General features: G+C 50.3%; 3 protein-coding genes across 8 annotated transcripts in view; all 3 read right to left on the reverse strand.

Annotated features, from left to right (window-relative positions):
* CLPTM1L (CLPTM1 like) overlaps positions 1 to 5,100 on the reverse strand; it is a 17,083-nt gene extending 11,983 nt beyond the window's left edge. The window contains exons 1-5 of one of the 2 annotated variants that reach the window (XM_081133665.1): positions 4,667 to 5,100; positions 4,064 to 4,164; positions 3,013 to 3,202; positions 1,456 to 1,604; positions 1 to 54 (exon numbers count right to left, since the gene is read on the reverse strand). The exon at positions 1 to 54 is cut by the window's left edge and continues 25 nt beyond it. In XM_081133665.1, coding sequence (XP_080989791.1) covers positions 1 to 54; positions 1,456 to 1,604; positions 3,013 to 3,202; positions 4,064 to 4,164; positions 4,667 to 4,828 — 656 coding nt within the window. In that variant the 5' untranslated portion in view covers positions 4,829 to 5,100. The remainder of the gene's footprint in view (positions 55 to 1,455; positions 1,605 to 3,012; positions 3,203 to 4,063; positions 4,165 to 4,666) is intronic. The other variant, XM_081133666.1, reaches the window with a different exon arrangement.
* Positions 5,101 to 20,788: 15,688 nt separating this feature from the next.
* SLC6A3 (solute carrier family 6 member 3) lies at positions 20,789 to 57,396 on the reverse strand. 3 transcript variants are annotated; one of them, XM_081132784.1, is made up of 15 exons: positions 57,263 to 57,396; positions 55,115 to 55,453; positions 53,868 to 53,999; positions 45,289 to 45,520; positions 37,886 to 38,024; positions 36,900 to 37,034; positions 35,101 to 35,204; positions 33,639 to 33,763; positions 31,641 to 31,753; positions 30,395 to 30,523; positions 29,505 to 29,604; positions 27,459 to 27,559; positions 25,902 to 26,069; positions 25,211 to 25,282; positions 20,789 to 22,178 (listed from the first exon to the last, which is right to left on the reverse strand). In XM_081132784.1, the coding sequence occupies exons 2-15, from the start codon at positions 55,398 to 55,400 to the stop codon at positions 22,155 to 22,157; spliced, it is 1,860 nt and encodes a 619-aa protein (XP_080988910.1). In that variant the 5' UTR covers positions 55,401 to 55,453; positions 57,263 to 57,396; the 3' UTR covers positions 20,789 to 22,154. The 3 variants fall into 3 exon arrangements, with proteins under 3 accessions (XP_080988910.1, XP_080988909.1, XP_080988911.1); XM_081132783.1 differs by having other exon boundaries at positions 25,211 to 25,278; positions 57,263 to 57,346; XM_081132785.1 differs by lacking the exon at positions 25,902 to 26,069.
* An 8,875-nt stretch (positions 57,397 to 66,271) lies between these two features.
* Positions 66,272 to 109,009, reverse strand: LPCAT1 (lysophosphatidylcholine acyltransferase 1). Of its 3 annotated transcripts, XM_081132310.1 has the most exons (14): positions 108,750 to 109,009; positions 91,197 to 91,339; positions 83,555 to 83,769; positions 81,756 to 81,868; positions 80,394 to 80,454; positions 80,017 to 80,075; positions 79,520 to 79,554; positions 78,321 to 78,375; positions 76,637 to 76,719; positions 74,307 to 74,432; positions 73,537 to 73,690; positions 71,742 to 71,840; positions 70,031 to 70,172; positions 66,272 to 68,633 (listed from the first exon to the last, which is right to left on the reverse strand). In XM_081132310.1, the coding sequence occupies exons 1-14, from the start codon at positions 108,882 to 108,884 to the stop codon at positions 68,449 to 68,451; spliced, it is 1,605 nt and encodes a 534-aa protein (XP_080988436.1). In that variant the 5' UTR covers positions 108,885 to 109,009; the 3' UTR covers positions 66,272 to 68,448. The 3 variants fall into 3 exon arrangements, with proteins under 3 accessions (XP_080988436.1, XP_080988434.1, XP_080988435.1); XM_081132308.1 differs by lacking the exon at positions 74,307 to 74,432 and having other exon boundaries at positions 108,750 to 108,978; XM_081132309.1 differs by lacking the exon at positions 70,031 to 70,172 and having other exon boundaries at positions 108,750 to 108,978.
* Between the last annotated feature and the right edge of the window lie 33,405 nt (positions 109,010 to 142,414).

The following is a 142,414-nucleotide window of genomic DNA, read 5'->3' on the forward strand; positions in this document are numbered from 1 at the left end:
AGCTGGTCAATGAACAGGATGGGGAGGTAGTGCACGGTCTTCCCAAGTTGGATCCTGGGGATGGAGGAGTTTTCTGTCACCTTAGATGAACTGAATGCAGCCGCAGACATTGCGTTTACCTAAGAAATCCCGCCTAGCACCTTCAGTTGCTTCTGGTTACTACAGTACCAGGACATGCTTTCCCAATGAAAGCAGGGATCTCACAAGCTACACTTATCCCTGATACAGTGGACACCAGAAGGAGGTAGGTAAATAAACAGGGTCCCAGACATACTGTGGAACATCATCCAGGGCATAAAAAAGAACAAGGAGCCAATATGTGCACTGACACGAGTGGTCCAGTGAGGCAGTAAAAACAAAAAAAACCACCTATCTGCCTTTCATCTCTGGGGGGGTGGGGGGTGGGGCCACAGGAGAGGAGTGGGGGGCTTTTCGGTGAATGACACTTTCTATACCTTTCACATTTTGAACTGTGACTATATCATGTATTCAAAAATAAGGTTTATATTTATAGAAGGAAAATCCCTCCTGACAATACTACAGGAACCACTGACAAGTGAAGAACAATTATTATTGTGGCCACTCACTGATGCTACATGATGAATTGATAATAGGTCTTAACCTAACAGCGGGCTCCCCAAAGCCTAGAGATACAGACTAGTCAAAGCTGGTCAATCTATGTTAATAGTTATGCTTAACAATGGCAACATGATCCTGAAGGTTAATTTTATTATTTTTTAATGTTTTTAAAAAAATTTATTGATTGATATTTTAGAGAGGGAGAGAGGTATACAGGGAGAGGGAGGAAGGAAGGGGGAAGAGAGAGAAAGATTGATTTGTTGTCCTACTTATTTATGCATTCATTGGTTGATTCTTATATGTGCCCTGACCAGGGACTGAACCTGCAACCTTGGGGTATCTGGAAGATGCTCTAACCAACTGAGCTACTAAGCCACAGTCAAAGGTTAATTTTAAATACACGTGAGTCATGTTAAAACTGACTGGCACCCCTAACAAAGGTAGTCGGAATGCAGGCAGGACAAAACTCAAGTGACATGGTCTCATCAATGCTCCTATTCTCTCTCCAAGGGAAGCTTTTGCCAGGAACAATGACTCTCTTTCAGTTTCATTCATTCCAATACTCTGGTGGCAATCTTGGTCAGCAAGACCGCCCAAAGAAAAGGAACAAGTCTAGAGGGTACCCAGGCAGAACCTTAGGCCCCTCTGGGCCTCTCGTCCCAGGGATAGCTCAAAGATGCAGGTGTGACCAATCCATTTTTGGATTTTGGTGGGTCACCATCCTGAGGGGCTTCCTTCACCCCCACACCACTGGTGTCACCCCCCCCTGCTGTCAGCTCAGGGCAAATGGGTGGTGCTCAAAGCCAGGCAAGTAAGTGCATCTTAGTCACTTCCACCGTGCTGGTCCGCAGTCACCGGCCCGACCAGCACACTTACATCTTCATGTATCGATGCACATCAGCAGGCAGGGAGGAACCATCAAAGACAAAGTCATCCACCATCACATTCAGCGTCAGTCTTGGTCTCCAGTGAGAAACGGGCTCATCCAGGGCATTCATTGGTTTCTTCTCAGCTTCGACTTTCTGCTAAATGTAAAGGATTGACTTAGCAGGAAAAGAGGCCAAAGCAGGGTGAGAAACCAGGCCTGAAACAGGTGAGGCAGCAGGGTGGTCAGCACCTTCACCTGGGAACAGCCCACGTGGCAAGGCCACACAACCGGGAAGCAGAGCCTGGCAGTGGGGGTGGGGGGGGGGGCAAAACTGCCAATTCCCCAAACTCTTACACCCCTCACTTCCTTCGCTTCACAGAAACAACATGTGGTCCCGGATGTCACTGACTCCTGTTTTGGGTCCTCCACCTAAGCAGGCCCACTTCTCAGGGATCCTGAGGAGGGTGAGATCCTGAGACAATTGCAGGTGTAGGTAAGCTGGAACTAACCACCCTGTGTGTGCAGTGAGACTGCTTCTCAATCAGGGATGTCAGGTTGTCCGGAAGGAGCTGTGTCAATGAATAGGCACTCACCTCAATTTACTAAATTGAGAAAGAAACTCTGATTGGAAGGAAAATCTTTATTCCAAATCTAACCGATATATTCTAGGAAACAGTGTCATTCCATCTATCTCCTACCTAAAGATATTTTTGATGTAATAATTTATCTCCCAAATAATAGTAACAGCTAACGTTTGGCATTTGTATGTTCCAAAGACTCCCTCCATTCCCTTTACACCTACCGCCCTCCTTGATTCCCCTGGAAGGCCCCATGAGGCCGGGCCATACTGTGCCCGCGGAAAAGGAGGTGAGGGGTCTTCTCAAGGACTGCAAAGTGAGAGGGGTCAGAGAAGTTTGGTAGGGTTTCCAAAACTTGCCCTGAACCATGAACAGCCCTTCCCTGTGCAAGGAGCAGCAACACAAACTTTCTAAAAAGCTGCCATCTTTCTTGTTTTGTAAATGATCTCACCTTCCATTCAACACAGACCTGAACACCAGAATTCCTTTATCCAAGGCTTTGTTGATGTTCACTTATGATTCCCAGTGTTTCTTGGTACATACAGTTTTCTACAGTTGTACAAAATATAATCTGTACATCTGCCTTTTTAATAAATTTTGAATTATATTCTTAGGATAAATATTGATGAACTGTCCATCCTATACACAAAGTGCAGTGAGTTTCCCAACTCTTAAGTAATGACTGCAGCTGAGCTCCTCAGAAGGGGCTGCCCTGGAACCATGCTCCTTGAGAAAAAATTCTGGATAATATCAGTGGATTACTTAAAGTGCATGCACATCACTAATTTGACATAAAATTTATCTGCAAACCATGGGAAATTAATCAACTGAAACACAGACATGTTTGCCCATAACATCACATGGCTCTACTTTGCAACAGTCACTCCAGCCCTAGGTCTAAGCTGCATGTGCAGGGACATGCAGGTGTGAATTCCAAGAGGGAGAGTGCAGGCTCTGTTTGTCTGATAATTTGATGAAGATGCTCACCTGCGCAGCAGATTCTCCAGTGAGCAGATTGACCTCTTCTGGTTTGGGGACCATGTAGGTGGTCAGAGGGCTCACCAGGTGCACCTGCTTCCCATCGTGCCAAGGCAGAACGCCAGCATGATGGAGGAAGATATAGGCATACAGCGTCCCATTATTTCTTGTTTTCTTTGGTACAGAAACATTAACTGTCCTAAAACAAGAAATTACAATTTCAAATGTGTACATTTACATTCTATGTATATATACACACAGCAGAGACTACTCACATATCTTTGTAAATTACATTGTTTCACACCAATTTTAGTTTATAAGTACTAAAAACGAAACCCACCTGCCTATGACTGCGAGTCCTAGGTAGAGAGGTTTATGGAATGTTTTCTAAAAGCTTGAGCAGTTATACTTGAAAGCCAGAAAGCCCGCATTTCCTGTCTCTATTTCCCAGCACTAAGAGAGGTCAGTTACTCGCCTAGGTCGTGGGCGGTGGCCGACCCAAGTGTGCATGTCCCCTGCCAGCTGCACTGCCTCTGCAGCTCTATGACTGGCCTGGCTGGCTAGAGGACGTTCATTCCAGCACACATTCCCAGTAGTCTATCTGACACCTTCTAGATGACGTAGGGGAAAAGGTAGACTCTTGACAAGAACATCATTTTTTAAATTATGCTTGTTGAAATCTTAAACACTAGAGCCATAAACATGAAATGCCTTTGGCTAGGAAGAGACAAATAGTTTGCTGTGAGAAACCCCTTGTCATTCCCACTGGAACATCCACTCCGAAAACTCCCCATGGTTGCTGCATATTCCACAGCCATACAATGCTGGTGTCAGCTGCTTCCTAAATGACAAACTTATCTGCTACTTTCAAGTAAAATGAAAGTTTGACTGTTTACATATCACACACTGGTCTCCCATTAAAATGTTCTACCACTCACAAGACAGTAGGTAGTACTGCTTCTCTAAGGTAACTTTGTTATATACAGAATCATAAGTTTTAAACAATCTAAACATTTCATGATGTTAACCCTATCATTTGCTATTTGTCACATAACCACACCTTTCAAATTTGGACTCCACGTCAAAGTCTTCCACATTCAAGACAAGATCCACGTTGTTCTCAGCACCAAGGTTGGACCGTGTGGTGGTGTACACACTTAGCTGGAAACAATGTCAAGAAAATTAGCTTGGCGAGTCCCTGGCCACAAAACACACACACCAAACAGCTACATGAGGGAGAGCAATCTGATGCTACTGAATGGGTAAACATTTCATTTTTAACTCCCAAAGGGACAAAACTCTGACCTGTGAAAGAATGGCTGCATCTGATGTGTCTGCTGCAACAGAACAACTTGCTAAAGTGCTCAACAGACTGGATCAACAGAGCAGGGGTACAATGACTTGGTACCTTGTAATGGGGTGACAAGGGGCAGCGTTTGGAGTCTGGCTACAGAAACTATGCAGGCAGGGTCTTTAGGATATTAGGGGTGGGGAGGTCAGAGATTAGGCTAGGTGGGCCCTCAGCCGAGCCCAAACCCCTGTCCAGCCCTGTTTTTCAGATGAGAAGTGCCCCCTTCCCCACCCGACCCTTCCCAGCTCTGGCGAAAATAACTCCGGCCCCTGTCTGTCGCAGAGACCCCTCCACCTCAACCCAGGAATTCACCTGCAGCTTGGGCCTCTGAGCCAGGTAGGGCTGGATGCAGTTACCATCGCTAGCGCACGGTCGGGTGTAGACGATGCCATACATGACCCAGCAGGTATGCACCACGTACACAACAAACACGCCCACCACCAGGCTGGTGAAGGAGCTGCGACCGCTCCACATGGCGCCGCCGCCTCCGGGCGGAGCGCGGCGCCCACCAGCCTCCGTGCGTCTCTCTGCCCCGGGCCCAGCGAGCCTCTCGCCCGGCGCCCTGCTGGATGCTCCGACCGTCGCCGCTCACACGAGAGCCACCACGCGTCGCCGCCGCCAGGGTACTAACGCGCCAGGCGCCGCGGACCGCTGGGCGCCCTGCATACTCTTGCCACAGCCGCCGCCGTCTACCTGTCACTGCGGGATTCGCCGGCGCGCCGGCAGCTTCCGGGTCCTCTGCCACCCGACGGAAGTGGACTCACCGCACTGCCACCTGGGAAGCGTAGTCTGGCCGCCCTGCGCGCGCGCCAGAGGCGTGACGTCATCTTCCCGCGCAGTCCTTCCGAAGTGCTCTCGGGGTCAGGGCGCTCTATCTTCCTCAAATGGAGGCGGGGTTGGGACTCCTAACCCCGGGGCCTGGAGTGCCAAGAGGTGGGAGGGCGGTGTCTAGGCTCTCAGCCTGTGAACACCCCAGATCGGGAGCGGAACCGCGTAGCCTGTGACCCCTCCCCCCCTCGGAACCGCCTCATCTCCCCGGCGTGGCCAGACCCACAAACAGGTGAAATGTTAACTTTTGAGGAAGCTGGAGGGAGGCAATACAGAGCTTCTGTATTCTTCCAATCCTAAGTCTGGAAACGTGAAAATAAAAGTTAAAGAGGCCCTGGCTGGTGTGGTTCAGTGGTTAGAGTCTCGGCCCTCCCACAGAAGGGTTGAGGTTGGATTCCCCATCAAGGGAACCTACCTGGGTTGCAGGTTCTCTCCCGGCCCCTAGGGCGCATGCTGGAGGCAATCAGTTGATGTGCTGTCCCTCCCCGCCTTCAACTCTGAAAAGCAACGGAAAAAATATCCTCAGGTGAGGATTAACCAAGAAAAAGTTGAGGAAGAAATAGTAAATAGATTCACAAAAAATAAATAACCCGATTTCATGTTGGTTTTGTTAGGACAAAGGTCAAAAGGTGTGGGCAGTTCTAAATGTGGAGGTATGAAATGTCTAAACCTGTAGAGTTTTTATGAGTTTGAGTCAAACATGACAATTGCCAGGACTCAAAAGCTCAATGGATTGAGAAAACGCTCTCTGTAGAATGGTAGTTTTACAGCTTATTTTATACATTAGAATCAGAGGAGGAGACATACAGCTGGGAGGGTTCCTTGAAATCCAGGGTGATAGGGGAGGCGGGAGAAAGGAAAGTGGAGAAATCTCTAGGATTGGATAAAAAGCGAAAGGGAGACACACATACTTCTTGTTCATTGGTATGTGGGCAACAAGATAACAATGACAGGTTCTGTGGGCCCTGCCTCTGGTGGAGATTGTGCCCTCAGGGGTTTAGAAAGACTCATTTCAAAGGTATGTTATCTTAGATACAAAAAGGCCATAGACAGACTCACTTAAGGTAAAGATTGACCTTTTTTAAAGCAGCTACCAGCCCAGGATATGACTCCCTGCCATGACTTGCTTTCAGTTAGGAATTTGTACGTTCAGACCATCCTGTGTGGTTACTTTCTGTCCCACTACGCAAGCCCCCCCCCCCCCCCAGCTTGTCAGGTTTAGTATGATGGTACCTTTTCCCACCCACATTACTAAATGTTAAAATATAGCACAGTATTTTGCAGACCTGCTGTAAACAGGATACACTTGATAGGAACCCAAACAGTTAAGTATAGCCTACTACATGTAATTGTAATTGACCAAATAGTATATATAAGCCAGCAAATTTCAACCGGTGTGCTGCAAGAATTTTTAAAACATGCATGACTAGTCAGGGGCACTGACCTCTTTTCCCTTAGATTGTCAAATAAAAAAATAACAGCCTACACAACAGCAGTCCAGTGTGAATGAATCAAAATTATACCTATTTTTTGTCAAGTCAGCAAAAAATGTATTTTTTGGTGTGACACAGAATTTTAATAATTAGTTTACGTGTGCCATGAGATTAACAAGGTTGAAAATTGCTGATATATGCAGTGGCTAGGACGCCCTTGGGGAAATATAGCTTCGGATGTGAATCCCGTCTCCTTGCTGCAAGTAAATCCACCTGGAGACAACCAACTCTCCTTGAATATACCCCACATGGTGACCCCCTTGAGTCTGGTAACAGTTTTTTTTTTTTCCAATATAAACTCTATGGGGGTGGGGGGTGCTGGTGAAAAAAAAACAAAATTACTAGAACAACATGGCTAGGGCCCCTCTGAGGGCCTCAAAAGGAACATACTCATTTAGGATTATGTCCTCGAATTTACCATTTTGTCATTCTGAACTGTTCTTTATCCCTGGTGATATTCAAGTCTGCTTTCAGTAACAGAACTACTTCAGCTTTGTTTTGATGTATCTACTGAGCATACCCTTTCATGCTCTTTTACTTTTAACCTGTGTCTTCGCATTTGAACTCTGCTTCTTGTAGGCAGTTCGTAGTTCTTACTTTTTATAAATTCTGGTTGACAGTCTGTGCCATTTAATCTGATTAGTGATTTTCCTTCAGTTGTAAACATGAATCTTTACCTTAAGACAATCTACCTTTAGATCAAGTATCCCATGTAGGTTTTAACAACTTGAAACAGTAGAAGTTCCGTTTCTACTCTCATGTTTTTTTACTGCTATACATTTCACTCCTATTATGCCATCAACTCCATGATATATTGCTATTTTTTGCTTTGAAAGTCAATTATCTTTTAAATAAATTAAAAGTTAGCAAACGTGTATTTTATATTATGAACCCTGTGGGGGAAGACACCAATAAAGAAGAGCTACGCCCTGGCTGGTTTAGCTCAGTGGTTAGCATGTCGGCCCGAGGACCAAAGGGTCCCAGGTTTGAGTCCAGCCAAGAGCACGTACCTCAGTTGCAGGCTCTATCCCTCGTCCTGGTTGGGGTGCGTGTGGGAGGCAGTCAATGTCTCTCTCTCACATCAATATTTCTCTTTCTCCCTCCCTTCCACTCTCTGAAAAGCAATGGAAAAAATATCTTCAGGTGAGGGTTAAAAAAAAAAAAAGAGCTACTAGTGGCTAACTGGGCTCAAATTTTTAAAAACAGCCTAGCAGTCATTTCTGCACAAGGCACGAAACTGCACTTCAGAGAAGCCTCCACTGTACTGAGGGACCACAGGCCCTTTGTTTCTGCCGGTTGAGCCAGCCCTTCTAAAGGAGTTCCTGGAATTCTATTTCAACCAATAGGACTAAGGTTTTCCCCATCCAATTAGAGCTATGCAGCTCTGGCCAATCAGAGTAGCTCTGTTCTGACCAATCAGGCTGTAGGGATTTGTAGTCCTCATTTGCATGAGTGGGCCAATAAAGGACTATTTAAACTGGCTCCCCTCCAGCTCAGAGTGTGAAAATTCCTTTCCCGTGAAAAATGGAAGATGTTTCCAAGGCTGAACTGAACCACCAAAGATATGCCAGGACAGAGTGCAGCTGACCAGTGCAGCACAAAGCAGACCACAGAGGAGCAGAGCTGCAGAAGGGTCTGGCCCCAGAGCTGTTCCACAGCTGTGCTGTATCAGACTGTTTTGCACCGAATAGTTTCCTTCTTCACCGCACCCCAATTGGGGATTCCTGTGGACATTGAATTGGTGCCAAACCACTAGCAGTTGACGATATACATATTATCTGCTCTTGGCTCTTTTGTATGTAGCATAGCTTTCAGCTGGTTTTTATTTCTTTAGCCTCAATTACTTCAGCATTTCCTGTAATGCAGATCTAATGGTGAATTCTGTCAACCATTGCTTATATGGAAATGTTTTTAATTTGCTGTCATTTTCTGAAATTTTTTTTTTTTACCAATTACAGAATTCTAGTTTGATCAGCTTTTTAATTCCAGCACGTTAAACCATATTGTTTTATGGCTTACATTGTTTCTGAGGAAAAGTTAGCAGTTATCCCCGTCTTTCCATAATGTGCTTTTCTCTGGCTGCTTTTAGAATATTTTGAAAAAGTGGTGGGTTTTCAGCAATTTGTTGATGACATGCTATAGTGTGGTTTCTTGTTTTGCTTGAGGCTTATTGAACTTATTCAATGAGAGGCTTTCATCAAATTTGAAAATATTGTAGATTTCTTCAAATATATTTTTTTCTGCCTCCTGTTTTTGGGCACCAGCTGCATGTATGTTACACAGCTTGATGCTGTTTCAGTGTCAGTGAGGCTGATTTTTTTCAACTTTCCCCCTCCCATGCTCAGATTTGAATACTTTCTAATGCTATGAGTTTTTCCACTGGTATTCTCCTGCAGTTTCCAAACTGTTAAGCTCATCCTGTGTGTTTTTCACTTCAAATGTTATATTTTTCACCTCCAGACATTCAATTGAGTTTAATATATCCTGGAGAAAATGCGGTAAATAGAGACATTCCTTATATCTTTTTGCAGCTGCACATTTCTCTATTTTGTGGACGCACCACAGTTTATTCAACTACCTCCATACTGATAGACATGGTTGTTTCCACCCTTTAGTTTTAAAACTGGGCTGTAATGGATAAGCTTGAACATACATGTTCTCATATGTCCTTACTCTTAGGATCTGCTGTCTTAGCAACTTTCCTATATTCCACATGGCAGTGTTAACTGTAGTCCCCAGGCTGTACGTAACACTCCCAAGACCTGTTGCTCTTACAACTGGAAGTTTGTACCTTTCACCCTCTTCCTCCAATCCCCTCGCCCCAGCTCACACCTCTGGTAAATACAGATCTTTTTCTATGAGTTTGAGATTTTTTAAGATTACACGTGTGACACATAGTGTTTGTCTTTGATATTCCTTTTGTGTTTATGACCAGAATTCTGCTGAGGGGACGAGCATTCACCTTATCCAACCTTACCCAACGGTGAGACTCATTACCCACGTGGCCTCCCACGCAGAAGGGCTTGGTTTAATGCTCTGCTGTCAATGTCCTGAAATTGTTAATGAGTTCTGAATAAGCACCCCGCGTTCTCATTTTGTACTGGGCCCGAAAATTATGTAAAATTATATATACAGTTCTGATTATCCAAAACATGTTTTCTTGCTCAATTCTAGAAAACAAAGTAACTCCAGGATTGCTAACTCATAGCTCTGTGCAAAATAAATTTCCTAACTGGGGCACATTATCTGTGTACAGTTCTATTTGTCTTAGCATATATAGTCAAAATACTGTCACCCAGAGGGTGTCCCTCTCTTATCCTGGCGGAACTGACACACCCCTGGGCTAGTGGACAGTTGTCCAGCCTGGCAGGGAGGGACAGAAGTGTGTGTGTGTGTGGGGGGGTGAGTGCTAGGGGCTTGGGCCAGGGGTTATAAGCCCAGGTGTCAGGAGATGGCAGTGCTGGTACCCAGTGGGGATACTGCCTAGACAGGAGCTGGAGCAGTGCTCCAGCAAGTGGCTGATTATGGCATGTGTGTTATACCTGTCAACCGATGATTTGTTGGCACCAACTCTAACAAGAATCCTCAACTTGGGGTACAGCTAAGGAAACTTTATTCAGTGCAAACAGTGACATATAGCACAGCCATGGAATAGCTCCGGGGCCAGGTGGCCCTGGGACCAGGCTCCTCTCTGGCTAGATAGCTCTGCTCCTGTAAGAGACATCCTTGTTTCAGCTCTGGCTGTGGAAAACCCAGTCTCCATTCTTCCGTGGAAAGTGTACTCTCCCACAGAGTGGGCTGGCTTATATGGGCAGAAGTCCTGCCTCTGGTCCCCCCATTGGTTCATTCTCATGCAAATGACACCAAATCCTCAGTTTGGTCCAAAAGGCAGTACCCTGATTGATTAGAATGGAGCCACTCTGATTGGTTAGAGCTGGGCAGCTCTGACTGGCTGGGGAAAGCCTCAATCCTATTAGTGGAAATAGGATTCCAGAGAACCTAAGGGCTGACAGTTCAGGATAGAGGCAGGCAGGTGGTTTAGTGCAGAGGCTTCTCTGTGAAGTGCAGTTTGCATGAGAGTACCCTGTGCAGAAATGGTTGCTAGGCTCTTTTTTAAAATTTGAGCCCAGTTAGCCACCCAGGGATCACAAAGGTTACTTGCACCTCACCTAGTCACTCAGATCATCCGGCTTTAACTGAACCAATGTCACAGAAGGCAGTGGCTTAGCATCATTGCCAAGAAAAAACGAGATGGAAGACAGTGGGAATGGCATGGGCACAGACTCTCCCAGCACCAATGGCAGAACTGCCCCTCTTCACCTTGGAGCATGTGTACACATACCCACCTACATGTGTACATGCAGGAACACCTACACCACTTGGCCATGTAACAAGGTCTCCCGGCCACAACACTAGTGACTATAGTGGATAATTCTCACTTTTTCTTTTAAATGTTTTTGATTTTAGAGGAAGGGAGAGGGAGACACATCGATCAGCTGCTTCTTGCATGCCCCCTAACTGGGGGAATCCAGCCTGCAACCAGGGCATGTGCTCTGAGGGGTAATTGAACTGGTGACCTCCTGGTGCATGGGATGACACTCAACCAACTGAGCCACACTGGCAATTTTCTTTATAGTGTTCCTGTGTGCTCCAGATTGCAAACTCAGTAGGTGGAGGACTGTTCAGAGGACCCCATGAGGATTAAATGGGACTGCCAGTAGAGGGCATGCACAGAGTAAGCAAGCACTCTCAATGTAGGGATTTGGGATTCAACTCTTCCCATGGGGGTTCTGAGCAGGTGACTGCTCAGGAAATGAAGGTGGGCATTGACTCCTGAATCCTGGATGTGGCTGCTGGTGAAAGGCTGTGTGGCTGTCAGGGGGCCCAGGTGCACATGGTCCTATAAAGGAGGACATTGACGGTACAGATCAATCACATGAATCTGGTACCTGGTCTGGACACTCGATTCCCTACATCTGACTGGAAGCCTCAGGCAGAAAACAGTTTACTTCTTGGGCCATTGTATGCCTAACTTGCACCGAGTGTACAACTGAGCCAAAAAGTCTCCTGGAATAATTCTTACCCTTGCTACATGCAGTCCATGGCGGTATTTTCTAACTTATGTAAAAAAGTTGTCACTACTCACTGTGCCGATTCTCTCCGCTGCTGGTCACCTGTAGTTTGGGCAACACTGCCCTCACTCCCTCCTGGTTGGAGGAAGTCCATGGTCCGTGCGTTCTAGGTGGGGACCATAGAGCAAGGTGGTGAGATCTACTCCTGCATGCAGGCCTGCCACTCTCCCATTTCAGGTCCCTGTTTCAGGGCCTGGGCACGTGCTAGCCTATTCCCGGTGAGCTCCTCCCATCCTTGCAACTACAGTGAAGGATCTCTTCTACACCCCACCTGCTGCTCTCAGACGTGCATTTGCTGGGGCAGTTACTCGAGCCAAGAATCCTGCTGGGCAGACTGTGAACCCTCTAGGACAAGGTCAGGTCTGCCTGGGGCCCATTGTTTCTGCAGCACAGCACAGGTGCCTGGCACCTAGCAGGATGTTGTGTGTGTTCCCTGAATAGGAAATGGGGAGGAGAGGTATATGAGTGCCCTGGAGCTGCTGCAACCACAGATCTGGAGCCAGAAGTCCAAGGTCAGGGTGCTGGCAGGCTGGGTCTTTCTGAGGTGTTGAGGAGACTGCTCTAGGCCTCTCCCAGTTTCTGGTGTTGCTGCCATTGGCTACCATTGGTGTTCTGTAGCTTTTAGAGCATCCTGTTATCTCTGCCTCAGGCTTATGTGGTGTCCCCTTGTGTGCATGTTTACACAAAACTTCCCATTTTTATAAGGACACCAGTCATACTGAATCAGGGCCACCAACTCCAGCATGGTCTCCTTTTAACCAATTATATCTGCTAAGATCTGTTTCCAAATATGGTTACAGTCACAGGTATTAGGGGTCATGACTACAACATATAAATTGGGGGAGTGCAAATGCAGCCCTGTTAGGTGGTGGGCTCATGGAAATCACAAGGGTGCTGCTCAGGATGCCTGCCTCTCCTCTCCCCTGGGCCTCCTGGCCATGCTCTGTCTTCACATCCAACCTAATGCAACAAAACCGAGTCCTCCCTGGCCCAGGGCTCATGTGCACATAGGACTCAGCCAGCTCCTGGACCCGAACACAGGAAGGCAGTGGTCACTGCAGGGCCCCTCAAAAGCTAGCACCTCCTGCCATTGGGCCACTCCTCTTGGGGACATGGAGCCCTCTGGCCTATGCTGACCTATGGGGGCTATAAGCTCCATTCCTGCCCTCATGCCCCAGCTTGCTAGGGGTGGTCTCCCAGTCTGTCCACTGCTGCTATGATAATCACTAGAACCCACAGTACACTGCAACCCTCCGGGAAGGCAGGGCGAATGAGAGCGGGAGAGGCCTGGGCTCCACCTGGAGTCTGAGGAGTGGCTGGTCAATCAACCTCCAAACCAGGGAAGGCTGGGCAGCATTTTTGACTCCAGTTGGAAGCAGCCAGAAGGAACTCAATTTGCACTGGAATCCAAAGTTAGGTCTGGTGTTCAGGGCAAATTGCCTTCTGGGTGTGGGGCATTGGCACTAATGTGTGTACCCCTGGGCTCAGCCAGTCACCCCCCCAAGATGCCCACAGCTGCAGCAGGTCCATCCCCAGCCTGCTGAGTGCTCCCCCCCATCCACAGTTGGCTGAGGGGGATGCCAGTGTGTGGAAGGCATGTCCATTCCCACAAGAGACGACCTGGTTGCTGCTGTGGACAATTTCATGACCGGGACAGAAGCTTTCCCCGGCAAAGCCCAGGCAGGCCCATAGCATTCCACCTCTCAGCGCTCAGTCATACCTGTGGGGCCACGGGCATCTCCACCAGGCCAGCAGGAAGCACGTCGGAGTGATCATCCCAGGACACTGCCCACAAAGCCACTCCAGTGCTGGGATCAGAAACAGAAACAAGGATCAACTTACTTGTTCAAGATAAGTTTGTGTTTCTAGTTAGAAATCAGAGAGGAGCCATAAAAAACTATTAAACTATTACCCAAGTTAGAACAACTTCTCTGTGCTAGCAACAATTAGGGAGTGCACCAGAGAACATGACCTTGTTAGTGAATCACTGGGAAAAGCCAATGAAAATGGCACTTCAACTGTCTCATAATCCAGGCTTCCCAACACGGGCACTATGAGCACATTCCAGCTTAACTCTTCCCCCCTCCCATTGTTTTTCAGAGAGAATGGAGGGGTGGGGGGGAGATCGTTTGGCTGCCTCCTGTATGCACCCCGGCCGAATCTAACCAAGGTACATGCCCTTGGGTGGAATTGAACCCAGGACCCTTCAGCCTAGGGTGGATGCTCTAACCAGTGAGCCAAACCAGCTAGGGCCCAACTTAGCTCATTTAATAGTTTCAAAACCCCCAGCTGGGCCTGGTGAGAACCTGCATACAGATGAGTAAACAGGCAGTGGGGCCCGCCCGTCCCTTCACCCTTCCTCCCACTTTCTCCTCTGACACCTTTGGGGTGGACAGAGTACAGGGCAGACATGGGGTCCCATCACTGACAGAGACAAAACGCTGCATCCCAATGGCACAGGGACATATTCAAAGTGCCAACATTTATTTTGCTGCTGTGGGAAATGGATGTATAGGTGACTTTTCCCCTTTTTCCTCCTAAGCCTTTAAAATGATCATTTTGTGGGATAGAACATTTAAAATTTTAGATTTTTGTATCTCTGTGTGAGAAAGGCTTAGAGGATATATCAGAATGTTTAATAGCTGATGGTCGGTAATGCCATCTTTGAATACATTTATGAAAAAGCTGCTCAAATATTAGCCTTTGATCCAGCCCAGGACTAGCTTCCTGTGAGGGCCCGCAGAGCGCTGCCAACAGGGACACGCAGCTATGGTGGGGCACTGAGTTTGAAACAGGGTAGTGTGAATATGTTTACCATTTAAGTATTAACCCAATAAGTATTCTGTCTGACGCGACTCTATCTACACAATAAATAACATTAAGGCAAGAGGAACTTAGCTCCCAGAATAAGTAAAATTATTTAAATTCTAGGTAAATACATTCTGTGCATAAGTGGCTTGACTTTTAAAGTTCAGTTATGTAAGTGGAAGCTTTTTGCATTCAATTGTGAAGAGCGAGTATTCCAAGCAAATAGTGTCTGTGGTACTTTCTCCCATGCCACCTATTTGCTGGGTGTACTCAAGGACCCCCGAGGCTGGTGTCCCTAAAGGGGCAGCCTCTCCAGTGAGCACCACCCCTGAGAAAGGAAAAGGGCTGCCATTCAGGGCAGGATTTCCTAGTGTCCGCACTCACTTCTGTTGCCTGTCCATACCTGCCCGGTCTGCACCGGCGTCGGTGACCCGGGGCCCCAGCCCCCACTGGAGCCCTTGGTTCCCACCGCCGACAGCAGTGCACGTTAGCGCATTAAGGGGTGTGAGGTGTCACTCGTCAGTTGCCACCTTCTGTGGTTGGCCCGGGGACACAGCGGGACAAGCAAGGTCCGCCCTTTTCAAATACCCCTCTACTACCTTCCCCCTGGGGACACAGTGGCTTACCCGTCCTGGGCCTCACTCCTCCTGAACCCAGGCTCCCGACCACTGGTTTGCGCAGAGGGACAGAGCGGGGGATGCAGGGGCTGTGGACTCCAGTGACCAACCATCCTGGAAAATACTGGGCAGACTAGGGTGGTGTCGACGGAGGCAGGCTGCAAGAGGTGTTTTGGAGGTGAGAGCCCCGGTGCAAAAGAGGCCCGCCGCTCCTGGCGCCACAGAGAGAACACTCCTTTCCTCCGTTCCTACAGCACTGGTTATATAGACCATAACGAGCAGCGCGCTAACGACGTCGCATGCGCAGTTGCATTCTGCTGAGTCATCATTACATAAGGTTACCGTGATGCACACGTGCAGGGTGGTCGGGGTCATGGACGGGACACCGAGACCTATCAGCCCTTACCCAACACACCTGACAGGTGGTCTCTTACCTTACCCAGGGCAGGGCCCCAATCTTTGACCCTAGCTGCAAAGGCCTGCCCCCCCCACACACCTGAAACATATTTCACAAAACAGAACTTGCCCTTCTCAGGTGAGCTAACTTTGATATTTTTTATTTTGTTAAGTGTTTAAAAAGTATCGAGCCAGACTCTCTAAATTGAAGTACTCTGACATTTTCCATTCTATGTGATGATACCAAAAACTGCGGGTCCTGGCCCAGTGCAGAGGTTATTTGGCTTGGGGGCATGGATCACCTGGGAAGCAGTCAGGTGGCCCAGCCCCTCCCCCCCAGTTACCTGGCAGGCAGGGGTGGGGGGCTGGAGGGGTGGAAGCCTGTGTGTGGCTGGCTGCTCCTGTTCTGTCTTCCCAGCTCCTAGGGGAGCCTTCTGTGAAGCCAGTTATCACAGGCACACTGGGGTTGGTTTGAAGGACCCTGGTCTGTGTGGAGGGTGCAGAGCCTCAGCCTTCTCTAGTAGAATCATGTCCATGGAGGTGGCGTTCGTGACCTTGAGGCTCCTTGGAAGGAGGAGGGGAGCAGGTAGATCAGGGTGTGGCATCATTGTCCACAAGGACAACTGAACATAGGACTTGTTAATTAACTGCTTCAAAAAAGGTGACCTTTTTCTCTGCTGCCAATAATCAGGATTCAGGTAAAGGCCATGAACTTTGGGCTGGTCAGATGCATCTCTAAAGATTACAGGAGGATTGCAGAGTAAAAAGCAAAAAAGGCAAATGCAGAGGAATCTGTTTACCCTTTAAATCACCCATTTCACTGTTGCTGAACCTTAAATTAAAATGCTTCTCTCAAAGGAAAATCACAGGGCTTCTCTGGATTTAACTTGAAGATTTTGTGTCTAAAGGTCACTTGGCAAACAGCGTAAATGAGGCGGTAAAGTGCAAGGTGGACAGAGGGCCGAGACCTCCCAGTCGACAGAATTGGGGAGCACAGGCAGGTCTCCCTCCCAGGGACCTTGGTCTCTACACATGTTGGCATGAGAGGAATACACTCCTTTAGGTGCTTGGAAATGGACAGTATTAAAGAGCCTGATGCCTACTTGGAGAACACATGACAAATACAGCATTCCTATGTCTAGCCCCACAGGGGGGATCTTATATTGCACCAGAATAACAGAATTTCAGATGTAATACAGGAACTTCCACCCATCCACCTACCTGTTTATCCAACCAACTACCCCTCTATCTACCCCCCCCCATCTATTATCCTTCTTTCCACCATCCATCCATCCATCCATTTGTCATCCATCCATCAACCCAGCCACCTGCCCATCAACCACCCATCCACATACCCATCCACCCATCCCTCCATCCTTCCATCATCTAGCCATTCATAATCCATCATCCCCCACCCCGTCCATTCTTCTACCCTTCCTCTCTCCCTCCCTCCTTTCTCTCCTTCCTCCTTTCATCCACCCCTCCACCAAATATCCACGTATTCATTCATTCACTTGTTCATCTAAATACCCAACCACTAACTCATCCATCTGCAAATATATAAGTGACACTGTCCACCATGTATTGGGACTACACAAGACACTGGTAGAAGTGAATGGAACCAACTCAGGCCCTGCTCCCAGGGGAGCTCCCAGCCAACTGGGAGGAGAGACGAGGAGCACTCACCTTTTCATGGGACACCTGGGAAGAGTGGGCATTCAGGGAGCATTGACCAGGGGCCAGAACCCAGAAGTAGGGGTGGGTGCAGGCTTCCAGAGGTGATGTCCAAGAGAAGCTAGAATGGTATTAGGAGTCAGTGGTTGGAAAATGGGGGATGAGAGTGGAAAGGAGATTGTTCTAGACAGGGAACAAGTGGGAGGCTCAGGAATTTAGAGATGTGTCTAATGAGGCTGGAGCCTGGAGTGTGGTCTCAGGCACCTGAATTCCATTCAGGGTGGACCCTTTCTCTCTCTGATATCCCAAGCAGGCTCACCTGTACTAGTTTCCTGAGGCTGCTGTAACAAAGTACCACAACCTGGGTGGGGTGGGGGGCTTAAAACAACAGAAATTTATTTTATTTACGTTTAAAAAAATTTACTGTTTTTACTCCACAGTTCTGGGGTCTGAGTCTGAAATCAATCTGTTGGAAGGGCTGGTTCCTTGCACAAGGCCCTGAGACAGTCTGTTCCATGTCTCTCTCCGAGCTTCTGGAGGTAACTGGTGATCTTAGGCTTTATGGGTTTGTAGCTGCCTCACTCTCCCTTGCCCATCTCTCCCGTGGTCATCACACGGCCTTCTCCCCACTGAGTCTCTGTATCTCTCTCCTCATCTTATAAGGTTACCAGTCATATTGGATTAAGCCTTCCCCACTCCAGTATGACCTCATTTTAACTAATTACATTCCATTAAATATATTTCCCGTGTGGGAAGACCACTGCCCATCCACAACAGCTAACATTTAAAAGATGAAAGCTCCTTGCGTTAGTGAGTTTGTAGAGCAACAGGAACTCTAACACTATCTGTCCTCTAATGCTCTCATATCTCCTCTCATGCTACGTTCGAATGCTCTCCTATACTCTCTGATACTGCACTAACATAGTAGTAACGATAGACTTCCAATGAGGTGCTGGGTGTCAGGACTTCACTGAATCTGCTGGGGCACAGAAGTTAATCTCTAGTGTCCCCCATAAGTCAATGCCATCTGCTAATAGGCCCTCCCTTACAGGCTGAAATGTACTCGCCCCATGTTCACCATCGATCCTATAGTTTCCCATGATCTGTTCATGAACTCTCACAAGTGTGATGTGACAGAACAGGTATGTGCGTGTTCTGGGCACATGGTTGGAGGTGGAATTGTTGTGTTTGGGGATATACTTCTCTTTAGGCTGGAACCCCTGAGAAGCAGAGCCTGAAATGAGGGTTCCCTGATTCAGCAGAGGGGGGCTCTCAGGAGAAAATGGGAAGGAAATGGAGTAAGGGGGAGAAAGGCTAAGAATGGGCACGGTTTCTGGAGCAGCCAAGCCCAGCCTGCCCCCAGGGCGCTCTGGGGCACAGACCCATCTCAGACCAGGTCGGGGCTTTTGCACGTGGTCAGTGTTGTGCAATTGGAATCCCCATCCCTGGGCCGGCCTAAGCCCAAGCCCCAGGAGTCTCCTGGTGAGGGGCCCAGTCACCCAGGCAGTCCCCAGGGTGGTTCCATGTGTGAGCTGTGTGCACCTGCAGCAGGGGCCACACCTGATGGCAAAAGAAATCCTACATGCCAGATGGAGAGCTTGCAGGGTCTGCTACTGTGGTTCAACCTCGCAGACACACAATACTTTCTAGGTCGCATATAATTTACTCTCATGCCTGAAATGTGTTAGAGTTCCCATTGCCTGGCCTGCTCATCGATGTGGGAGTGTCTGACCTCTCCAGCTGGCCTGGTGTGGCGGGCCAAGGTGGAGTTGCATCATGGCTTACCCTGCATGTCCTGGGTTACTGATGAAGTTGAGCATCTTTTCATGGGGCTGTTGGCCATTTGGACCTGCCTCCTCTTATGTGCCTGTTCATTTTCCTGTTGGGTTGTCCCTCTTTGTCTGATTTGTAGGAATTCTTTACGTGTTCATAGTATAAGCCCATTGTCCCTTCCATTGGTGGCACAGCTCTGGGCAGCATGTGGGTGTCTGTCTCGCTGCCTAGGAGAGCCCCCAGCCTAGAAGCTTGGGATCAGGACACCGAGGAAACTCCCATTGTAACCAGCAGCTGCTGAGACAACAGCCCTCAGCAGTTCTGGGGTGGCCTGGCTCCATGGAAACGCTCCCTGGGACTGTCCAGAGAGGCATGAAGCTCCCAGGCTGTGTCCAGCTCACCACGAAGATCTCTGCTGATTGCAGTGGACCCAGTGTGAGAGTGTGTGTGTGTGCATATGCGTGCTCATGTGTGATGTGAAGCATGTATAGTGTGTGTGCTGTGTGTAGGTGTACATGCAGGTGTTCGGGTGTGGGTGTGGTATGTAGTATGTCTATGACATATGTAGCATATGTGAATGTCTATGCGAGTGACACATGCAGGATGGGTGCTGTGTGTACATGTGCATGTGTCTCTCTGTGTGGGAGGTTAGGCAAGAAAGGACAACTTGACTCCTGGGAGTTCTCCCCACCATGGAATGTGAGGCCTAGAAGCCTCCATGGGGGGCATGCGCTGTGGCCACGATCAGGCCTCTGTTTCATGAACTTGTCCCAGGGACCTGCAGGTGCCGTACTGCACCTGGACGAGGCCACTGCTGTGAGGCCATGAAGAGGTAGTCAAAGAGGACCACGCTTGCTCCTGAGGCACCGGTGACCAGGGTGCAGAGGGGACATAATGGTGCGGAGGCCTGCTCACTTTTCCCATTGGGGGCAGGTTCTGTGCCCAGCCCAGGGTCTGGGAAGCAGTAGCTGGAAGTGCTGGACAGTTGAGGCAGTTCGCCAGTATGTGGCCAAATGGGTGGAGCCAAATGGTAGACTCTGTGTAGGTCCCATGGTCTCTGGGAAAGTGAGACCCAAAGGAAATAAGCACGTTCTTTGGGGACCTGGGGCAAAAGCAATCATGCAGGGCTGGAGGGTCTGGCAGGAGTGACCCGTGTTCCACAGCCCAGTGGGAGTGGCTGGCTGCCTGACCACATGGATCACAGAATTCGCATTTATTTCAAGTGTAATGATAAACCACAGAGCTCTCCTCTAGGCTGTGGCCTGAGCTGACTGGTATCTAGAAGGACCCCTTTGGCCACAGAATGGATGAAAGACCCTCAGGGACCAAGGACAGGGAACCACTTAAAACTCTGGTGGCATGGCCCTGGAAGAGGCGCTTGGCCCAGGGCAGGGGCGTTGGTCAGACCACAGGGCTGGTGTCTGGCCATGTAGGAGCCTGCAGGGGAGCTGATGGGGCAGATGAGGGCTTGAGAGAGACAGGCGGGACAGTGCTAGGTTGGCCTGAGCCAGTGGGCACCAGGGAACCTGCAGGCACGGACCCTGGGTAGGGTCCAGGTTAAGCCCAGCAGACCTTCAGGACCCAGGCTTTGTTCCCTCTGGGCTGGGGAGGCACCAGGTGAAGAACTCACGAGGGAGTGAAGCTAGGAGCCTGAGGCAGCCAGCTGGTAAAAACAACGGGGTGGAGCAAAAATATGGCCACTCAGCCCCGGTCGTCTTTCCCACATACACTTTTATTGTTGGTGATGCTGAGTATGGACACAGACAGACATTGACAACACCAGTGTTCTACATGGAGCTCTCGATGCTCCCCGAAAGGAGGAGAGGGCAGACCCGATTCCTCTTGGCCACACTGCAGGCACTCTCCAGCTGACAGGCTAGAGCATGCCCCTGACCCTCTGGGCCCACAGTCCACTTCAGGGGATGCTGAGAAGGCTCTGCAAGGCCAGCACATGCAGGAGGACTTCTTCCTGGGGCACAGAGCTGTGCCAGAGCATATGGTCAACAGCCCGATGCATTCTGATGACCGATGGCCGCTTTCCCTCCAGGCAGACACCAGGTGCTGGAGAGCAGGCCTTGGCCAAGAGTCTTTACTTGGTTTTGCTAATATTCTCACAAACAATAACTGAAACACCAGCAAACATTTTCAGAAACCAACCCTGCATTCTGAGAATTAGTTTTGATTCACAGATAAATATGATTTTAAAAAGCCATTTCCTAACTTAAAAAGTGTTGTTACTGATGTGATGTGTGCCTAAGAGAAACAAAATTCTTGTGGGGTCTTGTTCTCAAGGTTGCAGCTCAAGGCTGCCCCTGGCAGGGTCTCAAGGCTGCCTGCCTTCGGGGCTCTGCTTGGTTGGGGCCCACCAAGCTCACTTCTGCTAGCTAGGAGCACACTTTCTCTTGGGGCCGGGGATCTACGGAGAGGTGACCATGAGCTGACTGGGGCCCACGTCATACAGGAGTGGTGCAGCCATACAGATTCCACAGTTTGTTTTTCACAGCTACAAGGAAATAAATAGCATTCCCATCACATACAGGACCCTCACCCTTGATGGCTCTGAACAGACTGCATGTGTAACTTGGAGACACAAGGCCTCCCACTTGATCACCTTTTGTGTAGTTTTTCCATTTCACCTTCTGTACAATTAGGCAAAATATGATATATATATTTTTTAATATGAGCAAAATAAATGACTCAGGAAGCTGTTGTGAGCATTGGGGCTCTCTCAGAGTGCACCTATAGTGTATTTCTTTTTGGCACACAGAGCAAGACCTGTGCTCTGGGCAGGGGCTGAGGGTTGGGTGAGCCATGTTACATGAATAGAACACAATGTTTTCTACCTGTGGGAATGGGCACAGAACTACTAAGTTACACAGCGACACAGGACGGATGGCAGGTCCTCTCCCCGTGGCACAAGAGTGTAAAAAGTCAGAAGATAAAGCTCCTGTGTGTTTCCAGTGAAGCAGAAGTTAAATGGCAGAGCAGCCCTCCTTCCTGCCCAAGCTCAGATTTTCCATCTTGGTTTGTGTCTCCCACAGTGGGACGGCTGTCCAGGGTCTTCCTTCTCCACTTCCCTCTATACCATGAGCCAGTGGCGCAGCTGCGAAGACAACGGGGTTTATTTGGAACTGAATCTGGAGGACTATAACTGACTGGTAGCTGTGAGAGGTCTCAGCAGAGAAGATGGCGAGGACACAGCCTGGGAAGCTCATGGGGGCTGTGCCTGAGGCACCCTAGACCTGATGCTTATTAACCTCATCTAAATGAGTCACCACTTGACAAAGAGAAGTCGGGGTGCAGGGCTGCAGTGACAGGCCCGCTCACTTGACAGCACACTATTAGTTGCCGGCCAGACAAACACTGCACACAAGCAAACCTGGGGCTGGTCTCAGATGACACCCCCACCAGCATGCATGTCACCTGGGGTCCCCAGAACCCTGTAGCCACTACCCTGGGACTTCTGGTCCATCCCAGGGAAAGGCTGTGCCCTGAAGTTCTATGTCATTTATGTGACCCCAACAGGTGCGGGAGCAGGCCTCATTACCCCTCAGGATGGGTGAGATCGACAGGACGGCTATTTAGTCTTCCTGCAAATGTCATCGCCTATTATGCAGCTGGGAGTTCAGCCTAATTTCGATCACAAGAAATGGCAAGAGCCATGCTTTTTAAACATTTCAAAACAAGAGCATGCAGGGCTTCTTTCTGACCCAGCCACAACAGGGATGGGAAGATGCTCAGTCTGCCACTGGTCCCACTGCAGGGCTCTTCCATCACCCACACGGGGGTAAGGGCTTTAGGGGAGCTGCAGCAACTGACGAGTAACACCAGCTCTGGCAGAGCCCTGTGCTCTGTGAAGGAGCTAGTGGGCTAGGGAGGCCATGCCTGGGACCCCAGCTCTGATCCCCAACCCTCCTCCTGGCCATGGGCAGCAGCAGCAGGTGACCTTCTCTGGAGGAAGGCATGCTGAGGGGGCATCTCAGAACTCCCACAGATTAAGATCAGGCCATGAGCTCGTGAGTAAGGAGACCAGGAATATGGCTGCAGGGGAGAGGAGTCTGGTGCAGCCAGTGAACCCCCTGGTGCTGGGGACACCAAGGCAGCTGGAATTTGCAGGACGAAGTGCCCTAGAGAGACCTGCGCAAGGAGCCCTGGGTTCCTGCCAGAGAGCACAGGGTCCCCCCGAGGGTTCAGAGCCACCCAACAGGATTAGAGGGAACAGCCTCTGAAACGCAGCCAGGATGGGAACCAGGCTTGCTATGCCAGCACAGCTGGAGAATCCCAGGCTCGTGGGGCACTGGGAACAGTACTTACGAAGGTCTCGCTTCAGTAGCAGGAAATAGCCCTACACAAAATGCTGCTCTGGTCCCACCTAATCTTAAAAAGCAAGTCTCCAAAAGATCACACTGTCCCTAAGACAACATCCCAGAGCAAAGCTCAAGAACATTTAAACGGATGCAACAATACCCAGCACCCATCAAGGTAAAACTCACAATATTTGGAACTGAATTAAAAACCACCAGACATGCAAAGGAGCAGCAAAATTCACCCTAATGAGAAAAGTCAACCAATGGAAACTGACACAAATGTTAAAATCAGCATATAAGGAAATTAAAATCGTGTTTATAACGGCACTCTATATGCTCAAAAAGTTAAGCAGAAACAGGAAATCTGTGAAAAGACCCAAAATGAACTTCCAGAGAAGAAAACTACAATGTGTGAGATGACGAATTGCCGAATTATCAGCAGATTAGATATGGCAGAGGAAACAAATTGTGAACTAAAATAAAAAGCAACAGAAAGCATATGGAATAAAACACACAGAAAAAAGAGAATTAAAGTGGCATAATACATGTAATCAGACCCCGTGGAAGAGATGGAAAATTCATAGCCTTGAAGGCTTATATCAGAAAACTGAAAGGTTGACTATTAGTGATCCAAGGTCAAAATTAAGTTGTTGAGAAAAGTATAACAGAGTAAACCGAAAGACAGAAGATAAAGAAATAATAAAGACAGAAGCAGAAATTAATGAGAAAGAAAGCAAAGCCAGAACAATAGCACCCTGCACTGCCACCTATTCTTCAAACTGTAAGAAGTGTTCTGTCTCCATACATCTCCCCACCCACCCCTGCCTAAAATCGTACCCCTTACATGGTTTCTGAGTCAGTATGGCCTCCAAGTCCTGGAAGGATTGGCCATTCAGCAGTCACAGCTGACATTAGCGCCCTGAATTGGCCCTAACCTGGTCTGGGGCCTTCTCACAAGGTGGTGGAAGAGGTGCCAAGTCACCTCCCATTGACCAGCTGTGTGACTCTGGGGTGTTCCTTAGCCTCTCTGTGCTTCAGGGGCCCCCTCTTGGCACAGAGAGTTACAACTATTGTCATAGGGTGTGAGAGTTAAAATGTGTCATACGGTTTACTCTGTCTCAACCACATTAGGACCATTTCTGCAGCTGCTCCATAGCATGTGGTAAACACATGTGGAAGCTCACGCATGCTCAGATGGCTCCCAGCTGCAAGGCGAGGAGAAAGAATAAGTCCTGCCACAGGCCTGGTATGACTTTCTCCCACCTGGAGCCTCCCCTTATCTTCCCCAGCCTCCCTGCAGCCCCACCTCGACACAGCAGCCTGAGTGACCCTGTCAAATGCCATCAGATCTGGGCTCCATCAGATCCTGGCTCCAGACCTTCTGGGGTCTCTCGCCTCCTGTAGATGACTAGCAAGGGGGCCTGGGCTGCTCCAGGTTTCTCTCCCTCTCTCATCCCCGTGAGGCAGGCAGGTTCTTTGCTGATCTTACAGTTTGCCCTGCACATCCCTCAGGGCCTTTCCCGGTGCTGTGCCCCCACCTGAAATGCAGGCCCCTCCCTTCACACAGATATCTGCTTAGATGCCACCTCCTTGGTGTGCCTCCAGTCATGCTCTGCCCCTCTCTGCTTCTCTTTCTCCCCATGCCTGATACACTTTGTCTGCTGCCCACCCCCCTCAGGTCAGGGGTTCTCAGAAGGTGGTGTCAGAGAGCATTTGCTGAATGAATAAACAAGCCTCCCAGCTTTCTGAGGGCTGTGGCTCAAGGGTGTCTTGCTCTCCAGATCCATCTGCTTCTGGCTGAGGGGATGGTGGGGAGATGAGCACTTACCGTGAACTGGCGCACCTCCCCGCTGTCCACCAGCTCGCGCTCCTTCTCGGGGGTGATGGCATAGGCCACTTTCTAGGAGAGATGAAAAGACTATGGGCATCAGCACATGCTCAGTAAGATGACTAGGCTCCGTGGTTGGCACGTGGGTGACCAGCTGCAGGAGCTGACATCTGGGTCCCCTTTGACCCTGGAGCAGAGTCTAGCACAAGTTGAAAAGGCAGATGCTGGAGGAGTTTTGTCTCCACATCAGCTTGCGGTGGGCTGAGTGAAGGTAAACCACACGTACTCCCACTGGCCCAAGTTGGGCCCCAGGGCACCTGAAACTCGCATGCCATGCCAGAGGAGAGGCACCTGCTTCCTGTCACATTCAGCTCCAGGAAGCTGGCCTTCCTTCCACCTCCTGCCCCAGTAGCCCATGCCCCAGGGCCTGGACAAAGAGTGGCTGTGCTCCTTGCTGGTCCTCCAGGGCCCATCTCTCAGCAGTTGCCATCTCTGACTCTGTGGACAGTTTTCCTCTCCAGTGTCATAGCCCTAGGGGACCCTTCCAAACCCTCACTTGTTGCAGGTACTGAGATTTTATGTGGTTTATGTTCAGAGTTTGGCTGGCAGGAGGTGAAAAGCCACTTGATGTAGTTGGTGGTCTCACGATAAGGTGACTGGGATGGGTAAGGGGTCTTGTCCACATACGCACCTCCCGCAGGGACCCAGGCAAGCTGCAGAACTTGTAGGCCGCATAGATGGGCACCATAGACATGGAGGACGCAGCAATGGCCCACCCCAGCGCGTTGGCCCACTCGGGGAAGATGTAGTTTCCGTAGTGCGGGGGCCTGAAGGTCACGATGCTGACCACGACCACAAACTGAAACCAAGGGCAGAGGTCATATGGCGGCACCTGGCTGGTGGGCAGGGGGCGCAGAGGTGGAATGGAGCCAGCATGCCAAGGCCAAGGGTATTCAGTCACCACAGCTCTAGGGGCCCAGCCCTGCAGAGCAGGGAACCCAGGCAGTGGGCCTGCTTCTTCGGCTGCTCTGTGACCCCGAGCTGCTGCCACAGGATGGAGCTCCTGAGGTGCTCATCCTCTCAGTTCTGAGTTTGACTGATGAGCATTCCCTCGGCTGTCCTTTGACAACCTCACGGCTTGCCCCATCTGGGGGACCGGAGTGTGTGGAGCAGCACAATAGCACCTCGCCTGCCTAGGGTTCACACACCCACAGTCTCCACCCTCTGGAGTGTGGGGAGATGAACATATTGGAGTCAGGCCTCAGACTCTCAGGAGGGGGTGACAAGCAGCTTCCGAGTGTTCGGGTGCAGCTCTGGGAGATGCACCATTCATATCAGATGCTGCGCTCCTGACCCCTCCCTCTTTCTCTCTCACTAGCCCTTGGGCTGGCCTATGGTGGGGTCTGCCTGAACTGCCTGTCCATCCCAGGCCTGCCCCACGTGACCGCTGGACTGGTTAGGCTGAGAGGAGAGCCAGGGCTCACGGGGTGCTGGTCTCTCTGCACAGCTCCCCAACTCTCCACTCAGACACGGACTTAGCCTTGAATGGCCATCTGGAGTCACCTGCCCAGACCTGCTGGGATAGTGTAGGTGTTGAGAGCCTTCGGGTCTCAGTCACAACTACTCAGCCCTGTTGCTGCAGCATGGAAGGAGCTGTGGGCAGCCTGTAAATGAATGGGATGGCTGTGTTTCACTAAAACAGGTACACATGGATTTGGCCCATATGATAAAAGCCAGTGAGTGGTGCCTGTGCCTGGGAGAGCCCCTGAGGGCAGAGCTGTGACAGAATCCACATCACTACGCCCTCCGGACTGAGTACTTGTTACCCTAGAAGGTCTAAATTCGATCTTGGTCCTCAAGACAAAAAAAAAAAAATCAATAACCTCACTCATCTCAGACCTCCCCTCCAATGCAGAGGTGTGATAGAATGTAGGACACATAAGGCCTTTGTTAGGGGAGATCACCCTGGATCCCATGTGAGGTTTCTCAGTGGGTCTGGTGGGGGTTGGGACACACCTTCAGGAGACCAGAGAGGATTTCAGGGACCAAACTGCCCTCCTGAAGTCCCTTGTAACCACTGACTCCACCTCAGAGACCCTAGTCTCCAGGAAGCATGGAACCCCCTCCCCCAGCCTCAAGTACATTCACTGGTTCAGGTGAAAACCTGCCTGTGGCCATCACCACTGACGCTGGGGTAGGCATGAGAGCTGGAGCAGAGCACGGACATGTACGGCCTTCGGCCCCTTACCAGAAGGAAACAGGGGCTGACGAACTTCCAGCACAGCCTCCAGTAGAGGCTGGGCCGCTGCCCAGTCATCTGCTTGATGTCATCGCTGAACTGCCGCACACCTGGGGAAGCCAAGCAGGGAGGTCAGGACAGCACTTTCCCTGAGACCCAGGCAAGCGCTGTGGTCCTTGCTGACCCGCGGGCCTGCCCCATTGGACCTCAAACTCAGAATGCCTCCTGTAGGGACCAGCCCCACTCCAGACCACCCAGTGGTCTTACTAACCAGGGAGTCCCCACACACTGGGTGACATTTGCTTCTCAATCCTGATGATCACTCAGGGAGAACTGTGGGGTACCAGCCACTCTGCCTGACCCCTCTCTACCCTCTGCTCACCTCAGGTCCTCCTCCCCATGTTCCACGTTCAGAATTCCCTCTCACACTCCAACCCCATCATCAAAATGCAGATATAGAAATGGACCTGGGGAGCAAAGGGGAGTGGAGAAGGGCAAACCCAAAGACCAGCAAAGAGGGAGTATCCCCCGAGGGCCCTGCAGCCCCTCTATACTTGGCGCCAAGAGCAGGTCCAGGGTGGCCCCGCCTGGCACTGGGCCATCAGCTTTAAGATCTACAGAGACCCTTGGGGCACTGAAAGGTTGGTGCATTCTGATGCAGTCTTACTGGAAATGCAGACTTTGTTTCATTTAGATTAGAGGGATGTGAATTGCTGTTCGGAGAAATAACGCAGATCTCTGTCTTCTGAGGCTTTGGGGAGCACGTCAGCACGTTTGGGGCACACGTGACCACTGTCCGGCCAACTTCCCTCCAGCCTCCACCAGCACAGAGTTCATAGTCATGGGGCAGGTTTGAAGCTTCTCCCTCTCATGAGGTGTTATTTTGGGGGTGGAGGAGAGATGACAATGTAAATGATAGAAAAAGTATTGACTCAAGGTTCCAATGAAAGTACAGAGTTCAATATTTCCCTTTTCTGTAGAAAAATAATTGAAAAAAATGTTGCAAACTGTCAGTCAAGCTTCTCAAAGCCAGGGCATGTTAATAGGTTGTAGTTTCCACAGCTGAGACAGAGAGCATGACCCCCTCTGTGACACGAGGGCTTGCACAAAGCTGGGGTTTGTGCAACATCAGGCCTTTAGCTCCAGCACATACATGTATGAAGCTAAGCGCCTGGTCCAGAGCTTTCATTGCCAACTCCCTCAAAGACTCCTGGCCAGGTGAGCTGAGTTGGCCCCATGACCCATTTTATGGAAGAGAAAATGGAGAGAAGAGAGGTGGGTGGCTTGCCCAGGCCAACACTCAGGAAAGGGGCAAAGTCGCCTCCAGATTTTTCTGATGCTGTTAAATGACACTCGGTCACCAACCCAGGAGGGGCTTAGAAGGCCATGGCTGCAGGCTGGGGCCAAGCCTCATCTGGGGGCCATCTGCCAAATGGCAGGCCCCAAACCTCATGGGGCTCATAGTTCTAACTTATGAAGAAGCAGCTGGACTTGGGTGGGTCTGTAGTCAGGTCGGCAGTGAAGTCCTTGAGAGGTAAGGAGTTCTGCACCAGCAGGAGCCCAAGGCATGAGCAGGGGCACTTTGAAACACAACGATTAATGAAGAGCATTTGTTAGTCACGTTCTCTGACGAGGAAAAGGCTCGACTTGTTTCTCTGGTGTGTTGGGGACTAGTGACCTCCTGGTTAGCTGGACATGGACTTCACCTCCACCAGCATTAGTGTCCCAATGTCCCAGGAAACATTCTTTCTTAAGACCCAATTAGGATGTTTTTGCAGCATAATTAAGTGGCTACACCGAATACCTCTAACTGCAGTAACGACTTTGGGGTACCATCCAGGCTGTCTTCATTGATCCAGTGGGATGACGGTTGCCAGGCCTCTCATCTCTGTGATACTGTAGTCGCCACAATTTCAGCTTCCTAGAGCTAAAATTCATCCCTTTTCAAGCCAGCTTTGCCAGAAAGGAAGCAGCACAGCCCCAAAGCAATAACACAGTGGCTTGGGTCACCTGCCGCTAAAGCACACCAGTCCCTCAGAAAGGCTTCATCCTTACCATAGAACCAGGCCACCCCAATGGCCTCGATGAGCACCCCAAAGAGGATGGATGTGCCAGCTGCGAAGTGGTCCAGCAGTGTGAAGACATAGATGCCACCCTGGAAGAGAGGGGAGTGCCTGCTGAACTCCGGTGTCTCGGTGTGGCAGGCCTGGCCCACGAAAGCCTTGCCCACGTAAGTGCTTTTCCCAAAACATAAACTTGGCCTGTGGGTTCAGTTTACAGACAGATTCTGTTTTACTCCCTATAAAGTCTGATTTGACACTAAAATTCAATCCACAAGCAACTTCTCAGGGACACATGTACTACAAAAAAATAGAAATAAAGACAACCTCGCTTCTTTCTCAGGACTCCTGGTGCCATTGGAAATGAAAGCAACCAAATGCCTAGCTTAGCAAAGCCTTTATTGAGAGAGAAGGTGACCTGGTTTCCCTGCACCCCATGGACTGGCCTCCCTCCAGCTCCACAAATCCAAGAGAAAGGTGGCTGAGCCAAGGGCACCTCCCAGGGAACTGTCCAGGTGCTGAAGTAACTCTAGACCAAGTTCCACTTGTGCCACGGCTACTCCATGTGGCCACGGATACCCTGAGCATGACCACAACTACTCTGTGTGACCATGGCTACCCTGAGTGTGACAACAGCTACTCTGTGTGACCACGGCTTCTCCATGTTACCACAGCTGCCTGTGTGTGACCATGGCCACCCTGTGACCACGGCCACCCTGAGTGTGACCACGGCCACCTGAGTATGAATACAAGTCAATGGTTGTTTTTGGGGGGGATGCAGCTCTTAGAAAAGTTGTGGCTCTGTCTGGCCTGACAGCACCAGCCTTGCCACCCAGAGCTGAGAGCTAGTGAGACATTGTCAGGTGGAGCTGAGCGTGTACGTACATTGGTGACACAGAAGAGGGAGAGAAGGAAGGTGAGCAGGACGATGAAGAGGGTGAAGAGCTCCCGGTGCCTGTGCAGCAGCTGGAACTCATCGATGAGCCCGGTGATCACTGACTCCATCCCGCCCATCTGCAGCCAACACAGAGCAGGGGACATGCTGGGAGGCATTCAGTACCACACCCGGGTGCGATTTACATGTAATTCAGTGGATGTTCACCCGCAAAATGGATATGGAGTGGGAACTGCATGGAGTCCAGGGTACAGAAGGCCCTAAAGACAAGACAGCCCTCAGGAGGGCTTCTCTCATGACAAGGCCATTGGAGAGAGAGGACTGGGGGTGGACGCTCCATCCACTGGTGGTTACTTTCTCAGCCACTATGAAGTCCTGGGGGTAGGGGAGAACTGCTATGTTACTAACATACAAAGCCTTCCTGATTCTGAGTGCCATGGTTCATGTTGCCCACGAGGCCCTGGCTGCCTGGGGATCCTCTTTGCCCCACTCTGTCGAGACCACCTCCCCCAGAAGTGCTGTCATGGCTGCATCCCCACCAGACACGAGGTTCAATGGTGTGGTCCACTGAGGGCTGGTAGGAGAGGAGGTGAAGGGCTATGGAGCCTGACCAGTGTTCTCATGGGGAGGAACTCTGCACTCTCCAGGAAGCTCAGGTGAACCAGGACAGTCACGAGGACCTTGAGATCTTAGCTGTTGGTCATGAGCAGGCAATGGGGAAGGAGGCTGAGGAAGTCCAGGGAGCTCAGGGCTGAATGAGGCCCACCATCCGCCCCCTTAGCACACACCACACACATAGCCACACACACATATGAAGGGCCACACATAAGACACCTGGGCCTGGGCTGCTGCTGGAGACTTTTGCTGCCCTATCTTGCAAATGCAGCCATCATCCTGGGGGCTAAGGGGTCAGGAAACGTGATGAGTCCTGAGGAACCTGCCATGATTCTGGTCACATCACCCTGTTTTCCTGTGCAGCCCTCTTGCTTTAGAGTCCATGGTGGCTCAGGCAGAGGTGGAGCTGGTGCCTCCCCGAATGGAAAAAGGAGTAAGTTGGTCCGAACACTCCATCCCAGGAAGGGTTTCAAGTAATCCCGAGACCACTCCCTACCACCCATGTGGGGCTCTGTGTGAACACAGAAACCTCAGGGGAACCCCAGGGAGCGCCTGTGGCTGCAGATGAGCTTGGCTGTCATGGGTGGGGCCCCGGGCATGGGAAATGCCGATGTCACTCACAGCGCTGTCGATCCCCAGGGTGAGCAGCATGATGAAGAAAACCACAGCCCAGGCCGAGGACAGTGGGAGCGTGGCGAGCGCCTCGGGGTAGATGATGAAAATTAGCCCTGGCCCTGAAAGCAGAACCCCTGGTTGCCGCCAAGTGCCACTTCAAGTTTACACCCTCTTCTCCAGCCCCAGGAAGCCAACTCAGCCCCCTTCAAGTGCCTCTAGATTCAGTAGCACAAAGTCTTTCCCATCGCCGCCTGTCCTGTCCTCCCTCCTGGCTCTGGACTCCAGGGGCCGCAGCCCTGCTCCACCTCCCTCTTTACAGGCTGGGGGGGCTCTGGGGGAGGAGAGGGAGGAGCTTCGGGTGTTGCCTGAGCATGCAGTGACCCCTTGGATTTGTTCTTCCCGAGTAGGACTCACACTCTCTCTCACACACACACTCACACACACTTGCACTCACTATGCTTCATGAGCAATACGTTGTAAATATTTCCTGTGCCCTGAGGTACTCTAAGTGTGATCTGTAAAACCACAAACAACGCGCAGACCACATTCACAAATTCTGTCCAGTGTGTTGCAAATGCACAGAAGACATTCAGCTTTACTTTCAAGGGTTAATAGAAATTTTTGCAAGTTATTCGTATTTATCATAATAAAGGGCAAAAAGAGCAGTGAGAATGCATAAATGCGAGGGAGTAAATTTCACTGCTCTGCACTTACTTGTGTTATGCTCCCATTCTCCCACCTTTATTAATTTTTTTTTCCTAGAGGAAAGAATATGGACTTGAAAACACGCAAAACTTTCATCCCAGCCCCCTGCTTTCTCTGCAATTTCACAGGAGTCCTTTTGGGTCTGGAAGTATATGTTTCCTACTTTCAAAGTGGAGTTTTAGTGCTCGACTCTCCAGGAATTAGATGGGATGACGAGGCTGCCTGGCTGAGAGCTCAGGGCACAGGTGGCGTGGGTCCTCTGCTCCCTCCTCCCCTCCCTGAATGATCCCCTACCCAGGAAGATCTGTCATTGGCACTCACACGGCTTTTCTGAGTCTAAGGAGCAGCCCCAGCAGAAGAAGGGACTTCCCAGCTGCCAGGAGAAGGGGAGGGAGGTCTTCAAAGTCAGAGCAGGTGCCCTGAGCCAGAGAACAGTCTCCAGGAGGAGACCCCTCACTGCTCACTTGTAAAACAGTCTTGCAGGCAGGAGAGGGGTTGTGGCCATCTCAAAAGATCTGGAACCTGCACTGATCCCATTCAAGGCTGCCTGTGCTGTGGTTTCCATCATGAGCTAGAACCAAGCAGACTCACAAGTGTCCAGGGGGCTGCAGCAACCAGAGTCTTCCCTCAGCACCTGCATCTGTGCCCAGCCGCCCAGATTCCCCTGCCTGGTATACTTCCTGCCGGGGCTGAGCCTGCTCTTGTGTCATCTGTGCCCATGCCCTGCCAACTCCCAGGGCACACACTCCGTGTGCTGGAGAGTCCAGGGATTCCTCTGAATGCTATCCAAATCCCATCTAAACACGTCATGGTCACTGGGAGTTTGGAAGGAAAAGCTTTGGAACAGATTAGCTGCTTATGTCAAAAACAACTCAGCTTCTTTTTGGCTGATCATGTGGAAGTCCAAAGCCTTGTTGCTTGGAACAGCTCAGCACTCTGCTCATCGCCCCTCAAGGTGTAAACAAAAACCGGGATCCAGAGTGACAAGGGAATGAGACCCTTATCCTGCAGCCCAAGTGGCCACTGAAAGGGGCATGTGGCAGATGGCCAAAGTGCCACTAGTCACATTGTCCCCCAAAGGGGGTGGGAGTGGGAGGATGCAGGGACAGGGGTTGTCCTACTTCGTTATTTCTCTTACAATTGGTCCAGCATGTGAACATGTGTAGTTGCTCAAGTCAGCAGCTCTCATGATACCAAGGCCTGTGTATCTCCCCCTCATTTTGCAGGAAAACACCTTTTGAGAACTTGCCTAGAGCAGGCAGAGGTGTGGGGGTCCCAGCCTGCCCTTGGGGGACTCACCATCCTTGGCTACATCCCCAATGGGGACATTGTGTTTCTGGGCCATGTACCCTAGGAAGGAGAAGACCACAAATCCCGAGGAGAAGCTCGTCAGGGAGTTGACCGAGGTGGTGATGATGGCGTCTCTGTGAGAACAAGACACCCCATCCCAGCGCTGGAACAGCTGCAATTTCCAGTCATTATTCTCAATTTACTGCATCTGTTTCTCGACAAGCACTCCCAGTCCCTCCTGCAGCTGCAGAGCCTGTCCTCCGGCTGCCCTGCCTGTGAGGATGGGACCTCCCACCCGGGACCTCCCAGCAGCAGGCTCTGGGCTCTGGGCATGTCCTTACAGTGACCAGTTGTCATGTTTGCCTGGGATGGAGAGGCTCCTGGGACACATGACTCAGTGCTGAAGGCAAGACAGTCCCCATCAGCAATGCTGGGGCTCTGGGTGAACAGAACAGATGGCCATGGGGGTCCCCACCTGTGCTGCTGGGGCTGTCAGGTGGGGGGACCTTGTTCAAATGCAAGTTCTGACAGAGTGGGTTTGGTGGGCCCCAGATGATGTATTTTCCTGCTGCTCCTGGGGGCTGGTGCTGCTGGTCTAGGGCCAGAGGAGAACAGGGGAGGACGGAGTGGGGTCAGCCCTCCTGAGAGCTAAGTGGGAGGACATCAAATAGTGACCGAGCCGGGGGTGGGGCATAGGTGGGCTCAGGCAGGGCTGTCGGAAACAGCCATCCAGAATTCACCCTCTGTGGGACCCGGCAGCGGTCTATCTGGTCATTTTGCTGTGCACACTGTCTTTGTATTTTTACCACATTTTAGTCTCAGGATATGAAAGAATATAAACACGATCCTGCAAAGGTTGAAGAAAGCAGGTCCCAGGTAAATTCTGTTTCTGTTTTTAGAAGGATTTTGGGTCCAACATGTGGCTGCAGGTAAGTCAAGTCATTCGGGGCCAGTTGGCATGGCCAAGATGCCATCAGGCTATGTGTACACGGTGCTGCCACTTTCCTTCCTGTCCTGATGCTGGGTCACTTGGGTGCCTCTGCACAGGGTCCGGGATACCCTTTGAGACCCAGGCTCCCAGGTGCAGGTCAGGGGACACGTTCAGGTGCTTCACTGTGGGGAAGTCTGGAGGAGAAGCCTGACCCTGGGTTTTGGGAGGAGGAAGGAGGCAGGGGTGGGACCTCAGGGGGAATCTGCTACTCCTAGAATCCAATAGATTCCTTGCAGGGAGGTGATACATATCTTCACGTGTTTCAATACCTTCCTTAAAGCAAGGATCAACATTTTGCCTATAGCTTCCCCATTTTAGTTTCCATTTAAAAAGCCATTTGGCTCAGAGGTTTTGCATGCACAGCTTATTTTCCCTTCAACCAGGGATATATTATGATGCCCCCATGCCCATATCAGTGCTGCCCCCATGATTTTACAGACCACCTTATGGGAGAGGATGGGATGGGAGCTCAGGGCCTACCTGTAGCAGTTGTTGGTGAATTTATTGTAACTGGAGAAGGCAATTAGCACCCCAAATCCAATGCCCAATGAGAAGCATATCTGGGTGGCAGCATCGATCCAAACCTGCAGCCAGAGGGGAGATGAGCAGCTGTCAGAGATAATTGCGGGAAGTGAGAGCCAGCTGTCACAGGCAATTGTGCAAAGACTGAGGTGTCAGCTTCCTGTCCCCCCGCAGGTGTCTCCAGCTGCAATGACTCCAGCTCCATGGAACTGGTTAATTTAAACTCAGCATCATTATCAATAAGCAACTGGTGCCAACAACATGACCAGAGTGAAATGCGTCTCAGGGAATAAACCTTCCCGTGTCACTGGCCTGCAGGAGCGTGATGGAAAGGGGCCGTGTGTCTGCACTCTGTGCGTTTCCCACACGACCACACAGTGAATTTATTACGAATGAACGCTGGTATCAGTTTTGCTTCCTCTTGAGTGCTGCCCGGAGTTGTGGTCCAGGCCTCTGCCGCACATCCTTTCAGGAGTCCAGCGCCCCCTTCCTTCAAGCCCGTGGAACACGCGTCTACTCTCATGGCCTTACCTCCTGTTTTCCCGTGGGCTCCCAGTTGGTGCCACACGGCTGTCCTCACCTTATGGGCTTAAAGGGGTCATGTTCGAGGAGACTTCATCCCATAGCTCCTGCAGCAACTTCCCCTCCCGGGGCATCCTGGGAGCCTGGTGCCGCGCCCACCTGCCCTGCTCCCTCATTCCTTCCCATTTCTTCCTCAGAGCTGCTCCTTCCTGAGTCCCTGGTGAGCCCCCCACCTGCCTCTCATGCAACCTAGCAGCATAAGGCAGCAACCTTCCAAAGGGCCCCCTGCCTCCGCCTGGACCTTCCCCTTCTGGCTACACCCTTCTTCCACGCCTAGTTGGACTCCCCTGGGAGGCTGTTGGAGCCCCACCGTATGCCGCAGTCTAGCCCACCTGAGTTTGCACCCATTCCCTTTCAAAAGCTGCCATTCCCATGACCCCTACCCCCACCCGCCAGTGGTCGCTGCCATTTCTGAGCTGTTTCCCTGCAGTGCCACCCCTTCTCTCTCTCTGTCAGGAGACTCCTCTCCCACGGCCTGGCCAAGCCTCTTCTCTTCAGGAGGCTGTCTCCAAATATTCTTCCTTTGCTGAAGAAACCTACAGCCTGACTCTGGACTTACTTTTCAATATGATTTGACTTAGGTCATGCTCTTGTGCTATGGGCACCCGGTGTGTTTCACCACTGAGGTTTGGCTTCCTGAGGAAGGAGCCCTGGTTCCTGCAATTCTGACATGACTCAGCCTTGCTGGGCCAATGAACAGGGAGCTGGAGCTCAGGGCTGCATTCCAGGTGAGAGTCAAAGCTCTCTGGCACAGACTGGGCAGACCTATTGGCGCTTATCCAGGGAATCCAAGAGCGTTCCTCCAGGGCAAGGATGGGACATGGGGGAAGAGGTCAATAGGCAGTAGCCTTCATTCTATTCCTGCAGAAACCCAGCAAGTGACCATCTCCCCTAACTGCCTTCTTCTGGTCCATTCAGCTCCCCACTTCTGGTCCATTCACATTCCCCTTCTCAGCAAGACGGTGAACTTTACTGGTGGGGTCAGGTGTGTACATTGTCCTGCAGAAACTCGCACACAGTAGGGCAGCCAGCACCTGCTGGATTTATAAGGCGAGTGAGAAATTCCAGCCGAGCTGCTGCCTTGGGGATCTCCTGCCCCAAAGCAGGGGGCCCCCCTGGCACTGCAACTGCCAATCCACATGGGCTGCAGGGCCGTGAGTGGTGGGCATACTCACGGATGCCTCACAGAGCCGATGGAAGTCTACGCTCAGGTACGCTCTGATGCCGTCCATGGCTCCGGGAAGAGTGATTCCTCGAAGGAGCAAGGCAAAAAGGACCACGTATGGCATGGTGGCCGTGATCCACACGACCTGGGGAGAGGACAGCATCACTGGGCTGCACAGGCCACCTGCTGGCAGGGAGTGGCTCAAGGTCACCCTGATGGTTGGTGCTGAGAGAGAGGCGGCCTCTGATTGGGAAGCCCAACATCCCAAACATTCACAGGACGTCAGCTCAGCAAGTGCTCACTGGGGTGAGATCATAAATGCCTTCTATCCTGTGCATCTTTCCCAGGGATTAAAAGAGGACAATTTGGCAAGGAGGGAACATTCGTGTTCTGTATTTGGTCTGTCACAGTAGGAGCGGGCAGGAGTGGCCAGATTTCTGATGAGTGAGATGTGAGCAAATTTCACTGATTGTGCAAATATGCACCTGGATTACAGGTAAAGGATGGATTCTGGGCCGCAGAGGGAGGGGGCGGAAAGGCACCGTCACTATCAAAAGGTTCTCATGTGTTGGCAATTCACTAAGTGTATTATCACAAGTGATGAACACATTTTGGTAAGAATTGCTTTGGGTGTCCAGAAAATAACCAAAATATTTTCATTAGCAAAAACTAGTTTATGTTGTGCTCATCTTAATGCTGAAAACACTGTGCCGTGGGTGCTTTCTCCTTGACATCATTACTCAACCATAGTCACATGCTGACTCCCCAACCCAAACAGATCCCTGTCCACTCTCTAACCCACCATAGTGGAAAGGTTTCCACTTCATGACCCAACCACAAGCACCCGTCCACACCCCAACCTACCATGGCCTATCTATCCACTCCTAAACCCAACCACGGCACCCGCTCACCCTAAATCCAACCACAGTCCCCTGTCCACTCCCCAACCACGGCCAGGTGTCCATTTCCCACCAGCGAGGCTGCCATCAGTCTCACCTTCCCAGAAGTCTTCACTCCCTTCCACAAGCTGAAGTAGAGCAGGACAATGACCAGCACCAGGCAAGATGTGAGCTGCCAGCGGGGAGGGCCCAGGTCATCGATGCCACGGCTCTCGTGGAGGTGCAGCACGCCACGCCTGGAAGGGGAGAAGGCAGGGCCCTGGAGAAACACTGCCTCCCCACCCAGAGCCATAACCAGACAGCTGAGCTTGCCCAGACACTCTCCTCCCCAACTTGACATGGCAGAGAAGACCCAGCCTGGCAGGTCCAGAGACTCCCCCATCCAGAAGGGCCACACCCAGCAGTCCTAGCTGAGATGTAGGGTCCATCCTTGAGGTGAGGGGAGAAGGTGGAGCCTGCCTCACCCGGGGCCTGCCCTCCCAGGGACTGCCTTCCCAGGACCCACTTTACCAGAGGTAGTAGAATTCCCAGTGTCTTCCTCTCTTCTTTCTCCCACCTCAGCCCTGGCCCTGTGTCTGCTGCCCACGCTCACCCCTCCCCCTTGTCCTGGAGCCCCCACCAGGCCTTATCACCTGGAACCTCTTTTCACCAATGAGAGAAGTCTCCTTGGGACAATACCATCTGCCAAGTGAGGCCGCACTGTGTTTGGCCCAGACCAACCCCTCCACAGGCATCCTTACAGTGCCTTGCACACACAGGCATGGGTTACGCACCTAACCTGTGGCAGATGACCACTTACCCATTTGCCTGGGAAAGGAGCGCATAGGGGTCTGCAGCCTCCCAGGCCTGAGAGGGTGCAGCCGGGGAGAAAGTGTGTGGCTCTCCTCGGGGACTTACTCATAAAGCTCTTCTAGGACACTACACATGCTGGTTTTGCCTTAAATGTTTCAAATTGCTTTGGGAATTAGCACTTTGTCTATACTGGTCAATTCTCTTCCCCAAGGCTAAAAAGTCCTCTGCAGGTGCCGTCAGCCAGGCAGAGGAGTCGGCAGGCACCAGCACTGCATGGGACAGCACACCAGTCATGACAGGACACCGCAGGACACAGGGGAGAGCAGGTGCTTCCCAAGAGCAGGCACAGGGTAGGATGACAGGATGTCTGGGTAAGATGGTTTGGGCTGAAACACAGACATTTCTGGAGAATAAGTGGCCTGGAGGACCAAATAGTGATGGCCTAGGATGTCACCAGCCTTGGCAAGGGTATAACACTTCCGCTTTCTGCTGCATTCTTTCTTTGGGTGTGTTTACTGTCATGGTCCTTGGATCCGGATAAGGGAGCATTTGAGGTGTGCCAGGCATGCACCGGGCTGCACCTGCACTGTCTCATTGGATCCCCACTGCAGCTGTCTTGCCCCATTTACAGACAAGGAACCCAAGAACTGAGAGGGGAAGAGCACTATCCAACCCAGAATGGCCAACAGCAGAGCCAGGACCTGGACCCAGGCAGCCTAGTTCTGAACCCATGCTCTGCCTGGGGGGAGATGGCTGCCATGGAAAGGGGGTGAGGGGGCTCCACTCTGGCCATGAGGGATTGACATCATACCAACTAGAAAGCTAGACAAAGTACACCAAAAGAGTATTTGTAGATGTGGGACTGGAGATGACACAGGGTTGAGACTCCTGGGAGAAGGGAAGCAGTGAGGTAAGCCCTGCAAGGTCCCAGTTCCCACCTGGAGGCACCTTCCTGATGGCAGACATGGGGGTCCTGAGCACAGCATGGGGTCTTGCTGGGTGAAGGGAACAGTGATGGAGCTCAGGGAGTCTGAGGTGCTGAAAGGCTCTCCACAGGAGCCCGCTTACTCAGCCACAGGGTGAAATTCTGCAGGCCCCAGAGCTCATGCAGGGCTGAAGACCACTGAGCTCCCACCAGCCAGGGCAGGAGGCTTGCCAATCACATGGACAGTTCAGTAGACCCTGAAAGGGTCACTGCAGTAAAGGGGATAAACCAGTCTTGAAGCAAAGGCTGCCCCAGAAGCATTTCAACAACAAGCTGCAAAAGGAGAAAACTGTACCACAAGCAAATTAACTTCCTACCAGAGCAAATCCAACACTCATTAAAGGAAAGTTACAAAATTACTAGACAACAAGCAGCAAGAAAATGTGACCTGCAGCCTGGAGAAAATCGATCCATAGCTGCCTCACACCAAATACGAAAATCCGCTCAAACGGGTAAAAGACTAAATGTAAGAGCTGAAATTATGAAACTCTTGGCAGAAAACACAGGCATAAATCTTCAAGACCTTGACTTTGGCAATGGATATTTTAATAAAAATATTCAATTTATTTAAACAAACATCAAACAAACAAAAAAACCCAGTTAACCCATTTTTTCTAACCCCCACCCTCTACCTCTGGCAACCACCAATCAATTCTCCGTGTCTATGAGCTTCACTTGTTTTTGTTGTGTGTGTTTTTTTCTTTTTGGCTATGGAAATTTTGATATGACAACAAAAGCACAAACAATAAAAGAAAAAATAGGTAACTGACTTCATCAAAATTTAAAACTTCTGTGCATCAAAGGACACTATCAACAGAGTAAAAGACAGCCCATAGAACGGGACAAAATATTTGCAAATCACATGTCTGATAAGGAATTAATACTCAGAATAATAATATATAAAGAGCTCCTAAAAGTGAGCAATAAGCAAAACTCTAAACAACTCAATTCCAAAACTGGGAAAGGACTTGAATAGATATTTCTCCAAAGAAGGTATACAGATGATGAGTGAACTCATGAAGTCATGCTCAACACCACTAATCATTAGAGAAATGCTAATCAAAACCAAAATGAGATATCAACTGCATAGTCATAAGAATGTTTATTATAAAAAAACACACAAGGAAAACAAGTGTTGTCTGGGATATAGACAAATTGGAATCTGTGTGCGTTTTTGGTGGGAACGTAAAGTGGTGCAGCTACTGTGGAAAACAGTATGGTGGTTTCTTAAAAAGATAAACAGAATTCTGATATAATCTAGCAATTCTACTTCTGGGTATATACCCAAAAGAATTGAAAACAGGGACTCAAACAGATATTTTTACACCATTGTTCATAGCATTATTTCCAGTAGCCAAAAGGTAGAAGTAATTCAAGTGTTCATTGATAAACAAAATGAGGTCCATCCATACAATAGAATATTATTCAGCCTTAAAAAGGAAGGAAACTCTGACACACACTACAACATGAATGAACCTTGAGGACATTGAACTAAGTTAAATAAACCAGATACAAAGGACAAATACTGTATGATTCCTCTGTTATGAGGTCCCTGGAGTTGTCAAATGCAGAGACAGAAAATAGATGGGGGTGCCAAGGCCTGGGAACAGAATGGAGGGTTAGTGTGTAAAGGGGACAGAGGTTCAGTTTGGGAAGATGAAAAAGTTCTGGAGATGGATGGTGGTGATTGCTGCACAACAATGTAAAATTACTTAATGCCACTGAATTGTAAATTTAAAAATGGTTAAAATGGCAAATTTTCTGTTATGTATAGTTTACCACCATAGAAGCCCCCCCAAAAAGCAAAATTTTTTCAGAAAAGTGAAAGCTGAGAATTCATTGCCTGCAGGTCTGCAATATAAGAAATGCTTAGTGGAATTCTTCAGATGAAATAGAAACCTGTCTCTACATAAGGGTAGGAGAGGACTCAAAATGGTGAATGCATAGGTAAATAGAAAACACCACTCATAGGAAAGCTTGGATGATCATAGATACTAATATCAGACAAAACCAATGTCAGAATGAGAAATATTACCAAGAAAGACATTCCATAATGAAAAAGGGTTCAATTCAAAGAGCTGATATTCCTAAACATATATACACTTTATGACAGAGCATCAAAATACACAAATGAAGCAAAATCTGATAAAACTGTGAAGAGAAATAGGCATACCCACAATTATGGTTGAGATTCAACACCCCTTTCTCAGTAGCGATGGAAGAAGTAGACAGAATCAGTAAGGAGACCTGCAGAGCACCAGGAGCTAATACAACCTGGCTGACACACAACTCTCAACCCCAAAACAGTAAGACAAACATTCTTTGTAGGTGTCCATGGAACACTCATCAAGTCACAGTATATTTTGAAATAATGAAGTTTTTAAGTATGATATCTTACCAAATCAGAATTAAATTAGAAGTCAGTAACAGAAACACATCTAGAAAACCTCCAAAAATTATAAAATTAAACAACAAACCTCTGAAAATACCTTGTGAGTGAAAAGAGAAATCACAAGGCAGATTAGGAAACACTTTGAACTGAATGAAAATGAAAATACAACATATGGAATTTTGCAGAAGGCAGCTAAAGCAGTCTCTTAGAGACAAATTTGTAGCTTTAGATTCAGAGCTTTCTAATTTATATTAGAAATTAGGTTAAGGTGGTATTGATGGTGTTTATGGGACTGAGGTACATTTTAAATTGGTGGGAGTTGCATGGGCCTATTTTGGGACTTCCAGAGCCCATATGCCCTTTTCTGGCTCAGGTTTCATATCTGTCAAGTGTATTCACTGCATTGTTTCATGATTCTGGAGTCACAGCCATAAACTCCTAGTTTCTGCTCTGAGCCTATAGCATTTTCTCATGCACACCCACTAGGGACTGCAGATGGAGGGTCAGCAAGTACAGGGACTAATGAGTAAAGAGGGTCTGGGTGAAAAATGGGGACTCTATAAAATGGGCAAATTGGGGGTGAATACTAAAGGGTTTCTTCAGATAAGAGGAATGAAAATAAAGTAAACTTCATGGGCTAGGATTTTTCACTATCTAGTCTCCAAGCTGAGTCATCATATCGGTGGAGTCATCCTCACTGTGACTGCTTCCTTTCATTTGTTTGTAGAGGGAGCTGCTACAGGAAGGCTGCTGGAGCCCCTGGGGAGCTGGGACACATCAGCTCCTGCAAGACTCTCTCATTTGCCTGGGAGAGTTCTGCACACAGAGTCTGCAGAGTGCAGAAAAGCTGCCCTGAGCCTGCACAGCTTGTCCCAGAAAGGCATGAGTGCTTCCCATTCACCAGCACTGGTCATCACGCCAAGCCTAACAGTTACTCTCTGAGGACCTGGAGTTAAAATGCATGGTGAAGACCTTTTAGATCTACCTTGCTAACATTCGAGCTGTCAATTGCATGATAGTTCATAACTTTATATATTGTAGAGGGGGCTGGAGTTCCTTGATAGCTAGTGACAGAGCTATATATGCCCACGTTGTAGGACTTAGAGCTTTACTATTTTATGATTACAGTTATCTTGGCCTTTATGGCATTTTGTGGTGAGCTCCCTAATTATACGTGCGTGCAGGAACATGCAGTCCTTTTCACAATGATTCACTTTATAAAGTGGGTTTAAATTCCAGAAAACATCCTGGCCTGCAGGCCTGATGGCCACAGGGACCTGTCTCAGGGAAACCCAGTCACCACTCCTGGTAAAATCACCTGCAAAGTGCTTGGGGAGGAGCACCAGGGCCTCAGTGTCATCCATGGCTTCATTGTAAACCTTCTTCAGATGCCCCGCCTTTGTCCTGTCATCACCTCCAATGACGGTGCAGCATCTGCTCATGCTAACGTGTGCTTCATGGGGGCGAGGGGGAAGCTGGGTACCTTCTATCTCAACATCTTTCTCCCAGACTGTGGGTTTTCAAATTGATTTCACTAGTCTGATTTTTAAAAATCACGTATCACATGTAGTCTTTCCCTTTGGTGTTCTTAGTCATAAATCACTTGAGCAACCATTTTTCCCCTCTAATTTTCTTATCTGAAAATCACTTAGATAAATGAATTCTTTCCACACCTGCCAAACAAAAGATAAGCAGTCCCAAAAGTGTCACTGGTCACCTTTCGACATCTCTGCAAGCCTTCCAGATGTTCTAAGTTGCACTGAAATCCATCTTGAAATTGTAAAAGGCATGATAGCTTGACCACTGAGCCACCATCTTGTCAGTAAAATCAATTAAACCCACCTCCAGCACGAGCCGTCTCTGAATGTCCTTTCCTGTGGTGGGATTTGACTAGGACACTCCTAGGCTCTTGCCACAGCCACCTCTGATTGGCTGCTTTCTGTGCTGAGGTCCCCAACCCTTCTCTCTACCACATGACAACCACGAGAGTGGGTCCACATGGGGGAGAGCACACACACACCCCTGGCCTCAGCATCTTAATGAGACACTGACATTTGGGAAATGTAGTAATAAACAGGCCAGTGGCAAGCACTGTGTGTGTGTGTGTGTGTGCGTGCGTGTGTGTGTGTGTGTTTGGTTTTTTGCCTCTAAGAACAGTAAAATAACTTTGCTGAATGTTCTGCTTGTCTATATTTGGACAATTATATCATTTCCTGGTTGCTTGTCACACTGAGTCCTATGCACATACTCAGGTAACCCCACCTGTGATTCCATTTCTCCAGGATATGCCCCCCCCAGGTAAATGGAAAGGGGCAGATCCCAGGCAGACTCTTCTCCCTGCCCCATCCTCTGAAACCAGCTCGCCCCTCTTGTGAGCTCCATGAGATGAAAGCCTTCAACCTCTTAGGCCTGGAGTCTCCCTTCTCCTGGCCAGGGCACTCTTGGCGGGCCCCTCTCTTTCCCGTCATGGGAGTCCCTCCCTGCCCTCAGACACTTTTCACTCTGTCTAATTCCAAACCACCCAAAAGGGTATCTTCCTAAAAACTAAGCCCATCACACAACCCCCATGAGCAAACCACGATCTTCTTAATGATGCTCTAAGAAAACACCAGATCCTTCTAGCAGTCCCTCCAGACCCTCTAAACCCTGCTTCATGCTGTGAGGAAGTGGAGGAAGCCAAGAGCTGATGCAGTGCCCGAAGACATTCAGAGAACACACTGGAGGAGAGGGACAGGCTTGGCAAGGGGAGGTAAGGAGTGGGATACTGGGAAAGCTGCTGCACATGGGGACCGAGGAGAGACCCATGGAAAAAAAACAGCATTGTGTTTGTAAAAAGAAAAGAGTGCCTCGTGAAAAGCAGATAGTCGGTGCACCTGCAGACAAGGTCTGTCCAGTGAGGCTGCAATGGGGCCTGCCCAGGAAGGACTTTTCTGAAGAGAACTGGGCCTGGCCTGCACAGGGAGGATGGGCAGATGAATGACACCAGTGCACTCTGCAGCCCTCAGCATGCCTTCCACCCATCCACACGGTGTGTGTGGTGCCTCGGGCTGGCCTCCTACCACCCCAAACAGGGAGCAGGACAGAGCAGCCATGGGCCTGCTCAGCCTTCCACCTAGGCTGAGGACTCACGTTAGCTTTGTCCCAGAAAAACCAAGGGAACAGGACACGGGCACAGGACAAGGAAAGGGTCCTCTCACACCAGGTGAGGCAGCAGGGGCAGGTGGCTGACCCCTGGGCTGCCATAGAGTGCCCAGCTCTGCGTCCTTCCCTTCCGGAGGCAGACACAGCAAGTGAGGAGCCGCGGAACCCCGAGGAGTGGCCTCCCGCTTACTCAAAGTACTCGGCGGCTGGCGTGGTCCTGAAGCTGCCGTTGAGGCCCGAGCCGTTGCCCGCGGGGCTGGAGTGGGCGTCTGTACAGTTGGCGCTGTTCCAGGTGTTGTTGCAGTGGGTCCAGGGCAGCTCCGTGGTGAAGGAGGAGAAGAAGTAGTGTAGCGCCCAAGCGATGATGACGTTGTAGAAGAAGCCAACGTAGAGCGAGATCAGGATGACCGTGAAGCCCACACCTAGGGTGGTGAGAGCACAGAGCCACCGTCAACAGGATGCCCTTTCCCACCTTCCCTTCCAGGAGACATTGCCACCCTGTGCCGGCTGTTGGCCTCCATCCCAATGCCAGGTGATGTCGTAAACAGGGAAGGGAAAGGGCAGATTCCAGACTTTATGCTGTGATCACAGAGAGGGGCTTCCCTCTTCTGAAATCATCTACGGCTATCTCTGTCTACTCAGAGACATTCAGAGTGTCTCTAAGGGACATTCAAGATCTGAAAGGCCATCCAGGGCCATTGAAGGGTACCCAGAACCACCCTGGTATGTCCAGGGCCATGTAGAGTCATCTAGGAACATTTAGGATCATCTAGGGCCACTGTGGTAGAACCAGGTCACCTATAGACATGCAGGGCAACTAAGGGCCATCCACGGCTATCCATGCCACTCACAGCAACTCAGGATCAAACAGATCATCCAGGCTCACTTAAGGTCATCTAGGGCCACTCTGGGTCACCCTGAGTAATCTAACCCAGAGTTATCCAGTGCAACCAGGCCACGCAAAACCATCAGAATCATCCACTGTCACCCATGGCCACCCAGGGTCATCTAGGGGAACCCAGAGATACAAAACACCACCAAACATTAAAGAAGGCCACCCAAAACCATCCAGGGTCACCCAGAAACACCAGGGCCACCCATGACAATAGGGTCATCAAAGGCCATCCAGAGTCACAAAGGAATACTCAGTGATTTCCAGAGTCATGTAGGGACACTTAGAGCCATCCAGAGTTACCAACGAACATCTAGGGTCCTCCATGGGCATCCATAGCCACCCAGGCTCATCTAGGACCACCAAGGGTATCCAAGACCATCCAGACCCACCAGGGCTAATCCAGGGCCACCCAGAGTCATATAGGGCCGTTCATGGTCACCTACAGCTAATCAAGACTACCCAGGGCATAGGAGGAAAACAAGATGGCGCGTAGGCAGCAGCTGTACCCGCCGCCTCCCGCAGCCACATCAAAATCACAACTAAAATACAGAACCACCATCACTCTGAGCCTCCTGAAAACTGGCCGAACAGGAGCCCTACATCCAGGGAGCTGAAGAAGCACGGAGACCGGGAGGAGGGGCGGGGACACGGGCGGATCGGGGCTGAATCCTGGAGAGGCGGCCTCGGGGCCACCCCTGGTGCCGCAGTTTAAACCCAGGAGGGAATCTCGGCAGCAGAGGTTTCCTGGAGGAGGGAGGGGTCCCAGCCCCATAGCAGGCCCCCAGCCCAGGCCTCCAGGGCCCGAAGACAAATCCCCACAACTTTGGGGTTTTAAACCAGAGGGGACTGTGGCTGAGGGTGGCGGAGGCTGCGGGAGCCCCAGCAGCCCCTCTAAAGGGCCCGGCACGGACTCACTCGGACGCTCCCTCTGAGCCCAGCGCCGGGCAGCAGCCTGAAAGGACCCGGGACACTCGGGAGGAACTAACCTGCCTGAAGTCGGGCGAGAGGCGGAGGGGCGGCTTCCTCCCAGGCAGAAGGGCTGGCGGAGGCCATGGCTCCTGTGGCGAGTCCTCCCCGCACACAGCAGGCAGGCAGGCGCCATATTTGAATCTCCAGCACCTGACTCGCACCTTTGGCCCCGCCCCGTGATTCCCGGAGGCCCCGCCCCTCCCCACCTGCAGCGCATCCAGGCCATTTCCAGGGCTTTTCTGTGCAAGTGGCCTCTCCAGCCTCATGCTTAGGACTTTCCTAAAATCTCTCAAACAGCAGCAGCGGGCCCCATACGGCTTGATAAGTGGCCCCAAGCCTGGCACTAGCAGCAGCCTGCACTGGCTCATAGCTTGGCCTCTCCTGGGCACCTCCAAGCCCAGCACAAGTAGCAGCCAACTACGGTTTGCTGTGTAGCTCATGCTGGGTGGCCCTGGGCAAGGCACATTCAGAGGCTGACTTTGCACCTCCTGGGAGGCCCCAAAGACAGTGCACCTGGTGGTCAGACTCGACCACGCTGGATTACAGCCCTTCCACATTCATGAGTGACACACTCAAGGAGTGCACTCTGTGAACACCAAAGCCCCACTAAAGTAAATCCTGCTCCATAGCAGTGTCTCCAGCACAGCAGCTCTTTGGCTGTAGTTGCAGTGGGTCCTCATAGCCGATTGGCTTGGGGATCAATTTCTCCCAGTGACACCAACAGCAACCCAGGCTCAACTACAATAGGACAGTGCACACAGCCCACACAGGGGAGCACCTAGCAGGCCCAGCTCAGGAAAATGGGGAGGCTGAGCCACTGGACCCTACAGGACACCTACTACACAAAGCCACTCTACAAATTCCAGGAAACGTAGCAGCTCTACCCAATACATAGAAACAAACACCTGGAAGCAGCCAAAATGCAGAGGCAAAGAAACATGTCACAAAGGAAAGAACAGAAGAAATCTCTAGAAGAGGAACTAAATGAAATAGATCCAAGCAAGCTAACAGATACAGAGTTCAGAATTTTGTTTGCAAGAGAAAAGCAATTATTTACCTACAAGGGAGCACCCATATGACTGTCAGCTGATTTCTCAACAGAAACTTTGCAGGCCAGAAGGGAGTGGCAAGAAATATTCAAAGTGATGAAAAACATGGAACTACAACCAAGATTGCTCTACTCAGCAAAGCTATCATTTAGAACTAAAGGTCAGATGAAGAGTTGCACAGATAAGAAAAAGCTAAAGGAGTTCATCACCACCAGACCAGCACTACAGGAAATGTTGAAGGGTCTTCTTTTACAAGAAGCTAATGAAAAAAACAATCTGAGAACTAAATAGATCCAGAGACATTCACGCAGGCAACAGACGATCATATTTCAGAGGAAAGAGAAAAGGGGGGTGGAGGGTGGGAAGAGATTAACCAAAGAAGTTATATGCATATATATGCATAACCCATGGACACAGTCAATAATGGGGTGAAGGCCTGGAGAGGGGTTGGGAGTGGGGTGGAGGGGGTCAATTGGGGGGAAAAATGGGACACCTGTAATACTTTCAACAATAAAGATATATTAAAAAAAAAAAAAAAAGACTACCCAGGGCAAACAGGGTCATCTGGGTTCATTCATAGCTACCTAGGGCCACCTAAGGCCACCCAGGACCATGCATGACTATCTAGGGTTTCCCAGAGTCATACATGACTACCCAGGACCTTTCAGAATACCCTTTCCAGGATCATAAAACCTGGAGTTTGAGATCAATTATGAGGGGTTCCTAGCTCCTAGTGAACTACAGCAGAAGGAAGTGGTGAGCAGTCTTTGGAGTTTTGTCACCCTGACTGGTGGGAAGATGGGTTTAGCGGTTAGAATGCCTCCTCCTGTTGGTCAGGAAACCACACTGTCAGGAAACCATGCTGTCATGAAGCACATCACAGAAGGTTTTCCCCAGCAGTGGACCGACTAGGATGTCTGGCTTGAAATATTTTTTAAGGTTAAAAACTTGCGTACCAAATCCTCAGCCTGAAACTTTGGGAACTCAAAGGAGACTTGATCAAACACTAGAGCAGATCCAGATCCAGTATCTGAAGGAAGAACTGACTTTGCCTTTGGCCCTTCTGGAACCCATTGCTGTGTGGATAACCCTCCATCTGGGCAGGCCAGGTTTCTCTACTTTCACAACAGAGTGACAAGGTCACCGCAGGGGCACACGGGCTTGCCCCATCAGTGACACAGCACACCAGCACCGGAGCTCTGCCTCACCTGAGAGCACAGCTTGGGCCCCAAATGCCCAAGTGATGGAAACGATTCCCTAGGAAGATGGTTGCAAGGGTCAGCTATTTGCTTGGTCACAAGTTCTGTCCTTCAGGACAGCAGAGCCTTAGAGAGCCACAGGCCTGGGACACTGACATGTAACTCCTCACCAACTCGAACTTCCCCAAGTTCCTCCATAGTGTCACTTAAGACCAAGCCACATGAAATCCACTTCTCACTTACTATAAGAATGTTCTTCTAATCATTGTTCATCACCTCATCATATCATCTGAGTGAAGCTACACCAGATATACTTCTTTCATCATTTCTCGCCATGAGAAACTGTCTTTGCTAAGGAGATGGCAGGCTCAGTTCCCTCTAATATTTCCAATTGATTGGCTGCCTCCTGCACGCCCCCTGCTGGGGATTGAGCCCAAAACCCAGGCATATGCCCTGACTGGGAATCAAACCCTGACCTCCTGGTTCAGGGGTTGATGCTCAACCACTGAGCCACACCAGCTGGACCCAGTGAAAATATTAATGAAAATGTGTTCCTCTATTGTCTGACTCCCATGAAGCTCAGGGCTAAATGCAAATTTTAATCATAGCTTTTAATGTCAATTTTCTTAAATTTCTATTTCTCTTAGGATTTTTATATTAACCTCGTGTGCATTTTGTTTTATTTTAAGCAACCTTAAATTCTTTTTAGAAAGAGGAAAAGTTTGATAAATCATACTAAAATATTACTGACCACAAAATACCATAAATTGTTTTATATTCAATAGAGTGGCAATGTTTCTATGGCATATGTAAAATGAGGGTGTGTTTGGCAGTTAGCCAAACAACCTGAAAAGGAGCATTCTCAGGCCCCAAGAGATCACAACAGTCACCCTCCTCCACCATTCCCCTTCTGCAGAATCCCCCAAATCCAGCTCACTCCAAAGTGTCCACAAAAGCTGGCTTAGATGAGAGTGTCATAAACAAATACTAATTCCAGGAATACCAGCTGGAGAAAAGGCTCCCTGGTGGATCAGTTTTTCAGTCCTTGAGACTCATGGGTGGCTTTTTCTGAAGTAAACTAGAGAGAATTCCTCCTCTGTCGATGTGGGTGTATTTACTATCTGCATGGTGTGTGTGCAAGTGTGTGTGTGTTCACGCACATGTGTGCTAATATGACAGAGGGGGGCACAGAGAGGAAGGGGGAGACAAGGATGGTTCTGAGACCCCTCCTCTCAGGACCCTGTGATGGTACATTTGGATGCTGAAGGCCACCTGCCACTCTCCAGCCACATGCCCACCCTGTGGGACTCTGGACAGGTGGTACAGGGAACTGAGGATGAGGCACAGCTGCTGAGGCAGCTCAACCTCCCTGTGGACTTCACCACCTGACTTTCTCAGGTACAGCTCAGTGCTAGTTAGGTGCCAGGAGCAGCACCCAGGTAAGAGAGGGAAGGCTAGGAAACACAGGAGAAAGCTTTCACAGGGGCCTGCACATGCCCCTGAAGGACTGGATAACCTTTTAGTTCCATAATGCTTACTTGGGGCATTTTAACTGATGTTGTCATTTACTGTGTGTTATCCCTACGTCGTGACACATGAAAATACAGGCAATTTTATTAATTGATTTTTTTAAAAGACAAAAAAGAAAAGAGAAGGCGCACGTGTCAGGGTATCCAGAAAAGCATGGTTTGCCTCACCTAATTTAAGGAGCAATGACCATCTCCTATCAAATGGGCATTGTATGGATAAGATAGAACCTGAACATGTAGGAAGCCACCTGCAGGGGATTGTAGCTTGGATGGCATTAAACAATTCAAGGTATCTCTTCTCTAAACATGAAAGTCTAGTGTTCTTGCATGGATTTGTTTATCTCTTCGACAAGCACAGCCCTGTGCTGACTGCACAGATTCCCAGCTCAATAGCTGACTCTCTGTGGTTCCCTCAATCTCAGGTTATGAGATGGGTGACCGGGAACGACGGAGATTCTGTCCACAGGGGCACATAACGCTTCTTCCTGTGGCCTCACTTGGCCCCAGATCAGCCCTCCACACAGATAAGTTTCCAAAACTAGGAAAAAGCTGCCATGAGCTGCCAGAGCATGACTGTGAGGCTGGGACTCGGAGTCAGTTCACGAAGTGGGCGATGTCTGCCGACTTCTCCAGGTCCTGATATTGCTGGGATGTGGCAAAATGCCCCCATCTGTGGTTTCAGCTTCTCCAGAATGGGGTGCTGAAGTCATATATCCCATATCCACCCCAATTCATTAGGATTCAGCAGCACTTTGAAATCCTTGGAAAGTATTTATTGACATTTTATAAGCTGCAATAAAACAAATCGCTTTGGCAGCTTTGTTGGAGAAAACCCTTTGTGGCAGGAAACAGCTGGGAATCAGCTTTCCCCTGTGGGCGCCAGCCCCATGGGGCCACGGTCCCTTTCCTCTTCTGCAGTCCCTCACAGATTTACTTTGACTCAGGGTTAGACTCCCTGGTGGGAGGTGGGACGCAGAGTTGTGTCCTGTAAGAAACTTATGACAGACATACTTTGAACTGGAAGGGAGCGCTTCTTGGAAATCCAGAGATACAAACTGGCATCACCACAGCCTGGGTCACAGCTGGAGGCATCCTTCCTCAGCACTTCCCCAGATGGTCACTCGAGGACAGACATGCTTAATTCCCAACTCGGCACTTGAATGCTCTATAAATACTGACCACAGCGAAAGCTCATTGCAGTGCACGACCGCGTGACACGTTAGCGCTGCCCAGCAGAGCCTGGGAGAACACGATTAACTCATGTGTGTCTTGTCTGTTAGCTGTGGTTCACTGCCCTCAGTGGCACCAACATTTTGCCAGTACACAGACGCTGAAATGTCCAAGCTGACACCTGCATCTGTCACTAATAGGTGCCTGGTGTCTTCAGGTCCCTGCACATTTCTCCACTGGGGAATTAATGACGGTGCCAGAGGCGAGTCGCAGGCAACTCATTTGATCTTTGACTTCTGGGTGCAAATTGCACAAGGGAACACCTAGCACCTGGCACCTGAACCCAGAGGTGTCCAAATCTCTCTGTAGTTCCATCTTAAGATTCACCTGGCAGACCACGAAGCTGGAAAAACATAGTGCCTGGAGAAGCTCTTCATGCCCGTCGGCCTCAGCATTTCCCCTGCGGAGACTGACCTCGGCAGCTGTGCGATGTCCTCACTCTGGACACCGGATCAGTTTCTATCTGAGCACACACCCACTGACCCACCCACACGGCAACCTTGGAGAGACAATGGCACTCCTGTTCTCCTCAAAACACCAACTTTTCAAGAATGTTTAAGAAAATCCAAAGCCTGATCTTTAAATAGCCACTTTTGAAAAATGAAACCAGCTGTCTGAACCAGGCACCTTCTCCTGTCTCTTTGAGGAAACCCTTGAATCCTCCTGAGCCATAAGCTCCTGTTGGCCCAATGGGGAGTCAGAAGAGTGACAAGGGCCAGTTACTCAAGCCCTCTAATCTCAGTGCCTACATGTCCAAGAGGGAGACAACACAGCGTGTGCCCTCCCCAGGGCTCTCAGGAGGATGGATCGAGGTTACTGTGGGAGGGTTAGTCACCAAGACTCAGCATGAATAACTAGACAGTTAGATAGATTATAGGTAAATAATAGATAATAGGTAGCTATGATAGATAGATGATACATAGGTAGGTAAATAGTTGAGCAGCTAAATTACTAAAGTCATGTAGATCAAGGCATGAGAAATAATTCTGTTCTTGTTCTAAGAAGCCTGGGAACTTAAACCTTTGAACTTTCCAGTCCTGTATCAATGCCTGGATATACATCAAACCTCCTAAAAACCATGATTACCCCCAAAGGATTACAGGAAGGTGTCCAGACCACCTGACATCCAGTATCCAGACCACTGGTCATCTAGAGGATTGCCATCTCAGACGGATCCAGAGACTAAGAGTGCAGGTCTGATTTTTCTCAAGAGTGTGCTTCCTACTATAAGAACCCTCAGGTTTCCTTCTTCGGAACTCTCTGCCTATTGCCTAGTTGTGTTTCTAATTTGTAAACCCTAAGACTCTTGAATAAATATTTATCATTTATTCCTAGCCAAAGCCTCCTGATTTTATGTTCAGTTGATTTTTAATAGATGATAGATGATGATAGATAGATAGATAGATAGATAGATAGATAGATAGATAGATAGATATTATACACAGATGATAAATAGGTAGGTAGGTAGGTAGATAGATGGAAGGTGGTTGATAGATGATTGATGGTTGATGGATGATACATAGATAGATGGATGGATAGGTAGACGATAGCTAGATAGACAGATAGATTGACGGGTGGATACATAGATGATGTAGATAGATATATAATAGATGATAGATGATAGACGATAGGTAGCTGATGGATAGTTTTATTTATCATTTTAACTCTTTGACAAAATAATGCTGCTAATGAATTGAATTGCAGGGTGGCCTCACCTCAAAGCAAGGAAATATGCTTTCAAATTAGTGGTTGTTACAAGTCTTTAGTGTAGGACCAAAATTCAGATGGTGTGTTCATGTGCACAGATACCTAGCAAAGCAGTACAGCGTGCACACGACCTGGGCGGGCTTGGCCTGAAAGCGCTGAAGCCACAGCCCTGGCCCGTGCCACGCCATTACCTTTGAGTACAGGGCAGATCTTCCAGACGCCGGCAGCTCCCTCCCTGTTGAACTGCCCGAGGGCCAGTTCCATGTAGAAGAGTGGCATCCCTGCAATGACCATGAAGAGCAGGTAGGGGACCAGGAAGGCGCCTGTGGGACATGACAGCATGGTCACTGAGGGCCTCAAGGGCTCAGCCATCTCCACCAACCACTCACATCTTGGCCCTGACCCCAGCCTCTGTCCCTGTTTCTCCTGAAGCTCTCTGCCTGGCCACCCTCCAAAGGGAAGCCACAGGTTGGGCCGGGTGAGTCTCCTCCCTCCATACCTAGCCTCACTGCCATTAGTGCTCCAAGTCCTTCTAAAGCTTTCAAACTAAGCCCATCCCTACAGAATCCCCAATGTCCCAGCCCCAGGTTATGGAATCACCTACCCCCCTCCCCCGGCCCCAAGAGCACAGCAGATGAGGCCCTGCCCACACTGTGGCTCCTTCCTTGCCTTTACCCTTTCTTGCTCCTCTGTGGAATGTCTGCCCCTCTTGAGTTGTGACTCTTCTGGGACCTGTGGGCCACCCCTGACCCTGTGTGGGTTCTGTCATAATTCCAGCTCCCAGCATTTGAAACCTGCCCCAATTGGGGGCTGTAGTCCCTTCAGGTAGGCGCCTTGCTCCTCTTGGAGCTACATCCTGCCCCAAGCACAGAGTTCAGGGCCCTGTGGCTCTGCTTCCTAAAGCTCTTCCTTGAATGGGAGGCAGCTTTGCCAGGGCTCTCTTCCTGGGATCGGGAGGGAGGCAGGGAGGCCCCACAGCCCTGTCCATCCTTGGACAAGTTAATGCACTGCCAAGGCCTCAGTCTTCTTCCCTCGACCTGGGCAGAGTAATGCCAGCCTACTGGAAGGCCTCCCAGGACACTCTTCCCAGGCCCTCCATCTGTGCAGTGTAGTGTGGCCAGTGAATCAGGGAGGCCAGCAGGGAAAGGAAGCACCAGGAGGGTAGGCATGAGTTTCAACTTAACTGGCTCCTCAACTTGAATTTTGGGGAGTGATCCTGCCTTCATTGCCCTCAACTGTGAAGTCCTGACATGAAGTGAGATTGTTCTGAACTCTACTTCTGTTTCTGCAACACACACCTGGGGATTCTGCGCCTGGCTAACGCTAAGTTACGAAACAGTCATGTTGCCAGAGTGTGTGCGTTTCTCGGAAACCCTGCTTCCATTGCCCTGGACTCTAGCCCAGCAGGAGAGCACAGGGAGGGCAGGCGGGGACTCACCCCCGCCGTTTTTGTAGCACAAGTAAGGAAATCGCCAGACGTTGGCCAGGTCCACCGCAAAGCCGATCACTGAGAGGAGAAAGTCTATCTTTTTGCTCCACGTCTCCCGTTCCTGGGTCTCCACGGGGGTCTGTGGGGAGTTGACGAGGGTGGAGTTTGTGAGCTGCACCCCATTCTGTTCCTTGACCAGGACAAGTTCCACCGCCTTCGGGCACATTGCATTGGGCTCCTTAGCCGGGGCCACGGCGGAAGGCATCAGTCCCAGCGGGCATTTGCTTCTCCTCATGGGCAGACTGGATGGGATCTAGGGTTCTGTGCGCCCTCCCTCTCGGTCTTCAGCTGGCATGAAAAACAAACACACAGGAATGTGACGAATTAGGAGCCACAACTGCGGAGGTGTCCAGTGGCCAGAGCAGAGACCCAAAGCATTTATAGTCATTTCTTTGGGGCAGAACACATACATTCCAAGCAGCTAAGAAGACACAGCCAGGACTGAGGATGAGGGGAGGTGAGTTATTTCTCCTGAGGGCTGAGGGACACAGGCTGTGGAGACCTCAGTACAGACATCTGCTTTGCCCCCTTCCCCTGGCTCTCCTCTCTAGTCCAACAAAAGCGCAGTGCTTGTGCAATCTCTAGTTTTGCTTTTAACAATAATGCAAATGGTTACCTCCGCCGAGCCCCACATTGCAGGGAGTAACTTACAATCTTTAAATAGCAGTCAACAGTAAGTCTTTACAGAGTGCACACCCAGTCTTTCCACAATAACCAAAAGCAGCCACAGCAATTAAAAGTTAACACAATGATCATAACAGTTTCTTCAAGGAACGCCTGTGGCCCGGTGGCTCACCAGCCCCCCCGGAAGAGTCGCAGAGATAAGAGCAGCATGTCAACATTTACCCGAGGGACTGTGAGCTCCTATACTTAGCAACTTTACCAGGGAGCTCATTTCCAAATCACTTCCATAAACCCTGGGCAACGCCATCAGGGGGAATAGAAGAAAGTAACAGCCATGAGCAAGCTGGGCCCTCCGGGCCAAGGGTGGCTTCAACTTTGACTTCTGTCATTTGGACACACCAACATTGTTGCAACAGTTCACACATGGGGGGGTGCACATGTGCTCACTCACATGCACGCACGCACGCGCACACACAGTGCTTGAAGCAGAAGCCTAATAGGATGGCAGCTTAATGGGGGTGTTTTTCACTGTATCCAAGTTTGAACAAAAACTCACAACTTGGGTTTGTCACCAGAGGTGGAGGAGCCACAGAGAAGTGGTGCATTCCAGGGATGTATGAGAAACCAGGCCAAGGAGCTGCCTCCTCTGGGGAGCGGGTGGGGTTGGCCTGCCATGGGGTGCAGTTGGAGGGGCTGAATCTGTAAAGGTGGCAAATTCCAGAGTTTTTGCTCTGACTAAGGGCCCTTGCAGTCCCATCTGGCCACCTGCCAGGGCAGCCCACACCCAGCACTTGGGGTGAGCTGACCCACTCCTGGAGCAGTGGCCTCAGAGGCCAAGTTTGGGTAAAGAAAGCAAAACCTGGTCTCTTAGAGAAACACAGCTGGCTCATAAGCTGTGGGTCTGTCCCTGGAAGCACAGCTCTCTGCCCCTACTCTCACCTTCAAAATCAAAGATAAAACACTACACCATGGAGCACTGGTTGAGAAAATCACCCGGATCGCATCTGGGGCCACAGGGCCCAGGCCCGCTTCACCCTGCCCCGCGCCTGGGTCAGCAGCAGGGATCAGTCACAACAGCTGCGCCCGGTCCCGGCGCCGGCGCCCCTTCCCGCGATCCCCGGAGCAGGGCGCTGCCGCGGGACACGGCGCTCCACTGCGGGGCCAGGGCCGGGCCAGGGGCCACGGGAGCTCGGGTCAACCCCGCATCCCCTCGTGCACATCTCTGTCAGCTTTCAGGATCGCCTTCAGGTCTCCAAAGGCGCTGTCTGTCGGGGCGCGCGGTGCACACCGGCTGTGAGCGACTTTTGGAGACGCTGTCGTCTGCGGAACGCGGCGCCTCCTGACGCAGCCCGTCCGAGACCCGAGACCCGAGCCCCTCGCCCGCAGCCTTCGGAGCCCACGGAGGGAACGGCGAGCCCCGAGGAGGCCGCGGGCGCCTTGCTGGAAGTCACCCGCGGAGTGCCCAGAGCTTACCTGCCCTCCACGGCCTCGGCTCGGCTCGGCTCTGGGGTCCCGCCGCCTAGGTCCACGGAAGCTTGGCTCGGGTCCCGCCGCACTGGACAGTCGGCCCCGGGGCTCTTATCCTGTCGCCCGGCCCGCCCCGCCCCGCCCGCTGTCGAGGGCGCGAGTAGGTTCGGCTCAGCTTGCGCACCGCCCCGGTGGGCGGGGGACCAGCCCGGCCGCGCCCTCCACCCGCCCCCGGCACCCAGACGGCGGCCGGAGCCCGCGGCCCACAGTCCGCGGCCGCAGAACGCGCTGCCCCGGGTCGTGCGCGCCCCGGAGCCTCAGACGCTCGCGAGCGGGGACACCTGTGGGCCCGAGGCGCGGCAGCACGGACGGGCTGTTTCCCAGCGGGACCCGCCGAGGTCTTCCTCCCACCCTCGGCTGCGTCCCCGGGGCGGCCCCGCGCGGCAGCTTCTGTTTGAGGGGCTCCCGCCGCCTACCTAGCGCTGGGCCTCCGCGGGCGGGCGGAGGAGGGGCACCGGCCGGCGGGGGGAGCGGGACCCGCGGGGCTGGCCGGCCGAGACCGTGCCCCGCCGCCCGGGCTGCACGCCCCCCGCCCTGATGCTACACCAACCCTCTCCCCAACGTCTCAGCTCCACGGGTTCCTCTCCTGTGGCCGTCCCTCCCGCGGTCGGCGCCCAGGGGACCTCTCCCCCTGAGTCCCGCCGGGTGGCGTCCTGTCTGCTCCCCAGTCAGGCCGCGGCGACCTCTGCCTTGCCCTGACCGGGGCCCCGAGGTACTGGGTAGTCCCCCAGGTCCGGCTGCGGAGACGAGGGTCCCTCTGTGGTCGGCACTGCCCCCGGCACGTCCGGCGGGCAGCAGGACTCTTGGTGCTTTACCCACACGCTGCGCATCGATTGGCACCAAGGGGCTCCAACTACACTCGCATTGCAAAATGATTTCTTCTGACGGCCTGGCGGTCGGTACCGACTCCTGGACCGAACAGAGACGGAATCTTCTTAGCCCCGACGCCCTCGGCAAGACTTCACTTCATGGCGCTCAGGAATGGAGACCCCAGGCCACCAAGCAAGGTCCGGGTCCCCCAGGTGCAGAGTGGCTGCAAGGTGAGTGGTGGCTTCTGGCATCGCTGCTGGCTGGGTGACCCAAATCCCCGGCATTCACAATCCTGGCACATGTCCTTTCATTTTCCCACTGTGCACTCTCTGTAGGGTGATGTCTAGACGAGTCCGGGGCTCTCCACTCTGTCTGGACTGCAAGTTGCTACCCAGAAGTGTCATGGAAGGAGTGTCCCTTTGTCTCATCCTCAGTACCATTTCCCCCACTCACTCCTGCTTCCAGCTGGACACCAGCATCACTGCCTTACCCACAGCCTCCTGATTATAGGTCTGACGACAAAAATAGGGCTGGTACCCAGCCACAGCACCAAGAAACTGTTCTGCCAGGCTGATTAGAATCAAGCAGTAAGAACCTGTGACTTGGTGCATCAGTCTGCTCCAGCTGCTATAACAAACATGCCACAGACAGGGTGATTTATAAATGGAAATTTCTTTGTCACAGTTCTGGGGGTTGGAAGTTCAAGATCAAGGCAGTGGCATACTCACTCTCTGGTGAGGACCCTTTCCTGGCTCACGGACATCTCCCTGCTATGACTTCACATGGCAGAGGGTGAGGGGGCTCTCTGGGGCCTCGTTGATAAGGGCACTAGTTCCATCATGAGGGATCTAGCTTCATGAACCAGTCACCTCCCTAAGGGCCACCTCCTAGCACCATTGAATTGGGTGTTAGGATTCAACATATGGATTTGGGGAAACACATTGCAGTCCATAGCACTCAGGGAGGTGACAGGGATTTCAGGAGATGGTGATGTGCCACCTTGACTGTACACACCAGTGACCACCAAATAGGCTGTCTGTCCTCACACATGCTCAACAGCACAGGTTTCCAGAAACAGGAGTAATCGGTGATGGGCCTTAATCAACAGTGTCGAGGAAATAAATGGCCATCAAGGGAACAACTGTCCTTTAAATAGGGGAACACAGGGCAGAACTCATGAGTTCATGTATGTATTAAATGCTCCCACACTGAGCAAAAATCAGGCAGGCATGCAGGGGCACAACTGTGTGTCTCCAAGTATCCCTAGTCCTATTGGATCAGGGCCCACTCTGATTTTAACTTGATCACCTCATGTAAGGAAGGATCTCCAAATGAGGCCACATTCTGAGGTCCTGGGCTTAGGAATTCAACATATGAATTTGGGGGACACAATTCAACCCATTCCAAAGAGGAAACTTACCAGGCCTATTCTGGAGGGAGCAGCTCAGAACATGGCAGTGCTCAAAAACATGCTCTGCTGCTTGGCCACCCCTCATCATAAGGGAGGAAGTGAGGTGGTACAGAGCGAGGTCCTGAGCAGGTGGACCTCTGTGAAGAGAAGCCACTAGCAGACCAGGCACACCCACTGGTGCTCCTCTGTGAGCAAGAGGTCAGCTGCTGTCTTCAAGCCACAGGAGCTTGGGGTCCAGTGCAACCCTGATTCCCATGTCGCATGCATGTTGTGGCCGTCTGGACAGATGTCTGGGCTTTACAACACTACACTCCCCACAGCATGGTGGTTGGAGGCCAGAAACTGCATTTCCCAAATGCCCTGGCCCACAGGGCTCAGGTCAGGGCCTGCCACTAGTGGGCGCCCCTGCTGCATCCAAAGGGAGAGGAGGCCGAGGCAGCAGGGGCAGGTTCCCTGCAGCTAGCTCCTCAACCCTGGGCACGTCACCCTTCCCACTTTTACCCCTCCAAATCACCTAGCAATTTTTAAAAATATGTCTTAATGATTTCAGAGAGAGAAAGGGAGAGGGAGAGAGAGAGAGACAGAAACATCAATGATGAGAGAGTCATTGATTGGCTGCCCCCTTCATGCCCTCCACCCGGGATGGATCCCAAAACCCAGGCATGTGCCCTCACCATGATCTCCTGGATCATAGGTCCATGCTCAACTGCTGAGCCACACCGCCTGGGCACCTAGCAATTTTTAACCCAGTTCTCTGCATGAAATCCCTCTCTGTTTATAATTTGTAAAGTGGTTGCTGTTCCTTAGTCAGTTTGGGCTGCTATAACAATGCTCCTGGCTGGGCAGCTCAAACAACAGACATTTATTTCTTTCAGTCTGGAGGCTGGAAGTCCAAGATCAGAGTGCTGGCATGGTCAGGTTCTGGTGAGGACCTTCAGGCTGTGTCCTCATGTTGGGGGAGGAGAGAAAATGGGGGGAGGGCAGGGGAGGAGAGGGAGCCAGCACACCCTCAGGCCTCTCCTTAAAAGAACATGGATCCTATCATGGGGCCCACTCTCATGACTTCATCTAAACCAAGTCACCTCTCCAAGTTCCACCTCCTGATACACCCTTCCCAGGAGTTGGGGCTTCATCATGGGAATTTGGAAGGAGCACAAACACTCAGTGCGTAGCAGTCCCAGATCATAATGTTTCTATTCCTCAAACTGAGCTATAGTGTTCTAGGATTTCATTCCCTTGCTCTGAAATTTTTTGTTTTCCTTTGAGTTAATAATTGCCTATTTTTCCATTGGTTAATTTTCCATGTTCCAATCATTAATTCGTCTCCAAACTCTCAACTGAAGTATGTATCTCCTCTAGACGTACTACATCCCAGGGGCACTCTGTTCACTTCTATTGCTGTTGTTATTTGAGTCGCTGCTTCCTCACTCCAATCTGAACAGCTTGCCCTCCAGTCTTGCTGCCCAGATGGTGTCCTTGTGTCTCCCGTCACCGCAACTCTGGGACTCACTCAAACACTTTCCTTCCTTGTACTGGTTTCTGGAATCCGTTTGGGCTGCGTTATATTTTGCTGTCTTGGCAGCACCACTGCCCACTTCTCAGATCTTTGCACCAGGAGGGAGAAGCCGGAGGCTCTGTCTCCCAGAGCCCCTTCCCTGTGTGGTTCTCTGTTAGGGTTTGCCTAGGAGAGATGGTCACATGTGATTAGGAAGATGAAAACGGAGTGGAAACCTTTACCCTCCTGAGGTTCCAAGTCAGGTGTGTTGGTGATTGGAGTTCCTAGTGGCCCCCTGGTGAGCTCTTCAGAACCACTTTCTTTGCCTGAGGCACTTGCTGGGCAGCCGGCAGCTCCAGTTTCAGCGGCTGGTTTCCCAACTGAATACATCAGCACAAACCCTGGTCCATGCTGCTGATGCAGTCAACTCCCCCACCCCCACCTACTACCCCACTTGTTTGGAAACAGCAGAAGAGACACTTTCTTTTCACATGACGGGGACAGCAACACACCTACACGGGCTTATCTCAGCACTATGTCAACTACCCTGCTGCCATTTCTCGTCACAGAGGCCTTTGTTGTCCTGCCACTCCATAGCAGATCACATTGGTCCACTATGTCAACATCACGCTGAACCAAGCTGGTGAACAAGAAATAAAAACTATCAAGCTCATTGGTAATACACATGCTTGCTAAAACTGAAAACAGGAAAGAAAATAATTCCCAGGCATGCCATCGTGGTGACGTTTCGATGGGCCCGTTGGTCTGTGACTGCTTGAGATACACGTCCCGTCCACATGGAAGACAAGTTGTTGCACCTGATGAACCCACTCCCAAGAAAGGACCGTTTCCACATGCATTTGGAAAGAATGTGTGTTCTGCTATTATTGGGTGAATAACTGTATAAACGCCAAATAGGTCAGCTTCCTTCACACTGTTTTCAGTCTTTTGTGTCCTTACAAAATTAAAAAAAAGTTTTTATTGATTTTAGGAAGAGAAGATGGAGAGAAGAGAGGGATGTATAGAGAGATACATCGATCAGCTGCTTCCTGCACACCCCCTACTGGGGATCAAACCTGAAACCCAGGCATGTGTCCGACCAGGGCTCGAAACTGACCTCTCGGTTCCTGTGTCGACGCTCTACCACGGAACCACACTGGCCGGGCAAAGTTTTCAAACTTGTTCTCAGTGATTGGGAGAAAGGTGTTGGTATCTACCAGTATAAGTATGTGGACTGGTTCTTCTTGTGGTTCTACCCTCTCTGCTTCATCCTGTTGAAGCTCTGTTTCTAGGAGCACACACACTTAGGACTGTATGTCCTCCTGGGGACCTGAGTCCTTATCACGAGGTGACTGTGTTTAGACCTGCTCATAACCTCTGCTCTGAAGCCAACTTTGCTATTAAAACAACCACAGTGCGTCTTTCCTGATTAGAGTCAGCACCCATCCTGTTTCCGCCAGCCAGTTTGTGTCTTCACATGTAAACTGTGTTTCTTATATGCATCATATAGTTGGGTCTTGCTTTTATATCCAAGCTGACAGTTTCTACTGTTTGTTGAGGGGGGGAATTTAGACCATTTACATTTAATGTGATTATTGATGTGGCTGTGCTGGAATCTACCATTGACAATATGTTTTCTATTTTTCCAATGTGTTTTCTGTTCCTTTCTCCTTTTCTGCTGTCTTTTGAACTGAGTTTTAAAAATTCTATTTCCCCCCTCTTTTGTGGGATTATTAGCTAAATCTCTTTGTTGTGTTACTTCAGTGGTTGCTTCCTGCTGTAGTTTGCACTTTCCCTCTGTCACAGTCCACATTCAGGTGATGCCACACCATTGCCCACATCCTGTAGGGTCTTTACCAGGACTCCTCACAACCCCTCCTGGCCTTTGCACTGTTGCTGTCAAACATTTTACTCCTACATGCTATGAACCCAAGAATGCATTATCAATTTTGCCTCAGATACTCAATCTTCTTTTAAAGAGATTTAAATGATAAGAAAAAGTGCTTATATTTGCCCATGTGATTACCATTTCTGGTCTTCCTCATGCTTGTGTAGATTCAGATTTCAAAGTGTTACCATTTTCTCTCTGTTTTAAGGACTTATTTCAACATTCCATGTATTGAGGGGCCGCCAGTGATGAGTTCTTTCAGCTTTTACATGTCCAGGATGACTTCATTTCTGTTTGGAAAGATATTTTTGCTGAGTAAAGAATTCAAGGTTGGCAACTGTCTTTTTCTTTTCCTGTTTTGTAGATGTTCCTCCACTGTCTTCCAGGTGGTCTTATTTCTAAGAAAAAACCTACTTTTCTACGTATTTTTGTTCTTTACATGAAATGTGTCTTCTCTCCTCTGGCTGATTTTCTCTTCATTCTTTGTTTAAGCATTAATTACGATGTGCCTGGTGTAGTTCCCATCATGATTCCTATGCTTGGAGTTCGAGCTCCTTGGATCTGTGGGTTCATCGTTTATATCAAGTTCAGAAAAGTACTTCTCTAAATATTTTTTCTGTTTGCCCCTTTCCTCGGGGAAAGTTCCATAGCTCACTGACAATCAGTTCAATTTTTTGTCTTTTTATTTTGTTTGGAATAGTTTGTACTGCTCTATCTTCAAGTCTACTTGCGGTCTCTTCTGTGATGTCAAATCCACCCCTACTCTTAACCTGTGTAATTTGCATTTCAAACATTGTAGTTTTCATGCTATAATTCATATTTAGCTTATGAAAAACCTCTCATGTCTCTACTGAACATGTTCAATCTTATCTCTTGCTGGCTTTCCTAACAAGGTAACAGTTACATTGTATAACAGACAAACCTCACTACTGATTCCATCACTGGAGTCATTTCTGGGTCTGTTTCTATTGATTACAGATCGTCTTTTCCTGCTTTGTTGCTTCCAGGTGACTTCTGATTGGATGCCAGGCATTGTGACTTCTACTTTGTGGGGCACTGGATAATTCTGCATAACTGTGAACATCCTGAACCTTTGTTTGGGGCTGCAGGTAATTTACTTATAAACAGTCTGGCCATCCTTTCAGGTCTTGCTTTTAAGCAACAGCAGTGTTTTGTCTATTTGTTCACTACTGAGAAAAAACCCATCAGCATTTTCTACTAGGTGGAAGGGCGGATCCAGTCTCTGTTCCTCCATTTTTACAGGAAGCAAAATTTTGTACTCTTTCACTTTTATTATATCTAAAAGAACTGATCAGAATCTAAACAGCTCTTGACAATATTATATGGTAGAGACAGACCCCATTGTCAGTACTGATGTGTCTGCCATCCTCAGCAGACGTCTAGTGGGTGGGATGTAGAGCTCAGTTCTGTCCCTGGACTATGGGTAGAATCCATGATTTAGCTTCATTTTCATGAGGAAACATATTCGGCATGATTTAAATATTTTGAAATATATTGAGATTTACTCTCCAATCAAACATATAGTCTATTTTGTCAACTGTTTCGTATGTACTTAAAATGGCAATTAAATCCATTTGGTAAATGGCATTGTCCAAATGTTCTACATAATTATGTTTCCCTGGTGGTTCTATCGATTACTGAGAGAACTGTGTTAAAATCTCCAACTAGGTTTGATTCCTTTACGTCTCTTTTGAATCTTAAACTATGTCATTAAGTACATACACTTTTAGGGTTGCTGTGTCCACCAGCTGAACTGAACCCTTTATCATGGCCCCACGTTTGTCTTTGACCCAGGTAATTCTCCTTGTCTTAAAGGTCACTTAGTGTGATGTTATTCTTGCCCAATCAGCTTTCTTATGTTTGTATGTTACATATATTTCCCAATTTTTTTACTTTCAATATGTGTTTAAACAGCATATAGTTGGGCGTTTTCCATTTTATTTGGTCTAGCAATGGTCACGTGGCAGTTTTTAGTCTGTATTTAATGTCATTACTACTGTGGTTGATTTTAAATTTACCTTTTGCTATTTGTTTTCGATTTGTTATCTGTACTTTGTTCTTTTTTTCTTACTTTCCTGCTCAGTTTGGATAAAATAATTACTTGACAATATCCCGTTTTATTTGCACTATTGGCTTATGAGTTACACCCCTGTGGTTTCAGTTTTCTTTGGGGAGCTCACAATATACATCTTTAATTTATCCTAGTCCACCTTCAAATAATACTGATCCTTTGTGCAGACCTGTTTCCGCATGCATGCCCTTCTCACCGCTCTGGGATAATGTCGTGTAGCTGCGGGATGGACTGTGCTGGTCATTTATCAGCCTGCTGGCGCTCGGCACCCACTTCCACGAGCTGGAACTGGGGTCTGACTGGTGTCTGATGCTATCCGATCAGCGGCCCCTGGCTGGGCGAGCAGATGTAGGGAAGGGACAGGGACAGAAGTAGCCAAGACTGGCCGGGGAGGGGCAGAGACTTTCTTCGGTTTTGGATTCTAATGGAGTCTCGGGAGCAGCCCACGTGCACAGGTCCCATTACAGCCTGTTCCAGTCAGAACGCAGGAGAGCTGAACGCAGAGGCCGAGGCAGGTTCGTGGCAGGTGAGCAGTCTCACCACGTGCAGCCCCACCACCCACTTTCTGCACCACCCACTGCCCACGGCTGCGACTTCTTTCATTTAGACTGGGAAGCTGTGTCCATCTTTAGACATGAAGTGTCCAGATCCTGTCTTTGCTTTATCCCTTTACTTAAAAAAAAATTAAATAAATTTAACCAACTTCAAAGGCAATACAAGGGCCTACAAGCACAAAGTAGTAAATAAAAACGGCTGCTGCGTGAATGCTGTCACTGTGGTGTGTGCCCTCCTCCTGTCACTCCTGGCAGTGGCTCCTCTGACTTCTGTGAACAAACCACATCCCTCAGTCAACCTGAGCCCTGAAGGCAGTGGCTACCTACCCTTAATATTTCATGTATGGTGTTTGGGGTTGGAATCAACAGTTCTTTCTGTTTTACCTCTATTTCTAAATCCTTTCCTGATTTAATAGGACTGCAACGTGTGTTTAAGGTGTATGTGCTTAATGAGAAATTACAGAAACCAACCCCCCAGGGAAACAGCCGCATGAGTTTGAGTTCTGCGAAATGTCAGCCACTGTTCGTATGGTATTGACACTCCAGACCTTCCCTTTGCTATCGAGAAAGCTTCTTCTGCAGAATTTCAATTACTGTGCTTCCCAAACATGCTAGAAATCTCATCCTGACTGGTTCTCTCTCCTGTCATGCTAAGAAATGTTCCTGCTGTTTTTCTAACTAAAAAAAACTACACATGACAAAGAATATCTTCAAGTACATAGGACTTTATGTTTTATTCATTCCACTGAAAACCCAAGTTCTTCACATGGCACCTTTCCCAGCAGGGCCCCCACGTCCCAGCAGGGCCCCGCAGGCGGCGGGGCCAGGGCTGCGCCTGCCCATTTTGTCCCTGTCTATGCTAAAGGGATTTCGTTCCGACACTATGTACACTCACAGTTCTGAATGCCACTGAGTCACTACGAGAGAGAAAGTGGATCAGGAGGAGCAAACATCCATTCAAAGTCTGCTTATCAGAGGTTTTTTTCCTGAAAATGCACAGTGGCATTTCATTCAAAACCCTTCATCCGCAGACATGGGAGACGGAGGCCACAGGTTCAGGCCCCTGTCCACAGAATATCTTAGTTTATTCACCTCCTTCATTGGTCATTGGTAGGTTTTTCTCTTTTAAAAATGAATCTTTATGCATTTTACAATTATAAAATCAATTACTGTTAGCTACCGAGGCTGCATCTGAGTTTCTGTTGTGTCCAGCAAGCTGAGCGCCCGGAACAGACCTCGGCACCCTGTCCCTATTTGCGTCCTGGCTGGCAGTGAGCAGCTGGAACAAGGTGGAGGTGACAACTGGCCTGGAGTTAAGGGTCTTCCTGGCGTCTACTGGTAGAAATGCACGTCATGGATGCCTCAGGAAATTAGTAAACATTTTCCCTGTGTTTCTGGCCCCTGGTGGTCACTTTCAATGGAGATACCCCAAATATAAAATTCACTTTAGAAATTAAAAAAAAATTCCCCCCCGAAGGAACCCAGAGGCTTTGCTTCAGGGCACAAACTGAAGTCTGCGGTTATGATTGTGCTTCAAGGACAGGTTCCCATTATGTCCTAAACGAATGGTCAAGGGGATGCAGGAGGAACAAGGCAAGACCACTGTCTCCTTTCTCGTGCCAGGAGGCACGCTCCTCACCTTACTCAGGGAGGGGACCCGAATTCTTCCATCAGAACTGATGCCGCCCCCATCACCGTGACAGGAGGGACAGGGGCACGAGGCTGTGGCCCACTCCTGCTACTCTACACACTGTTCCCGTCCATGCAGCTCCTCTGTCCGCAGAGGCAGCTGCTTTCCCCTGCTTACCACAGAGCCGCAGCAAAGGGGAGACGGCTGCCCTCCGAGCAGGACTTACAAGTCTATCCCAGGGCAGCAGTCGGCTCGAAGTGCACAACCGCACACACAAGAAATGAGCCGGGACCAGTCCTTACCTCCTGCCTAACTCCTGCCACCCATGATCAATGCCTCCACTGGAGCTGACACTACACTGAAGTAGATGACGTCATATTAAAACAAATACCAAGCTGGTAACATTTATAAAAAAAAAAGAGGGGGGTTAATAAGGAGTACGGATGGCAAAGAGCAGTTCTGGGCTGGGACTCCTGGTGGCCCAAACAGGAGAGCAGCTGACCTGGGAGAGGCCAGAAAGAAAGTGGTCAAAGACACACACAGCCTCAGATTCTATCAAAAAAGGCCTATAAATAAATATCCTCTGACCCTAAAGGAAAACGAAGTAGAAAAACAATTTTCTTTTTTAAAAAAAAAGCTGAAAGTTTCTTGAAGTATCTAAATGAAGTTTATAAAATACTTATGAACTCCCACAAATATAGAAATGTTTAAAAACCAGATGGCGGGTTGGCCATGCTGTGACTCCAGAGGTTGGCAGAGGGTTTGTGCTGACCAAACACATGCTGCATGTCCCTCTTTTCGAGTGCGTGTGGCGGTGCCCCCCTGTGCATGCCACCTCGAACTGACCAAAAGGGACCGTGTGGGAAGAGTGAGATGAAAATCTAAAACCAGGACACAGTGGGTGAAAACAAGCCACACCTGGTGTCCACCCAGCCCCTCGAGGACCTGACCGGCAGGGAGACTCCCAGAGCCCCACCAAGATGGGCAGGACATGCCCCACGCGGTCTCCCTGTGAAAAGTCCAGGAACCGTGAGCATGGCTGGTGCTCCACAGGCACCCCTCAGGCCAGTGCCTCACAGAGAAGCAAAGTGGAAACACCCCCAGGCTCTGGAACTCGGGCCTGGGGACAGTGACCGTGTAGCCTATGTGGAGAGTGGAACTCGGAGGTGGTCACAGCAGACGGGCTGGCGGCCATGTGGAGGTGGGGTGGCCACCGCCAGGGAGCAACCTCGTCTCTCCAGCACCTTCAGTCCTAGTCCAGTTTCTTACTCATAGGCTTCCTCCCAGCATCCGAGTTCTCAGGACTGAAGTCAGCACAGAAGCCGTTGGGGGTGGGAGCTTGGGGCATCTGTGCACAGCTCTGGAAAGGTGGCTGGTCGGGGTACAGATACTCCTCTGCAAAGTCGGGGTACATTTCTGCAAACCTGCTGAAGTCAGCTGGAAAGACAAGGGCACCATGGTTACTGGGGCATCCAGTTTGGAGCTCTTCCCTGGGCCTCCGTGCATTCCCCCGCTCACTCTGGCAGGGGTGGGGTCTATGGTGATGGTCTTGGAGGTGAGGACAGAATCTGCACTCAGTTATTCTCTGCTGTGCACAAAATCACAGCGAAAGCAAAGGGGCAGCCACTGCATCCTCTCAGCTACTCGTGCTTCAGGGAAATCTAAAGAAATTGAACGATTCTGAGTTCAGTGGGGACTGTGTACATGTGAGGGAGACGCTGCTCATCAGAGGAATGGTTCAGGGACAGGACGGAGCGTCCGCGTGGTGACTGATACTCCATGAGGCAGGTGCTATTGATGGACACGTCTGAGCACTGCAGAGGACCAGCTGTGCACGGAGGGTCACCCTGTGAACTGGTCACAGGGCCCGAATGCTTCCTGCCTGTACACCTCCCAGTGACCCAGGGTCGGTGTTGGGGTGGAGAGCACCCTCAGGCTTGCATTCAGGCATCCTGAGAGCAGGTGATGCTCAGAGGCCTGGGTGTGGAAGCTTGTAGGCTCCAGGGACGTGCATCTCTCCTTGCTAGAAACTTGGAACGGCTTTTACTAAAGAAGTTTGCTGTTGGTCAGGCTCACTACAAACCTCATCAACAACCCCCATTTCCACTGGGAAGCAGGGCCTACTTTAATGTAGATGCATGCGGGAGCGGCATGTGTACACACACACAGCTAAGAACCACCTCCCACCCCACACCCGTGCCTGACATTTGGATGCAATTTTAAAACATGTCCAAACAAGACGTGCACGATGACCTTTCCTGAGCAAATGTCTGCTTGTTTTTTAGCAAGAACACTTACTCATTTCCAAATGTGCACGCTGGCCAGTGTGCTGAGCAGGCGACCTTCTGAGATCCTATTGCCCACCCCTCTCCTCAGCCCGCAGGCAGGTTTCAGGTCCTGGTCCCCGAGGATCTGGGCAGTCTCACTTTGTGTAGCCACAGGTAATGAAGCCAAAACCTTCCCAGAGAGGAGCTGCCCAGCAGTCAGTCCCCATGGGCGGGTGGACTCGCTCCTGCACTGGGACCCTGATCTGGAACCCTGACTGCGGATGTCCTGCTCTGGCCTGACACACACATCTGCAGCCTCCAGGATGGCGTCTATCCTGGGTCCAATCTCTACAGCCGAGCTTGGAATTTGGTTCTATTAACTGCCTGCAGAAATCAGATTCAAAAGCTCCCACCCTTCGTGGCCAGGTTTCAGGAAAAACCCTCCTCCTGAGAATTTCTGTGTTGCGGAAGACATAGGGTGGCCTGGCGAGCACAGGTGGGTAGCACCATGTGTGCCCCCACTTCCTGCACAAGTGGGCTGTCCTCCCTGCTCCCGGGGACCCTCACCGAACGTGATCCTCTCCTTCTCCTCCTGGTCGATTGCCCGAAAGAGGTCGGTCACGGTGAGTTCCGCCACCCCTAAGGCCGTCTTGAGGATGCTGGACAGGGTGTCCTCGTCTATGCTACCATCCTCCTGGGACCCGTACATCTGCAAGGCAAGGCTGGCATCACCCCAGGTCCCTCTCCTCTGTCTTCGGGCTCCACCAACTCCAACTGCCTGTCCAGAGTGGCCTGTTTTCCCTCGCCTTGGTACTCTAGCTCTCCAGCAGGCCTTGAACCCACCAGACAGAATAGCCAGAACCAGTTTGATACCCTGGGGAGTGCTGAGCCTTCTGAGAGGTCACCTGCCCTCCCACCTACAGGAGGGCTCCGTGGGATGGCGTTTGTCCACCTGGTCAGGGATGGTGCCTGTGCTCTGGGCCTTGCCTGGCACACATGGGCTTTTGCTCAATGAAACAAATCAGCCAGCACCTTGCCTGACCTTTAGAAGGTAGCCAACCCACTGACCACATCCTCTTTCTGATGGCTTCTGTTTAGTTTCTGGCAAATGATGGAGCAGTCACCACGGGGCAGCATGAGCTGTTACCATCCATGCCAGTTCCCTGTGAGGGAAGGCTTCCCAGAGAAGTGCTGGTGACACGTGCTCCATCGTGTCGGGAAGAGGGGTGCCATCCTCTACCTGGTGCCACCTCCTCCCACTGCCCATTATGCCTGCCCCTCAGGTGGGAGCCTTGGCACATGGCCCCCAAATGGTTATGCTCTGTGTTCTGAGAAACAAGCTAAGCACCTCCCCAACAACTGTTACAGATTCTACTGGGTGACTAAGAGAAGTTGCAGGGCAGGGGCCCATCAGAACAGGAGGTGCTGAAGGCAAGGTCACCAGAGGAATCATGAGCCCACACCACAGGGTGGCCTGGATGCAGGCCCGGGGCCCCTGGATGTGGCCTGCCCAGGCCTGGAGGAGGCAGGTCAGGCTTCCCAAGACAGGAGCTACCAAATATTGACATTGCCCAGTGAACCCCCTGGCGTGATCCACATTAGCGACCTATATTGAGGGGAACTTTCCAGTGTTGCTATGGAGAGGGTCTGCTGTGTCAGAACCAAGAGAGGCTTCTCCAGCCATTGAGACAAGCAGCTTCCTGACTTATACATCAGGTTTTCATGGGTCTGGCTAATGTGAATTGAACCTGAGAGAAGCACCCACTCTGAGACCCTGATAAAACTGTGTCTTCAGGTGGGCAAAGCTGGCCCAACTCCATCCTAGGTGACAGTGTCCTGGTGAGGCCAGCCCTATCTGCAGGTGGGCTGGGACCCCATCAAGGGACTTCTGCAGCTCCCAGACTCCCAGCACCAGTGGCAAATGGCCTGTCTGGGCTGCTTAGTACCCTGGGCCCTGCTTTCTTCCCAGTCAACGGGCTGATTCAGAGGCCATGCTGGGAGAGCCAGTAAGACATGTGGCACCCAGCTGCCCTGCCCAAGTGCCCCAGGGCTCAGACGGACCCTGTCCTATGCCTTTCTCATGAGTGAGGATGACTATTCTAGGAGGAATATGATTTGAGGAGGTTTGGGTGCATTTTTACAAACAATGGCTGGTATAAGCTTATGTGAACATAGGTTGTTACCACATTATAATGGACTCTAAAGGTACATCGCAGGTCTGATGTAACCCACATCTCACTGTCCCCATAAATTAAACTCAAGTGAACCCCGCACTTGCCTTGAACGCCAGCTGTATGGTGTCCAGGGTCTGGGCTGGCCGGCAGACGACAGACAAGGCAACCACGTACTCCCGTGGGTCCATCTCGCCGCTCCCACTCTGCAAAAGAGAGACGCCCTCAGGGGCAGCTTGGCTACCTCCCGTGGGAGAGCTGGGGTGCAACACTGGCCGCTGGGTGTTAACTAAAGGTTAGTTCCACGCAAACTTGAGATCATTTGTCTACATGAGAGCATTTGAAGAACGTTCCTAACCACTGCTTTTTCCCCTTTTTTAGGCCGTTATAATTTTCAATCTATGCAACCGTCAGTGAAGCTGCTCGAGAAAGTACGTGCAACGTGGTGACTGTTGCCTGTGAAGGCTTTCCTTTTAGAAAAAAAACAAAACCTGCCAACAAGGCTCACTTCCAGGCTCTGAAAACCTAGCCTGCTGATGGCCACACAGTGAGCAAGCAAAACAAAGGTGACTCCCAAGCTGGACACGGACACGCAGCACTAGGCCAGCTGCAGGTACCACGCAGACTGAGTGCACACCAGGCCCAAGTCTATGTGCCCCTGGCTCTGGGAAGGTGTTTAGCCTCAGATCTTAGGCTCTCTGTGAAATGGGGAATATTCCTACCTTGTAAGGCCACTGTGCCCCTGAAACAGTAAAAAACAAACATGAACAACCCACCCACTATGGTAAGATGTCTGGGGCTCAATGAAGGTCACCAACAACTAACTCATCACCAGGAGATGTCACCAGGAGACGTCACTGGCCAAAACCATGCTCACTCTCGTATTTTAAACCTGACACTATTGTCAAAGTTCCCGAGTGAAATGTAGCCACAGTTGTGGCTCTAACAGCAACAGAAATCCACACCCTCAACAGTGTAAAGCTGCCTTTATGTCAGGGGGTCTCTCAGATGGGTCCACACCCTCCACACACACTGTGGTGCTGTAGAACCTGCAAACTCATGAGGGTCTCATGTCCAGCTCACTCACCTGATCCTCCTGGTTCTCCCATGCCAGATAACGCTGTGCCTCGTGGCCACACAGAACATGCAATGTGTCACACGGGACACACTATGTTTTTCACATGGGACATTCATGGTTGAAGGAGCCCTTTCACACACACCAAGCTACAAGACTGGCTCCCACAGGATGCACAGCATAGGTGTCCGCACTAAGACAGGAATTACCAGGCGTGGCCAGTTTCTGGTTACATGGCAGCCTGGTTCTCTGTCTCCCACTCACCCAAACCCCAAAAGGCCACCCATATTTCCAGAGCTGCAGTGATGTTTGACTTTGTTTAGCCATATAACCTGATTATGATGTGCCTGGTGGAGAGGGGAGGGGGTGCTGTCCCGGCGAGAGACTCCCATGCTCTCAACAGAAGGCTGATGGGGAACCTCTAAGCTGATTGTCCGGAAAGAGGCCACTGTTTAGAAATTCCGAAGGCCTGGCTGAGCAGGGTTAGTGGAGGCCTCTGGGGAAGAAATATGGCAGGGGCCACAGGCCAGGCTGGCTTCACTGTGTGATGTCACTCATCCTTTTAGTGACCTGATTTAAGAAAACCCAAACTACAAACATGTTTATCAGCAAATGTTAATTTAAATGTCAAATCCCTTGTGCATTTAAACACATGGGAGAAAAAACCCCAGAGGACAGGTGGGCTGGTAGGATGGGGCCACCGAGGGTGGTTTTCCTTTCTCTGCTTCCAAAATTGTCTAAAGAATGTTTATATTGCAAGGAAAACCTTTTAGACTTTGAAAAGGCAAAGGTTTTTTCCCCCACCCCCCGCTGGGTGCCTGTGCTACCTCGTCAAACAGTGAGAACATGTCGGCCAGCGTGTCTGAGGCAGGGACTTCCAGGTACGCAGCAAACTCTGAGACATTGATCTTCCCACCCCTCTTCATCCTCGCACTTTCCGCATACCTATCCAGATCTTTTTCAAGGTTTTCTGGTTTCAGGCTAAACAAAAAAGAGAAAATGTTTTTTCCAATAAAATCAGAGAATGCCAAAAATAGGACGTTTACTGTCTTGTTTTAAAACCCAACAAAATATCAAAATTATTTATAGACCGAGCAGCTGATTTTCAAAAAGAGGCTTCTAGTAACTTGAAGGCACGTGACGCATTTTGTGTGTCTGCTAGGCACTTACACCCTCAGTGGGGCGCTCTGTGAGCCAGGATGTCCTCCTGGGGTAGCTCCAGAGAGCTGGCACCAACCATTAGGGCTTTTAAGACATCTGTGTGGACTGAAGTTGGTATTTGAAAAAAGAAACATAACCAAACTACAGAACAAGCCCTCTGGCTCTCTCCTTGACTCCCTGTCTCGTCTCAGGTGACGGCAGGCAGCCCTGGGTCCGCTGCGACCTCCAGCTCAGTCACCAAAACCTGCAGGGTGGAGACCCGTTAGGTTTGGCCAGAAGTTCCTGGTCCAGCACAAAGCTTTCCTCTCACTGTTGTTGAACACATCGCAACTGCCGTGTCACACGCTGCAACCCTGATGCTCGTCACAGCATTTGAGGGAGCATCCTTTCTGACAAACTGCTCAAGAGTAAAAAAAAAAAAAACCAAGGCACTCACCCCAGGCCCCTCACCAGCCTGGCAAATTCTAGAAGGCAGGTGTCTGCAGGGAGACGAAGCTGACCTTCCGCCAGGGCCAGCTGGCAGTCCTCGAAGGTGTAGTCGGTCACAGAGACTCCCAGGGCCCTACGGCAGAGAGGAGGGCCCCTACTATGAGCACCCTGCACAGCGGCCACCCTGCTTCACAGGAGCTTCCCTGGGGCTCTCCTAAGTCAGCTCTGATGCAGAAACGCTGGCAGAGGCAATGACAGCATGCGTGTCCTACATCCTGCCCTGAGCCCCCGCGGCACCCTCACCACACACGATTAGTATATGAGGGGAGGGCTCTGAACACCAAGATGCACAGAGGGACCATGTGGAAAGTTTAACACTAAACATAAACACCTAAGAGCTGCCTCCAGCTTCGCTGTTAGCTCAGTATTATCTCAGTCTGCGCCCCACTAGGAAACAAGCATGCATTTGGTCTTTAAGATGATGACACTAGCCCACGGGGGTGTTTTATGGAGAAGCTCAACTCTTTACAGGTGACCAGGGATCGCTTTTATAAAAGCTGACACTTCCCTGAAGTTGTGGAGTCAGAACTCAGCCATTCTCAGAGCTGTCAAGAGTCCATGAAAAATAACCTTTCTGACTATTAAAGAAAACATTCAAGGTAGGAAATTTATGAAGTATAGAAAACTAAACAGCTCCCAACCTTATAACTGAGTGGGCTCGCAATTATTTGGATCAAAGCTCCTGCTGCCACGATAACAGTTGCAATCACGTGGGGAAGAAATAGGAACTCTGACATTCTCAACAAACTCAGGTATAACCCTTTGGGGACAGAGGCCAGAACCCTGTCAGCAGTGCCTCAGACTATTCCACAGGAAGGCGGGACACGGTCAGCTCAGAGACTGTCCACTGAGCCCTTGGGGATCCTGGCCCCTTCCAGGTGTATCTGAAGGTGAGAGTAAAGATGAGGGAGGTAACAACTACTGAAATTGTCCTGCAGTTGCTGAGGCAAGGGAGGCCCCATAAGTTATCTGTCCCCTTCCATGGACTATATGATGATTCCTCTCTATTCACAGGAATAGTATCTTTAGGATACATTTCTTTAAAAATGTTAATAGTTAATTTATTTCAATGTGTACTAAGCATATTTATACCTAACCTGTTGAGCCTGCAACTCCATGGATGGATATTTTATTTTTATCAAGAGGTTGAAAAAGGGTGTCACTGAGCGCCCTGACTTCCCAAAAGTTGAGAATCAAGTTTATCCCTGTGGCTAGTATGTGATACGGAGAGGGAGAAGGAGAAAGAGAGGGAGGAGTTTCAGAGGGTGGGTGCCCACGGTGAGAGGGGGTGTTTTGCTGCACTCTGTCTCTAGCGTCAACTTTCTGAGGAGCCCGTGGACAAAGACCAAACACCTTGATGAGTTTTAATTCATGTATGTAGAGGTGAGAATGCATGATTTTGCCCAATATAGTCTCACAGAATGCATTAGAGTAGGGGTATACTGAAATGTTTTATTCTAGAAGTCTGTCACACAGGCCAGCAATAGCAACTGTTAGGAACCCCTAGACAGCCGCGTGGACCCCCACACAAGTGACACTCACTGTCAGAGCCGCTGAGCTGCTGAGCCCCCTTCCAGGCACCAAGGTGGCCAAAGTCAGAGGCAGCCCCTGCTGCCCTGGAATAGGAGAGAGGAGGAGAGGGGGAGAGGACGGGACAGGAGGGATGAAGGCGGTTAGAGGGGGAGGTGTGTGAGCTGACACTACCACTACCTGGGACAAGCCAGGAATGGCAGGAAACAGGTGAGCGTGGTCCTGACTGCGGCATGGGCACCATACAAGTCGGACGCATATTTGTACAAGGTTAGATGTACAATTACCACACTGAATGTGGTAAGATGGAGCAGGAACATTAATAAACACTGTATGGGGAGACGGACAGTGAAGCTTTGAGGACGCTCCAGCCCAGACCCTGAGGTCTGCACAAGCCAGTGCTCTCGCTGATCGCTCTGCTGCCCATCAGCACTGGGGTGCCCATACATGCAGCACCTGAGTGACTGATGGCTATGGATATTCGTGAAATTAAGTGATGTTTAAGCATCTTCCAAATGCTGAACAAACAGAAATGTCATCTGACAAAAACAGGAGACATAAGGTATGCCCAACAGGTGCAGTCCATGCTGTTCACTAGCTTTGGCAAGAACCCATTTCCAAATGCTGTTGGCTTTCTTGTTTTTAGCAACGCTAAGGAGGAAAACAGCAGGGAAGCAAGAGTACTGGGTAATACTCAGGGAGGTCAAGGAATCCGGGAGGCTGGGAGGAGGGAGAGGGCGCACTCACTCGGCCATGACGCGCCGCACGTTGCTTGCGTACAGGGCAGGGTCCCTCTTCTCCGCCTCTGAAGGGCTGTACACGGGAAGGAACTGAGCACAGAGGAGGCTGCATTACTCCCACAGTATCACAAGACACCCGCCTTACCCAACGTCAGCATGAGTGACAATCATGAGCCTGACAAAATTGAGATCTGTCAAAGCTCTTCCCGTTAGAATCACCTTTGAAGAGGTCACACGTGCACATGCACACATGCAGCCACCATGTGCACGTACATGCACGTGTGTGTGACAACTCCCAACCTGCCGTTCCTCACTGGGAGTGCCCACTCCCCCGACACTGAAGTTGTAGCCAGGGCACTGTATTTGTAATTTCATGCAGGGGCTTAGTCTTTAGATGTAAAAGAATTACATGTGTGTTTTCATTTCTAAAGGTCTCAGTTTTGTGTTGCATAAAGGCAAACCACCACCACTAAGCCCTTTTCTTTAGTATGAATATTTAAGAACCAAGGAATATCCTAAAATCCTATCAATTCTCATCACAGAACTCTAACCTTTGGCTTACAGCTCCTCACATTAGCATTGGCATCTTGAGGAGTAACACCAGGAAATACATTTAGAGGGCACACAGCTTCTTTTCAATGCTTATAATAAGAAGCCAGGTCTGAAATAGAGCTGTTTCAACTGGGAGGCCCAGAGCAGCCCCAGCTTGTCTTACTCAGAGCCTGGCTCCACTGTGCTCCTGGCCACCAGCAGGCAAGCCACATAAAATGTCCTAAGCAGTAGGCTGCTATCCTTGGATTCAGGCCAAGGCCCTTTCAGCTCCTGAGTAGTAAGTGGCTTCCAGTCTACTGAAGTGAAAAGCCTGGCAGAAAGCCATCTCATTTGTAGTCAGTTTTACTCTGCAAAATTTATCAGAAGGTAGTAAATTGTTTCATTAAATACTTAAGTTGCATACGACTCATCTTTAATTTTCAAGTGCAGGAGTAGCCTATTAATTCCCTTTTTAAAAAAATAAACTCTGTTTCTCATTCACTCAGATAAAATTTACAAGCTGAACAAATATAACTGCATTTAATTTAGCTGAGAGGATGGGTGTTGTAACTTCATCTGAGGCATCCAATGGGATGCAAACTGAAAGGAAGGCTACATGATCTGACCAATCATCAAAGAGAAAATGACAGTATGACAAATTTAGCAGTATGAATTCAGCAGTATTAGTATCAGGTAAAAATAAAAGCTAAAAAAATTATTCACTGCATATGTGCAATTTTATATGCCCTTAAGCTGTGTTAACCATAATAAAAGAATGACAGGTTTAGTTTCCTTGTTGATCTAAAAAATCCTATCTGAGTAGACTCAAAATCATCCAAGACACACAAAGTGATTAATGCAAAACTACTGGAAAGCACCTCTAAGGAGCCATATGAAATGGCAAGAGTTCAAAGAGATAGATGACATAACATTGTATCTATGCAGTAACAATGTAACATTGTATCAATATAAACATCAACATAACACTAACACTGTATCTATTTAGACACCTATATAATATTGTATCTGTATAGACAGTGTAACATTGAAGAACATTATATTTGATTAGATACTAATATAACATTGTATCTATAAAATACCTTGATACAATGTATTTATAATCCCAACACAGCATTGTATAACACTGTATTTATACAAACCTCAATTTCAACTTGATTGTGAAATTGACACAGGGTGAGCCACAGGATTTCCAACCTTAAAAATGAATAAATTAATAGCATTGGTTAAAAGATTCCATTTAGTTGAATTACTTTCAATTCTGGAACAAAATTGTTAGACCCCTTGCCCTGCAGAGGGCAGTACTGGGCAGTTAATTCTCCTAAATCTGAACCTTAAAATACAGCAGTGAGAGAAAAGGCTACTTTCATTAAACAGCGGTCTTCACTGTTCTTATTAAATATGTCCATATCTGCAGCTTTAGTTTGCCCTGTAAGCCACTATTCCCCAAGTTTGCTTTCCAACTCAGGAAACCTTGTTCAACTGTCCTTGCCCTGGTCATCCCATGGCAGCACAGACTAGACAGGCGCTAAGTCATGCCACTCCCAAGTCTGACTCTCAGATTCATGACTTCAGAACCAGCATTACCACCCTTTTATTTGCAGGAATTGGAAATGGGGAGCCATCTGGAATCCTGTCCCTGTGTCTTTGCTCACTACCTCCTTGATATATAGTCCCCATCTTAACTCTCACACCACTTCTGCCTCATCACTGACAGCCTCAAGCCCAGGCCACCAGGACCCCAAAGGAACCCCTTCCAGCCCTTCTCCCAACTTCTACTTTGCTTCTCACCACCCACCCTCCACACTCCAGCCTCAGAAATGTGAAGACCACATATCGTACATGCTGCTCCTCGTGGCACTTCCCCAGTGTTCTATTTCAAACATGTTGGCAAGGCCCCCAGGCCCCCTGGGAGGGCCCTTGCTGGCCTCAGCACCCACCCTTCCATTTCCAAACACCAGCTCAAAAGGCAGCACCCTGGAGGTCAATGTGCCTGGAATCTCTGTCTACCCCCCCCCCCCCCATAGCTGAGCAAGAGGACAGCCCCCTGGAGGTCTGCTGTCTTCAGGGTTAGGATGGCAATTACTGAGCTGACAGATGCAGGGTGTGAAAAGAAGAGTTCTCACAATTATCTTCCAAATGGGGCTGAACACAATTAACTTAAGTCCAGGAACCCAGGGTGGGAGGATGGGCCAGATTTTTACATTTAGTTTTTACAACAGGCTGAACCTAACTGCTGTCAAACAGCAGTAGGTCATGTGTTCAGGTTTCACATTTGCTGAAGTAACTGGAGCACCTTCCCAGGACGACAGGACAAACGAGATAGCAGTGTCTGACTTACGCTCCAGGGCCTTGCCACGTCCACGTGATGGTGTCCTGGGGACAAGAAATGAATGGAGGAAACATGACTTGGAGTCAGGCACCAGAAATTCCTGTGAATGCCACATGGGGTCTTTGACCAGGAATCAAACCCAAGACCCTTTGGTGCAGAGGCTGATGCTCTAAACACTGAGCCAAACCAGCCAGGGTGGAACTTAAATATCTTAATTTGAAATTTTCCTAGAGCAGAAACTAGGCAATGAGAGCTGCTGAGGCCACTGTGTGTGTGTGTGTGCGCGCACGCGCGTTGGGCGGGGGTGGGGTTCAAATGAAAATGTCAGGATTGACCACGTGAGAGGAGGACCACCACTTCCTGACCTATGAAGGCAGGATTCAGTGTGTGAATACTGGGAAATACTCTGGAATACCAGGGCTGATTAGAAAACTGGTGCATTCAAACACCTCACAGTCTCACTCCCAGGCCATTCGCCTCAATACAAATCTGCAGAACACACTCACCAGTTTATTTGGGTACCGCAAAACCACAGGCTGGACAGGAACTCCAGGGATGAAGGCACCTGCAGGAAAAAAGGACAGAGGAACGCTGTCCTACTGCCAGGTAGCAGGTCCTGTGCTTGCGTGTCTCACGTTGGCATCAGAATTAAGTGAGATTTCCTGCTGGACCTTCCTGGTCAGCAGCGATCTAGTGCCTGGAAGGTTCCCTCCATATCTGTGTGGGAAATACTCAGAATTCTGGGGCCGCAGCCCCGCTGGCAGGACGCAGACAGGAGCGTCTCCAGGCTGAGCTGCACTTGGGACAACTGGGAGCACCAGTGGGAGCGAGGGTCGCCCCCACTTTCTCAAGGAGAAAAAAAATAATTAAGAAAACTACTTACCAGGTTTGAAGGTAATTAGACAGGTCCTGTTGGTACATGTTCCCTCTGGAAAAATCATTATCTTGAAATAAAAAAAAAAGAAAAAGTTCAGCAATAAAGGGACATAATTCAGAGTGCACAGGTACCAATTTTCACAATCTATTTCTCTATTGCTGACATAATTTAGATACTTAAATCATTTTCAGTTGAACAAGTTGAAATGCATTATGGAAGCTTATGCTGATTTCTTCTCTAACTGTGGGATTTATTAAAATCTGGAAGCAACATAAACTGACAAAACACACGCCTTCTTAGACCAGGGACTTGTAGATGGCGAAACGTGGTCCCCGCCTCCCAGCTTCCATGAGGACCAGACACAACTGCACTAAGAGGACTGTTCATGGGGAGCAGGTGTCCCACAGGCAGAGCAGGACAAGGGCACACAGATGATAGCCCTCGGCTAAAGGACTCAGGATGGCCCCAAGGGAAGGAGGCGGGTGCTGGCCAGCAAGTGGAAACACCAACAGAAGCCACAGTTCAGCAACACTCATCCCCACTGGACTTCCAATCACTGATTTGTGCTGACTTACAGCAATGTAATGTGAACTTTCCCCACTGCTGAAAACTACAGACCATGTGGATACTTTCAATTCTGGGTCCCTGAAGAGAAGGCCATCTCTAGGTGGCACTGAGCCAGCATGGGTACAATCCTGGCATGGCCAACGGTCAGGCAGGTAAGCTGAAGGAGGAGTGGGAACGACCTGTACTTGTAGGGGTGAAAGCCAGGGAACCTCTCCAAGTGGTTACCCAGGGGCACAGGTGCCGAGCGCCAGGCCCTCTAGTGTTTCCTGAGCAGCCAGAACCCAGAGTCCAGTGGGACATCCAGCTTCCCAATGTTGGCTCAGTTGAAAAGAAGAAAAACACAGTGTGGGTCAAATACATCTACAGTTAACTCCAGCTGAGGCCAATACCTCATGGCCTGGGTCAGGAACCAGACATGTGACAGGAAGCTCAGCCCAGGATGCCCAGAAGCAGTGGGCACCTTACAAACGAACACACTACTCAGACACAACACTGTGCTGACCCCAGCAGGGAGGTTAGCAGCCCTTTCTGACTCAGAACTTATAAAAAGATTTGTCGTCAATAAAGATGACTAGGGGAACTTCAGGTGCGGGTCTGAATGGCTTCTCCTTATTTCTTTTAATTTTAAAATTCCAAAACCAAAAGTACCTGATATTTAGCAGATTCTTGGATTTGCATGCTCATCAAAAGAAACTAAACACATCCAGCCCCAGGGAAGGCAAGTCCTGGCCCTTTTGTCTCCCCCCGCAACCCCCCCCCCTTGCCCATCTTTTGGAACAAATGCAAGCAGGGCTGTGTTACCTGCGGCCACCTGCCGTTTGACTGTGCCCGTCTCTTGATCTCCTCCACCGTCCTCCTGCGGGAATCCTGGTCTGACCGGGACACAAAGACAGGCCGTATGTACTTGATCAGAGCTGAAAGAGAAGGCAAGTTGCCCTATGGCGATGCACTGCTTCCACCCGAGCAAGACTGGGTGAGAGGGGAGACTCCCCAGCTGTCCCGAGGGCTGTGCCACGGGGCGGGCGGGAGTCCTTGCCTGACCACATGGAAATCAGAAACACCAAAGCTTCTGCTGAACTCAGACCACAACACAAAGCCTTACAGCACATGAGGCCCAAAGTAACTAACACTGAGTATCCACAGGTCAATCAGAGACAGAGCGGAACAAGGTTGGCCCACCAGGGAGCAGAGCGCCTCTGTCACCATGTAAATAATGACGGCATGGGGCCCAGAGGCTCTGTCAGAGAGCCCAGGCACGTGGCTTTTGTTGTGGCTTGGACTGTGTCCCTCAAAAACACAGGCTGATGTCTAGACACCTTGATGGTGAACTTATTTGGAAAGGTGTTTGCAGATGTATTCCAGGACAGGGAGGCAGTGTGGACTGAAGTGGGATCTTTCAGCGACCAGGGTTTTTTATAAAGGAGAACAGACAGACAGGGAGACAGGGAGACAACACTGTGTGATAAGGGAAGCAAAGGTGGGAGTGACGTGACCGTAGCCAAGGGGCCTAAGGACTGCCGGGTGCCCCTGGAAGCCACAGAGGCCTGGGATGGGCTCTGCCTCAGCACCAGCCCAGTCAACACCTCGATGTTGGACTTCCAGCCTCAGGACTGGGGCAGAATAAACTCCTGTTGTTTAAGCCGCCTGTCTGTGGTGCTGTTGTGGCAGAACCTGGGACACTCATCCTGACTGTGGGTCAGGGCTCCCTAGACCAAAGCTGACATCCGTCCTCTTGCAAGAGGATTCAAGGCGGGAAGATACTTTTTAGAAGAGAACACTTTGAACTGACTTTATTTTTTAAATATCTTTATTGATTTCAGAGAGGGGAAGGGAGAAGGAGAGAGAGACATAGAAACATCAATGATGAGAGAGTCATTGATCGGCTGCCTCCTACATGCCCCACACTGGGGATCGAGCCCGCAACCTGGGCATGTGCCCTGACCAGGAATCGAACCATGATCTCCTGGATCCTAGGTCAATGCTCAACCACTGAGCCACGCACAGCTGGGCTGAACCAACTTTGAAGTACAACCGTCCTCAGTGACAGCTTTGTTCTGGAGGAACGAGGTTGAGCTAGAGACCAAGGCAGCTGGTGACCCCCCAGGGCGAGTGAGGCTGCGTCACCCCTGCTCCGCCTGGGTCCTTGCTGAGCCCAAGGTGAGCTTCCAGCTCCTCTCCTGAGTGTTTTCATTACTTGTAAGGAATACTATTACCTGACTTCTTAGTGGTCTTCCAAAGAACGAGAACATTTATTTACAAAAATATAATAAAATTCTATCTGGCTGGGTTGCAGGGCCCACAACATCCCAGACACGTGAACCTTAGTGCTGCTCTTTTCCCTGTGTCTTGAACATCCTGCCTTTTCACCATTCTATGAACTGTTTCCTCCTTTCTTGCCAGGTATTCCCAACTCTGCTAAAACGACAGTGAGAAAGAAAGGGAGGGTGATGACATTGCTTTCTGCGACCCACAACAGGGTCCTCTCCAGACCAGACTGTGCCGGCACCCTGAACTCCTAACCCCCAGGACCCGTGAGGGTGGCCTGCTCTGACCAGTAGGTGTGCTCCCACACTCTGGGGCTGGGGAGGGGTCTCACTCACTTCCCCATATCGGAATGTCTCTGCTCTCTGCCTTCATCACGATGGAGGACATGGTCATGGTGACGGGAATGGCATCGAAGTAGGAGGAGTGCGGGGCCAGGGTGAGAATGGCCGCTTCAGTGGGCAGGGCCTGCCGGCCCTTCACAGTGACCCGGTGGAAGCCACCGACGAACCACATGGTACGCATGATGGCCTTGAGCAGGAAGTCCACGACCCTGCAAAAGAAGGTGCAGGTCAGATGTGCCAGCAGTGGGCCCCAGCCCCCCCCCACCCCATTATGCACACACCAGTCACACAGAGACCATCGCTGGGGTCTCAGCGCTAACCTCACTCAGTCATCCAGGGACAGCTCATCCTTGCAACAGCTATTACTGAAACATCCCACAAGGGGAAAAAAGGTGCTGCTCTCTTTATTTAAATGTGCAGTGGGATGTTTTCTTCATGCATTTATCCAAGAAAATAAACAGCCTGCTCTGTTACATTACTCAGCAGCTTTAAGACAACACGTGACCCTGGAATATAACAGGAAAGCACACAGGGGCCAAAGTTAAAGACACTGATACCTTAAATGTTACGAAGAGATTTACTGGCATTCCAAGTATATACATTTTAAATGATAAAACACCTAAAACACATATTAAAATATGGAGTGAAACCCAGAGCTGAGATTAGGAGCAGAGACCTGCCGTGTAAATTCCCCACCCACGTGTGGGTAAATGGCATCGCGAGTCAGTCTCAGCAGCAGGACATGCGCCAGTCCACGGGAAGGAGTCACCTTTATAAGGAGCCAGGCCTCACCTGGCCACTGGTTTACCTGCTTATCGAATTGGGTAAAATGGCTACAGAAACACAACAGCCTCAAACTGCACTGGACTGACCTCCCAAGGGGCTTGAAAACCCTGAAGAAAATTCCAGAAGATGAGGCCTGACTGGTCTGAGCAGTCGCCAGTGGCCAGAAGAGCACAGGGCCCTGAGGAGCTGTTTGGAATATTTCTGTTTTTCAGGATGATGAACAGTGACTGTGAGGCTGCACACCGAGATGTAGGGATCGAGCACGAAGCACTACTGCTCAAGCCGGTGGGATCGTGCAGGTATGCGCTTCTATTATTCGTCCAAATGCATGTTTTAAATGCATATTACTGTTCACAATAAAAACATGTACAGAAATGAAAATCAGTAATGCCCACTGATGTATAAAGAGGAAGAAAGAGGGCTGTGGGGGAAGCTGCAGTGGGAACAGGAACTGTCCTGAAGGCAGGTTTGGAGGCAGGAGGGAGAGGAGAGCTGTTAAACAGTGGGGATCAAATCCCAATCTTTCTATTAGAGACACACCCACCACCTCAGATCAAAGCTCAATAGAAATATGGGGGGGCGGAGTGGTGTTACTGATAGTTCTCCAAAGGTGTTGGTGGAATTCTATCCCCACTCAAACTGCAGGAAGGCTGCATGGATGCTGGCCTCAGAGCACAGCCCTGCCCACTACTCAACGCTGGGGCCCAGTGCCACTCACCCCAAAGTTCAGGCAATGATGACAGGCCCAAGGTGCCCTGAGCTTTTCCAAAGGAACATGAATTGGGACACAGATCTACCTACACAAGGCTGGGGACCTCCACCTTCTGCTCTACCTTCATCACACAGGTGGGCACCTTAGAATCTGAAACATGTGGGCAGGACCAGCCCCATGACAGGGAACAGACTATGAACTGAGGAGGCCCACAGTGCAGGCACGGTGTGTGTGTGTGTGTGTGTGTGTTAAACCTACACTGTCATCAGTATTGTTACAGAAAGTCAAGAGCGAGGCCATTGGAGAAGTGCAGGGAACAATAAAACACTCTTGGAAATCAACAATCTCAGTGCAGAAATAATCAATTCGTGAGAAAGTCTGGAAAATGTGGAGCAGAACGTGCAGAAAAAATGAAAGGGACAGGCTATAAGGCATGAGGAAGAGTTTCTCAGAGCCCAGTGAAGCCATAAATCTTCACGTCCTGTCAAGGTGCTGAGCAGAATGAATTTTTTAAAAAGTCTCATACTTAGAAATGTCCTTCAAGAATTTTTCAAATGACCAAGGACAAAGAAGAGTCTAAGCCCTCCCAGTAAGGAACAAGCAGGTTATTCCAGCATTGGCACTGTGGGTGGTGCAGGCAGCAGACCCACATCTTCAAAGCTCTGAGGACGTAAGATTTAGAACCTTTAATTCTATTTCCAAACTATCCATCAACTGTGCAGGGAAAACAAAGACATTTTCAGACACAAAACATGTCCAAGTTCCTTATGCACGTCCTCTTTCTAAGAAAAGAGCCTGATATTCTAGATAATCTTGGACAAAAAGCAAGAAAAAGAAAAACCCCCACAGAAACAGGCCCAGGAAATAGTAGATGGTGCCCAAGAGGGCAGCAGCCAGGAGCCAAGTGATGCCACACTAGGAAGAGATTACAGTCTCGGCAGCAGCAGGGACCATGAGACGGAGCATCCTGAGGCTACACTCAAGGCTCACTATGCTTTTTGTACAAGGCGAAACAAAAGATTGAAATTCTGTAAAACAGGAAAAAAATACAAGGGAAGTGAAGTTCAAACAGGTCATGTGCATGTAACTGAGAATCACAGGTGTCAGGAAAGAACGAACATCCACAATGACTGTGATGGGTGTGCATTCTAATCCCCCACGAGGGGGCGCTGCAGTGTGTGAACTTGTGCAAATGGACTGAGCTGTCTCCTGCCATGTAGTTGGGGGTCTGCCCTCAACAGACCAAATAATAGCTCTTTCCTTAGGGTCACGGGGCCTACAGGAGACAAAATACAAGCATACGCAGACAGCGGACACCGAGGAGTGGGACCCAGAAGGGTGGGCCACAGACTAGCTTTCTATCTCCTGCTCTCCTTTGCTACTTTACTCCCTCCATGCAATGTCCACTGAGCACCCACTCTCTGCCAGGCATAAGGACACATCAGGGAACCCAGACAGAAATCCCACCCACCTGCAGTTCATTCTGTAGGGTGGGAAATGAGTTTTGTTAAAAATTAGTGAATTGTGGAGTAAATTAGAAAGAGGTATCGCCCATGAAACAATAAAAATAAAAGGAAAGCAAAGTCAGGAGTCAGCAACAGCACAGACATGAAGGTAATGAGCTAACCTGTGCATATCTGAGTGAAACACATCAAAGGGAGAGAACCACCTGTGCAAAGGTCCTGGGGCAGCAGTAAATAACGTGCTGAAGAGGCAGGAGGCCCACGTGGCTGGAGAGAGGGAGGGAGGGAGGGAGGGAGGGAGGGAGGGAGGGAGGGAGGGAGGGAAGGAGGGAGGAGAAAGAAGACTGTGGGACGAATGGCAGATCACGAGGGCACTGCAGGCGCTGACAGGAAGACAGTATTACTCTGTAGTACCCAGACACAAAGCTCCTGCAGAGCTGAGGCAGAGGAGAGCCAAGCTCTGACTTCCATTTGTAGAGGACCCTTGACTGCTATGAGAGCAGGTGACAGGCTACTCTGGGGTTTGGGCCAGAGGCAGTGGGACCAGGTGGAGGGTCAAGTGTGTTCTAAAGGTGGAGCCACTACATTTCCTGCTGGTGAAAGGGAGGTGTGAAAGAGGGAGGGTCCCAGTAATTCCTGGGCCTGGCCTGGCCACAAACAGTATGAAGTCCCATCAACGGATGTGGAACAGGTGGGGAGATGGGAGCCCGGAAGCTCTGTTTGGGTGCACTGAATTGGAGATCACCTACAAACAGGTCAGCTCTGGGGTTGGGCTGGAAGAGAGGTCTGGGATAGAGAAAGGAGTCTAGGAGCCATTGGCCTGTGGATAGTCATGGACATCCCTGAAATAGATGAGCTCACAAGGAGGGTACAGGGGCTCACTGCAGCCAAGGTCAGGGAGAGGTAGATGCAGCCAGCAAGACAAGAAGGGGCTCACAGAGGTGAGGGAACAACTGGACACTGAGGAGACAATGTGTCCAGATGGAGGGAGCATCCTGACATAGAACCCTGGGGTTGACTGCTGGGGTGTTGGTCCCTGAACATGCAGGCATGTGAAGAGTGGGGCAAGAGCCCAATCCACCTGGGTCTTTAAGATCCATATGGTCCTGGAGACCACTGATCTGCACCTTTCAAACAGTTTTGCTACAGAAAGCAGCACCCAGACAATGGGAGAGGTGACAGCTGGCCTGGGTGTTGATGAGACCTGGGGGAGTGAAGCATTGACAACTGACAATGAACAGGAGGGGCCTGGGGCCATGTCCTGGAGCTGCAAGGAGCTTCAAGCTCAATGCTGGGCCAGGGTGGCCAGGAGCAGGGACGGTCCCTGGGCAGCAGGCCTGGAGGCAGTGCTGAGTTGCAGACATGGAGTAGGTAGGGGCTGCTGGGCTTCTCTAGGAATCCCGAATTGAGACCCTCAGGTAGGGAGGCTTCCAGGAGTGCAGAAAAGCTAAAGTAAGTTCAAGTCCAGTCTCCAGCCTCCAGTGGACACATGGCATCAGGAGTTGTCATGAAGGTGGTTTTCTCAGATCCGAGAGTGGAGTCCCTACACGGAGCACTCAGGACTGAATCATGTCCCCGAAACTCCTATGTTGATGCCCAACCCCCCACATGACTGTATTTTGAAATAAGGTTAAATGAGGTCATAGAGGGGGGCTCTGATCTGATAGGACCAGTGTCCTTATAAGAAGAGAAAGAGAGATCAGAGCTCTCTGGCCCGTGAGGACCCAGCGAGAAGGTGGCATCTGTAACCAGGAAGAGACCCTCACCAGGAGCCCAACCTCTGGCACCCTGACCTCTGACTTTCAGACTCCAGACATGAATGTCTGTTGTTTAGTCCCCAGCTGGTGGTGCTTGGTTAAGGCAACCTGAGGGGATTAAGACACCCTCTTTCTACCATGAGTTGGGAGGGTGAGCACCATGACCAGTCATCACTGTGGGCCCACCTGACCTGTCTCAGGTGTCAGCCTGCTGGTCAGGTTTTGCAAGAAGATGCTACAGTTTTTACAACACTCTGTGTTTTGAAAGTAACTTAGAGTAAGTGCCTTTTGCGAAAGCATATCCTTCCTTTCATTAAAAAAATCTAAGATTTTATTTTAAGAACTGTTGAATGACTCTAACTTACATTCAGCAAAAATGCTCCCTAATCTAACATCAGTCTACTCAGAACCGAACAGCTGCACCCAGCGTGAAAGGACCCACCTCCCTGCCGACTGCATGACAGTGCTCCCCGTTGCGCGCAAGAGAAGCGAATATGCTCTGGACACCGTCATTTCAAAACTGGCTTCCTCTTGCCTCACTGGGTCCCACCCTCGGGCTCACTGTCTGTGTTTTCCTCTGAGGAGTCCACTGTGCTGTGTCTGTTCTCTCCTGTTCTGTTGTCCCTTGAGCACCATCCCCAGCCCGGCATCAGTAAGTTCCCCTTAACAATGCTGCGTGAAGACCCTGAGGGCTGTGCAGCAAAAATTCAATGTAGGTGAAGTGTGCAGCTCGAGCACACATACACACATGTGCAAGCTCACACACTCATGCAAATGCACATGCACAAACACATCTATACACATGTGCAGACACACACACACACATGCTCATACACCCATGCAAATACACATGCCCACACTCAACTCACCTGCATATACACACACACAGAGGATGATACACAGCCTCTGTGGACCTGGATACCCTGCGTCTTCACAGTCTCTGTGAAGACACCCTGCGTCTCTCTGCATGGGGCTCTTGACATGCATGGGATGTTCACATGAGGCATCTGTGAGGCAGGGCTGTGGGAACTGTCTGCTGTGGCCCATTTATTACTCGATGAGGCAAAGTGAATTATTCATAGACAAGAAAGGCTGCCTGGAGTTAGCTTGAGGAATGGAAACCAGCCCAGAGTCATCTATTTTGAAAAGATGGAATCTGCAGCTGGGAGAGGAAGATGGAGGCAGGGGGAGCTATGCTTAAGAACAGAGCAGGAGAAACAAGAATTCACACAAAAAGTGCTGAGAAGTGTCAGTTTCCTACCATTACTAAAATTCCAAACTTTCAATCGAATCACTTGTAATTTGTCAAAAACTACAAAATCTCTGCTTTCTAGCTATGGGTTCTCAACCTCCCGAAATGGAAATTCTGATTCCTTTTTGGTCTAGATTTATTTTGCTCGACTATGCATTTGATACTAAATACATATTTTACAGTCATAACATTAAAAAAACACCACCTGCGTAAAACGTGATCTTCAAAGAGAAATGAAAAATCCGAAAAGGCGGACTGAAGAACCATAGCCAGCACGGCCCACTGTGTCCAGGGAACAGTGACACTGGGCCTAGCAGCACTGGTTCATCCATTCATTCTTTCCTTCTCTTGCTCATTCATTCAGTTACTTGCTCGCTCCTCTCACTGACTCATTCGCTTGGGAACTACTGTCCAGCACCCCCAGGCCAAGCGCCATGCTTGGTGCAGAGTGGGGAGATGGCCACAGCCTGCCTTCGGGTCTCCTAGGGAGGAAGAGAGACCGTGGTCCATTTGAAACTGAGAACGATCTAAGAACATGAAACACCTCGAGAAGGGGTGCATGAAGGCCCCGTGCGAAGGGTCCCCTGGACACCTGGAATGTCCCCAAGCCTGGCAATAGCTCAGCAGACCTTTGAACCTTTGCCCTGCAACTGCTGTGGCTGACCAGGGTGTGTGGGCATCAGGGGAGCCCATGCTCAGGACAGACGCCAGTTCCCACATCCTCCCATGAGCATCATCATACCTGTGGCTCAGACACTTTCCAGAGAAAGGGGGACTGAGCTAATCTATTCTACTTGCATTGGCTGGGTAGCAAATATGTTAGGCTTTGTGGGCCATGTGGCCCCTGCCACAGCTACTCGCTCTCATGACCGCAGCCTGGACAGTGTATAAATGAGTAGGCATGGCTGTATCCCAATAAAACTTTATTTACAAAAAACGGGTGGCAGTCAGATTTGGCCTGTAGGCCCTTTGGCCAACCTCCCATACTAAACTAATAATATTTCTATTTCTGAATAAACTATTCAAGGACCCTTATGATTGACTGAGGATGTTAAGACATAGAAGGGTTGTCAGCACTTGGGTTTTCAATAGGAATGACATATCACACTGAAAATACCAAAATCCTTACACCATACTGACATTTTCATTACTAATGGCATTTACTGTGTTACAGAAGGGCTTGAGACATTTAAATAAACAAGAAAACACAGTGATTGATTTATCTTTTTGAGGTCCATGTTGGGTCTTTAGCTGGATGTGTTTACACGTCCATCTACAGAGCACTGTGGCTTATAATGTTCAGTGTGTAAAAGCAAAGAAACATTCAGGTCTATCAAGCAAAGGGACATGACCCTGCAGAAACTAGACGAGGGGCAGCAAGCGAGACATATGTCAGCTGGCACTTGGAGGGCTGGGGGACATGGAAAATGGAGGATCTCTGTGCTTAGGACATGGGAATAGCAGCCATGTGGCTGGAAGGACCCTGTTAGAAGCTGAAGACAGTGTGACAGGGGGCTGCAGTGTCCCAGCCGGGGCAATGCAGCCCTGGCGCACACTGGCCCGGGAAGGTGAGGATAGACTAGCCCACAGTGGGTGGACAGAAGCTGTGAGGACAAAGATATGGCCCTGTGACTCCCCACATCAGAGCATCACAGACAGGACTTACTTCCGCCACAAGGCCAGGGGCTGCTCCAGGTCCCTCTCAGCGGGTCCCAGGGAAGCAATGAGCGCAAAGGGCCAGGCAAGCAGCATCATGAAGGCGGCGAGCAGCAGCCGGACGGGAAAGAGCGTCAGCGTCATGACCGCAATCTGGGGGAGACAGACCGAGGTCATTTGGAAGCACTGTCGCCAGGGAACCTCTCCTGTGGAATCTTCATGTGGAAGCTGCCCAGGAGCCAGTGCTAGACCTGCCCTGGTCAGGGTGCTGTCATCTCAGGAATGGCTGGGCAGGGTGAGCAGCAGCAACGTCCCACCCAGGGTCACAGGCGACCTGCTGCCCCATCTTCCTGCTCTGTTCTAAAGTCACCCCTGAAGAATGGTGGAGGAATGGGGTGCAGGGCTCTCTACTGGAGTCAACAGTGCTCCAGGAAGACCAGGGAATTCAGTGGCTTTCCAGACGAAGGAAGCCACAGGGTGGAAGCCCAGCAGAGAATGTGCCACCACGGGTCTAGTTGGGAGGACGCCGGGAAGGTGGGTTGGGGCTCTGTGGGCAGGGGCAGCAGGTTAGAGGACAGTGCAAACATGGGGTAGGAGCAGGAATGATGGATCCATGGGTTCAGCGGAGTGGTCGAGTCAGAGAGAGTCCGGTGGATGAATGGCTGTTACTAAAACACAAGCATTTCCAAAACGCACACAGCGACGTACACAGCGACATTCTGGCTCTGCACCGACCGATATGCAGGTGGCAGGTCAGAAATGGACCAGAAGGATAACAGAATTGAAAACATATAAAGGCTTTATGATCCATAGATGCAGTGCTTGATTATCTGCAATTATACACGCTTCAAATATGTAGGCTTGGTGTAGAGAAGACAGAAAAGACAAGGGGTCTCAAGCTCTCGGCTGCCCTGAACAGCCCCACTCTGCCTCACCTTGCTGGGTCTGTCACCCACAACTGAGCACATGCTGACTGTTCTTTTGGTCTCTGCAGATTTTTGGGTTCCTTGTCAAGACCAGCATGGCCCAACCTAATACAATGCAAGCTACGTGTGAAATTTTCAATTTTCTAGTGGCCACTTTTAAAAAAATACAAAGGTGATGAAGTGAATATAGTTTATTTAACCCAATATACCTGAAATACCACTTCACATGTAATCAATACAAACATTATGAGACAATTCACATTTTCCATGTCTTGGAAATCCAGTGTTTTATGCTTATAGAGCACCCCAATTTATACTCGTCTCGTTTTAAGTGCACAATAGCCACCTGTGGCCATGGCTGCCTGTTGGACAGTGCGGATCTGATAACCATGTTTTGCAAATGATGGCAATGTTTAATGGCCCTTCTCGCCTCCTCTTTCAGGAGCGGAGTACCAACAACCCAGTTGGAAGTTCCTGTTTCAGTCTGAGTCTGAACAGGAGCAGCAGTACCAGGTCTGCTGTCTACTAAGTGTGGGGGGCGGGGCTCTAGGCTGTTAGCGAATGTCTTTTACTGGCGAGAACATGCCTTCCCATTCCTGGCTTTCTGAGAACTTTGTTTTGCTTTAAATTGTGACTGGGTGCTGGACTTTGTCACAGGTCTGCCCTGAGTCCAGTGTGGAATCCTGTGCCTGTCCTCACTCACCCTTAGTGATGTGTTCACAGTCTGTCTCACATGAAAACCTTGGCTACCGTGCTGGGAAGTGAAATGGTTTTCTTTTTTTAAGGAATCGATGGGTCTGTCTGTGAACATGCCTCTGAGACTGAGTCATCACGTCTGAAACTGAGCCATCACAGGATCCTGACCCCCAGGTGTCCTCCCATGTTACTTCCTCTGGGTGGATCCTATGGGAATGTTAAGATTCCAGTCAGCTGACTCTTTAGAGAAATGTCGCCAAAGACTTCTGACTGCTGTTTCAATGTTTCTAAGGCTATTGTTTATTAGGATTTCTCTTTTCTTGATTTCATTTCAGTGCTTTGGTCAATGAGGAAATCTCTGGAAGTCCTCAGACCTTCCTCCCCCACCAAACTTCCAGGCATGAATGATTTCACAATAACTGAGTGAAGCTGCCATAACACTCGTTGTGTCTTTAGATCATTCCTGATCCACAATCTCACTGTTAATGTTATCTGTGCTTTCTAAAACTCTTCACTCGATATTGACAGATATTCTCCTACTTTATTAATCTGCTTATGGAACCAGCTTGATGTAGTCCTGGCCTGTATTGTGTCCTGTTCAGTCACACTGATTCTGGCTCTTACCAGAGTCTCTTCTACTCCACATCTGCACTAACCATCTATTTCACATCTTGCAGTCAAAGCCAGCATTCTTTTTCAGAAATATCTTATTTCCCAATATTCACATTGACAACACACCACTTTCTCTTAAGTACCTCTTTAATTTAATCCCACAACTTTGTAGCCTTTCCTTTATTTTTAACACTTAGTTTAAAATATTATGTCCTTTTATAATTTTATAATTCTGTTGCAGAGGGAAAAGAGATGGCAGTCTGTAGGTGACACTTCCCTCCTGTTCCTCAGATGTGACTCCCACGTGCACCCTTCTTGCCACCCCGTGGGCCACCCTCACTGGGGAGCACCAGCTGGGAGCTCAGCATACTGGCTCTGCTGTTAAAATCGAGAGCTTCTCAATTTGCAGAGAAACCAAGTTACTGGAGAGTTTACTATTTGTTCCCATAAACCGTCATTTGTCTGGTATCTGAGCTGCAGACAAAGTGAGCAGGCACAGTAATTGAAAATCTCAAGAAGTCTACATACTCAGATGATGCGGCTTTTATACCACACCCTGCTCTGCAAGCATTTTCTGTTTCCAGGATGGTTTCTACTATAAATCATGGTCCAAAACACCATATTGCTTGGGGTTCCGGAAAGAGCACAGAGTTTCCACCCCACCCCATGCATCTGAGACTTGTGGACTGGGATGGAGGCAGCACCCCATTCTGTCTGGACCAACAGGGAGAAGCTGGTGAGACGTGGTCAAGGGACCCGAGCCTGCCCAGCACCTGACTCAGGGCCAGACTGCTGCTGGCCAAGTTATTTGGTTAATTAGCAACACATGTTCCTGTAGCCTGGCCAGCAGCCATGAGGTTCACCTGGCCATTCCACATGGGACACAAGATGTGAACCTCAGGTAATGCACTAGTGCTCCTGCTCCCATGTGCATCAGGAAGGACACAGTCCTGGTTTCTGAGTTTTGCAGCAAGCAAGGAAAGGACAGGCTCTGACCCTCAGCACACAGACAAGTCTCCAATGAGATGAGGTGTGGGAGGGTAGGGACATAACGCAGGCCCCCAATGAAGCACCTGGCTCTGCGTGGACAATGGAGAGGAAGCAGTTCTATTGGTGTGTATATATACATGTGTAGATGTGTGTGTGTGTACATATATACACACACACTAAATATATTCATAGTGTTGTGTAAACTGCACCCCCACAGGGTGTAGGGGTTCCTGGCATCCCAGCCCAAGAGCACATGTACTCTCCGGTGCTCCACCGGGTCCCCAGGTCTCTGCCTTCACCTCGCACAAGCACATGGCTTGTGTGTTCTCTGTCAGGCTCAGCCTTGCCTCCAAGGACACAGAAACCATCCCCAGGAAGGGCAGGGTTTGAAAGGTCTGCTGCAGCTTCCAGAATCTTCTGTGGGCTCTGGCCACTTGTCCTGAGTAGGCTGCCCCCTGGTTGGACCCTCCTGTCCTCCTGCACCTTCTGGCCCACCTCACAGGCTCTATCACCTGTGTCCATCCCAGGACCAGCCACCGGCATTTCTGCATCCTCACTATCCCCCAGACCCTGGTACAAACTGGCCAAGGACTTCAGCCTGTCCAGGCTGACTTGGTACTTCAGAGCCACAGAGAAGACGGCCGGAGTACCTACGACAGCCATGTGGATGTACACAACTCTGGTTGTGACAGGTGTCATGGCAAAGACGTCCCTAGAAACACACAGAACAAGAAACATCTGATGAAAATGGAACCCCTGTGATGTTCCAGGCAGTTTTGGCTGAATACTCGGAGGGCACTGTCATTAGTGACCAGGCTGGACATGCCGATTTCTCCCGAGGCGGCTGTGCTGCCTTCCTTGGCCAGCCCAGAGGGTGAGCCCATGGCTTGGCAGAGTCCTAGTACTTTGTTCCCCATCAGTAAGATGCAGGGAGGTGAAATGATCCCCCCAGGAGAGAGGATAGGTGTTCACACCCCAAATAAGACCCAGCTCTGTGCTGGACACCGATATAGACACCTCAGCCTGGGGAAGGTCCTCCAGGACCAATTCCCACTGAAGCCCCTCTCACAGGAGCCATTCTCCACAAGAAGGTGCGGTGGCACCTGGCACATGACACCTGTGCAGGCAGCAGTTGGGTATGACTGGGACAGAGCCCTGGAGAGGGAGGGCCTTGCTCCCAGGTGACGACTGGCTGTTGCTCCAGGAATGGGGGGGCAGTCCCAAAAGAGGCAGGAGCAGCGGTATGTTGGGGAGAATGCTGTGGATGGGGAAGGAAAAGGCAAAGGCTGGTGGTGCTAGGATCTGCAGCCCTCCATCATTAACAGGAGTCCCAGTCAGCCTCACACGTGCAGGTGACTTCACCCTTCTCGTGAGCTAAATGAGGGTTTGCAACACAATCCTATGAGGCACTACACTTAGAGCCCTGACTGAGTTACTTAACTACTGGAAACTGGGGTATAATGCGAATAACACTCACGTACATGCACATCTGCACGTCAAGGAAAGAGGCTTCAGTAGAGACCAGGCCTGCCCATACCTGGACCTCAGATACCCAACCTCCAGGACTGGGAGAAATAAATTCTGTCCTTTAAGCTGCCATCTGCAGTACTTTGTTAGGACAGTCCAAGCTAATACATTTGGAATATGACTGAAATTTCCCATGACAAGAAGTATGAAGTGACAATTCTCATTTTAGATGTAAAACACTCACCTATTCTCAGTGAGCTCACCTGACCCAGTAGTCTGGATCTCTAACTGAGTACCTGTGGCTACAATGCCTGGCTCAGATTCACCTAGCAATGCCTCCAAGGCCACCGAGGCCACTGGCATCACCTTGGTGCACGTTGGTCCAAGGGCCTCATTTTTCACAAGTGACATGGAACCACTGATATGCCCATTAAGAGATGGGGATCTCTAGAGCTCATGGGTCCCTTTTGTCTCCAACCACACTGTCCCAGTGCCAGGCTGAGTCGCTGCAGTGAAACACGCCCTTGCCAAGAGTGGACAGGCCAGCCAGGGCTCTGCAATGCCGTGCGCCCTCCAAGCAGGCATACTGGAGTGAAACCATGCTGAGGGACCCCAGCCAACAGTGCAAGATTCTAACAAACCTGCAGCCAGGAAAGCACGAGGGGAGGAGGTGTGACTGCTCTAAGGGGAGAGGGTGCTGGCAGCTCCAAAAACACAGTGGGCTGCGTCACAACAGACAGAGGACATTTCAGATGTGCGTGCCAATGGCGCCCATCACCCCAGCATGGTGGTGGCAGATTACAGGAAAACGCTCCCGAAGGTACATGCCCACACCAGTGTGTTTCACTGTGGAAAAAGTAATTATCACCATCCAAAGGACTGTGACAATGCACTCACAACACACTAAAAGCTTCACCCCCAACATGATTAAAGAAAATAAGCACCTCCACACAAACAGTGCCTGCTGGCCACAGAAACTGTGAGTGGCAGCCACATCCCACAGCTTATCTCTTTCCTCAAAGTTTCTGAAAATCATGTTAATAGAAATAGAGAGAGACTTTGGGCTCACACATGGTGAGGGCTCAATCTACCCTCAGTCACCGCAAGCTATTCTTGGAGGTCAGTGGGTAAGAAGGGTAAACGTGCAAACAAATGTGGGCCATCAGAGGCGTCAGCCCCCAGATTTTCTGTGGCCACAGCTCCATACCACTGCCTCCTGCCATTTATGGGAACAACCACAGCTCAGGGTGGGTCTCCCACAAGCTGTGAGGGTGACACTGCAGCCTGGGTGCTACAGGTGAGAACTTAGGTAGGGTATGTGTATGTGCACCTGCCAGCTGGCAGCCCAAACCTGGCTCCCCAGGAACTGCTCACAAGGGTGTGGGGGCTCGGAGAGGCTGTCGATCCCAGCATTGCTGGCAGTAGAGCTGGCTGCCACCAGGGGACAGGTGAGCTGAAGATCACCAGTGTGACAGTCAGACACAGGGGCCAGCTAGAGGGAGGAGCCATGAATTGCAAGGCACTGAGGTCAGGTCCAGAGGTGGCAATTAGCTTCTTCTGTCTTAGTAAGAAACCAAACAGGACTTATATCTATGCAACTTAGATATAAGTTGCATTTGAACAAAGCACTTTTCAAAGATGGTAGGCCTAGGTGAGCACCCAGGAAGTGGATAAATCACTAATGGGTGTGGGACCTGGGGGTGGGGGAGCCTGGATTAATGGGGTTGCTACAACAAACACAAGGATGGGACCCCAGGGCACCGAGGTGCTGGGGCTGACCTGCTGTGCCACCCAGGGAAAGTGCCAGAGGCCAGGGCCCTACCCTGCTCCCAGCCCACAGGGTCCCCACATGCAGGCAGGAACTAAAGGGAATTGCTCACCAGTCAAGGGACACCTCTCAGAACAAAGGTCCTGTGAGGCCACATAGAAGCAGTTCAGGAACAATACAAGAAACAAAGCAACAACCCCAATCAGTTAACCACCCCACCCCCAAAAAACGGTGGCCTGTGCACCAAGGGCAGGGCATGGCTGAGTGAGATGCAGATAGGCAGGGTGGCTGCTGCAAGGGGAGGCAGGGACAATCCTGCCAGGGAATGCAGGGTGTGGTCCATGTTCTGGAGAGAAGATACCCACAGTGGATGGGCTTGGACAGGGGGGCAGGCAGCTTCCCAAGGTTGGTCAGCTGGTCAGAGCAAAAGCCAAGGTTCAAGGAATAGCTGAGATAAAAAGGAGGTGCCCTGAGGGGAAAGCCCCAGGCCCAGGACCCAGGCCCTCTTCCATGCACCTCACACCCTTGGACACTGTCCTGACACAGGGACAATGCCTCTGATGTTGACAACCCAGCCGGGTTTGCCGCCCAAGGCTCCAGACATGTATTGCCAACAGCATAACTGAACCCACAGCCATGCACAACCACCACCCAAACTGAGTCCCACTGGCCTGCTCCTCTCCGGCCTTCCCCGCGGAGAGGGGGACTCGTTCCTCAGGTCTAGTTTGGTCAGCAGACACACACTTCACAGTCGTATTTGCCACCTCTCTTTCTTACCAATTCCTACTGGCTCCACCTCCAAAACAAATCCAGAATCTGAGACCCCCTCTCCTCCAAGGTGCAACATGGCAGCTCCCACCCTGACTGTCCACACACGGCCAGACCCCGTCCCTTAGTGCTCAGAGCTCTGTATGGCTGCCGAGTCACCCTCTCACCTCAGGTCCTCCTGCATGACCTCTGCTAGACACAATGGCCTCCCTCCATTCTCCCATCACACCAGGCACCCCAGCACCCTCTGCAGTGTGGGCCCTTCCCCAAATCGCTGCAGGGCTGGCCCTGGAACCCTCATTCATATACCCAGCCCCTGAGTCTACAGGACAGTCCATTCTGGACCCCCAGAGAGGCAAGAAGGGATTGAGCCAGCCAGGTGCACCAATCCTTCCCCCAAACTGGGAGGGGCATTCCTGGGACAGGGGCTATGAGGGCAGATCAGCTGGAGTCTGGGGGTGGGGGGACAAGGGCTCATCCACTGAAGAAAGCGCACACTAGGGTTCAGAAGCTGTTGGAGCAACGGTTCCTAGGGCTGGGTCCTGTGCACTCCTCCAGCACCCTGGGAAGCTGGTCTTGGCCACCTCCAAGCTCGTGCCATGAGGAACTTGGAGATGCAATGCATATATTCTACAGAAAGATCTCCGGGGCAATGTGAGATACACAGGAAAACCTTACCCAGGGAATTAATCTTGTTTTTTACTGTTACTTATTTAAAAAAATAAAGCAAGCTGTTTTTGAGAATCCTGGTTTAGAAAAGACAGAATATTCTAAAACTGGGAAGCTGACACCTGATGCCTGGGCAGTTTATGGTCCCCACACCTCAGCCTGTCCAGGCAGGAAGCAGACCGCAGAGCCACAAAGAAACAGTCAAATCTACTGGGGCCACTTTCTCCTGATGCAGTGTGAGAAAAGAGAGATGTCTCATTTTACTTTTCTTTTTAAAGAAAAAACAACTTAGGAAAAGCATAGTAACCCTCACAGGAGTCCCACTAGCTGGCACAATCAAGCACTTTCCTTAGAAAACTCCACTGGCCACCGAAGCCTGGAGCTGAGCCTGGAAAGAGCTTCAGAGGTTCGGCCCTGGACCTGACGTGGCACAGATGCTAACTAGGCAAACTGCCCACGCAAAGTTCTCCCGTCACCACAACACCCTTGTCAGATATAAAGCACTGCTGGTCCTAACCCTACTCTTACCCAGTAGGGAATAAACAGTAGTTTTCACATGATCCTAATAGTTAGGATACTTGAAAGCAAAAGCAAAACAAGACGCCAATGTTCTGAACAGTCGGGGTTGGTTTTATCTTGTCACACACACGACTGCTCTTATGAAAAAGCTTTCTCTTTACGAAAGACAAGCATGAAGGTGGCTAGGGAGTCAAGGTGTCAACAAGGGGGGGATAACTATTGGGGGGCCAGAGAGTGCAGGTCATGTCAGAGAGGACAACACATTGTGTGTATTGGGTACCTGGGCTTGTGTGGCTTGCCCAAATTCACATGGATGCATTTGCCTTTTTCTCACAAGTGTTAATGTTGACTGTCTTCCTGACCCTAGGTGTCAGCTGTATCCCACTGAGGCTCCCTGCCCACCTGTGTGAACGCTGGGATAACCTGCGCCTGCACTCGGGAAACTCCTTCCAGCGCCCAAGCTCACTGCTACATATATGCTATTTCTTCTTAGCTGTCCCACTCAAATCTAAAATTAAATGTAGCTTTTCTAAAACAGCTATTTTTGTCCTTCAAACTCTCAGCCAACCCCAACATCCCCATCACCACTATTCAAGGGCTCTCGACTCAAACCTTAGCACTCACTGCCCAACGTGGAGGTTTCTGCAAAATAAGTGCCTTTCAGTAATTCCCTGAGTTGACAACACTGTCCCGCAGTCTGGCACAAAGCAATCTTCCTGGATGACCACACTGACCATTCTCAACTCACCGCAGCTGATGGTGGGCCTTCTGAGGCAATAGACATCCACGCAGTCCTTCATGAGTCAGCATCTCTGGGTCTAAGGGAACGCTCAACATGACACCCTACAAACCGGAACCGCCCCCAAGGAAGCCCACCACCACCAGACAGTCCTTGCCTGCCTGCCCTTTAGCCAGCACCTGAGGGGTCCAGCCAGAGGCCTGAGCCTTTGTGCTGGCTGACCCTACCCGGCTCAGGTCCAGGGTGTGCAGGCCCCTGCCCCCAGGGCCTAGGGGACAGCCTGAGGCAATGGGGTCCACAGTCCAGCTGGTGAAGGAAGCATGAAATAAACCCCGCAGTCAACACAGTGGGCATCACGGGGCCTCCAGGTGAAGGGAGAAGGTATCACAGCACTAGGGAACCCCGAGGCAGCCAGGCAGAGCTTTCAGGCCTCATTCAAGAGCTTTTAGGCCCAAGGACACACATCAGCAAAAACGCCTTCACATGAGGGTAGGGAAGTGGACCTTGGGGACATCAGCAGCCACCTGCCACAGACTCAGGTCTCCAGGGAAAGCTACCACCCATGGGTCAGAGACTAGGGAGAGAGGAGGAACAACACACATGAGCAGAAGATGGGTGTTCGGGTGAGATGGGCACACCGGGTATGGGCATGGGGGTTGCGTATCTTTTCTCCAGGGGAGCTGAGAAAGATCTCTATAATGACCTGTGGGATTCAAGCAAAGACTGAGGAAGTGCAGGGGGAGCATGGGAGGGCTCCCACAGGGGAAGGTTAGTGCAAAGGCTCTGGGGCTGCAGGGCTGGGCCTGTGGGAGGGATAGTGGGGCCAGGGGGCCAGCCAGGCAGGTAGGGCAGCCAGCCACATGGGGCACGATGCTCCACCTGCCTCAGAATGATAGCATCCTCAGGGGTCCCTCCTGCATGCCCTTCCTTGTCTTCACTCCTCCTTCTCCTCCTCAGTTTCTACAAAATCTCATCACTCTGGGTTTTCAGGGCCCCTTGGCTGGAGCCGAGTCTGTCTCTGTGGCCCTGGGATTTTGGATGTGAAATTCCACAGTAAACCAAAAGGCAGGTGGGGGGCCTGCAGAGGGGGGGCGCAGGAACTGCTGGAAAGTGTAAGCTTCCTGGACTGGATCTTCCATTCTGGGACAGGGCTCAGCTCCAGAGGCAGGAGCTGGCTCCACATCCCTACTTAGCGGCTACAGGAACTCAGCAACGCCTGACCTACTCCCAAGGCACCTCACCTGTGGGCAGGACGCCCGGTAATTACATGCCCACAGAACGTGGAGCTCCACTTGCAGAAATGGACTCAGGAGGCTGTGAGTCCCACAGAGGAGTGTAGAAGCCCAGGACAAGAGAGGCTAGATGGGAAGCCCAGGGTGATGGGGCAGGGCGCCCCACACAGCAGCCAGGTGAGGGGCAAGGGTGCAAGGGCCAATCTAGGAGATGCTGGCTTATCCTTGAGAATGTCCGTATGAGAGGGTGAAAAGCTCGGGAGGAAGTGGAGGGTAGTGGGGAGGAGAGGGCACAGGCCAGGCACAGAGAAGAGCCCATCCTGGTCCACTGGAAAGTGATATCCAGAAATGAGACAGGTTCTGAATACCAGTGGCCCCAATGTGGCACCGCGAGGGGCCAGCAGAACTAGAGTGCTGCTGTAAGCACCAGGGGCAGACAGGCCTGCTTATCCGGCAGGTGGGTCACTACAGGCCCCTGGCTGTATCCCGAGACAGAGCAGGTCCCTGCCCCCAGAGGGGCGTCAGGTGAGAAAATGAGGCAAAGGCCCCAGTCCCTGTCCCTAGGTGCTCAGGCCCCACATTCTAACTATCTTAAGTCTGGTGGTTCCTCCCACAGACGGCAGGGTCAGGGTTCGGGGGCAGCTTTCATGTGTCATGTGCCAGGGATGCACCTGGCTCACGGGGACAGGGAGCAGGGGCAGGAAAGGTGGAGGGGGTGCAGGCCACAACACACCAGAGGAAGGGACACGGATGCTGTGAGAGCCCAGCAGTAAAGGTCCACCCACACAGCAGGCCTGAGGGACCACACTGTACCCCAGCTCAGCTCAGCTCAGCTCTGAGTTGAAGCCCAAGGAGATCCCTTATCTTCAGGGGCCTTATTTCATGGTCTGAATAAAAGAATCTTGAAATTCAAGAATCTTGAAATCCAGCATTTCCAGCTGCTTCCGTTTGTTTAGCAAATACCTGCCCAGACAGCAAGGCCTGGGTCACAGCCTGTCCTAAATCTCCCATTATGGAGGCCCCTCCCCAGAAGTCCTGGGCTGCCCTGGGCTCCCAGCAGTGGGGAGAATGCTTCCAACTGAAGGCAGCCCCAACCTGGGCACCTACTACTATACCCCACCCTCAAATACAGAGAGTACCCCAGAATATCAGGGCTCTGCTCCCCAGCTTGAAGGAGCCTCTGGCCCACAAGTAACATTGGTTGGGTGAGGTTGGGCCCGGCACTGGGTCCTTGGTGCCAGTCAGCAGAGCAGGAGTAGAGAGGAGCTCAGGAGCTATGTCCCCTGGCCAGAGCACAGTGGGGAAGGATAGAGGTGACTGGTCTGACTGTTCCTTAGATGGAAGACACAGGTTCAGCTAGGATGGGATGGAGGTGTGGGGGTAGGGTGGCCAGCTGGTAGTGGTGGGGAATTCTGCTATTTGCTCTGTGGGGCAGCCATCTATCCCCCCTCCAGAGGGAGCCTGGTAGAGTAAATGGGCTAAGATATAAGACCTCCATCCCAGGCTGGGTGGCCAGTGCCTGATCCTCAGTGGACCCTTAGCCCGTTGACATTCCTGGCCGTCTTGGGCACCAAGGTCATTTGTGAGCAGCTCAGGCTCCTGGCAGGCCATGAGCACCACGCCCCACTGGGTGTCAAATGCTGGTCTCCGCTCTCCAGATCTTAGGGGGCCTGTGTAAGACACAGCATGGAGAGGCCCAGCTCTGTGTCGCCATCCTAGGGAATTGAAATATTAAAATTGTGAAATTTTTTTAAAAAAGGTTTTATGTGGCAAATAATTTTTTAGGACAAATCACTCCTCTGGCTCTAAGATGGAAATATGACTTTTAAGAGAAAAAGGGCCACCTGCAGCATGCACTAACACAGGGCGAGGCTAACAGCTCCGTCCAAGATGGTCTGTGGTAGCTTGTGGACTGTCACCAAATGCAACAGAGCCCAGGAAAGTGTGCTGGAAGGAAGGCAGGCAGCCAACTGCCGCGTGGCCATGTAAAAACAGCTTTTAAGCATTTCAGTACTTAAAATACTAAGCTCACAGGGGTGCAACATGGTTAAAATGCCAAGGAATAAGTTTGTTGTTTTTTTATTTTATTGACTTTAGTGGGTGTAATATTGATTAATAAAATTATATAGGGTCCAAGGGTACAATTCTATAACACATCTATATATTGTATTGTGTGTTCACCACCCAAAACCAAGTCTCCTTCCGTCACCATTTATCTCCCTTACCCTCCTCCACCTCCCCACCCCCTTTCCCTCTGGTAATCACCCTACTGTTGTCTGTGTCTATGAGAATTTTTGCTTAATCCCTTTACCTTTTTCACCCAGTCCCCCAACCCCCTCCCCTCTGACAGCTGTCAATCTGTTCTCTGTATCTATAAGTGGATAGAAAAGCTGTGGTACATTTATATAATGGAATACTATTAGGCTATAAAAAAAAAAAAAAAAAAAAGGAAATCTTACCCTTTGAGACAGCATGGATGGACCTGGAGAGTATTATGCTAAGTGAAATAGGACGGTGAGAGAAAGACAAGTACCATATGATCTCACTTATATATGGAATGTAATGAACAAAATAAACTAACAAACAAAATAGAAACAAGGCACTAGTTTTAATCCTGCAAAACGTGGCCCCAGGGGCTGCACAGTGACTTGGACTCTAGAAGGACAAACACTACAATCACATTCCAACATGTTATTTCTAAACACATGCTTTCCTCTGGGCTCATTTGCAAAATACTACACTTCACAGCTAGACTATGAGTGTACGGAACACTAGGAATGTTAGAAACATAACTCAGGCAAGGCCAGGTTGCCCTAACCCCCCCCCCCCCCCGCAGACCCATGGGAGCTTCAGGGGGCTTCAGCCTGCTCTGGGGATGGTGGCATGCTGTCCTGCTATGTTGGCTGAAGGCCCTGGGGACAGGAAGACAGGGAGCAGGGCTGCCAGCAAGGCTCTGGGTCTTTGGGGCAGGCGGACAGGGGCAGGACTCTGTGAAACATGGTTTTGTAGATGCCTTGCTCAGGCTCGCCTGAGAAGGAAAGTCCAGGGCACCCCCTCAGATGGTCTCCATCAGCGGGGCAGGGGGGGTTTCCTCCCAGAGCCCTGATGCCCATGGGCCTGGCAGGGCGGGCAAGGTGCCCAGCTCCTGCAGCATGGCTTTTATGTATATGTGCGTGAGTATGTATGTATATACTTCTGTACATATCTGTGTGAATGTGTATATACTCCTGCATATGTGTGTATATAATGTGAGTATGTATATATACACACACATATAAAACATACACACGTTAAAAATCCACATTTCAGGACAGAAGAGTATACAAACTGAAAGACAAACCTATTTCAACTCTGAATCTCCCTTCCCACCCTTAGCATTAGCCACAGTTTAGTTTTACGTGTGCACCCTTCCATCAATTAGAATTGGTGAGTTAGAAGAGAAAGCCCTATGGACTGGGGTCCCTGTGAGGTGAAGTCCGACGTCTGCATTAAGCAGCCAGCACTGTCCAGGACCCAGGGACAGCAATGTACTTGGGCCCGTCTCCTCACCTGGGACGTGGTGACATGGCACCTGATCCTCCACTGACCTCCCTCCCCCCAGGCTGCACTGAGTGACCAGCCCAAGGACACTGGGAATTTCCCTGGACCCCACTGGGCTACAACTGTGCTGACAGAAGCATCACCATCAGACTCCCAGGTGGTCAGAGGTGGCTGGAGACAAGGGGCATGGCATCTGCTTGGAGTCTCAGCCTCCTGGGCATCCAAGGAGGGCGAGGCCTTCTCTGTCCTCACATGGGACACACACTCTCCTGGAAATCCTCCGTCCCATGTTTCCCTGGGGTCTCTATTACCCGAAGCCCCTCAAGAATGTCACCTTTGGGCTGGGTCACCTCCCATTTATCCATTCCCCCACACCCCTGGCAGAAAGCTGGGGTCACAGGAGGGGCTGGATAAATAGCTGCTCATTACGAATCTCAGGCATGGAGTACCCAGATACAGGGGTGGCAGGGTGGGTGTGGAGGGCAGAGCTGTGCAGGACCCAGCAGTCTGGCAGGTCAGTGGAGCAGAAGGGAAATGCCAGGCCTGGTCTGTGTGCGTGGGGGTGGGGTGAAGAGCACTGAGGCCAGGGGACAGGGTACCAAGACCACAAGTGGTCCTAAAGGAACAAAGTGTGGGATTCCCTGCTCCAAAACGGCCGCATCTAACCTGGGATCCAGACTGAGACCAACCAAGGTGCCTGCTGCTGCTTTTTTATCAAAACTCAGGCATTTGGCTAAGGACTCCTAAAAAAAGACCACCCACTTTTGGGTACATTCCATGAAGGGCTGCCACCAGCAGGTCTGGTGTGTGGGAGTCTCCCTGGACTGAACCCTCCTGGTAATCCTCTCTGGGGATTAGGCCAGGGGAGGGGTTCGCTCCTCAGCCTCCTCCCTCCCAGGACTCAGTTCCAAAGTGTACAGGAAGCTAGTCTGCCAGGAAGTAAGTGCTCACTGACACTGGTACAGGGACTTCAGAAATGGGGAAACTTCAGAGCTGGAGGTGGGATGCACTCACACCCGCGGGCTCCAGCGGGAAGTACCCAAAATCTAGGTGGTATAAAACCGCTTCATGATTTCAGAAGCAACAACTCACCATGTGACTATCCAATATTATCTTTTTCATGGTTTTCAGATCTTACTGTGTTGTTTTCTGTCCAAAGAGATGATTAAGCTCCTTGCTAAATCTGCAGTTAAATGACAGATGGACCGGTATTAATCCAGACACGCAATGGTTCTTCCCTGGCAGCAAATTCTAGCAGGTAAATGCAGGTGCCCTTACTGGTTTATCTTAACCAGAATTAGGTGCGTTTCTGAGCACTCGCTGTCTCAGTCATTGCCGGATCCACTTATTTATTGATTTGGGAGACAGGCTTTCTTTGCTTGGATAGTCCAATTCACTCTGTGCAAACTTTACCCTAAAATACAGTAGATAAAGGTAAAAGGCTTGGCAGACAGAGCACTGCTTGATGAAGAGCAAAATATGTCTGCTGAGCGGGACTTTTGGAACTTGGAGACCACTGAGGAGCTACACACCCTCAGCCACACACTGCAGACATCTGAGTAGCAGCGATGACTTTGTTACAAACACACATGATTATTCTGACTATGGTCTCTGCATTGTGACAAGGTGTACACTAAGTATCCCACCCACCTGCTCCTTTTCTGAGTGTCACCCAGATGCTGCCTGCCAATATCTAAAACCAGGATCTGTAAGCTGTCTCAGGGAATAACAGCCCATAGGCACTGCTCCAAACCTCCAACTTACAATCTATGACCCCTGCAGGAGGGGAGCTGGGGATTTCTGACTCTGCTCTGACATCTTCCCCTTTCACTTGTTTATTCATTCAACAACTAGCCCAGTCTCTGCAATGGACCTCACCCACCTGGGCAGTGAGCATAGTTTGGGACAGAACAGGCTGGGGAGAGGGGGCTGCAAATGTGACAGGGATGTGGAGGTGGCCTTCTGGGAACCTCCAGGGAAGAGGGAGCTTCTTCCTAGAGGTGATATTTCACCCAAGAGGGAGGAGCAGAGAGGCAGGGAGAGAGTGGGCAAGATGAGAGAGGGAGCCCTCAGGCAGCTGGTGCCAAAGCCTGGGGGTGGAGCAGGGCCCAGAAGGGACCTTGGAAACCACCTGAACGCTCTCTTGGTCCCCAGGGTACCTCAGAGGGTTCTAAGCAGCAGAGCAGTGGGAGGAGGAACACCCCTTGAACCACAGGAGTTGGGGGGGCACCAGGCCTGGTGGGTGGGAGCCCATTTAGGAGCACAGAGGAAGTGACTGTGTCTTAACCCCCTAGCATGCTGGGCACAGCACCTAGTAGGTAATGAGTATGGGGCTCCAAGTGAAAGAGGCACTGGCAGAGCACATGGTAGGTAGATACTGGTGTCTGGCTCTGGACACACAGAGGGACAGGGACCAGGAGCCAACCGGGGACAACCTTGCCCTTCTCTATCTCCAGAAGGGAAACCACCCTCTCCATTCTCTTCTCAATCTCTGCCCAGTTTCCTCTGCCACCCATGCCAACCAAACCCACCAAGAAGGCACTTCAAGAAAAGGCAAGAGTCCTGGAAAATGACAGCTTTAGACTGACTTCAAGAATTTTCACTTTGGCATTATTTCAGATGAATTACTTTACACTTTAAAAAATTCTCAATGTCCCGCCCAGAAGTTTTGTCATAATTGGAAATATACTCCTCACCAACTGGACAACCACTGAAGTCCCAAATCTGCTCCTGCTTCTGCGTAGGGTTCTGGAGTGAGAAGAAAGGCTGCCCTGCCAGAGATCTTACAGAAACCCAAACACCCGCATAACCAGAGGCAGCGCGTGGGGACCCACGCAGCCAGAATCCATTCCACCAGGTCAGAGACCGCGCGAAAGGAACCAGTGTGGAGGCCCCACTGCCTCCTGCAGCCACCACCCCTCAGCCAGGACCAGGGGACCCCACAGACGAAACCAGGTAGAAGCCAGCTGCACCCGCTCCCCCCAGGCTGGAAGGGAATACAATCGATCCTGGTTATGGACTAACCCCCAGGGAGCGTCTCTTGCACTCCCCAGGACACAGCTTGCAAGCACAGAGGCGCGAATTCTCCTGCGGCTCTTCTTCAGGGGGACCCCATATAGTCTGCGCCCCACTATCTCTGGCACTGACTCAAATGATCACCTAGGTCCCCACACAGGAAGCTCATCAAGGGACAGTCACATCCAGGAGGGTGCACTCCGACCCCGCGCAGGGCCTGCAAGCCGCGGCCCTGAACAACCGGCCCAGGGACCGAGCTGCACGGACCGAGCGGGGGTGATGGGGCGGGAAGCAGGGCAGGGGTGCGGAGATCAGGAAAAGGGGTGCGGAGATCAGAGAAAGAGGGTGCAGGGCCAGGTTCGGGGTGCGGGGGGCCGGGGAAAGGGGAGGAGCCGGGTTTGGGGCACGGGCGGCGGGAAAGTAGGGAGACCAGGGATGGGGTGAGGGCGGCGGGGACTCGGCCGGCGGGGTGCGGGCCGCAGGGCAGTGCGGGGGCCGCAGGGGGCCTGAGGGGCCGCAGCCCGGCTGGGCCGCGCCGGAGGACCCCTCCCCACACCCCTCCCCGCCGCGCGCCCCTGCCCCCGGCGCGGCCAGGCCCGGGCGCGGGGCGGCGGGCACCCACCTGGGCCTTCTGCAGGGCGCTGAGGCGCAGCTCGTGCACGAAGGGGTTCCGCCCCGGGGGCGCCAGCCGCCGCGCGTCGCCGGCCCCCGCGCTGGAGGCGGGGGCATCCCGGGGACCGCGTCCCCGCAGCCTCATGGCCGCGCCGCCCTCCGCGAGGGGAGCCGGGGAGCCGGGCGGGCCGGGCGCGGAGCGGGACGCAGAGTGGAGCCGAGCGCGGCGCGCGGCGCGGGACGAGGATGCGCGGCGCCTGGAGCGGGCCGGGTGAGCGGCCGCGCAGGCGCGGGAGGGGCAGCGGCGTGACGTGGGCGGGGGGCGCCGGCGGGGGCGGGGCCGGGGCCGGGGCGGGGCTTCCTCTCAAGCCCCGCCCACCTTGGCGAGGCGAGGCGAGGCGAGGCGAGGCGAGGCGAGGCGCGGCGGCCGCAACCCCGCCCGGCTCCCGCGGACTCGGGGTAGCTTTTGTGCGGCGCGGGGTCCGCGGGGGTCGTGCGGGGCTAGCGCGGGGCGCGAGGAGAGCCTCGGTAGTGGCCGGAGCAGCGCCCGTCTGGCCGGACCACAGGGCCCCGCCGGCCGTCCCGGTCCCGGGAGAAGAGGGGGTCCGGTCCCCAGCGGGGAGAGGCCGCCGCGTCGCCCCTTCGGCGGCTCGGAGCTCGGCCGCGGTGCGCCCGTGGTTGCAGCCCCGACCCACCGGGGACCCGGTCAGCGCGCGCGCTCCCCTGGGCTCTGGCTGTGGAGGCCCCCCCACACCCGGGCGGGGTGCGAGGCCGCCCCGCCGATCAGATCTTGAGGCCCAGGAGGAGCAGGGCCCGCGCGCTCGGCTCCCTCTGCTCTTCCCTCTGCCTCGTCCTCGCAGAGGCTCAGGAGGGGTTCCTGGAAGGCGGATTTGGGGGAGAAGGGTCTCCCTGCGCTCTCCGTGGTCCGTGCCAATCCTGGCCGTGAGGGGAGCCCCACCCCAGACGCCGTGCCCACTCAGAGCACGAGCCCCCCCAGACGGGGGACCAGGCAGGAGGCGTTTGCTGCCTGGGACCCAGATGCTCGCTCCCTAATTACTCTGGTTCATGGGATTCCTCTGGGTGACCGGGAGACATTTGGGGGATCCCTAATTTATGGCACAGTATTAACTAGGGCAAAAGTGAAATAGCTCCATGTTCAAAATTTATAAATTTCAAACGTTCACCTCAAACCTTTTGTAGTGAGAACAGCTAGCTCTCTGTGCCGGCCACTCCTTGTGGCCCGACTGTCAGGAGACGGAGGAGCATCGGGTGGTGGGCGGTGGGTGGGGGGTGAGGGGTGAGGGAGGACGGCTGGGACTCGGTCCAGCAGCCCCTCTGTGCGCACATGGGCATCTGACGTCATGGAGAGGAGCCCCAGCTCCTCCTGCCTTGCTCTAGGCTTCAGTCCTCGCTGGGGCTTCTGTGACCTGCACAGCTCCGAGCCCCATCCCTTCCTGGGCACTGCCAGGGAGTGACTGACCCTCTGATAACCCAGCTGAAACCCTCGCCTCTAACACGTGAATACCACCATGCTGGGCCCCTTCTGTGTTCTGATGGAAGGAGAGAACTGGGACCAAAAGAGAGGCCAGTGGTTCCCCTGGCATCCTCACAGCAACGCCAAGGCAAGATCAGGGCTGGGTCCAACAGGCTTCAGAGCACTATGCCTGACCTGGGCAAGTGAGCTCTTCTGGCACCTTGGTGGGCACATCTGTGAAAGGCAGCTAGTGCACCGTGTGCTATGACGACATGAAGGCCCTGGGGACTGGGTGGCATTATTTGCTGGTGGACCCTGGCAGGCACTGTTTCCCTCGGCACTCTGCTGATCTTCAGGGATTCCATTGGTAATTGCTCTGACCTCAGGCATGAGAGCCCAGCTGGGAAGGCCGGTGGGGCAGTTTGAAAGGCAGGGCACAGGGAGGGGAGAGAGGGAGAGGACAGAGAGAGGGAGGGTGCTCCTCCCATTCACAGCAAACAGAGCGGTGGGGGTCCTGGAAGGCCATGGAGGGCCAAAGGTCGCCAGGGGAGCAAGGTGGAGGAGTGGGGGGCTCAGAAGAGTGAGTCCAGGAGATGCATCCTCAGGAGGAATGTCCAGAATACAACTTAAAGGCTGTCCAGTTGGAGTAGATGGCAGTGGAGCCCACCCTGCAATGAGCCACGTGGTGGGCAGGAGTGGGGACTCCAGGAGCCTCTTTCTGGAAATCTGCCTGGTGAAGGAGGGAGGGGTACAGACGAAGATGCAGGAGGGGGCGGGGAGGAGGTAGACCTAGGACCTTTGCTTTAGGGAGGGTACTTTCAGGACCTGCTCCTAGGTGAAGGCATAGAGCCAGCCTTGCAGGAGCAGTTGAAAACCCAATGATGCCCCATCTGAGCCCAGAGGATACATCATCAGGGAAAACGATGGGTTGGGACCACGGGTTGGGACCCTTCCTGCTGTAGCTGGAAAGGAGACAGCTAACAGGGTGGGCTACCGGCTGTGGGCAAAGGCCCTTCGTGTGTGAGGAAGTCAGTTAACTCTTGGAGGCTGAGCAAGAGGTGGGGCCTGGGAGGTGGGGTCATGGGGAGAATGGCACAGGCAGGGAGGTTGGGTGGTTGGTGCTGGTTGTTTCACTCTGAGGCTTCAGTTTTAATACTGTGATGGAATGTTCCAGAAGTCCCAGAGGGCTCTGGCAGCTTGATGAGGAGAAGTTGGTCTTGGATGCGGGGTTATAAGCCGTTTCTGTCAGGAGAGGGGAATAGACTTCAATTTATCTCTGCGACTTAGTTTCTTGGTTTTGGAAAAACCACCAGACAGGCCCTTTAACTACTAAGGTGAGTCTCCCATGGCTCTCCAGGAACCTTCTGGAATGCAGACACTGGGAGCACAGGAGCTGCTGGCCATGCTCAGTCCCTGTGGCGCCCTGCTTTTTTTCTCTTTTAAACCGGTAAATTGAGAGAAAACTGTTTCCCATCCTCCAGATGAACTGAGGACACAGGTGCCTGCTGGTTGCTATGGGGCTGGGGATTTGTGGTGTGTTTGTCAGATTTTAGAGTTATTTACAGGAAAGGAAGATATTCTCCTTCATTTTCTTCTAATATTTATTTTTAGTTCTGTCTTTCATGGTTATTTTTAATCTGTTTAAAGATTTTTCCCCCCTCTACGTGTCGACCCAATATTCTCACAACAATTTATCAGTCTCTCTCCCACTTGTGGCTCCACTGAGGACATGAATAGAAGTATTTATAAAGCTATTTCTAGGTGCTCTATTTCATTCCATTGGTTTATTTGTTCCTGTGCTGGCACCACACTGTTTTCACTTCTATACCTTAGAAATAATGGGCCTTAGTAACCTGTAGGGTTCATTCTTGTGATTCATAGAATTTGTTATCCATCCAAATTATAGAATCAGTTTGTCCAGTTGCTTAAAGTTCTTACTGGGCCTGACCGGGGGTGGGCTCAGCTGTTGAGCGTTGACCTAGGATCCAGGCGATCGGGGTTCAATTCGCCGGTCAGGGCACATGCCCAGGTTGTGGGCTCAATCCCCAGTCGGGGGTGTGCAGGAGGCACCCAATCAATGAATCTCTCATCATTGATGTTTATATCTCTCCCTCTCCTTTCCTCTCTCTGAAATCAATAAAGATATATATATATTTTAAAGTTTTTACTGGAAGTTTTGTTTTGAGTTGCATTAAATGTGTAGAGTGCTTTAGTAAGAATGTGTTGCAGGGTACCTGGAGTTTGGTGTAATCAGGTGTGGTAAGACACACAGATGGGGGTTGACTATCATCAAGGAAGTTTTACTCACAGCTTCCTAGAAACAAGAGGCATATGGAGAGTTGGGGCTACAGGGGGAAAAACCAGGGTAGGTCGGGGGGCAGAGAGTGAAGGGGAAACATGGGCAAAACCCTTTATTGTGCTTTCCACAGGGGGAGCAGGCCAGGAAGAGTAAACAGGCGTAGGACTGGCCGCTTTGAATAATTTCAGTGAGCTCAGGGTGTAGGAGCTGCCCCAGATTGTCTGGTATCTGCACTGAGGTGATTAGGGCAGGGGCCTGTGGCCTCCAGTGTGAGCTCCTGATAGAGGAGAGAGTGGGGGTTGGGTCTGAATTGGTTGGTTTGCATTTGAAAAGTGTGCTCCCAGGCAGGCAGCCCTGGGAGAGGCAATCAGGGGTCAGCAAGGCCCCTAGACGTCAAAGCATTAGAAATACAGAAAAGAAAAAACATGTTTCCTACAGGATATATAATACTTTGCAATTTTAAGAAGTATTTTTTACCAACATGGTTATTTTTTCATATATTTAGGTTCTTCTTTTAAGTTCTTTGAGAGCATTTAAAAATTTTCTACAGAGTCCACATCTTTATTAGATTAAGTCCTGGATACATTGTAATTTTGCAGTGGTAAAGTAAAGGACTCTTACTGTTTTTATTACTTTTTCTAAGTGTTCGTGGCTCAGATGGAAGAGTACTACTGGTGACGTTGCACAAAGACAGACTATGGGGGAAGTGTGAGGTCATGCTGTTTGCTGTAGGTTTTTCACAGATACCTCAATAAGGGTCAGGGAGTTCCCTTCCATTCCTCGTTTGCTGAGAGTTCTTGTCATTTTATCAAAAATCTATCCTATAGTTTGTCTCTGTGGTCCTGTTATATGTTGAATGAAATTGTTGCTACCCTAATCTTAAACCAACTTCGTTTTTCTGGATAAGTGCCCACATGCATGATATTTATTTTAGTTCTGCCTTCCATGGTTGTTTTTTAATATAACCATTTTTAAATGAATTGTGTTTTCAGTGTTCTATCTAAAAAGGCCTTGTTTAAATCAAGGTCACAAATATTGTCTCCTGGTTTCTTCAAGAAGCTTTATAATTTCATATTTTGCATTCAGGTCTATAATCTTTGTGAGCTAATTTTTATATGAAGTGAGGTATAGCTACAAGGCTGTTTCATTTTTTGCATATGGATATACAACTGTTCCACCATGTGTTGTAAAGACTGTTCTTTCCCTACAGAATTGCCTCTGCACCTTTGTCAAAACTCAAACTGGCCACATATATGTGTTTCTACCTCTGGAACATCTGTCCTGCCTTGTTGGTCTGTTTACCCATTTTGATGTCAATTCTACACCATCTTGATTGCTCTAGGGTTGTAGTGTGTCTTGAAATCAGGTAGCGTTGCTTTAGTTTGTCAAACTAAACTCAGTTTTTCTTTTTGAAAATTGTTCCAGCTATTACAGGTCCTTTCCATTTCCACTGGAATTTTAGAATCAGTTTCTGATTTTCCACAGAAAAAATTCCTCTGCGATTTTGATTGGGATTATGTTGGCTCCATGCATCAATTTTGAGAGAAATAACATCTTAACAATATTGAGTCTTTGGATGAACATTGCATATCTCTCAGTTTACTTAGGTTTTCTTTAATTCTCTCAGCAATGTTTTATAGCTTTCAGTGCAAATCTTATGTCAAATTTATCACTAGTTAATTTTTCGGTGCTACTGTACATGTACTTTTTTAAAAGTTCATGTTTCATTGTTCATGGCTAGTATTAGAAATATGATTTATTAATATATAGATTTTGTGTCCTGAAACTTTACTAGATTCATTTGCAGGTTCTAGTAGTTTTCTCATAGATTCTATATTTTCTAGGTAGAAAATCATGCTGTCTGCAAATAAAGACAGTTTTAGTTCTTCCTTTCTAATCGGATGCCTTTTATTTCTTGCCTGGTTTTACTGGTGAGAATCTTGAGGAAGCTTTTGAATGGAAGTGCTGAGCAGGCATCCCCATCTTTCCTGCCTGGGCCTGATGTATTATCCCGTAACAGTGCTGTATTCTACTTGCAAACATTTCAAAGAATATTTGCATCTGTATTTATGAGGGTTATTGCTTGACAGTTTTTTTTTCCTTCTTATGTCTACATCTGGTGGATATCAGAGCAATGTTAGCCTTATAGAATGGGGTTATCCTCTTGTCCTGAAATTTCTGGAAGAGCTTTTTTGTTTGATTGGCATTATTTCTTCTTTAAATGTTTGGTAGAATTTCCCATGAAGTCATCTGGGGGTGCAGCAGCAGTCTTCTTTCTGGGAGAGTTTTTAACTTAAATTCAATCTCAGTAATAGGTTTAGGGTGGTGACTGTGGGTCTCCAGTCTCCCTCTCCCTTCTCTTATAAGGACATCAGTCATTGGATGTCATCTAGAGGTCTCACCTAATCACATCTGCAAATGAAGTCACTATTACAGGAACCAGGGGGAAGGACTTGGACCCCAATTCAGCAATGCCCTTGTGGGAAGCTCAGCTGCTCAAGTCACTGGCTGTCCATCATCTTCAGAAGCTCTGAGGAGGGGGTGTCCAGGCTGCAGTGTTCCCAGTGAGCATGGGGACAGGGGCTGCCATGTCTGTGACTTCCCCAAGGTTCCACTGCGCTTCAGTGAATGATTGCAACATGGGCAACAGGATCGTGTGGGTGATGTGTTTCTAAGGAAAAACAAAATTGAGGGGTCATAAATATACCCCACTCCGCGTTCTTATTCAACTCAACACTGATGCAATTTGGAGAAAAGAAAAAAAAATTACCTATTTTAGGACTTAAACATGTCAAAATACCATGTTGATAGTGTGTTAGCCTGTTGAAAGTTATACAGAAGAGTGACAATCGGCAGGTTTTATGCGGCACACAGTAAAGAAAGTGATTTTCTGTGCACTCAGCTTAGTTTTAAGGTGAAACTCAAACAAAGAAACACAAAGAAAATACTGTTTATATACACTGAGGGATTTACATTACACAGTTCCTTAAAATAAAGTAAATGTGGTATCTCGGTATTTCGTGAGTGGTCCTGGCTGGAGCTCATGTCACCTGTCTGTGGGCACAGGCTGCCAGGAGCCCAGATGCAGGCCAGCCTCTCCCTCCAGGGTCCCCCAGGGTCCAGGGCTGTCCTAGAGAAATAAGGTTGCTTTTAGGGCCTCTTCTCCTTCCTACACCTGGTAGAGGTGAGGACTCTGCCTGTTAAATGTCCCCATTACAGGCATCCAGTTCCATGTAGCTTCCTGACACTTCACAGCGACGCCCGCTGTAGACAAGCTGCACAGCGTCACACTGCGCCTGGTTCGGTGAGCGCCACCAGGACGGCTTCTCTGGCTCCCTGAGGCAGACCCAGAAGCATCTACAGGTTGCAGTGCTGTGGTCACAGGCACAGAAAAGACACCTCACAGCACGTGGCGCAGCGGCCACCTGCATGGGGAACTTCTCCCTGTGGCCCTGAACCTGCCACGCCAGGCTTTCCTCCCTCATGAGGTCACTCTCCTCACTCTGCTCCGATCCAGGGGTCCAAAGCCTTTCTCCCCAGCCTCCCAGATGCCACAGTAACCTTGCTTCCCTCCTGCTCACCCTCCCCTGTCTTGGCCAGTGGTTCCTCCACACCTTGTCCACTCCTGAACATGCCTTCTCCAGGGCTTCTTCCTTGGCCCTCCTCGGCTCCCCTCCCCAGCATCCCTTTCCCTTCCCTCCTTCCTTACTGTAGGGCCATTTTACAGACAGGAAAATTGAGGCCCAAGAAAGTGACCAGGATTGCAGCCAGCACCAGTGAAGGACCAGAGTCTTTCTTTTTGCTCAGTGTCAGGATTTCCCAATGGACTTTGCCTGTGGTCATTATTTCTGCAGGTGGCCTTCCAGAGAGAGGTCCTAGTTTTATAGCACTTGACTCCAGATAAAACCATTTTCTTCAAATACACAATATTTAACATCAAATAAGAATCTAAATACTTGACATTATTTTATATTTTATTTATAAATTTCAACTCTTATTTAATATACAGGTCAGCATTTAAAACACATAAGGTAGTAATGCTAAGAGCACAGCTGGCAATCTGTAGCCACCATGGAAACACAGGGTTAAAGGGCCCTGAGTGATTTAAAAATGCGTCATCCAAGCAGGGTCTCCCTTAGCTGTGTCATCTGTTTTATTTTCCTTGAGATATATATATATATAAAAATCCTTTTTTCTGTGAACCTTTATGCAAACTAAAAATATTTTTGAAATTCAGAGGCATGGAAGCAATTTCTTGGTATTTGAGTACAACTTTCTTCACACTTTGGGTTTGCACAACAAATGTTTGCATGTAATTTTGCTTCCTAAAATGTCAAAAAGCACAGATATGAAAACAATTATTCTCAAAAGCGTGATCGTTTATGAAAAAAATGCTTATAGTAATCCTTTCCAGTTGGTTTTGAGAAATAATGTGTCGAATTATATTTGCAAAGTTGCAAAGACAGAGACCTCATTTTGTGGCAGGAGGGAAAATTCCTGAAGGCAAGATTCCCTGTGAGGAGGGGTCAGTTGCCTGGCCAACAGTGAGCCTGTGGTCATATGGTTACATTCTGGCAGCAAATGGTCATGTGATTACATTCTGGCAGCTAGCTATGGTCATGTGATTACATCTTGGCCCCAAATTTAACACAAGCACAAGATTTGTGGAATTAATGGGAAGTGCCCTTAAGGGGAGGGCCCCTGCCTGTTAGCTAGAAGGTGAATGTAAAGGCTGGAGCTACAGCATCCATTTTGGGCTATGAGACGACCTTGGAAATGGAAGCCACGCCAGCAGAACAACCAGAGAGTAGGAATGGAGGATGCTCCCAGCCCTAGCCTGGCTGCCTCTGGCCTTCACGAATATGAAGAAGAAGTAAATGTCTGCCTCATTTACGTTGTTATTATTTTGGATTTTTCTGTCACTACTTACAAGTGAACTTAATCCAAATGAATGTACATACTGCTGGGATGCTTGGCCTGAAAAAGCAAAGCCTGAGGCGATGTGGTATTGATTTTTGCATATTGCAATTGATTTAGAAAGCCCTTTTAAATCCCTTCAGGAGGGTCTCCCACCCCCTTGGTGGTCCAACACCCCCAGAGCCTTCCTATTCGTCTCCTCCATGGTTCTGGAGCCCAGCAAAACTCTGGGACATTGTAGGAGATCAGGATCAAGGTGCCACCTTTGGCTATAAAGTCCTGAGACGTTTTGGTTGTATAATAGTCATTGTCTGAAAAAAAGAAAGAGAATCAACTCATTTGGAGAACCAAAAGGTTTATTCTAGAAGGACATAGTGACATAAATCCTCATATTCATTATCTAACTCTTAGTATGTCCTAAACTCTGGCTGGGAGGGGGGTCTTGGGGTGACAGGTGGGCTCCACTCCCAGCCACAGATTAATGCCGACATTGGCACAGGTGGGCCCCCAGGGGTGTGTGGGAAAGGAGGTGCTGGAAAAAGTGGAGAGGCTCTTAGGAAGAGAGAAGTAACTCCTACTGGAAAGGTCAGGAAGGTCCTGGGAGGAGGCGGTATTTGAGAAGTTCTGGGAGGAGGCCCAGGAGGAAACTAGTGAGTGAGGAGGTGGAAACATACATCATCAAAGTCATTTACAAGAGGCTTGCCTTGTAAAGTCCCAGAGCTAGAATCCTACCACCTGAAGGTGGGGGCAGGGTAAGGTATGTGAGCCTGCTCCCTCCCCCTCTCTCTCCGGGACAGGGCTGCTGTCCACTGGCTCCTTGGCAAGGCTCTCACACAACTGGGTGGTGTCATTTCCGCCACTTATTCCCAGAGGTGAATGGGTGCAGCAGGTGTGGGCAGGGTTGGCTGTGGAGCCATGGGCATCCCTGAGTGTGCTGCTCACAGCCTGCACGTGTATGCCCCCCTGTCCCTGAATGCCCACCTGCAACTGTGCACACACCTGCACACACACAGCTGCACCTGCATGCCCACCTATTCCTGTGCACACACTTGCCCTCTTCACATCACATCACGTGTGCACTGACGCCCCACCTGTGCAGCCGAGGTGGGGTTGCTTTGTGCCAGGTCTGGCTGAGCAAACAGGAAGTCATCCTGAGTGGAAGCACTTGGTCTCTGCTAACAGACGCTGAGAACCCCCTGATCTGGCCCCTCTCCTTCAGGATGTTTGTCATAAGACGTCCTTCTACATATTTTCAGTACTTGAATCGATGAGGCCAGGAACTCTTATGGGCCTTTTATAAGCCACTTGAGTTTAAAGACTCAATAAAGAGGGTATGACTCTTAAAACAAGGAGCAGGAAAGTAGCATTTGTATTTTTGGAAGGACTTTTTGGATATAACTGGAGGTGAGTTCCTGGACTCTTGGAAGTTGTGTTTTTAGGATGATCCCCGTTTAGGACATGCACTGATAACCACAATGAACCCAATGCCTTTGGCAGTGGCATTCTTCAAGCGGAAGCAACATGCATACTTACATACCATGCAGTAGTGCCAACCCCTTCCCATATGGCGAATACTCCAGCTTCAATCTGGCTAAGTAAAACCTTATGTAGGCCATGATGTTTTCTGCCATTCTCCTTTCCTTTGTGCTCAGAATTAAAGGATTATCCTAGAAACCCACTTGTCACCAACAGTGACCCCATCACTGGGACGAGTTGACACCAGTCACAGTCACAGGCCTTTTTTATTTTTTAAATTTTATTTTTAAAATTTATCTTTATTGTTGAAAGTATTACGGATGTTCCCCCTTTTCCCCCATTGATCCCCTCCACCCCGTATCCACCCTACTCCTTCCCCATAACAATGTCTGTGTCCATGGGTTATGTTTATAGACATATAAGTTCTTTGGTTAATCTCTCCCCACCCACTGCCCCACCCCCATCTTCCTTCTGAGATCCCTCAGTCTGTTCCATGGTTCTATGTCTCTGGATCTGTTTTGTTCATCAGTTTATTTTGTTTATTACATTCCACATATGAGTGAGATCATGTGGTACTTGTCTTTCTCTGACTGGCTTATTTCGCTAAGCATATTACTCTCCAGTTCCCTCCATGCTGTCCCAAAGGATAAGAGATCCTTGTTTTTACAGCTGCAGAGTATTCCATGGTGTAAATGTACCACAGCTTTTTAATTCACTCACCTACTGATGGGCACTTGAGAAGAATGTATATTCTGCAGCTTTGGGGTAGAATGTTCTGTAAAATGTCAATTAAATCCATTTGATCTAGGGTGTCATTTAGGGTCACTGTTTTCTTGTTGATTTTTGTCTGGAAGACCTATCCAGTGAAATCAGTGGGTTGTGAAAGTCCCCTAGTATGACTGTCTTGCTGTAAATCTCTCCCTTAAAGTCCTCTAGAAGTTTTTGTAATAAATTTAGGTGCTCCTATATTGGGTGCATATATGTTTATCAGGGTTATATCCTCTTGTTAGATCATTCCCCTTAGTATTATGTAGTGACCTTTCTTGTCTCTCGTATGGTCTTCATTTTGAAGTCTATTTTGTCCTATATGAGTATTGCTACCCCAACTTTTTTTTCATTTCCATTTGCATGGAAAACTTTTTTCCATCCCTTTACTCTCATCCTGTGTGAGTCTTTTGTTTTGAGGTGGGTCTCTTGTACACAGCATATATTTGGGTCATGTTTCTTATCCATTCAGCCACCCTATATCTGTTTATTGGAGCACTTAATGCATTTACATTTCAAGTTATTATTGATAGATACTTATCTATTGCTATTCTAATTCTTTATGCCTATGCTTCTCTTTCTCTCTATTTCTACTTCTAATTACAGCAGTCCCTTTAACATTTCCTGCAATGCTGGTTTGGTGGTAATAAATTCCTTTAGCCTTTTTTGTCTGGGAACCTCTTTATTTCACCATCTATCTTGAATGACAGTATTACTGGATAGAGTTGTCTGGGTTTCAGATCCTTGTTTTGCATTACCTTCAATACTTCATGCCATTCCCTTCTGGCTGTGGAGTTTCTGATGAGAAGTCAGCTGACAACCTTATGAGATCTCCTTTGTAGGTAACAGAGTCCATTTCTCTTTATGCCTTTAATATTCTCTCTTTGTCTTGAATTCTTAGCGTTTTAATTATGATGTGTCTGTGCATGGGCCTCTTTGCATTCTTCTTGCTTGGGACTCTCTGTGCCTCCTGAACTTGTGTGACTTTTTCCTTCCCCAGGTTAGGGAAGTTTTCTGCCATTATTTCTTCAAACAGGTTCTCTAACCCTTGCTTATTTTCAACCTCCTCTGGCACTCCTATAATAGGAATATTGTTATGTTTCATGCTGTCTCACAGCTCCCTTAGACTATCCTCCTGTTTTTTGATTGTTTTTTGTCTTTGAGTCTCTGATTGAGTGATTTTTTTCTACCCTGTCTTCTAATTCACTGATCTGATCCTCAGCTTCCTCTAATCTGCTGTTTATTCCTTCCAATGTATTCTTTATTTCTGCTGTGTCATTCTTCATTTCTGACTAGTCATTTTTCATAGTTCCCATATCTTTTTTCATGCTTTTGAGCATCCTTACAATCAGTATTCTGAACTCTATATCTGAGAGATTGCTTATCTCCATTTCCTTTAGCTCTTTTTCTGGAGACTTCTCTTGTTCTTTCATTTGGGGCTTTTTTTTGTCTCCCCATTTTGGCTGCCTATTTGGGTTTGTTTCTATGTATTAGGTAGGTCTGCTAGGACTCTCAGTCTTTTTGGAGGGTCTCTGGTGTAGGCCAATGTCAGGCGCAGTTTGTGGCTGGCCCTGAGTACTCTGTTTGGAGCTATCAACAACCCTCAGCTTGAGGTCTCCTCTGCTGGGCCTGGGTGCGGTTGGACAGGACCAAGATGCACACCAAAGTCTGCTTTTCCAAGGCCTGGGTCCAGAAGCAGATCAGGCAAAGACTCAAAGCACTCTGAGCTCTGCCTCTGCCTGCAGGCTGATTGATCTGATCCTCTTAATGAGCCTCAGGCTGTAGAAGCTCCTCTGGGCAGGGCGAGAGGTTTTCCAGCAGGGTGGGGCAACTGCTTCTCCCCTCCCCCAGGCAAAAGCAGCAAACTGTCTGCCTGAGAAAGATGTCCTCTGCAGTCTGGGGGAAATGACTCGGCACAGGAATCCAGAGGGGTGCCCTCTGATCTCACTCTTCAGAACCCACAACCCTAGGTTTTCCTCACACAGCTCCAGTCCACTCTGCCCTCCCTCTGCCGGAGCCCAAGGTGAGTGGCTGCACACGAAACTCTGTGCATTGGCTCTTTAAGAGGGTGCCTGCTTTTCCAGCCCTCTCTCCCTGGCAGACAGAAGCCCGGCTGCTTTTCACAGTCAGATGTTATGTGAGCACCTTTCTCAGTTCTGGTGCTCTGGGCTGGGACGCCCAGCCTGGGGTTCAGGCCCCAGAGTCCTCAGGGGGAACCTCCCACAGCTGAGATCTCCCTCGGGACCTTCAGCTGCTGCCTGTGGGAGCCCGGCCAGCCCTCTCGCTCTGCACTTCCTACCAGTCTCTATGTGGTCTCCACTTTTCCTCCTTGGTTATGGGGGGTGCTCTCCAGCTCGTCTTCAGTTGCAGTTGATAATTCAGGATGGTTTTTCTATATTTTAGTTGTAATTTCAGTTTGGTCCCGGGAGAGTGTCATTGTAGCTTCCACTCAGCCTGCTGCCATCTATAATCTCCTCTCCTCTTTTTCTTTCCACAGGCCTTTTTTAATCACTGGAGTTACACCTCATGGCAGATAGGCGATGGCGAAGGGTTAGAGCAGGTCCTGCATGACCTTTGGGTGACTCAGCTTGCCTCTGCCTCCAGCTCCTTTCTCACCTGTGACATAGAGACAAGGTAGAACCTGCCCGAGTTTCTGTGACGTTCAGAGTGATGCAGGGAAGCGACGGAGCAGAGCACAGCCCTCAACAAGTGGCAACTGAGCCTGTTATCTTATCGGGTTCTTGGCCGTCATAGTCTGGGGACAGTCTTTTCCTGAACAAGGGGGATTGGAGTGGATAGGAACACGTCCCAAATTCTCGGTTCTGTTGAGTTGGCCTGGCTGGGCAAACATGAAGTCTGATTCTTTTATGAAGACTGGGGATTAGTCACTCTTCTCTGAGAGTTGGATCCTGGATTGCAGACGGGGTTTCCTGGGAAGCTGGGTATGACTTCAGACACTGACTAGATTACTGGGGAAAAAGCACTGTCAATTCAGAGAATCCCAGTAAACTCTGAGTTTGAGCATTTCCAGGTCCTGAATACTTCCAGATCCTGGAAAGCTGGAATATTCTGTGTTGGGCATTTCACCACCTCTTTGAACAAATGGTTTCTTATGCATCCAAGATGGTTACGTGGGCTCAGCTATGCCAGGGGGTTTTCCACTCTTTATTATAACAGTGTGAGCTTGTCCTACTTTACACACACGTATTTCTCTGGGTCTGCATCCCTGGCCCACGTGCACAGGGACGTAATTTAACAGATGTATGCACACAGAAAAGGACAGGAGAACCAAGGCTGCCCCCGAGGCCCGTCCCCTGGGGCTGCCTGAGGTTGGAGGTGGGGCATTTGCCCTGAGGGGAACTTTGAACAAGTTATTTCCATCTCTGAGCCTTGATTATCTCATCTATAAAAGGGGGTTTATGAGGCAACCCATTTCTAAGGTTTGCAAGTAGCATCTTGCTGTCAAACCACCTTAGCATAATACCCATAGAAAGCGCTTACTAAGCCGTTGCTGTCAGCGTTAGCATGAAAAGTGTGAGCCACTTCCTCTCGCCTAAATATGAAATTCTGATATTTCTCACTCACTGTGCCAGCTGAAGGAACCGACTTTCCTCTCATTCTTTCATTAGGTATAAAATCATGACTTTTTATTTTTGGTTCAGGGGTCTCTTGGGTGTTCATGACCAGTGGGTCCATGTCCTCGCCTTACCTCTCAGGAACTAAGTGGACTGATGTCCTGTGGTCATTTTTTATATTGTTATTATTCTAAGTCAGAGTATGTTTTCACAGTTGGTTTCATGTCTTAAAGGTGATGTTTAATTTTATTAGGAAACATTAACTCACACCTTTGATAGCCACAGCAATGCTGTGCTTTGTGGAAAGTTAAAGTCAACCAAGTGCTATAGGAAATCCAGTCAAATTCTGGATTCTAATTCTGTTCCTTGCTCACTGGAGTCCTGTGGGAGTGGCTGTCTCTAGATCTTGTTTCTTCTTTGATCACTGTGTAAAGAGATTTACGGAGAAAATAACAAAGTAAATGTTCCAACCTCTAGGCTTGGCCTGCACCCTGAGGAAGTCAGCTGGGGCGGGCTGGTACTCGAGCCTCTGATACTGACCAGAGTGACCGGCTCGCCCTTAAAGAGCCAACTGACATTAACTCAGGTTTCAAGAGGCAAGAGATCTAAGGCAACTCTGTCCTTTCATTGTTAACAAAAACCCTGGGAAAATGCTGCACATAGTGAAACAATATACTTTGAGGGGAACTCATAAAGTCTTTACTATGTTGCATTTTGTTCTGTAGGGTTCCTGTGATTCATAAAGTGTCTTCAATAAACTGATATGAGGGCTGTTTCCTCCATTCAGGCACCCAGCACAGGCGTCCCCTGGGGGCACACGGTGGTTGCTCCACAGCACTGCCTGGGTGGAGCACACATGTCCCTCACCTCCGCTGAGCAATCACAAAGATTTCCTGCAGGGTCCCAACAGGTGGGACGGTGACAAGACACCTGGTCCTCTGACATGAGCATGGCTAAATATGCAGGAATGCTGTGTAGCCCCTGCGTGTGCTCCCCCACAGTTATTTCTGCAGTCACGGTTGTACTTAACGGGTACAAAATATGAAAATGGGGTTCCTTGTACAGAAACCCACATTGGGAAATGGATGGATCCCCCAAACGGTGTCGAGTACATTTAAATTTCAATGATGCAAAGGAGATATTTGCCTGTTCTGCTGTCTTGTCAACTACACTTTCAGGGTTAGGACTCAGAGAGGAGAGGACAGGATACCCCGGGGCTCAGAGGGGCTTTCCAGAGGTGACTGTGTCAGGAGGTGGGATCCCTAATCAGATAACTTTCCTCAGGACCATGATATGTTAAACAGAGTATCATCTACTTTCTCCAAAGTCCAAATGTAAAGATTCACTGTGACGGAGTGGGAGGCAGGCAGACTCTTTCCAAAAGGTGCATCCAGAGGTGACTTTTTCCTAGAATCATTCTACCTTAAGGTATAAAATTCAGTAAGACCTGGGCAAAATACTTATTTGCATATTTATTCTGTAACATTTTTGCATCAATTCCTCATCTTTTCTCATCAATTCCTCGAACAGTAACAAGTTTCTTTAGCGCTAACTTAAATCCTTTTAAGGGGTGCGTGTGGCCCCAAGCACAGGCAGTGCAGGACAGGGAGGGGGAGGCCTCATTCCTCCCATGTTCTGCTTCTCAGGTGCAGTTTCCAAACACTTGTAATTTGTTACCATTTCTTTTCACATGCTAAATAAATATTCAATTTTGTACCTAATTTGTTATTTTAATTTTATATTATTTTTCTTAAAGAAAGTACTATAATTGCATAAGCTCCAGGCCCCATGAGATGTGGAAACTTCTCCCCGGGTTCTTTGCGACTTTAATCCAGTGTTGCCAGCTGAAGGAGGGTACCCCAGGGCAAGTTCTGCAGGGAACCCAGGGGCCCCCTGAATGGCTTCTCCCAGTGGCATGAGCTTAGCAAGGCCCCGCAGGAACCCTCCTGCCTCAGCCACCTGCTCTGATGGCTTTGTCACCACAGTCGGAGGCAGCTTGTCACTGAGAAGAAAACACATTGAAAATGGCGATGATGGGTGGCAGCCTGGAGTGACATGAGTCAGGACAAGGCAGAGCATGGCCAGGGGGCCCAGGATGAGAAATGCAGCGTGGGGAGGCCAGTAAGTCTGTCCCGTCTCAGCTCAACCAGGGGTGGATGAGGGCAGCTTGCTGCCCACATCTGGCCCAGCCAATGGGCTCTTGTCTGGCACTGTGAATTAGCCCTTAGACATCTACCCAGGGCTGTGGGGTGTGGCCCTAACCCTGGCTGTCCTGCTCATCCACTTAGGGGGCAAGTTCTGAGCCAGGTTACCCCACTAACAAACCCCGGCAGAGCCAGGGTTGCACTTGGTCCTGTCATTTCTGGCTACACCTGTGACGAGGCAGCCAGGGAACCTGCCTGCTGAGGCCCCAACAGCTCCTCATCTTCCCAGTATCCCCTAGAATAGGGCTGTTCTTAGAGCCATGCTTCCTGCTGTGTGAGCCCAGGGTCAGGGCACCCCATCCAGACCTCAGAAAGCATGTCTCTGCCTCCCTTCCACAACTAGCACCATTGCCTTCAGGGGCCATCATGAGCTCCTTAGGGGTTCAAGCGATGGCCCATTCATTACATGGCTACCTGGGACCCTTACTCATCAGCTCAAGTTGTGTTCTCATCTCTGCACCCAGAAGAAAGAAACTCACATTAACCAGCTTCTGCACACATAGACATTCTGTCTACAGCAACGGGGACTTTGCCTGCCTCTGGAGCTCTGACCAACCTTTCTCGAGGGGACTCCTTGGAGATGGAGCAAGGTCCTGTTAGAAATGGGTCAACTGATGGGCTGGTGTGAAGGCCCCACATGTCACCTCCAAGGGTAATGGTGGGTTATGACTGGAGAGGACAACTCTTGGTCCCCTGGAAAAGCCATCCTGGCACTCCTAGTTTAGGTCTATGTTTTCCTATCATTTATTTGTGGTGCTGTTGGATCTGTCAGCCTCCTCCTCTTGATGATCAGTCCCCCCAAAACAGGAAAGTTTTTTGATTTTGCTCATTGACATGTTCCCAGACCTCAGAGCTGGCACTTAGGAGATGCTTGGTAAGAATCTGTCACATAAATGAATTAAAAAGTGAATGAGTCTGCCCAACTGGGCATGGTTCAGTGGTTGAGCATCGGCCTAGGATCCAGGAGATCTCGGTTCAATTCCCGGTCAGGGCACATGCCTGGGTTGCGGGCTCGATCCCCAGTCGGGGGTGTGCAGGAGGCAGCTGATCAATGACTCTCTCATCATTGATGTTTCTCTCTCTCTCCCTCTCTCTCTCCATTCCTCTCTGAAATCAATAAAGATCTAAAAAAATAAAGAATACTCTCTCCAAAAAAAAAAGGAATGAGTGATAAAAAAGCTTTGGAAATAGATAGTGGTGGGGGTTGCACAGCATTGAGAATGCAATTAATACCACTTGACTGCACACTTAAAATGAGTAAATGGTAAGTTTTATATTACACACATTTTACCACAGTAAAAAAACCCACAAATGAATGAGTGATTAAACATGGAAAGTGTAGCATTAAAGTTAAAAAAATACAAGATTATCTTAATGACTCTAAGCTAGAGAAGGATTTAATAAGCTCACCACAAGCACAAGCCATCCAGAGAAACAATGATACATTTAAATATGGTAACATTGTAAAAGCCTCACCATAAACCAGATGATAATATGAGCCACAAACAGGGCAAAAAATAGTTACAATGAACTATTGCAAAAGGATCAGCATCCATACAGCATAAAAAACTATATGGCGTGAAGAAAGCAAAACAAGAAAAAATGGGCAAAGCACATGAATAAGGAATTCCCAGAAGAGGAAACCCACAGAGCAAGAAACAACAACAACAATAACAAAAAACCCAGAAGAAAAGATGCTCCAGCTTGCTGGAGGCCAGGAAATGCAAGCACCCTCCAGGAGATGCACCCCCAGACGCCTCAGCCAGCAGCATGAGAGGGGCTGACGGGCCACCTGTCAGGAGGCTGCAGCGATGCTGAGCAGGAGGATGCGGGCAGCCCCCGGGGAGGCCGTGTACAAATATCCGGTAAGTGACACGCACACGCCTTGTGATCTAGGAATTACACCCCTTGGAATGCGTCCCAGAGAAATCTCACGCATGAGAAGAACCTTTATTTTGGAATTGTGAGAAACTGGAAATGTCCATCCGGGAGGAAAGTGACAAGTCCAGTTTGCATGGTCATGTGCAGACTACTGAACAGAGTCAAATAACCAAGAACTAAATGCAGCCACCAGTATCAGTAGTCTCCAGGCACAGCCTCGGAACCGCGGTTGAAGGGGGTTTTTAAGAAGCACTGAGATCATCACATGAGACAAACACAAGAGGCACAGAGGGCGAGGGGCGTTCTGAGGCAGCACTCTAAACTGTCCCTCAGGATCTCTCTATGAGACAGAGCAGGTTTTCACAAGTGAGATGGCAGGTGCCAAAACATCATTTGGAAAGTCGGAGCAGCGCTGAGAGTGGGGACACAGTCGGCCTCAGCAGGGACGCTGTGAGACTGGGGTCCGGTTGGGTGAGGGTCTGCTTAGTCTAGGGGCAGGAGCCAGACTGAGGGGTGGGGGTGAGGCTAAGAAAATTTACAAGTGTTTATTTAATTATGAATGTAAATTTAATTTTATTTGATAACGAAGCTATGGGATTTTATGTTTTTTTATTTTAATCTCAGTTTTTCTATTTTACTTTATGTTTGAAAGTAGCACTGTTATCTGAATAATGAGTTCTCTTACTGCTAACAGCATTCACAGGAATCTGGTTTTATATGCAGCTCAGCAGCCAAGCCCTTTCGCTTTCAGAATGAAATTAAAGAGGGCCACGTCTCACTTGCCCCGCTGGGCATCTGGTGGCGTCAGCACCTCTGCTAGACGGTCTTTCATGGGCTTCTACTGTGAGCCTAACAATTGTTTCTGGCTGACGCTTGGCACAGGCAGTTCTCAGCCAAATGCATTTCTGAAAGGTAGGATTTGATCTCAATTCCATTCAGCTCTGTTGAAGGAGAGTAAGAAAAAAGAATTTACCCTAGCTTCTGATTCTGTCATATTTTTATTTTAAATCTAAGTGCCATAACCTTGGCTGGCAGTGAGCTTTCAGCAGGAGCCAGCACACAGGCGATGTTGGAAAAGGCAAACCTCATCCACGCAAGTCAGTTTTATGAACGGCCGGCCCACTTTCCCGCCGTGGCTGGGCTGTGCTGTTGACCCAACACGACACACAGGTCCCTCTGTGTCCCACTGGATGCTGGCCAGGCATCCTCGGTCTATGGAGCAAGATCACTCAGCCCTGGAAGTCTCCGGGCAACAAAAAGCCTCTGTTCATTCATGATGGACTTTGAGCAGAAAGGGTCTGGGCTGCCACACGGCGGGGGCCGGGATCACAACGGGGGCCCGGGAGACAGCTCTTCAATCAGGCCAGTCCATGAGGTGACAGAGGCAGTGGGCGCCCGATCCAGGCTCAGTGGGCGCACGCAGAGGAAGCCCTGTCCCACGGATTTCTCAGGCAACGTCCGAAGTTCACTGGACCCTTCCAACCACCTTTTCCTTCACAGTCTAAAGGGCATGGAGCCTGTTTTTAGTTTCCGGGGAGTGGGCATTGGCCCAAGTCAGCACTGGTCTGCGTCAGGGGGAGGGCACCCCACAGCTCAGAACCAGGAAGGCCTCCATCAGTGCAGGTTTCGTGAGGCTGCTGCATCCTGTCTCAATCCACAGGCTTAAAACCTGAGTGGTTTGACTCCCTGGAAGGAAGGGGGATCCCCTGGTGTCCGGTGCTGGAGGGGCAAGCCTGTCCAGGGAGACCCTCTGGTGGGCCTGAAAGCTGGGCCAACACAGCCCAAGAGGCCGCTCTGCTCACCCGCTCTTTACCCCAGTGGGGGAGGAATCCTGCCCTACATGGGGGCACATCTGGTGAGGTCAGGGGACTCACAGTCAGGCCTGGGGGACACTGTGAGCTTCCAAGGTGTCAAGGTGGCACTTGGTATTTCAGGCCCTAAATATAGGGGTCTTGCCAGCCATGGTGCAACTTTTAAAAGTTGGCTTGTTATTCAAACAAGTGCACCCCAGTCTCTGTTAAGTGACAGTGCTAACTCTTGACGTCGAGAAGCTGCTGACCTCCATTCTGAGAAATCAGGGGACCAGAAAGCGGGGAGAGAGCACGGTTTCCTCCTCCACACGGCCCTGTACGGCCCTCAAAGCCACACATGGCCCAGACCCCAAGGGGCAGGAACCACCTGGAAGGCAGCTTGGGAGCAGGAGAAGCTGGGTGCTCCGTTCCTCTGGGTGCCCTCTCTCAGGCAGACCTGCTGTCAGCTGGAGGCTCCCTATGGTGGTCTCCACCCCAGCAGGCTCCCTATTCCTCTCCTCTCCCCAGTCAAAGTTTCAGGGTGTCACTTTATACTTTCATGCCTCTGACCTAGAAGGCTGGTCCCCAGGGATGTGGAGGGTAGTTGTAATGACACCCCTACATCTCTATGTATCGACTCCTTTGCTCCCATCCCTGTCTCCTGATGAGCCCCCCTCCTGGACATGCAGAGGACAGTGCTGAAAAAACAGGGTGCATGTGGGCGGCTGGGGGATGGGTGACAGGGCAGGAGAGGGGGCACTGTCCCAGAGGACACCCCTCTCCCACAGAGGCTGAAGGGCACACTGTGCCACAGGAGGTGGCATGCCCTGAACCCAAAATGCCTAGGTAGGTGAGATGCTGCTCAGGTTTGTTTTCAGGTGTGTTTATATGTGCACGGGTTTCAGTGGGTGTCCGGGAAGCAGGTGAGGTTGGGTTTTGATCTTAGCAACGTAAGGCAGTGAAAGGGCAGGAGGTTTTGGAGGCGGGTGACCGACCAGGGTCCGTGTGCCAAGCAGAAATTCTGCAGACCCAGTTACGCGTGACGTGGGTGTGGGGCAGATGGGGTCAGGAGGCTGGCCTGGGCCTGGTCACTGCGTGTCCTTGGTCAGGCTGGGCACTCAGCCCCTCAGCTTCCTCCTGTCGTGACGAGTTTGGTTCCCCCACCTCAGTGCTTTTATGAATTTTAACCATGTTTTCCAAGGCTGTTGTAAACACAGGCTGGTCCACTGCTCACCCTGAGGCAGCACCCAGAGTCCCGTGTAACAGCCCTGGGGCCGCACCGGGAAGCGGCGCGGTTGTTGATTGACCCTGTCCCGCTGGCCCGTGCGGAACACCTGCGTGGCTGCCTGCTGTGGGCACATTTCACTCCAAGAAGCCCCAGCATACAAAGATCTTCAACTGTGAGACATTAACTTCGAAACTGACTTTCCTATTAAAACAAGGGTTATTCAACCTCGCAGTAAGGATTCCTTCATTTTAGAGTTTCTTTTTTAACCAAGTGCTGCTCGTATGTGTCTGACCATGTCTGGATGGCAGGACGTCCTCCAAGGTGCGTGGAAAGCAGGCTTGCCCAGTGTTTGTCTTTCTGAACAATTTCTAAAGGTTTCCGTGACACATGGCGGGGGGGGGCAGCGTCTGGTTCTCGGCAAGCCTGACATCACACTGCTCAGCTCACCAGAGAGAGAGAAGGACCTGGAGCCCGCGTGGTGGACCGTGGTCCTGTCTTCAGCTGAGCCGGGGGGGAGGGGGAGGGGGAGGTCGATGTTGTCCCCATGGGCTGTGCCCTTGGGCAGAGGAGGTGTGAAGCGCCCCGAGAGAGGGTCCCTGAAGCAGGTGCCTCCCCCCACCGGGGCAGGCTGACTTTGGTAGGACCCGTCCACATCAGGGCTCCTCTCCATCTCCACATCCAGCCATGCTAATATTTACTAAGCCATCGAATCTCAGCTTCCTTCCTGAAAACGTCTCTGAGGTGCTCACTGCATGGGGACAGGTCAGCATCACTCCTCGCCTTCCACATCCTTTGCTCTGTAAACACCACCGAGCTTCCCATAAGCCCTTTGGTTTTCCAGAAAATAGCACCTGTCCTGGATACAATGCTCCTGCCCTTATTGCCATTCTTCTGATAAGTGCCCACTTTGCGATCCCGCGTGAGGAGAATTGTGGGCAGACCCAGGCCTGTCAGAGGTAGGATGAGGCTAGGCCAGAGCTACAGGGATGAACCCGGCAACATCTACACTGTACCAAGGTATCTGTTATAGAAGAGTGTGGTGTCAGTCAGTCAACCGATGGTTTACACTGAAATATGCAGACCAACCCCTTGCCTGTGTTTTCTTAATGGATGGAAACAAATTACTGGAGGGTCGTGTTACTGCAAGGAGATGGTCAGGGTCTGGGTGATTTAGGACCCTGGAGGAATTCATGCAGGAGAAGATGCCTGGACTGCAGGCCATCTGGCTGGACGGATCATTTTAGCTCCAACTGTAACCCAGGGGTGGCCCCAGTCGAGCAAGCCGCCGTCTGCAGCGTGGTCCTGGGAACAGGTGTCCGATGGAGGCATCCATCACCAGCCGCTGGTTTCAGGAGGAGGGGGTGTGTGAGAGCACCCTATTAATCTCCTGACTGGAAGTGTTGTAAATGTACCTGCGTGGAATCATTGTTTTCCCATGAAACAATTACGGTGCCCGCTGTTTCCCCGCTCAGGAAGAGCAAAGCATCTCCAGAAACCCTCTGGAGGCTGTCTCAGGAGTGGCCCACGGTCAGCGGGGCATTGATGAATGCCCGGCGCCTCTGCAGCAGCCACCTGGACACCCTTGGCCATCACATATGCAGGTTCAGCCCATCCGGTGGTCTCCCAGAGTGGCAGAGTGACAGTTCAACATGGGATATTTCAAGGATGACAGAGGGAAAGTGGGTAGGCTGCCTGAGGATTGGGGGTGGGGGGAGCATAATCTACATTTTAAATTTTAATTCAAAGTAGCTAAACAAATGTACACTTCCACCCACACACAATGAGGGAGAGTCCATAGCAGGAAGGATTTGCTTCAGCTGCAGAAGACAGAAAACCAGAAAGAGCAGGGCCTTTAATTAAAAACAAAATCCAGGTGACCGTCCTGGCATGGCTCCTATGGTGGCTCATAGTCAGGCAGAAACCGACCCCTACATTTTGTGGCTCTGCTAGTCTCATCTAGTGGGTCCACTCCGTGTTCAAGCTCCAGCCCTCATTTCCCTCCTGAATCCAGCCGACAAGAAGGAAGAAGGTATGTCCCCACCCTTTAAGGTCACTCACTTGGATACGCACAGCCTTCCTTCCACTCAGGAGCCACTGCCTGGGACCGGGTCACTTGGCCACGTAGATACAGGGAGAGACACGTGGCTGGACTCCTGGGAGTCAGCCACAGACCTGCCCCCTCCTCCCCCTGGGCAAAGACCCAACCTTAATATTTGAAATCTGAGCTGTGAAAAATGGTTACTTCAATGTGCATTTTGTTATTCAATACAAAGTTTGAGTATTTTCTCAGTTGTTATTGGCCATTGGAATTTCCTCCTCTGAGAAGCGCCTGCTCACGGCTTTTTTTCCTATTGAATGTCTGTTTCGCTTGCTGGATTTTCTCAGGTCTTCATGTTGGATAACCACTGTGATTGCTCTACATGTGGCAATTCTCCTAGTCTATACACCTGTCTTTTAACCTAGAAGTTTCAAATTTTGATGTGGTCAACTTTCTCAGCCGTTTTTTTGTTTGCTGTGTCTGGTTTAAGAGGGTCTAATTCCCAAAGATCATAAACCCTCCGTCTTACATTGGCTGCTAATATATATCTGCAGTTTTTCAATGTTCAGGTCTTAACTTATTTGGAGTTCATCTTTGAGACATAATTTTATGGTTTTTTTCCCGAATGGACAGTCCCAACATAACTTACTGAGGAATTTATCTTTTCTCCATGAGTTTAGAGGCCATGTAAATCGTATAATCACTTCTTACATTACACCAATCTGGTGTGATTATTGGGCTATGTCTGTGCTGGTAACTTCACTGTTTTCTTTGCTATAGTTTCATAACATTCCTTAATTTGAGGTGGAAAATACTCCCTTATTCCTACTGTTTTGTTTTTGTCAGATATTTTTGGTTACTTTTGTAATTTATTCTTCTATGTGCACTTTAGAGACTTGACTTTGTTGGAATATTAAGATAGCAGTGAACTTACAAAATTGACACTTTTACAAAATTGAGTATTTTCATTTATGAACATGGTAAATCTCTCCAGTTATTTAACACTTTCTGCTGTCTTAGAGCTTAATTTTCTTGTTGTGTTTCACTAATGTGCAGAGAAAAATACATAACCTGGAATTAGAAAACAACTGATGCTTTACTGATGTAGGGTAGCTGTAAACACAGTAAATGGATCAACATAACAACTGCTTCCTTCTGAGATGACAGTCACTCACACATCAGTGCTGTCTATTGTCACTTGTCTTTTGTGGTTTGGGGCTGGCTGGGGTCTTAGGTTCCTGACTCACACTTATCTCTATTTCACCTCCAAGGTCTCCAAGTGGCTGTTCTGGCAAGGCCCACAGACACAAAGAGAAAAGGAGGTGTATTTTAAGAAATCATAATAAAATAAATGCAAACACTAAAAATATATGTGGTAGAAACTACAGATGAAAACTCGTTTTGAAAGATTAGCTATTTCTGTCCATGAATTTCCTCCCACCTCTGTGGGAGCCTCGTGGTAGAACCTCAGCATCTGCAAAGGATGAATTTGTCATTTTGGTTTTCTTGCCTCTGACCCCCTTCCTGCATTCATAGTATAGGTAGGCGTGTGTCCCTCTCCTTCCCCTGGAAACCAGGTCAGCAGATGCACATCCTGGTGGGGTTCCTGGACCCCACCGCTCAGGACCCCATTGTTCAGACTCCTGTTGGTCAGTAGACAATGGAACTGAGACCCCTCTCCCTCACTAGCTGCTCTCCAGCTATATGGCTTGAGTCCCACAGATGAGGGGCCCTCAAGTCTTCATATCCTGGGGCTTTTACTTCTTATAGTTAAGGGATGCTGCATTGTCCACGACAGGCCCCTAGCCTGTGCTCTGCCCTGTTACCTGAGAACTGGACTCCACATATATTTGGAGCCAGGAAGTCCCACCTGGAGCCTTCCATCATGAAGGGTCTTGCATGGCATGGGGCTTCATAGGAGTCAGGTCCCTCAGCCTACCACCCAGGTGCGTGGCAGAATCCTTTCCAGGGAGAGTGGCCAGGTCATTGGGGAGTCCCAGGGTCCCATGGCTGAGGTGGGACTCCCACCTAAGCTGCTCTCTGGCCTGGACCTTGGCTGGTTTCTGGCCTCCTGCCTTGGTGCCACTTTCTGAACCTCCCTCTTCAGTCTCCCTGAGAACCTGGAGAGTCCCTGACATCCTTCCAGTGGTTTCTGTGCTTCTGATCTGGGCAAAGTGGTCTCTCTGCTGTCCATAGCTGGGAATGGACTGACTGGCTATTCTGCGTAACCTGGCACACCTTCTCTGCTGTGGGTGTCATGTCCATGTCCTGATATCCTGAGCCCATGAATGTGACCTTTCTCCAAATAGGAGAAATGTGATTCAGCAGATGTGACTTAAAGATCTGAGATGAGATTATCCTGGATTAACTGGTTGACCCTGAATGCATCACCAGTATCCCTATGAGAGAGACAGAGGAGATTAGATGCACGCAACGGGAGAAGCCAGGTGACGATGGAGCAGAGGCTGGAGTGACTTGGCCACAAGCGCAGGGACGCCTGAGCCCAGCAGCTGGTAGAGGTGGGCAGGCCAGTGGGAACCTCTGAGGGAGCAGATCTTTTTTTTTTTTTTTAAATATATCTTTATTGATTTCAGAGAGAGGACAGGAGAGGGAGAGAGAGATAGAAACATCAATGATGAGAGAGTCATTGATCGAGCCCGAAACCCAGGCATGTGCCCTGACTGGGAATCGAACCCTGATCATCTGGATCCTAGGTCGATGCTCAACCGCTGAGCCACACCCGGCTGGGCGGGAGCAGATCTTGATGTCAAACTTCTGGCCTCCAGAAATGGGAGAGAATGCATTTCTCTTGCTGGGTGTGGTGATTTGTCCCAGTGGCCCCCGGACACTCCGACGCTCACCCTTTGGAGAGCCTGCCCAGCACTCAGGAGGGTGATTGCTCCAGGCCGGGTAAGCCCAGTGGTACTGCTCACTAGCCAGCCAGGTGGCTGTTCAATGGCAGTTGCACAGGGACATGTGGGATGGACATGCTGGGGTCCTCAGAACTATAGAGTAGAATTCAGGCATTGGCCATGTCTGTCCCCAGGCCTCCCGGGACCCCTTTGTTCTAGACTTGGAGCCCCCACAGAGACTGGTCACCTTCTCACTCACACTCCTGTGTCGCCATCCTCTGTGTGAGCTAAGAGCCTTGCCTGCCACCTGCCCCTTGGGGTCCTGGCTCACACCAAAGAGCAGGGGCTGCCCTCAGAGCACACTGATTTTGGAGTAAAAACAGGTGAAGGAGGGATTTGGAGGTATGCAGAGGCCGCCAGCACCCTCTCCTGCAATCAGTCTGCAATCAGGGTTCATCAGGCAGCCAGACGCCTACGTTTTTTCCTCGAGGCCTCACATTTTCAGATGAGTTACCTGTGACAACAGCGATTCAGATGTGCAACCTGACTTGCTGACAGGTGCAGACCCGCTCTTCCCAGCCTGAGCACTTACAGGTGTCCCGGCACATTTAAACTGGTTCCAAAACAGTCAAATCATGATTTTTCTCTCAACAGAAAGTGCCATGAACATACCTGGAGTCTGCTGCGTCCAGCAGAAGAAGGGCCACGGAGGATGAGGGTCCGCCTTCAGGGAGCCTCCCGAACCTGGTGGCTTTTAACCACCCTATTGCGTCACTCATGGGCTTGTGGAATTCTGGAAGGTCCCGGGCGGCTCTGTCTCAGGCACTCTGTGGCTGTGGTTAGATGTTGTCTGAACCGGAAGCCTGGGGCTGGGTCACCTGGAGCAGCTGGGGGCTGGCTGGCACCTCTCCCCTTTGGTCGTCCCAGGGCTTCCCCAGGTGGTCTCCCAGGTGCCATCTGCCAAGAGGGTCAGTGTGCCCATGCCCTTCCACAGACTGGGACAAAGCTTCCTCGCCCTCTCCATGCCCGGAAGCCTCAGCCTCCCTCCAAGGCTGCCTGACTCAGGGCCCCTGGTCCTCTGGTCGGGCCGTCCAAGGCTTCATGTAGCCTTGTCACAATATCACAGTGTTTACCACATTGTATGCTTCAATTTTTATGTTTTAATCAAAGTGTAATTGACTTATAGGTCGTAAGTGTTCGGCTCAGTTTTCAGCCATGCGTGCGGACCTGCACAATCTCTAACCAGCTCAAGACACAGAACGTATCCATACCCACCCCGGCAAACGCCCCCCTCAAGAGTAGTTCACTGCTGTGAATTCTATCCCGTGGGTCAGTGTTGCCTGATCTTGAGCTCCAAAAAGTGGAATCACCTGGTATGTCCTTGCGGCAGGTCTCCAAGTTGGGCACCAGTGACCCCACCTCCTGGTCATTTTATAATGACAGTCTTGAAGTCCCTCACACACCGAGAGGGCTGCCCTTGTAGCCAGTTTTAAAACGAATGAAGAGTCCCAGGGAGAAGTTTCCATGATGAAAACCAGGGTCCCTGCCCCCAGCCATGTGGGCAGCATCCTGCAGCCAGTCCTCCAGCCCTGTCAGGCCTTTAGACATCTGGCCAACATCTGGACTGCAGCCTCCTGAGGGACATGGAACTAGAACCAACGAGTTAGGCTACTTTGGAGTTGTTGACCCATAGAAACTGTGTGGGGTAAGTGTTTGGTGTTGCTTTGAGCCACTAAGTTTTGGAGAGAGTTACGCAGCAGTCAGTAACTAATGCGGTGTTTGACACGATGCCTGCGCCATGCAGCTATGCCACTGTGTATCCGCTGTGCTACTCCCACCCTGTGGATGAGCTGCAGTCTGCTCCTCCGTCCTGCTGCTGACGGGCACTGGTGGTTTCCAGCGCGGGGCTGTGGGCGAAACGCCCTGCACCCTGCTCCACAGTCGTCGTGTGGACAGGCTTTCCTCCTCCTGGGGGGCAGCTACCAGATCATTTCCCCAAGAGGAGGCACCATCTTACACTCCCACCACTGATGTGAGAGCTCCAGCTGGTGGTCCTAACTCAGGGACACGTGGCGTCGTTAGTCTTCTAATATCAGCCACGTGGGGGGGGGGGGTGCGTGGCTGGCGGCCCCTGGGAGGAGGCTGGGGTGAGCGGCTCTCAGCTGCCTGGAGATGCTTGGCTGGCTCCGCAAAACCGCTCTGCTTGGGCCTCAGGTGCCCTACAGGGCCGGCCGGTCGGTGCCTCTGGGAGGATTTGGGACAGTAAAATAGTACAAGGGGCACTGAATTGGGGGTCGTGATGGGTTGGAGAATCACCAGGGTGGGGACCCCCTGGTGAAAGAGCTGGGAAGACAGTTGTGGGAGGGGGAGGGGACCTTCTGTCCCAGGTGCTCGGTAGAGCCACGTGGAGTGATGTGGAACATGCCTGAGGCCTTGAATGTCTTCAGGTGCTGAGCAGGGTGGGGTATGGGGCACAGTGGGGACTCAGTCCTCAGGGTTTCTTAGGGGACAGTGAGAAAGAGCTTCTAACAGCATCGCTCCTCCCTTGTGTGACACAGAGGCAAGGGGGTGTGGGGAACAGAACCTGGGCCTGGGCTTCCCTAATTCCTAGTAGCAGCTGAGAGCACTTCATAACATTATAATTAGCACTGATGGGCCAATTAAAGAGAATTGTCTCAAAAGGAGGGAGGAGAAGAAACATGGCCTTTTAGTGAGAGTTAATATAATAGCAAAGAAATTATTTTCTAAATTATCTGGCCATTTCCTTGATTACTCACTTAATCATTACCATACATACAAACAAATTCTACATTTTTAATGAAGCATTTAAGATATTTATGAAGTTTAATAAGTGCTAATATAGTTGCATAATATTTCACCCTATGCATTTTATTACAATGTTGTAGCCGGGCACTAGACTATGTACAAGTTTTCTTTATTATAATCAATTCTGAAATGAACATCTTTCTATATTAGCCTAGTGAGCACTTTTGATAATTTCTAAAATAAATCAGAAAAAGCAATAATGAATTAAAGTATAAAAAACATTTGGGGCTTTTTAATCAGAGGCGATTTTTATAAATTATAGACTGCTTTTAATAAAGGGAGAGACTATTGTGTCTCAGGAGACTCTTTAGTGAAGTTTTTGCTGACAGTGCTTCTAGTCACCCGGAACAGAGGCCCCTGTGTGAGGAGCCACTAAGGTACTGGCTCGGGGACAGTTCTCTGATGAGTGGACAGAATGAGCCTCATCTCTGCAGGAGACATGGTGTGGGTTCGCCAGGGGCGCTTTCAGGACCTGGGAACACACCACCACTTGAAATCTTTATCTCCCCTCCACTCGCACATCAGAAGCCTCAAAGAATGGTCAGTTTAATACAGATAGACGAGGTGACTAGCCAGACCACCCATCCACTTTTGGCTAGTCATTCAGGGTGTTGGGACATCTTGAGGCTTTCTAATGCAGATTTAAACATCGCAGGCATTCCTCTGCAAGACCAGAGATGGCCTCTGCCTCCGGAGCTCCGATCCGCCTCGCCTTCCTCCCCTCCCCCCTGCCTGCTTGCTCTTCACATATTTCTGATTTTTCTAAGTTACTTAACTACTTAGAGCAATTTAGAGCCTCATAGTAGCTTTTTCAGATGTTCGTCAGCAGACCTAACCCAGTGTACTGTGACAGTCTCCGACAGACAGAATAATTTCTAAAGGAGAGAGAAGCACGGTGAGAATTCTACTTCGAGAATCCCTGGGATGAACAACACAGTGGTCATGAGTCAAAAGGCAGGTGACAGATGACAGAGAGCAGATGGGACAGGATGTGGGAACTGCAGCTGCCTGGCGTGCCCTGGGAGGCGAGGCCCAAGCCAGGAGCCTGAGGATGACCCCATGGGCCCCATATGTTCTTCAGAGATACAGGGTGGCCCCTTCTGCTCGGGGCTATCTTGGTTTCAGCATGAAAGACCCATAGGCTTTGGTGGACATTTAAGAAAAATGCCATTCCTCAGTCTTGTCCCTTAGAGTTGGCTCAGCTGGTGCCTGCAGACTCTGGCTGTGCTGACGAGGGTCAGCCGGAGAGCCGGCAAGTGAGGGTCCAGCAGGGGAGGGGGCCACCACAAGTGAAGCGGTCAGCTGGGTGGATGATGGTGGGAACGGACGGCTCCAGAGGGAAGCCTGTGGAAACCTAACTTTTATTAATTCTTCTGATCACAGAAGACGGAGTTCCAGATCTACCCTCAGTGCTTGCAGATAACGTCATTTCAGTTTAAATTTATTTATCATCGTTAGCAATTTCCCCAAATACTGAAATTCAGTATGGCTTGTTACCTAAGCTCTTTATTTTTTTAATTAATTTATTTTTAAATATATCTTTATTGATTTCAGAGAGAGGAAAGGAGAGGGAGAGAGAGATAGAAACATCAATGATGAGAGAGCCACTGATCGAGCCCGCAACGCGGGCATGTGCCCTGACCGGGAATCGAACCCCGATCACCTGGACCCTAGGTCGACGCTCAACCGCTGAGCCACGCCCGGCTGGGCCCTAAGCTCTTTAGAATCGAGGCGCACGTTCCAAGATGAGCAGCGCCCTTGTTTATGCTGGACATCGGGGGAAAGCTGGCGTGGGCATGACATGCTGCTCCCATCACGCAAACTACCTGCGCTACCAGATTCCGACTTAGACTCTGTTGAGACACGTGACAGTGGATTACTGAGGGCACAGTGTACGGCTGGTGGGCCGGAGTAATGAGCTGCTCCGGGGTGACTGCTGTCTGGGTGGTAATTTAGGGAAAATCGGCCCAGCTGGCCTGGCAGGTAAGCACACTCCACCAACCCTGGGCCAAGCAGCGAGCACACAGGCCCGCTTCACCCCTGCCTGCCACCCGTGGAACAAAGTGGCCCGAACACTGTAGATCTGGATACTTCCCATTTCATGAACCAAGAGTGTTCATTGCAGAGGCAGAACATAAAGAGGGAAGGAAGGCCATGCCAGGTGCATCCTCGCTTGCTTGGTGCCCTCACTCCCCCTTGGTCCCTCTTGAGGTTTCACTTGGTCTGTAGTATGTGACCTCAGGATGACACTTCTGTCTGCCTGTCTCACTGTAAAGTTGGGACAATAGTGATACCCACCCTATTGGCTGCCACGGGGTTCCCTGAGGATCCCACTCCCGGCAGACCCCCAACTCCCCTCTGGCTTCTGTGACCTTAAAAAATTTGGGCTCCAGGTCATCCTGACTCCAGCCCCTGTCTCTCCTCTTGGTCTGTTCTGCTCTATGAGGGCCAGGACCCCAGACCTGACCCCACATCCTCTCACACCCAGGAGCTCACGCACATGCTACTTTGTGAGGGTCTGTGACCCCATTGGAGGTGGGGGCCTGTTTACACAGCAGGTGAGCAAGAAACCACAACTGCCTGGACACACCTGTTCTTGCCTACCCACGCCTGCTCTTTCAGGGCTGGGCCCTTACCTTGTATTTCCTGAAAAGAGCAGGTAACCAAATCCAGCTGTTAGAAGTTCTGCTCCCTCCACTGCCTGAAGGTGCTCCTCCCAAGCTCTTCTCGGAAAAAAGCCCTTGGCCTTTCCCACAGTCAGTAGCCTTGGGAGGAGGAGGGGGGCTTGGAGGGGCTTCAGGGAGGCCGAGAGGGGCCTTGGAGACAGGCAGTGACCGAGGTGCACAGAGGGTAGGCTGTTTTCTTGGTGGAGCTGAGGCAGGTGTTCACCTGCAAGAAGAGGGAGCACGCCTGTCCCTGGGCCCCACGTCTCTGGAGATGGTCACCTCATGGACAGACTACGTTTCCTTATTGCTGCAGTCAAGCATTTTCACAGGCTTGTCCATGTGCATTTCCTTTCTCTGAATCACGTATTCATCACGTCTACCGAGTTTTTGTCTTTTATTTGTAGTTTTGCAAAAACAGATATTACTGACCATCACTTCTCCCAACACTCTGTAAATATTTCCCCCAGTCTCCCCATTGTCTTTAATTCTGATTTTCTTTCTTTCTGTGGTGCCCCAATTTTTGATTACTCAGATGTAGTTGAATTTAGTCATCTTTTATGGACTTTTTTGTATTCTTTTCATAGTTCTTAGTTAGGAAACAGTTCTGCTTTCTGCCTGGGGAGATTCCTGACCTTAGAAAACCATCTGGTGAGACCAGCGAGGGGGCAACAGGGCACCAAGCATTAAGTTCACGTCAAGGCCAGAGCCTCCCCATGCTGGTGACAGGGACTGACGTGGTGACAGCGGAAAGCTTTGAGTCAGGCCCAGGCCTGTGGAAAGTCAGCCACACCTGCCCGTGGAGGCACTGGCTTAGACCTGCCCAGGGAGGAGTGCCTGCCTCCAGGAGCCCCCATTCCTTGGGGCTGGTCAGCAGCCTATGGGTCTTTGTGGGAGTGGTGTGAGCTCCTCCTGAAAGGGAGATCTTAGCAGTGACCACAGGGCAGAAGGAGCCGGGGGGAGGGGCTGCCAGCCCCCTGGAAGCCCACGTGTAACTGTGGCCCACCTGTTTCCCAGAACCCCAGCCTTACTGTAGACCCTCTGAACATGTCCTGCCCCACATGGATCCTGCCCCACCTGGATCCCAGGCGCCCAGAGGTGCCCCACCACCTGCAAGTTTCCTCAGCTGCCCCAAGGTCACCACACACCTCTCCAGGGGTGCAAGAAGTCTGGGCAGCCCAGAGGCAACCTCGTGTCTTTATGCTGCCCCCCAAAGTGCTGGGGACGCAGCCAATTGAGGACTGAGGACAGGTGCCCCAACACGCGTGTGCATCCATCAGCTCAATAGGAAGGAGATAGGGGTGCTTCCTGCGAGCAGCCCTGTACAGGGGCCCAACACTACAACCAAAGGGGAGGTGCAGGTGGCCTGGGAGATGTCTCACCTGCGAGCACCTGGGCATACCAAATCGCCTCAGGAGTGAGTACATGTCTGCACTCTCCTCATTGGCTCCTTGACTACTTGCACGCTTGTGAAACAGCTTCTGCTGGAAGTGAGTCTAAGACATGGAGCCCAGGGTCAGGGTGAAGATGACCTACTACAGCCTGGCGGAGGCCCTGCAAACACAGGGCCCAGACCTGTCTGGTTATTGTCTCCAAGTGTTCATGACGCCCTGCCCCAGCCCAGGGTCCCCACTATTAGGAACAGGGCAGCAGGGACCCTCAGACATTGGGAGCACCCGGTATCTTT

This window comes from Miniopterus schreibersii, assembly GCF_964146895.1.
Source record: "Miniopterus schreibersii genome assembly, chromosome: 3".
NCBI classification, from domain to species: Eukaryota; Metazoa; Chordata; class Mammalia; order Chiroptera; family Miniopteridae; genus Miniopterus; species Miniopterus schreibersii.

Coding starts and splice junctions, on each gene's coding strand:
- SLC6A3 (XM_081132783.1), bottom strand. CDS start 55,400: ATGAGGAGAAGCAAATGCCCGCTGGGACTGATGCCTTCCGCCGTGGCC. Junction 31,754..33,638: donor TGGGGATGTAGCCAAGGATG/GTGAGTCCCCCA, acceptor TTCTGCTTTCAG/GGCCAGGGCTAATTTTCATC. Junction 29,605..30,394: donor CCCTCTTCTGTGTCACCAAT/GTACGTACACGC, acceptor CCTCTCTTCCAG/GGTGGCATCTATGTCTTCAC.
- LPCAT1 (XM_081132310.1), bottom strand. CDS start 108,884: ATGAGGCTGCGGGGACGCGGTCCCCGGGATGCCCCCGCCTCCAGCGCG. Junction 80,455..81,755: donor CAAACGGCAGGTGGCCGCAG/GTAACACAGCCC, acceptor TTTTATTTCAAG/ATAATGATTTTTCCAGAGGG. Junction 68,634..70,030: donor GAAGGAGAGGATCACGTTCG/GTGAGGGTCCCC, acceptor TTGTCTTTCCAG/CTGACTTCAGCAGGTTTGCA.